General features: G+C 41.8%; 7 protein-coding genes and 2 long non-coding RNA genes across 13 annotated transcripts in view; 5 read left to right on the top strand and 4 right to left on the bottom strand.

Moving 5' to 3' along the window:
• ccdc9 (coiled-coil domain containing 9) overlaps positions 1–6,315 on the bottom strand; it is a 26,469-nt gene extending 20,154 nt beyond the window's left edge. For both annotated transcript variants that reach the window (XM_085379435.1, XM_085379434.1), the window contains exons 1-5: positions 6,187–6,315; positions 5,525–5,577; positions 4,716–4,820; positions 3,479–3,613; positions 268–675 (exon numbers count right to left, since the gene is read on the bottom strand). In XM_085379435.1, coding sequence (XP_085235561.1) covers positions 268–675; positions 3,479–3,613; positions 4,716–4,820; positions 5,525–5,527 — 651 coding nt within the window. In that variant the 5' untranslated portion in view covers positions 5,528–5,577; positions 6,187–6,315. The remainder of the gene's footprint in view (positions 1–267; positions 676–3,478; positions 3,614–4,715; positions 4,821–5,524; positions 5,578–6,186) is intronic.
• A 19,740-nt stretch (positions 6,316–26,055) lies between these two features.
• Positions 26,056–37,547, top strand: bbc3 (BCL2 binding component 3). The gene is made up of 4 exons (XM_085380295.1): positions 26,056–26,427; positions 27,602–27,995; positions 31,911–32,116; positions 35,028–37,547. Exons 1-4 carry the CDS (start codon positions 26,356–26,358, stop codon positions 35,121–35,123), a joined length of 768 nt encoding a protein of 255 aa, XP_085236421.1. The 5' UTR covers positions 26,056–26,355; the 3' UTR covers positions 35,124–37,547.
• A 5,761-nt stretch (positions 37,548–43,308) lies between these two features.
• On the bottom strand, positions 43,309–63,764 carry sae1 (SUMO1 activating enzyme subunit 1). The gene is made up of 9 exons (XM_085380948.1): positions 63,548–63,764; positions 62,873–62,984; positions 61,715–61,888; positions 54,230–54,375; positions 53,997–54,096; positions 53,386–53,491; positions 47,460–47,604; positions 46,048–46,117; positions 43,309–43,609 (listed from the first exon to the last, which is right to left on the bottom strand). The coding sequence occupies exons 1-9, from the start codon at positions 63,637–63,639 to the stop codon at positions 43,517–43,519; spliced, it is 1,038 nt and encodes a 345-aa protein (XP_085237074.1). The 5' UTR covers positions 63,640–63,764; the 3' UTR covers positions 43,309–43,516.
• Positions 63,765–64,592: 828 nt separating this feature from the next.
• On the top strand, positions 64,593–78,966 carry zc3h4 (zinc finger CCCH-type containing 4). 2 transcript variants are annotated; one of them, XM_085380947.1, is made up of 14 exons: positions 64,593–64,869; positions 69,396–69,687; positions 69,780–69,884; positions 69,991–70,195; positions 70,564–70,715; positions 70,800–70,893; positions 71,320–71,450; positions 71,557–71,670; positions 72,271–72,382; positions 72,896–73,005; positions 73,199–73,677; positions 74,131–74,450; positions 74,552–74,800; positions 75,031–78,966. In XM_085380947.1, the coding sequence occupies exons 1-14, from the start codon at positions 64,790–64,792 to the stop codon at positions 76,728–76,730; spliced, it is 4,143 nt and encodes a 1,380-aa protein (XP_085237073.1). In that variant the 5' UTR covers positions 64,593–64,789; the 3' UTR covers positions 76,731–78,966. The 2 variants fall into 2 exon arrangements, with proteins under 2 accessions (XP_085237073.1, XP_085237072.1); XM_085380946.1 differs by having other exon boundaries at positions 74,128–74,450.
• A 4,984-nt stretch (positions 78,967–83,950) lies between these two features.
• Positions 83,951–84,497, top strand: LOC146654612 (uncharacterized). The gene is made up of 2 exons (XR_014907353.1): positions 83,951–84,251; positions 84,332–84,497. It is a non-coding gene; the product is annotated as an uncharacterized LOC146654612 (long non-coding RNA).
• Positions 84,498–84,500: 3 nt separating this feature from the next.
• On the bottom strand, positions 84,501–92,877 carry LOC146654611 (uncharacterized). Its single transcript, XR_014907176.1, has 3 exons — positions 92,755–92,877; positions 92,581–92,686; positions 84,501–87,390 (listed from the first exon to the last, which is right to left on the bottom strand). It is a non-coding gene; the product is annotated as an uncharacterized LOC146654611 (long non-coding RNA).
• Positions 92,878–96,200: 3,323 nt separating this feature from the next.
• On the top strand, positions 96,201–107,543 carry LOC146654610 (cdc42 effector protein 3). 3 transcript variants are annotated; one of them, XM_085380091.1, is made up of 2 exons: positions 96,201–96,354; positions 105,410–107,543. In XM_085380091.1, exon 2 carries the CDS (start codon positions 105,833–105,835, stop codon positions 106,739–106,741), a length of 909 nt encoding a protein of 302 aa, XP_085236217.1. In that variant the 5' UTR covers positions 96,201–96,354; positions 105,410–105,832; the 3' UTR covers positions 106,742–107,543. The 3 variants fall into 3 exon arrangements, with proteins under 3 accessions (XP_085236217.1, XP_085236216.1, XP_085236218.1); XM_085380090.1 differs by having other exon boundaries at positions 96,208–96,358; XM_085380092.1 differs by lacking the exon at positions 96,201–96,354 and adding an exon at positions 96,409–96,991.
• Positions 107,544–109,605: 2,062 nt separating this feature from the next.
• Positions 109,606–118,451, top strand: ercc2 (excision repair cross-complementation group 2). Its single transcript, XM_085379615.1, has 23 exons — positions 109,606–109,774; positions 110,024–110,123; positions 111,044–111,121; positions 111,203–111,265; positions 111,392–111,505; positions 111,598–111,714; positions 112,142–112,258; positions 112,493–112,616; positions 112,743–112,839; positions 113,038–113,171; positions 113,387–113,555; positions 113,662–113,780; positions 113,886–113,955; positions 114,128–114,197; positions 114,697–114,798; positions 114,938–115,001; positions 115,126–115,247; positions 115,574–115,666; positions 115,808–115,880; positions 116,027–116,097; positions 116,299–116,442; positions 116,576–116,719; positions 117,182–118,451. The coding sequence occupies exons 1-23, from the start codon at positions 109,770–109,772 to the stop codon at positions 117,272–117,274; spliced, it is 2,283 nt and encodes a 760-aa protein (XP_085235741.1). The 5' UTR covers positions 109,606–109,769; the 3' UTR covers positions 117,275–118,451.
• A 102-nt stretch (positions 118,452–118,553) lies between these two features.
• klc3 (kinesin light chain 3) lies at positions 118,554–132,160 on the bottom strand. The gene is made up of 14 exons (XM_085379616.1): positions 131,942–132,160; positions 128,140–128,388; positions 127,472–127,537; positions 126,330–126,494; positions 125,650–125,725; positions 124,552–124,697; positions 124,381–124,463; positions 123,641–123,728; positions 123,283–123,384; positions 122,529–122,702; positions 122,316–122,415; positions 121,517–121,691; positions 121,364–121,430; positions 118,554–121,245 (listed from the first exon to the last, which is right to left on the bottom strand). The coding sequence occupies exons 2-14, from the start codon at positions 128,347–128,349 to the stop codon at positions 121,162–121,164; spliced, it is 1,536 nt and encodes a 511-aa protein (XP_085235742.1). The 5' UTR covers positions 128,350–128,388; positions 131,942–132,160; the 3' UTR covers positions 118,554–121,161.
• Between the last annotated feature and the right edge of the window lie 10,764 nt (positions 132,161–142,924).

The following is a 142,924-nucleotide window of genomic DNA, read 5'->3' as shown; positions in this document are numbered from 1 at the left end:
TCTTTCGTTTATTATTTCACTTTAATATGAATTTTTTAATATATGACAACAAATGTGACATATTCTCATACCTCTGAATGGACTTTAACAGTTAATAAATTAAGCTAAGCCCCATGAGACTTCATTGATACATGACTTCAAGTAATCACACTACCATGTATACCACACAGTCACACTCTAAATGTATTATCTTCAGTGTCTTGCATCGTGCATCATGCAGCTGCATCCTGTGTGAAAACCTCCCTCAAACAGTTCATCCTCACCCACCTTGGATTTCCTGTCTATTCCTCCTGGTGTCCCTTCTCCTCCTCCTCCCCCTCCTCCTCTTCCTCCTCCTCCTCTTCCTCCTCCTCCTCCTCTCCTTCCTCCTCTGCGTCCATGGCCTCCTGCCTCACCAGGCTCTCCATCTCTGGGTGTTCTCGGTTCCCAGTCTCTCCTGTCTTGGCGACCTCCGCCCCCACCTCCTACTCCTTGTCCTACTTGTCCTCCACCACCACCACCTCCTCCTCCTCCTCCACCACCTCCTCCTCTCTGACCTCCCCGACTCATTCGCCCAGACCCGGTCCTCCTGGGGGGGCTGCGGCCATCACTCTGCCCTCTGTGGCTGTCGCTCTCCTCTGATGTCTTCCGGCCGCGAGGAGTTCCCAGTCTCCATTCGTTCACAACTCTCTTCTCCTGTAAGCAGCACACACACAGACTTTCACTGTGAACGGAGTGATTTTAACAGCACCTTAGTTACAATTTCAGTCAGCTGCTGGAGGAGGCTCAACATGACATATGTGGTAGTTTAAAAACACCATCCTTATTCCTGATTCTTTGACTAATCAAAACACCTAAGTGTCCATTTTAGCCTGTTATAATGTGGATCAATAACAACTTATAGATCATATTAGTTATATTTGGCTACCAATAAATTATAAGTGAGGGAAAAATCTGTTTTGGATACATTTTGGATTTTTTGTGGTGCTAGAAGAGTTACAGCGCATGGCAAAAGAAAATAAAGGTTTGGTTGATTTATGGTGTAAAATTGAAGTTTTTCATTTAGATTTTTGTCAAAAAAATCTGAGTTAAAAAGGTACTTATCAGCAGTAGAGCTCATAAGAAGTCAGATAAAGCCGTATTTTATTCACACTTTAAATTAGATAGCTTGACAGCAGCTCATTGGAAAAGAAGGAGAATGACCTTCATTGCCTTCAAACACCATTATTACATTATTAATATTATGTAATAATGGTAATTCATAATATAATACATTATATTATTATTATGCAATTACTTTTTTCAGTATTGTCAGGAATGTTAATATTTCAAGACCATTTCAAAAAATTGCAAGCAATAGCACGCCGTAACTTTTAGGATATAAAGGGACTAACAGGGTGAAGATTATAACAACACATCATCTTCAACCCAGGAAATGGAACAGCTCAACTCTTACAGTTACAAACTCGTCAATCTAATGAATGTCACATGAACTAAAGACTAATCTGCGCTATGGATTATGCAAAGAGCTACAACATGATGAACTCTGAGAGGCTGAGTTATGAGACAGAAAGAGGCCATCGTCGTTCATCAGGTTTTCAAAGGCCTCTTCAGAAAAGGTCCAACAGACTAATGGGCCCAGATCAACCCTTTAACCAGTCAGACAGGCGCTCGTGTGGAGCAGGCAGCCCCCTGCTGTTCTCCAGGCCTTTCTTTTGTCTTATGACCTTTTCAGTTTGAAATCTAGGTGCCGGCAGTGATCGGTAGTCTTTTCTGAGGCAATCTGGATCTCAGCAGGCGCTCACTCCACTCTTACACCTGTATCCCCCCTGGATCTGCTTACCAGCTTCTTCAGCCCACAGGAGACTAATTATAAACGTGGCAAACTAAACGACTAATCGAGGGGGGGGGACTGGTTGTGCCAAAAAACAGAGCGTTAAAAACCCTGATTTTAACCAATGGGCCATGAATGCAGCTCTAAAAGAATCATGATGTTGTTGTGGTTTGCCATATTGTTCCCAGTTCCCTGCAGTTCCTCTACTGACCACTTGAGGCTGCACCCTAAAGTGAGTCCCTGTGTTAAAATGAGCCTTTACAGGAAAAGCAAACATGTTTGCAGACCGGTATGAAATCTAGTCTCTGGATAGTTCACTGTCCATGTGTCCATGAGGCCAATTCAAGTATTATTACTCTGTTACTAATTATTGGGCATTTTTCTGGTGCATGATCAGCTTGGCAGGCTTAGCCGATCATTTAGAACTGCACTGTTTTTACCCCAAAGGTGTCCTCCTTTGGGGTAAAAACAAGCAAAAAACAAACAGACAACAAACCCCCCAACATCCTGGCAGCCAAAATGCAGGCTTCAGAAAAATCAGAGTCAATGTCGCTATGGCTACATCCATCCATTATATGCAATCCATGTTTTTTCTCCTTTTCAGACAAATGTGTCCACGGCATTTGTCCAATTTGTGTTCACAAGGCACGCTTAAATCCTGTTTGTCTGCAGGAGAAAAGGATAGATCTAACAAACAGATGATCTGCATACCGAGCAGAAAGAGCTGGATAAACCGATTACACAGATAGTTCTCCAGCATGGTCGGGTACTTTAATGAGCTGGCTAAAGTTCATTCTGCACAAACATCTGCAGTTAACAACATTATGTTAGTACAGCAGGTACAATCATCTCAGCTCTGTTTCAAGACAATTACCCAACATGCCTTTTTAAAATCCCATTTTTGCCCAGCAGAGCTGCATGAATGGATAAACACGTTAAAGAGAAAACTCATCTCATGAACTCTCACAGGGTAACTTTGGGTATTTTTAGTGTGTGCTGTGCTCTAATTTTATGCCCGCTGCTTCACTGTTCCCTCCAGCCATCCTAGGCTTAGTACTTCAGGCCTTTGAAAGCAAAGTGCCAGCAGAAGAGTGTTAGAGGACAATTACCTTTACAGATTTGTAATCAGTAGGAATCCCTGCCACGATTTGTAAAAACAGATAAACGTCTCCCATCACTACTTTGTGTCAAAGAAGTGAAATATATATTTAATCATTTTTAATCCCAGAAAATCCAATAAAAAAGAAAAATAGCTGTGTGCAATGGTGACTGAAGTTCCCACATATGTGGCCCAGTTAGAGTCTGGCACCTGCCCACAACACTTCTGTTCTGACGCCAGATCTGCACCAGTACACTTTGTTTTGATTTTTATCTAGTGCGAGCGGGCGAAAGCAGCTCGCTTCTCTTTGCTGGCTTCCAGTTTACGGATTAATTTTAAAATCCTTTATTTTCCATTTTATCTGTCTGAAATGCTTCACGCACATATCCTGTTTCAGATGCTTTTATCTCTTACTCGGTTTGACTGTACAGCACTTGGGTCGGCCCTGTTGTTGTAGGTTAAAAATGCTTCATAAATTAAGTGAATAAATGATAGTGATGGAAGTACAACATAATCTGAACCGGCACCACCACACAAAGGATGTTCAGTTCGACTTGATTTCTCACCCCTGTTGCTTTAGAAAGGTCGACTGTGACAGTGAAGTTTTCTTTCTCCGTCTTTGGCTCGTGGGGGCGGGGCTTACGAGGTGTAGTCACCGCAATGCCCTCTTGCTCTGCTTTCTTCTTATCTTCCTCTATTTCCTGTTAAAAAATAAATAAATGCAGGAGCCCAGTGAGACTAATGCTTAATAAGAAACGCACCAAAGACAAACAGGTCTGGGGTGTGTTCTGTGTTCATACGACAAAAGTAAGAAGATTAAGTCAAGTAGTCATCCGTGTGCAGCTGATGGACACTTTTCTCCCACAATGCAATGCGCAAAGGGAATAGGACAGCCACTAATATCGGGAAAACCAAAAACTGTTTGTTTATGGGAAAAGAGTGTCTATTTTCCAATTAAAAAGAAAATTATTTTAATCGCTCTGAACTGATGATATTGTGTTTCATCCTTCAGACACTTTTTTTTTTTTAATTTCTCAGTCTGTACATGTGAAGCTCAAGAGAAGCTGTGGTTGTATCTTTTCTGAGACCTGAAAAGAAAAATTTGGTTTTCTAAACGTTTCTCATCATATTTCAGTGGCTACAAGTCTAATGAAATAAGACATATGACAACTATTTAACTTATTAAACAGCTCCCAAATCTATTGATGAGACCATGTTGCTCATTCAGCTTCATGAAGTGAAGAATTCCTTAAAAAATAGAAACGAGTAGCAGTAAATCCTGAAACATCAGCTCGCCTCAACATCCCAGCAAATAAGATCAAAACGCAGCGAGTTCAAATTCAACTTGAAAGTGTTGGCTGCTTGCCGTGAATAAATAAATTCAGAAGAGAAATGGTTTGAAACAAACAAACAAAAACAGTTATTCAGGGTTTCCTGATTCAAAACAGGGCTTTTGGGGGCGCACACAGCATGAGTGGCTCCACTGAATGTTTATAAAGGCCACTTAAGATTTTAAGGTATTTCAAGCTTGAGTTCATTAAAGCAAACTTGTAAAAAAAAAAAAAAAAAAAAAAAAGAAGTTGTTGAAATATCTTTTAACCACAGTCCTAATTTGTCTTGGCTTTTGTCTCAAGTATGCAGTATAATCTTTGACTAATGTGGTAAAACAAGCTGCTTTTATGTAGAAGTGAATCGTTGTGTTTTGAGACATTCTGGGGATGTCATCATTCTTCGGTGAGGACAGTTATCAACATCAAGATGGTAGTATTAAAGATACATTTAGCGTGTAAAATCTTTCCGTACCTGGTACCTCTTCATCAGAGCTTCATTCTTCTTCCTCAGAGCTTCAATTCGCTTGTCCAGCTCTGCATCCTTCTCCTCCTTTGTCTTGAGATCCACCGTTGAAGACTGAAGCAAAGAGGAGGAAAGCAGAAGTGACAAGACCGGTTTGGCCTGTAATACTTTAATGTGCAGCGCTAAACTAAGCACAATGAAGATACATCAGCTGTCCCAGCTTAATTAAATAATTGTTTTGCTTTTATTAAAGAGGAGAAAGAAATAAGACACCCATATACAAATATTCTATGAGAGAGAAAGAGCGAGAGATTGCGCTCAAAGAACGCAAAACTGAAATCAACGAGAATAAAGATGGCAGTAGTAGTAGCAGAACATACTTTTATACACTTGTCTCATCTTTGTACTTCTGTCTCATGTTACCACTTTATTATTCAACTTTATGTTTTTAAATGCTCATGAATTGTTTCTGTCGTAACGATAAACGATAGTTTAAAGGTAAGGGAAACATTTAGTGACTTCTCCGGGAGGCGGGAGATGCAAATATGAACGCCCTGTGTCCAAGTTTAACAACAGACAGAAGGCAACAACTTTGCATACTTTTCGGATGAATTTAATTTAAATATAGGATGTTAGGAACCAAGAACAGCCTTAAAAATAACAGCAATTGAAATGACTCTCCAAAATACGAGCCTGAAACCGTTACCAGGGTGGCTGTGAGATGATTAGACTTCCTTCTAGACAGACTTTGGTCCTCCTGAAAGTTTTGGGTAACCTACACAGAAGATCAAGACACTGTCTGCAGTGTTTTTACTCACCATAGCTGCCTTCGGGTCTTCTTCACACACTGGTGGCTGGCTGCTTGTTCCACCTGTAAAGAAGATTAGGAGGATGAGGAGCATCCTACCGTTTCTTTACCTCCACTATACAGATACTACACCTTCAGTAAGGTGAGTTTCTTTGCGTTAACCCGTGAGCACAGGAACAAGAAGGATGAATAGAAACCCTAGATTACACAGTAACAGAAATTGAGCGGTGACTGGGTACCGCCCTCTTTTCCCTTCTGCTGTTTCACCCTTCCTCACTATTGATTACACTATTGAAGGTAATCGCAGGTGAGTTTACAGCCAGGTGTGTGATGAAACCCATTTCAAAAGCTTCTGTAAAAGTCTCAGAGCTGCAGACAAGACGTATATATGACACCCGAGGAACAGTACCACAGCACACATACCTGAGGCTATTTTAGCACATCCAGCCTCACCTGAGCTGCAATAAAGTACTGGTTTGGTGTTTTTGTCTGTCCCTGGTATGCTGTTCAGTAATGTAAGCACACTGAGCCATGTCTGAGCTGTCTGAGCCGATACAAAGCCGCGAGGAGCCCACGAGACGTGGAAACAGACCACCGCAAACAGAGACGACGTGCAGAAGAACACCTGGATGAACGTTCACACGCACTAAAGTTACAGTCCGTTCACGTTACCTGTTTCAGAGGGAACTGTTGCAACGGCAATAAGGGTCAATGTTTGAACTCGCTGCTGTTCGCCAATTCCTCCGCCTCAATCCGTCCTCATTATTCCACTTCCTGTTAGCAGCGGCTAACTTCCTGCCAAATAAATCCCGCCTCCCGGTTCTTAAAAAGACAGTACACTTTCTGACGGCTCAAAACGATCCCAGCAGATTTTCGCTGGAAAAGTCTGCCTCTGCGCACCACCACAGTGGATTTTAAACCAAACCATCAGGATGTGACTGAAGTACAGACTTCCAGCTTTAGCTTAGCGGGCTTTACAAAAAAAATGTCTGGGAACAAGACATTTTTTTTATACAGAGCCCCCAACTTTAGAGGCTTAAAGATAATTGGACAATTGACTGAAAATTAATTTGTGACACCTGTCCATTTATTATTATTTCAAGCACACCTAATATTCTGAAGTTCAACTTGTATTTTATGGCTTTTCGCTGCATTTTTAAATGTGAGAGAAGAAGAGATGGCAGTGTAAGTGAGGAAGGCTGCCATTAAGCTAAAAAAACAAACAAACAAAAAAACCAACAACAACAAAACAATAACATAAATAAAAACTCTCAGCATAGAGAGAGAGGGAGCAAAAACTGTAGGAGTGGCCAAATCAGCAATCAGACATTTAAAAAATGAATAAAAGGTCTAAAAGACTACAGAAGACTGAAAAAGTGCATGATCACAGATTTATTTTCATGGCTAAGGAAAACAATTTGACAACATCTAACCAAGATGAGAACACTCCCAGGGAGGCAGAAGACAAAAGTATGGAGAAGGAGAGAAACATGGTCCGAAGCAGGCCACATTATATGTCAAACATGGAGCCAATCAAACAGCATGGGCACACATGGCTGCCAGGTGAAGCAGGTCACCAGTGTTTAATGGTTGTGTGATGATTTCTGAAGTGGACAAAAAGCAACACAAGAGGGCTTTTTTAAGGCAAATAGATTCCATGGCACTGATGTCACCGCAACAGAACAGCTTTTCAGCTATTAGATACAAAACACCTGGCAGAGCATCTAAATGGAGGAAACGGTATTTTGTCCATAGATTCCAGACTTCAATCAGGCGGTCACTGCAAAGGCTTTTCATAAAATAAAATTATGTCACAGTCCAGTTATTATTATTGAGCTTCCGAAAATGAAGAATTATATTTAAAAATGACTGTAAGTCCCACATAATCCACTGTGGGGGTGGTCTTCAGAACCAAAAGTGCAATACTTATGTTGTATTGGTTCAGAACAAACAATTAGATCCATAATCTAATTGTTCGTTCTGAACCAGGCATATCAGGAATCTGCAACCTTTAGTATCTATCAGTGTTGGTCAAGTTACTTGAAAAAAGTAATCAGTAACTAATTACTGATTACTTACCCAAAAAGTAATCCTGTTACTTTACTGATTACTTATTTTCAAAAGTAATTAATTACTTAGTTACTTAGTTACTTTTTAAAAACACGATTTACAACCTGAAGAGGTGAGAAAGCGATAGATCTTTCAGCCCAATTCTACATTTTCTACATAATCCATCATACAAAATGTAATCAAATGGAAAAGTCTCTCTTTTTTTAACTTGCTTTATCAGTTTTAATCTTTTAACTTTATGCATCAAGCAAAAATTGAATTATTGAATAAATGAGTTTACCATTTAAACCTTTTTTCTACACATTCCAGCACATAAAATAAAATATTTTTTGTGTTTACACTCACTCTTTCAAATAGATGCAAGTAAAACACAGCAGAAAATAAATAAAGTCAAAGACTCAGCGGTCCTGTTGCTCTATTTTCACCTGTAAAGCAGGACAAGGGTAGGCGGAGGTTTACCCTGGTGCAGGTGTGCCGCGGTCAGTTGAAGAATCCGCGAGTTTCTCTGTGAGTTTCCCATTGCGTCGTTGGGCACTCGGTGCTTGCTCGGAAGTTTAGGGTTTTTTTCGCTGTAAAAAGAAGTTTTCTTCCCACGCACGATGGACGCTAATGTTTTTGTCACTTTTTATGGAATCAAACTCAAAGTAAGGTCAGTACTTCCACGCTTTAAACGCTGCACACTCATACTCTCTCCCACAGTCGATATGTGATCCATTGTTGATCTGCACACAGCTGTTGTCACTAACGGTGCACTCGCTTACGTCACTGTCGTGAGACATTCTCGCAAAAAATCACGGTTTTAGTAACGCAGCGTTCCTATGGGAAAGTAACGGTAATCTAATTACCGTTTTTGCAATAGTAATCCCTTTACTCGTTACTTGAAAAAGTAATCAGATTACAGTAATGCGTTACTGCCCATCTCTGGTATCTATTATATTATAGACAATAAATAAATAAATAAATAAATAAATGGACCAATCAAAGATTTTTGAGCCATATATTAAAGTGAATAGTCTGTTAAGCATAACTATCAATCTTACTAATATGTGTAAATAATTACTCATTATAATTACTCATCACATATGACTACTGTGGGCAATAATGAATTAATCTTCTGTTATATCAAACCTGACTCGACCATCAGTTTAGTTTTTCCAATAATAATCTTAAAATATATTCTCTGTTGTTGATCCATACTCCAAAGTACAATATATATATGTAATTCCTTCTTAAATTTTGGCAAATGTAATTCATAAACCGGCCATGAGATGGCACCAGCAGCCAGCCAGCTAACATGACCTGATAAACCAGCGGTAAGCTGACCTGAACACACAAAAATTTGTCATTAAACCTTGAACCTGAGGAGATCTATCCATGGAAAATAACCGAGAACAAAGTGCACTGCCTACTTCAAGCATAAAGGTGACTGCTCTTTCCTCACAGCTGTACAGAAAAGATTACACATTTACTCTTTTTCTACTTACTAATTATTTTTCACAGATTCAGATTTCTCTTAAATATAATTAGATGAAATAGATAAGATCTCCTTTATTTTTCTGCGTCACAGAAAAATCAGATATATCAAACAAAACTACTGTTGTAAAAAAATAGAAAACTAAAAGCTTAACTGAATATGAAAAATAAAGTAAAAGAAGTGAGCTAAAAGAACTACAATAAACACATTTTAGACGCAGTTTTAAATATAAAAACACAAGTTTATGGTCACTCTAATCATCTCCAAATACCACTTAGAGAATAGAATTACATCACGTGAAACAAAAAGGATACAAGATTTATATTTTACACTTTTATTTTTTTTTATTTATTTTTTAAACATCTGGTATTTGTTTCAGCCCAGTGTCACACATTCACAACAGTTATCAGCAAGAATATGTCAGACAGCAAGCACATTAAATTAATGACACCCTTTATCTGCCTTTTAAATTTGCTTTACAGGTCCTGATAAAGGTGTAGCTCTTAAAGGGACAGTACACCCCAAAATCAAGTTGACCTCCTCTTCCTCTCTCCCACAGCTCTATTTAAACATATAGTTTTATTTTGGTCTGCTTTGCCCACATTTGGAAATATCAGCTGTAGAAAAGGGCCAGCTTTTCTCTTGAATATAATAGAATGAAATCATCTCGTGGTCCTCAAAGTGCCAAAAAAATATCTTGAAGAAAAAATAACTCAACAGCCACTTCTTATTCATGAAGCCGTGACTGCAAGGCTACTTTAAAAGCAGCTTTTTGTAAAAACAGTTTTCTTTATAATGAACAACACCCACCAAAAGAACATCACATGGACCTGTGATGAGGGTGTAAACATTAATACCATCCACCCTCAGCGGAGCTGCAAGTGTATGTGGAGTCTCGGGGAAATGTTTTTTTCACTTCCTGTAATTCTACAGAATGTACCCGGACAGTACTTTTTGACTTTGCCCATTAATGATTTTATGTGTTGACACCAACTACAAGAACCTATTTACCAAAACTATTAATAATGTTTAAACAGGAATACACTCTTTTCTGTAGACAACCCCTACAGAAGCTCTTCCTCTCACCCGTGGGGAATATGAAGGAGAATGAAAGAGTTAACCCTTTGATGAGCTGATGTCAGGACCCTGATGTTGGCTACCTGCACCCTTGTTTTGGTTGGTGGATGGAGAAAGTAGACAGAAAATAGTTCCTCCATAAAGCTTCCCAAAACAAGCTTTGTGGATTTATTTATCTATTTACTTTTTGTAGTTACATAATTTCTTAAAGAGACACTCCTGCAGTTTATCAAAGGTTAGGATTTTCTGATGCAAAAATCCAGAGGATCTGAATTTGGGGTTAACTGTCCTTTCTAATGTTGTAAATTTTGTTGAGCTTTTAAAGCAGGATTTTCAATGTAGTTGCTGTAGCATGCAACTGGATATAATACACAAGGTAATGGGATCAACCAGCTTTACAGTGACTAAGCACATTCAGAGATCTCCAGCCCGGATGACGTACTGTTTTGTGTCTCGTTAGTCTGGGCAGAATAACGCAGGTGAGATAAGGCTGAGTTGGTTACGTTTAATGTTTCCCCAGGAGACCACAGGCATGTTTATGTGCTTTATTTTTCAAGGATTTTGAAAAGAGATCATTTAATATGAGCAGTACACGTTTAAAGCATGTGCCGTCTCACACGCTCTGTCTAGCGAGCACAAATATGACAGAGTATCCTGCCGTGGCCCAGTTTCAGCGCATGAAGTCAAAACAAACAGCTCCTCTGTTGTTAGGCAGAAGGCTGAGTGAGTAATGACCACACAGGATTTGTTAATCACCTGATAAGATCTTGCAACCAGACCAAGTGTATCTAGCCATCCCTGGAACACATACAGATGAGACCTGCTGCCAAACTAAGAGACAGGTGGAGGGAAACACCAGACAAGCAGCATCAGTTACACAATAAGAGCCCCAGAAGAATCAGTGGTCTTAGTGGACTGTAAGATGAGATATTATGAGAGCAGTCAAAGAAGTCTGCCTCAACAAAACCTTCCAACAAAACTAAAGTCACAAAAGATTTTAAGCTGCTTTTATTATATCTAATTTCTGACGCTGCACAGTTTTTATGACCCAGTGCCCACGGAGTTAATTTAGATAGTACTTCACATTAGGTACATAAATAAGTGCCCAGAGGAGCAGAGACTGTAACACAACATCAGGTTATATAATCATGGTTATGATGGAACATAATGTGCTGTGACAAACCTGTGATAGAGCTCAATGTGATGTGGTGTAATCAATTTTTATGTAACATGATGTCACATGACAGCACATACAGTATGGAAATATGTCGTTTGACAGGTGACATAATCTAATCTGGAGGCTACTTTACAATAAAATCATTAAACCTGTTTACAAATTGGTTAATAATTGTTTGGTAAAACATTTATGAGCGTTGTGATTATCTGAAAGTTGCGACAGAAACAGAAAACAGCTGATGATCTGGAAACGTTTTGGATCGCTTCTGTAAAATTGTATCTGATTGTTTGTTTTAAAAAGGTATAAACAGGCAGGTCGAGTGGTGGCGGCGTGAATCATAAGACTGGGAACTCTTTAGTTTTGTTTGCTCTGGATTTTTACTGTATTTTACCAGCTCTTTGGCTCGCTTTAGTCACCAGAAATACTTGGTTGAGGTTTGGGAAAAGACTGTGGTTAAAGTTGGAAGTTTAAGTTAGAAGTGTTCCAAAGCATATGTCACAGCTTGAGCAGTAAAGGAAATTGTGCTGCACTGTTTCATGCCAAAGCTGTTAAAAGGTCCAAAGCTGGCACACTGGATGGCTATTTAAAGGCTGAACGCATGCAGAGAAGGAGGGCACCATTTCTGGTGTTTGTGCTGTGTTTTGCTCCATGAAACATTGTGCTGCAAGTCATCAGATCATCAGAGGAGTTAAATCCAAATCTCTAATTTTGTCTGGTCCAGGTGACTGACAGCAATTTTTCTATGGCCTGCTATAACATCATACTGACACTTGTCTTTGCTTCATGGCACTAATGCTTCCTCGTACCTTCAGCAAACTGACTAAATGTTAAAAAAAAGGGGAAATATTGCAGAAATTTAAATTTTAAAGCCATTTCAACTTGTTGTTTAGCATCTGTTTAATGAATATATTGCTCATTAGATGTGAACATTTTCAAAATAGACTTCTTCTTTACATTAAACAGAAGTGGAAAAGGTGGAGGTGTTTTTTCCAGGTTGTTATGCAATTATGAATTATAGGTTATTGTGCAATTGTTTTACTGGTCCTGCCCACCTGACACAAGTGTATGCTTCACAACACTGAGGCCCCGAGACCGAGGACAGGCTTGCTGGTGTTATTACAAAACAAGAATAGCTAAGCTATAACTCAGTATAGAAAGTGTTATGTCTGCTGATGTCAGGACAATTATTTTATTATTGCAACTAATATGAGTTTGAACTTTAATAGCTCAGATCTACATGTATCAGCTGTTTGTATTTTAAAGTGTTACCATAGTGTTACCAAATAACCCGGGGAGATCAGACCTCACATGCTCACACATGCTACACAGTCTTGATTGTTCCTGGCTGATTAACTGGAATCATTATGCTATATTTCCCTGTCATATAGGTCAGTGTCAACCCATCTAAGCTTAAAAAGTGCTCCATCTTTGAACTGGTGGCCCGGTGCAGAGACGTGGATCCCCTTTCACTTTGAGCATGGATCAAGTGAGGGGAGGGGGGATGTCAGCGATGAGCTCATTGTTGTGAGAGCCAAACAACAGCCTCCCCGGGGATAACACGAGCTCCCTCGAGGCTCTGATCACGGACAGAGGAAAGTGACGACGGTTTCTAGTGTTGATATAAACACCCGGCACTCGGGGGTTTACACGGCAATGTCAGTGACTCAAGCAGAGGTTACTGCTGAAGTTTGTTCGGGGAGACGTCGTTAACTTTCCTCTGGGAAATTTAGAAAATGCCTGCAGTTGTCCTCAGAGCAATGCAACACTAAACATAATATTTGTCTCGTTCTCTTTGCACTGAAACCTCACCCTGTCAAAAAGACCTCAAAATGACACAAGAGGTCTTTACTATCTCAAATTAGCCTGACACTGGTTCACCATAATGATGATAATAGTACAAATGTAATTGATATAGCTGTTTTGAAAAGGTTTTGACAAAGAAACAAAAACAGGGACCTAAATGCAAACAGTAGGCCAGGCACTGAAAACAAAACAAGACAAAGTTAAAGTTGTGTTTTTCCCAAAAATGCAAAATACAAATTACAAGAACACTGAAAATGATGCACAAACTATTAAAAAAAACAATAAAAAAATGACAATAAAACATGCTACAACATAAAAAAAACAAACTGATAAGGATGTGTGTTTAAAAGTGCTTGGAAGGAAGTTACTGATACTGCATTACATCCTGAGATGGGATGAAAATGAAAATGATCTTAGACTCAAACAGTTTATCAACTACTATGCTGGACTCTATGCTGGGTGTGAGCTGGGGTGATGGCTCGAAATACTCATTAATATACCCATTTTATAATAGTTTCATTTATATTTCAACATCAGATTTTAAAGTCAGAAGAACTGAGAGTTCGAACATCTTGTTTAAAGTTAAAATTTTTAACAAGTTTTTAATAAAAATCTATTTCGTAATGTTCCCCATGTAGAAAACTGTTAAAGCTTTGTGTGAGAAAGAATGGATTACTTACTGGATGTGGTGTCAGAGAACGAGAACAGTGTCTCCAAACGACTTCTCAGGGTGGAAAAAAAAAAAGGCCAGCGTTTATCAGCTGATCTGAGATTTCTGGCAGTAACAGATGGGTGAACATAAGGAGAAGAACTGGAAAGAGACAGAGAGACTGTGGTGTATCAAACCCACAGTGATGGAGTTGGACACCTGCACCGCCACGGCTCCATCTTGCCAATGAAGTGTACTTCTCCATTGTTTAGAAATGCACCAAAACGCAGAGAAACACAAACAGCCTGATATCAGATGGAGCTCTGTGGAACATTATCAGATCAGATGGGATAACATGGTTTTATGAGACGTGAGGGCTTCAAGCAGCTCGCGTGCTAATCTGATGAACTCTGGTGTATCCTTGAAACTTGCTGATGTCGATGACCAGGTGTGTGTGTGTGTGTGTGTGTGTGTGTGTGTGTGTGTCAGTATTAACTCTTGTAGCTGTGAGTTTGGAAGTCAGTCCTGGTTCAACAGACACCTCAGCCCGTCTTGTGACAGATTGCAGTCTGATAGTGTGTTCACTTTCAGCATGGACATTATGTAATGAGCACTTAAAGAGTCCTTAACAGACTCCCTAAAGACTGTGGTAAAGTCCAACAAAATACATGTCATACATTAGCCAACCAGGTTGCTCTGATGCACGCATACAGTAGAAGTTAACCACCGTGTCAGATGTGTGAGGTAACGTCAGCACTTTGGATTATTCTGTTAATGACGCTCTAATGTTGTGAAATTGTGCACACGCATTGCAGAATTTTCATACGTGCATAATAAATGTCTTTTGAAATGCTTTTTAGGGCGAAGTGCTGCATGTAGTTCGTCAACCTGTTTTCACCCCAGTGCATGAGTTAGTACCGCTTTGCCAAAGTCGCTGGGTGTGGCTAATTTACAAGCAAGGTGTCCATTGGCGTGCGTGCCCTGATGCACCGGGTTAGGGTCTAACTGAGGATGATTGGTCACTCAGTTTGTGAAAGAGCTGTGCTTCTTTTAGCCATAGTAGTCTTAGGTGTGTAACTCTAACCAGTGGGTGGAAGTGAAAGTAAAAATAAAAAATAAGTGGGGGAAACTATCACTCTAGAGGCAAAACCACAGAACAGGAAAACACACAACCGAGAGAGAGGACTTGACAAAGGACACTAGCAGACACACCTGGTGAAACAGAATCTAATGAGAGAGGGGAACCAAATGCAAACATATGTACACGAGACAAGATACTATCAAAATAAGACTGGGAGTAACAAACACCAAGACCAGGAATTAGACACATGAAGCTGACACAGACAAAAAGTTAAACAATGGGACATGACTGACTGGGAAAACAAGACTAACTTGACGCAACCAAATAGGAAAACCAGACAACCATGGGGACAGAAAGAGAAGCGGGACTACAAAGAAACTGAGGATATACAATATAATCTGAAACCAAAAACAAAGTCTGAGTCTAAATAAAGCGAAACAAAACAAGAAACAAAATTAATAAGATTCAAAACTATGCCACAATGGGTTTCTTATTATTACATTTAACATGTGTCTGCCGTGTGTACATATGTGTGTCTATTTTCTGCTTTTAACCTCGCGGTGTTTCCCTAACAGTTGTACAGCACATTAACTGACATTTGTTGTTTTGCGCTCTATTAATAAGCTCGACTTGACACGACCTGCCATGAGCCAGACAATCAACACCTGCTTTAGTGGACGGGATACAAATGAAGGAAATCTGACCTTCTGTATAAACACATTAACTCAGCGAGTGGCAATAATCAACCTACATTTGATTTCTGACCTGAAAACAATGCAGGAGCATTTCTTTGTCATTCATACTGTCCCTGTTTTGTTTTTTTAATTCTCAGCTTCTAAATGTTTTGATTATTTCCAGGTTTACGTGAAAATACGACGGATTTTTGATGCCTTTTTTGGACCTTGCTGAATTTAAGTCTGTCATTATTTAAATGATTTCAAATCTCCCCCAACCTCATATTCTGCCTCGTTGCTTCGGGAGAAATAAATCCATGAGTGAACAGACATGATGTGCTGCAGATGCACATTCCTCCACACTGTGTTGGTTCGACTTATTATAACAAGGATTTGGTTGGCTGACACTCGCAGGCACACATTTACGTGCTTATGCACACACACCAGGTCCATCTGTCCGACTCTGTTTGAGGTGAAACGGATGATGTAATGCTGTTGCTCTTCAGAAGCCTGACACCCCCCTCCTGCTCTCTTGTTTCATAAACCTGTCAGATTTCTCAGATTTCTTCCTGATACGCAGCAGCACTTTTTTTTCTCTCTGTATTGTTTTCTTTGTTTCCTTCTGTAATCTCTGTAAACTTACACCATGTTGGCATCAGACCGTGCTGCTCAGCTGAAAGGGGTTGTATTTCTCTCAATCTACAAGGAATCCTCTCCCTTATCAACACATGCAAAGTAAAAAATGTCCATGTTTAAAACACCTGTTTTAAACAAGCATTTCAGACACAGTGACACCTACCTGTTAATGCAACTAACGACATTAACAGGTAGGTGTCACTACCTGTTAATGCAGAAACCGCTACTGCTAACGACGCGTGTCTTTGTCAAAATCAAACAGTGGTTTGACATGTCAGTGCACGGGAGCAGTTTCCTTCTTGCCCAGTTACAACTTCACAGTTATTCAGACGTCAGAAAAAACTTATAGACGTGACAAAAGCTGATCTGAGCAGCCGCCTGTCCTCCTGCATCAATTATCTACTTAAACGCAGAAGACAAATTTTTCAAAGAAAAAAAATAGCCCACCATTTAGATCCAAAAGAATAAAAATGGTTCTCTTTTGGAGAAATTCATCAGTTATAAAGAGATTTTACTTGGAAAGGTCAGTCAAGAGACAAAGATGGTAATAAAATGTGCAGGAAACTTCCTGTTCAGCCTGTATGAATTCTGTGAATTCCTCTGGATAGTGGCTGACGATGTCCTCCCTGCTGTTACTGCAGTCTCTAACAGCTCTTTCCCTCCTCAGTACTCTCTCCATAACATTGGTAGCAAACAATCTAACTTCCATTAGATGAATGTATGAGCAAAGCCTGGTTTAAGCCTGCAGACCCGTTTAAAGTATCTTTGTGAAACCAGCCCCTGGACAAAAACAACCTAAAGCACAACACTGGGTGTCTGTTGTTTCGACACATAAACACATATTTCTGATTTACTGTGCATGGATGCAATCTGGAAAAGTTCTTAATGGAGCTTTTTGTTAATCTGAACAAACAAAACCAAACTGAAGAAAAAGACAATATGTTAAGAGAGGTTACAAATTTCATTGTGGCCACAGATTTAGTTTGAGGTATTTGATTGTGCACACTTTGAGAAAATAAGGTGCTTTATTCTACCTTTATGGTACCACAGCTTGTCACGGTGGCAGTTCTAACACACTGCTGTAGGACCTTTAATAGGGATCCTTGTTTTCACAGATGTGGTTTAAATCTGTACCTACAGGTGGACCTCGAGAACAAAGGAAGGTTTGAAGTCAGATGCTGTGCACCACCACGCTAAAGACAGATACAGACTGAAACTTGTCAAAATGTATCAGATGCTGTTTATTTGGCTTTTATAATCAATAAACCTAAAAATGTAAGATTTAAATTTTACAAAATGCATTTTTCCATTTTACTTATATTATACTCGGTCCTGATATTAATCCTAAAATGTACAAAAATGACAAAATATGTATGAAATATGAAACATATATGTGTACGCAGGTGTATCAGGTGCAGTACTCATCCCGAGGGAGATATTTGTCAGATCTCTGGTTTCATATTGTGAAGAACCTCAGGTTTACTCTCTGAAATTGGATTTGCAGAGTTTAGCTTGGAAAAAGAAAAGCTTTTCACTTTTAGCTTTTTTAAATAACCTTGAGAAGGTGATTCATGCTTTTATCACCTCCAGATTAGATTACTGCAGTTCTTTATACATCAGACTGGGCGAGGCACTTTTATCCCTTTTATGCACTCGCTCCAAAATGCTGCTTGTAAACAGACTCCTGACGAGTGGATGGAAACATTTCACCCATGCTGGCATCGTTACACTGGCTACCTGTACAGTTCATGATTTGTTTATTCACTTATAAGTTCTTGTATTGGCTTGCCACTAAGGCTCTATTAGACGGGTTATAGTTTTATACCCCACGCTGAATGCTTGGGGCGGTTGACTGGCAGCTGTTAGTACTTTAAGACACCAGACAGGCTCTTCCTGCTGATTGGTCTGTCGCAGCTCTGAGGCAGCCTCACCCTCTGGTTCATGTGCCTCACAGTTTTCAAATCTAAACTAAGAACTAATCTTTTCAGTTTGAGTCTGTTTTAATTATACTTGTAATGATGTAATGTTGTCTTCCTAATTTTACTGACTGCTGTCGAGCAGTCTGATGGTGGAGCCACGAGTGATGTCGCACCTGAGTCGACTGAGTTAAGGTAGTCGTTGGACAAACAGGTAATGTTTTGCTCCATCATGAGGCAGAACCATTAAGCAGTCATCATGTCATGTCATCTGCAATAATGGGTCAATTTATGCAGAATGTAGCTGCAGGGACAGAAGAGGACATTTACCGTATCCCTCTCTAAGGTTTTACAGTCATGTGAAATTGAATTAACTTTATGTGGTCCATATATAGGAGTTAGGCTGCTGATAATCAAGATTAACTGATGATCAGTAACTGTGAACATCTCTGTAAAAGCAGATGTTTTGACAGTTTGCATTCTGGAGCATTCAGATGCGTGTTAATGTCACGATCTTCTCAGGGGAGACGTTCCAGTAAATCCACCCCAAGGTCGGACTATGCAATGCTCATGCAGTGCTTGTTTGAAAGGGTTGCCAGGAGACAGCCTGGCAGCAACAGATGAGACCAAAGTGGAGATGTTTGAAGATAATGCACCGTTTGGAAAAAACAAACACAGCACATCAGCACAAAGATCTCATACCAATTGTCAGCACAGTGGTGGAGGGGTGATGATTTGGGTTGTTTTGCAGCCACAGGACCTGGGCACTTTGCAGTCACTGAGTCGATCGTGGACTCCTCTGTAAACCAAAGTATCGTTAGATGTCCCTCAGCTAAAGCTCGCCTGAAGTGGGATCATGCAAAAGGAGTTCTACAACCCACTGGATCATTAGTTGTTCACAGGGCAGCATAGATTTTAAATGTGAGGTCCAGCAGAGCTTCTTTTCATTTTATCTACAGTTGCTAACACCCAGCACAAAGCATCGTTATCATGCCATCCACACTCTGCTAACATTACAACTCACATCTGATAACAGCGAGCTCTGGTCTGCCACAGTGCGTTCAGATAGCTTTACATTTACCTGTTAACAGGTAGCTTTCTGCAGCTCACCTGATGAGGTCCCTGCTTCTCCCGCTGCTGCTGGCTCTTTAGCTGATAGTCACCACAGCAATGAGGGCTAATTTGTTAAATGAAGACAAGAGATGAAGGGAGTAGAAGATAATAAAGGACAGTATAAGGGGGACTGAGATAAGAACCTGGTTTTGAATAACGGAAAATTCAAAACCTGCACCTTCTGTAAGTACTGTGAGCAGGACCACAGCATCATTCCACATTTTGAGATTGTTTTGAGATTATTTGACTGATCAAATTTACAAAAGTTAGCAATGGGAGCCTCAAAATAAACATTTGAAAGGGTGATTGCCAGACAGGAGAACATCAGGAATGAGGGTTAACAGTTTTAACAGTGATTGTGGTATTAAAACGGAAGTAAACATGTACAATATACCATGATTTCAAGCATTATTTAAACCTGTTAGGGTGCCTGGGTCGTTAACCCAGTGTTTTGAGTTTTGCATTTTTATTAAACTTTGATTTTGTCATTATTTATAATTTCTAGTCTTTTGGTTTATATGTTAGAGCTGTATCCCCTTGTCTAGTCCGTGTCTCTGTGTTATGTTTCCAGTTTTACTTTGAAAGTCCGTGTCTCACTTCAGTGTTTCTAATTTTGCTTTCCTTGTCTCGTTAGGTCTGATTTTTCCCAGCTGTGTTTCCCTTCTGTCTCGCATTCCCTGATTGCTCCTCTGTGTATTTAAGCCGTGTGTTTTCCTTGGTCTGTGTCATGATCACCCTCATGCAACACTGTGTGGGCTGGCCGCCATCCTGCTTAGTTGTTTTGTCGTGTTTAGCAATAAAGCTGTGTTGAGTGTGTATTTTCATCTCCGTGAGTCTGCACTTTGGGTCCACCATTAACCCCTGCTGCACACAGACTTGACAGAACATGCTGGCACAAGTTGAAATGAGCCTACTTAAGTAGTCACTGTGCAGAATCATATATGCACATTTAATCTGTTCATCACTTTAATTTTGGAGCTGGGGATTAATTAAAAGTTAAAATAACGATGCATAACTAAGACGTTCACCTTGAAATTCCAAGAGTATCAAATTTGGTACAGGAGTTTTTGTGGGTTTTGGAGCCCTTTGCATCATTATTGTGATTTTTATTTTTTATTTTTTTATTTTGAAAAACGTAAATAAAACTTACGTAAGTAAAGCCAGAAAGTAGATGGATGTTTTTATTTTATTTTTATTTTTTTTGGCTAACCAGGGATTCTAAATTACCCATAGGTGTGAATGTGAGTGTTAACGGATGTCTGTCTCAAATTAAAAACTCAATACCTTTTTACTCTTCTTGTCTGCTTTTCTCCTACATTTGGGTTTCTCCATTCATGCTGTGTAAGAAACACTTGAAGTTCAAGTACATTAGTTTGTTGCCAACTGGCCACCCAGACTCAGAGGTAATGAAAACATAGGAAGGGCTGAAGGATGACTAAGGAAAAGTAAAGTAAATAGGCTGAAAGAAGTGCAGATCAGGAAAGAAAGGATGACCTCAGAGAGTTTAATCCCTGCTTCATGTGTTGGTATGGCTGAGTATATATGGATGTGTTTCTGACTCTTTGGATGAATTTCCATCAAATTTTGTGCATGTTTGTGATGAATGTGTATATGAGTATACCCAGACTGGCTTTTCTGATGCTGGCGGTGATTTCCTGACCTTTTCTGTGGATGATGTCAATAACAGGGTGACATATTTTTTTAGAAACATACCATAACAATTATTATTGCCAAAACATTTAAGTCAGACCTCCTGCTGCCTACAGGATGAAATTTATTAACAGTAAGCTGTCATAATAAGTGTCAGTCACATGACTTTCTCTGTTAAATCTAAATAGTCCTTTTACTTATAATTCACCGATAATTCACTATAAGATCACTATCGAGTCTTTTTACATTTTACAAACACGTCCTTTCTTTCAATGTTGTGTCCGAGTGCAAACTCAGCCCTGGATGCAGGAAAGAGGAGGAGGTGTGGGATGAAGGGCGGAGTGGGTGAGGGTTAAAACGATGATGTCATTGTAACAACCCAAACAGTGGCTCAGCTTTCAGCTGTGGGGACAAAAGCTGAGGCTTTCTGCTTTGGTTACTGCAGGACAAACAGCAGCCACACACACACGCACACACGCACATGCACACACTCACACACACACACACACAATGGGGATTCCTCTGACCTGTCTAAAGGCTCTCATCACGTCTCCTAACAAACGTACAACCAATGAAAAAGAAGCAGATTTGTTTGTTCAGCTCACTTCAACAAAACAAAGCGTTTTACATGAAATTTGAAAAGCATCCAGGTGAAAGGTAAACAAAAAGGTTTTCTTGATTAAAATCTAAAACACAAAGCACATTTAAATTTGGCACTTACATAACAAAATAAACACATTTAAGCTAAACTCTTAACTTTCAGGTCAGATCCATCAGCTGCGTAACCCTTAGATGAAACCTTACCAAATTCAGCAACGTTATGAAGGTTGAGGTTGAGGTTTTCAGTTGGACTGAAGAACAAGATGAGACTCGAGGTGATAGATCTCATTTACATTCTTATCACAGCTACAGAGGTATCGATTACCTGTCAGAGAGAGCGAAGAGAGTGTGTGTGCGTACACCTGATCTGGTGCCGTCATACCGTCTCTCTGTTGCACCAGTGCCCTCGGGTTACAGCGAATAACACCTCCAACACAGAGACATGCTTTGCAGGACAGAAAACAAGGTTGGTGATGCAGTTTGGAACCAAAAACCTGGCAGGTGACTCGATCACAGGTGGCATCAGCAGGTGTTTGGGGAGCCCTGCATTGGGTCTGAACCGTGCAGTTTGCACTTGTTCTCCTGCTGCAGGAATCTCAATATTATAACCAGTCGTTTTTTATGAATCAGAAAGGTTATGTATCAGTCAAAGGTCTGGCAATAAAGACTCAGAAGAGCATTATCCTTCAATTTGCCTCCAACTTCCTTTATTCTAACTGCTCTAACATCCTCATGTTTGGAGAAAGTAGGCAGCTTCAAGCAGAAAGGGGTCTAAAATGCAGCTGTGTACTTTTAGAAACAGGAATGTCGTAAAAGTCTATTTTCCAGCTGGTATAATCTCCACAAACCTTCTGGGACTAATTATTCGGCCTCAGTGTGACTATGTGAACCTTCCAAGGAACATAAAGGTATGTCTTTGTTTTCGAGCTGTTAAAGGAACATGCTTGCACCGTTTCTTCTATAATTTAAGGTTTGATATCAGGAGGAAAAAAAACAGAAAGATTTTTAACTGCACAGGTTAGCAATATCACCTCACGGCAAGTACGAATTTAAGTTTAAACCTGCTGTTTTTCTTCCTGCACATGTGCAGATGGGTTTCACATATATATAAATGGATAAAAAATAAAATGCTGCGTTAAGGTACAAAATCTTTACCAGAGGCTCAAGTCTAGTTTATGTAAGACACAAGCCCCCTGTCAAGGACACAACAGCAGTACCTCAGAGGATATTATGCAGTGAGAGGCTGTTATTCCATTAAAACTACAGTAGTGCACTATTTTCTGATAGTTGACCTGCTTATACAGAAAGACCAACAACATTTAACAGCCAGAGCCTGATATCATCCGCAAGAGTTGGTAGAGACCACAAAAGAGGAAACATTGGACTTGCATTCATGAACAAACACAAGTGCAAACGTCTGGATGTTTAAATACATTTATTTCGATTAGATTTACTCAGTCTAATCAGCTTATCACACTGCCTTGAGAAGTAACCACACAGGTGTGTTCACAGCTTTCAGATGCACTACAGGTGTACAACAAACATAGTGTTTAAATATAAAAATCCAAAACAATGACCAGGATAAATTTCTACATGGAAAGTCTGTAAACAGCATCTGTTTTCCTGAATGTGATCCAGGCCTCAGCCCCACTCATAACCCTGTTTGTGATCAAGCTATGAGTGTGACAGTAAAACTCCTACAAAATTTGCATGGGTGAAAGCAGAAGTGCATCCGAATGTGCTGCTCCTGAGAAGAAAGGTCGAAGACGACAGAAGAAGAACAAAGAGGGAGACAAAGCTGAAGGAAATTCTCCTTCAGTGATAATCCAGTTATTTCAGACTCTTCTGACAAATATTAGAAAGTTGATTATATTTAAAATAATTCATCGTATTCATAATCAAACCAGTAACAGACGCAGCCTGATGGTCTTGACTCAGATTACCATTCATTATCTCGCCCCTACAAGCTAACTGTTGACCACATGTCATGCAAAGTCTGCCCGTGTCAAAGCTGGCAGAGGGTGTTCGCCCGGGCATGTACCTGACAGGAGACCCACCCCCTGCACCAAAACAAAGGCATGTGCAGCAATCTGCTGCTGGAAGAGTTGGAAAGCGTTCCTCACTCGAGCTGCCATTTCCAGCCGATTAACCAACCTCCAACCCCGCTGCTCAGCTGAGCAGCCCCCCTGTCACATGCCCTGCAGCTGAGGGGTGCATCCAAAAAACAATGATCTGAGGGTCAGGGGTCGAGATGACGGAGTTTCTGGTGTCATTTAGGATGCTAATGTTATGCAGAGCTCTCAGACTTGGGGGAACAAAAGCTTGCACAGCTGAGTTGTTGTTGTGACTTTAAACTTTACTGCAGGTTTATGTCAATATGTTAAATATGAGCATTGCTGTGAGGTGAAGGGTTCAGCTCGGGTAACTATGTGGTAGTAAAAGAATAATAACCTTTAACTGCGAACCTTCAGTCGTGTTAATATTCAGAAGAATGTTTCAGTCTAATTCTTCAGCTTTTCATCATTTTTTATAGGAATTAGCCTATTTGTGCCACGAGGATAGGGGACATTGTAAGTTTCCACTTCTAATCTCTGTATGCTGTCAATGTTCTGCAGCGAGCCATGGCTGACAGAGCAGATTTAGAGATATCCTGAAGTACATGCAGGTTTAACACACAAGTAACCGGAGCACACAGGCAGGCCATGGACAAACTTGCTGTTTCCAGGGATTTTTAGACCATGTTTGGAGCCCGTTTACCAAAATACTCCCCCTCTCTCTCCCTCCTACTGATCTCTCTGTGGATGAACAGTTGGTAGCTTTCAGAAGCAGGTGCAGCTTCAGGCAACACATCCCTTCTAAACCAGCCAAGTATGGCATAAAGATTTCGATGAAAAGTGATGTCAGTTGGTTTTTTTGCTGATTTTGTAGAAAACTATAATTAACAACATTAAAACATTTGAGACATCTGTCAAGATAAAGGAAGCACTGTAGGTATGAGAAACACGAGTATACAGGATTATAATTTCTAGTGTTTAGCTGCAGGAAATTCCTGATGAATGCCATTAAATTACTTTTAATGAAGCTTTCAACACACTCGCTTTGCATTTCAAAGACATATCCAGATATGGATAAGGTGGAATTTATTGCTGACGGTGTTGAGCTGAGTCAGAACAAAGCCATGGGTGCACCAGTGACGCTCCTGGATCTAAACTCGGATTAGCCTGCCAGATAACCCATGCAACAAACAGAATTCCCAGGGTTGTGACCTCAGTGCGGAAGATATGTTCCTTTTTTGCATGAATCACATGCACCCTGAACTCACCACAGTCAGAAGCACTAATGTCTTGGTCACACACACACTGATTATGCAATGAATGTGTTGTTAGCAGCACTACTGTATGCTAAAGGCTGACTCAGCTCCACTCCAAACAGGAAGACAGCCTGTTTGTTTACAGCTGCTGAGGATGTGTCTGAAAAAGAGAAGGAAATTAGAGGGAAACCAGCTGGGGGGGGGGGGGGGGGGGGGTTGTGAGTGAAAGGAGGTGTGTGTAGGTGGGGGGTGTTTTGTTGATCGCTGTGTGGGGCTGTGGCATGAAAAAAGTTAAAGATAAGGGGGAAGGGAAGAAAAACAGAGCACAAGAAGGGCATTAACTGTTAAATATGAAGGAGTGTTTGATGTGCGAGTTAAAAAAAAAAACCATGGAGACGTGCTGAAGAGGATTTAAAAGTTTTTGATAAAATGTCAAATATAAAGAAAATGTAAAAGAAAGAGAGAAGGCAGGCAGAGGGGACAGCGGTGGAGTTAAAGACAGCAGCATCCTGTCAAGGAGCATGTCTGCACTTGTTGTGGAGGAGGAGAGGGAGGGAGGGACCGGAAGTTAGACAAACCCATCAAAATAAAAGCTAAAGCAAGAACAATGCAAACGCAAAAGTAAATTAAGCACAAATCATTGGATAGGTGACTCAGTCTGCACATAAAGTGAGCCCACATGTGGTGATTTCTATTATATGCACTAACTTTTGCTTTAATGTGTTTTTTTTACACAGACATTAATTTTTTTGAATCATTAATGATATTTGTTAAAATAAGTGTTAAAATACATCTTAGTGATTTTATTTTTATGCAAGTCAACTAGAAAGTTTTAGAGTCCAATTTTGCTTAACTTAGTTACTGAATGCGAAAGAGGCATGACACTCACAGATCCTTGGATTGAAATAGGAAAATTCTGTCACAGAAAAGATGGGAAATCTTTTTAAAATATCATATTTGGCAAACAGATAAGGGGGCTTTCTATTAGATTTGAGTGGTGATTGTACACCAGTGTCCAAGAGGGAAGGTGTGTGTTTGGAGGCGGTGATTGGGACTATACAGGTGAGAGGGGGGATATTAAATGTAGGGACTATGATTGGGAAAAGGAAAGCAGATATATTGTGTGTCTGAGATGGTTTAGACAATTGCAGAGGAGGGATGGTGGATATATTGGACAAAAGATGTTGAAGATGAAGTGAAGGAAGACATGCAGAGATGGAAGTAAGCTCCCTGACAGGAGAAGCCGAAAGAGAAAGATGTGTTTATTTTGGTTGTATTGTGTGGAGTTTATTGTGAAAGGCTAGACCGGATGTTTGACCGATCGCGTTTTAAACGCCGAGACGGACCAGCTCAGACGGAAAACCCTGACAGACAGCAAGCCAGGCAGAACGTAGTCCCGCTACCTGCCCGCTTCACCTCATCTTCATCAATATTATTGTTTTGACGACGTAACCCGAGACAAAAAGAGATTAAAAAAAAATTCACCGACTCCATTCACAGCGGGACACCTGGGATGGAGTGACACGGCTTCCTCCGGGCGGACTTTAAACATCTCCGGAGCCTTCTCACCGGCGCATCCACGGTTTCTTTCGGCAGCTTTTATTCCGTCTTATGGCCACCTGTTACCGTCAGGTTCAGACCTGCAGACAGCCTCGCCGCGGATCTTCAGAAAACCTCCACCAAGTAAGCGCTTTCCGCCGGATTTCTCTCTGCAGAAGTTGGCAGCGCAAAGTTGCATCATCTGCCCAGCTGTGGGGATCAGGAGTGCGCTTTAGACTTCACCTGAACGAGCCCGTTTACTTCAAGCTCCTTTCAGATTTTATACTCAAACAGTGCATTTTTACACAGAGTTTTATTTTCTTGTGCAGTGAGCTGATGTTCGCGTTGCTCTGACAGAGACAAGCCCCGACATGTCAGAGCACGAAAAGCTAACAACGTGGCGGTAAAAACATAAATATAAGCTAATTTTGTTTCGCGGTAGTGCGGACAGGTTCGTAAAGTCAACGCTGTTTTTTTTGTTTCTGTGTTTTTTTCCTCTCGTGGATTTTATTTTTAAATTGTCAGTGTTGACTCTGTGCCCGGAAATGAACAACATTGGGTGCATTTGTGGCGACAAAATATTAAATAAACGGTTTTGTTGAGTTTTGTTCGTGCCCCGCTTTCTGCTCGGTGACAGCGAACATCGAAGTGTTCCGCCGTTAAATCAGCGCGCGCGTCCCTGTTCTTTGCTGTGTGAGTTCGCGAGCGCGCTTCCTCGTGCACGGGCGGCACGGATTTGTTTACAAACACAGGTCTCGTGCTCCGAAAATGGAGCCGCTGGTGCCTCCTAGCGGCCTACAGCAGAATATACCGGAGGAAAAATCAGTGGCGCTAAAAATAGATCTGTGGTTTTTTATTTTATTTTTTTTAAATCTTCAGTTTACTTGTTTTTACACCGTCCAGCTGCCTCTGTGCGCTCAACAAACTAAAATGATTATTGTCTGACGTATTTTTAGTTGTTATAATAAATTAATTTACACAGTCTTGTATATTTGCACCTTTAAAAACAACGTAACCTCTAAAAACCAGTAAAAACCTTTTAAAACAATGAAAACTAAAATAACTTTGGATATTTATAAAAATGGGCAAAATAATAAAAAATCTATATATAGGAGAGGTCTTAATTTTGAGTTAAGCTTTAGTGCCTGTGTTTATGGAGACTGGGGTGTGTGTTATACTTTCTGATGAATGGCAGCCATAACAAAAACCAAAACCAACGCTGAAACCAATAAAAACAGAACTAAAACTTTAAACTGTAAAAACACAACTGAATTGAAAATTAACACAAAATTTTAAAACTTCTGTCTTCCTTAATTAGGCTACAACTGATATGGCCAGAGCACAGACCATACAGAGCGCTGGAGAAACCCCTGCTGGAGGAAACTCCTCTCTTCCGTGTCACAACACCTGCCGAGTGGAGCTGCCTTGCCCCCTCCACACCTGGCCTGGGATGCTCAATAGTACGACCACCACCCCCTCCTCCTCCGGGACCAGCACTGGTGCCATACACATCCACCACTATCACCATCACCACCATCACCTGCAGCCCATGCAGGCTCTCTATGTGTCGTACCCGCTGTCGTACTCCCACCCAGACGACAACGACGACCCCCGAGTTCACCAGCAGTTACCCGCAGCATCGCCTCCCAACCGGAGGGATTTGAGGTGCAGAGGTGCACCTGCACCCGGTGACGTCTCAGGAGAGCGTTCAGGTAATATTGAATATTTACAGTTTTGCACACAGTGAGTTGTAGCATGGTGTAATATTAAAACTACGTGGGGTAGTTCTACTTGTTTTGACAGGCTGGCAGAAAAGAAGGTTAATGTAACACCAAGCCCGAGTGCGGTGTTAATCATTACCCTTTCAGCCACAGCCAGAGTGATTCCAACAGAGTAAATGTGGAACATAGTATGTTTGTGTGAAGCCATGTGGGGCACATTCTGTCAGGGATATAGCACAAATACAACAACTCTTGTTCAACAACTCAGGGAAGCTAAACTTTGTCTTGTGCAGTACACTTGCAGCTTTAATTGAAGCTTTATTTCTTTTAATTTGTGGTAGTTTTTAACATATTCCAGAAAAGAAAAAGTCTCTGTCTTACAGTGTAACAGATCAAAATGTCAGAATCTGTCTCAGTTTGTCTCGGCTGGTCAGGTGAGCCTTAGCAAATCTGATTTTAAAAGCCGCTGCAGCAGGAAGCAAGCTGCATGTATACACAACGAGCAGTAGCGGTTGTGATCAGATGTGACTCAGCCACAACCACACGCAAGTGTTTGCCTTCCAGACCCCCACCCTTAAGTAAACACCAGCGTTATCAGTTAGCAGGAGAGTATCGGTTGGTTATGTGTTTACTGGAGCCGTGGCTTTATTTACTTGACATGAGTTTGTTTGGGCAGCGCTGATGAGTGGGGACAGGTGGAGGGTAGAGATGAGATGTTCTCCAGCTGTCGCAGGGATCAACATGTGGTCCCTCTTTGGCAGAGTGACCTTGAGGCCAGCTGGCCTTTATGCTGATCTTTCAAGAAGCTGCCCAAGGCGCCACAGACGCCTCAAACTGCTCAGAGTTTATGGCGCAAGGCCGGATTCATTCCAGGGGACATTAGAGTCGCTGCCACTTTGTAATATTAGTAAAAAGGGCTCTGAAAGCTCATTGTGCTGCTGTCGCTCTGAATAAGGTGTCTGTGATAAGATGTTGATTTGTGCCTGAGGCTGTTTAAGACATTCAGCCCTCCGCTTCAGAAAGAAAATTACCTCTCCGGGCGATTCAGGAATCAGGTGAAGTAAGCCCAAGAGTCTGTATCCTGGAGGAAAATTTATCAGAAAGGTGAATTCAGGTGAGGTTGCAGAAGTGGCTCAGCAGGTTTGACTTTAACCCATGCTGTTGTGACAGGGCTGTAGCAATGTAAACAAATATCTTACCATCCTCCTCCTCCTCCTCCTCTCTCAGCTGTAGTTCAGCTGTGCATGCAGGCATGTTGAGACATGTCCCCGCCTGCAATAAAGAAACAATCTGCAGTTTCCTCCTCATGAGAGGCTCAGCCCGGCAGCACAGAGTCAGGTCAGCCTGTCAGTGTGTCACCAGCAGGAAATGAGGCCAAAGAGTCAAAGCTGCAGGGATTTATTCAGTTAGGTTTTTTATTATTATTATTTTAAAAAAACAGCTTTACAAAAGTCGGTTTATCAGATTAAAAGTTTGCTAAGCAGGCTTATGAGTCAATCACTAAGCCAGTTAATGGGCAAGTGGATTTGTTATTCAGTGAGTGGGTAAGTTGATTATTCAGCTATCTGCACAGAAACCGAGTTAATCAATTAGTCGTAAAGCTGTAATAATTATTGAGCCACCATCAGTCAGCCAATTATTTAATAAACCAGAGGGTCAGACTGTTTTCACACATGAACGTTGGATGATTCCTGGTCAGGATGCTTTACAGCAGGAAGTAGTCCGCTTCAAATGTTCTGTCGCTGCAGGAAGTACTTTAGGTGAGAGAGACACCTGAATAGCTGCTATTCACACATCACCGCAATCAAACATTACACAGATTTTTTTTCTTTATCTTTTACCAGGAAGCTGACAGGTTAAAGACCGGACAATGTGCCAGATTTTTATGCTTTCAGGTGATGTCTAGGAAAGTTTGTGGCCACGAGTCTTAAAATGGTTTACTCATTAGTTAATTGCTCCAAAGCTCGCAGCGAGTCATCAAGGTGAGATAGTTTGCTTTGCCGTACAATGCGCTCCTTTGCGGTCACGTCATTCGCGGGCTCGTGTGCAGCGCATTTGCTTAGGTTGTGTATTTGTTAAGGAAACAATGTTTCAGAGCTTCCAGCGCAGTCAGCGGAAATTCAGTAAACTAGATAGTTCCCAGTTCCCTGTTTTGCTCTTCTCTGTTTCGGTTCATCTGCAGGTATCTGTTTCTTATACGGGTGTTATAAAAGTAAAGACACTGCATTACAGACGTCCACGGTATCATGTCACGGGACATCCTCCCATAACGTTATGGCCATATTAGCCTGATGAGTGCTGTACTGCTTAAAGATCATTAGAAATGGTGGTTTTGGAGGCTTGTTGCATCCCAAGTTTATAGATATTAGTGAAATATTAATAACAGAACTAAAGTAGGTAGAGTTATCCAGCTCACCATTAAGCCTTCTGCCTCCCCCGTCGGTGTGTCTTTAGGTTTAGTCTGAGGTTTTTAATGCCACCCCCTCTTCACCTCACCCACCCCTTCTGTCTCTAGTGGCTCCCACACTTAACTGGTCAAGGGGGTCTCTCTGTCACCTTGTCACCCCGTCAGCCTATCAGACGGACAGGTTCATCTAGAAACCCGCCCCCTTTCCTCTAGGTCATCCTATCACAGCTCAGCCCCCTGTGCTGTCTTCCAATCACACGCAGATGTCTCCAGGAGTGCTGCCTCAGAGTTACCTTGGCAACAAGCCAGGGTTTTCCTGTTTGTGTTTTTTTTTTTTTTTTTTTCTCCTCGCCGCTCTCTCTTTTCTCTCTTCCTCTCTCTCTCTCTCTCTCTCTCGCCGTCTCACTCCGTCTCTCTCTGTCTAGTCACCTGCATCTTTAAAGGATAAGTTATAATCCTCCTAGCAAAGTGGATGCTGCGGTTGCCGGGGGCGCCACTGGCGCTCGGCGTTGTGCCGGTGACAGGGTTGTTTCAAAGAAGCTGTGTGATTGGACAAAGTAGAAAACAAGCCGGGGAACCAAAGGTGTGCCGTAGGGAGGTCACAGAGGGCATCTGTTCAGCTTTTAGAGACGAGTTATTCAAATTAAAGAGGCCGAAATCTAAAATCGAAGCCAGCAGATGATTAACTTTTAATTAGTTCATCTGCATCAAAATTAAAAGACTGAGGTAGTTAAAGTATTTATCCGGTTACGATGCTTTCCACACTATGAAAAAGGATTTAAGAAACACTTAAACCAAAATGCACAAAGTAAGTACAGATATGTAAATGAAAAGAATAAGATGATATATATCGAGTTTTCTTAAAGTCATAATATCTCAAACAGATTCAGGTCTGATTTTAGTTTGGATTGTCACGACGGAGGAATCAGACTGGAGGCTCAGGTATCTGCTTGTCCAAGAAAACAAAACAAAAATCATTCTGTAAACACAACAAACACACAAAAGCTCTCTATGCCAGACTTATTAAGCAGATTAAGAGATTACTCTCCCAAGTTCCATGAAGAGGAAGATAAGTCACTCCATCAGCCTCCTCCTTAAGAAATTTGTATGTTTGTCGGTCTGTGTGAGAAAACGAAACATTTCTTTTTAGCCTGATTTACTCTCGGAGGTCAAGAAAATCCACCTCCTCGGCCTCTTTTCCCACTGAAATGCATAAAATTTAAATTATTATGATTCCCCTGTATGTAATTTTTAATCCGGTTTTCCTCTGTGGAGGAGTTCAGTGTCTGTGTGGGCACACATCCCCTCTGACTTAACCTGTCTGCACAAGGAGGCCATTAATGTATGCTGCTTGTTGACAATCAATTGATGATAATCAGAAACTCTGCAGGAGCTTCTGGCCGTTCACACGTGAACATTTCTTCTCACTTGAGAGGCAGATGGAGTTCATGGGGAAGGTAAAAATAAATTCTTATATGCAGTTTTCTTTTCTTCTGCAGACTCGAGCAGACAGGAGCTCCAGCAGCCCTCCAGCCGGCTGCGACCTCAGTCTAACATGTTGCCCCGAAATGAGCGGCCATCCTGGGCTTCGCCTCGCCGCAGAGCTCCTGGGGGAGAAGCAGTGCAGGAGCAGGAGATCAGGAGGGTGGCGAACCAGCTGAGGACAATTGGAGATGAGCTGAACGTCACGCTCCTCCGCAGAGCGGTAAGGAGGGTGACGGGAAATAACTGGGCTCAGTTTTAACCTTTAACCCTAAAGTCGCTGAGCTGTTTTGGCGACTGCAATGGTTTTTTTTTTCAGTGTGGAGTTGATGGTGACGTAAGTGCGAAGTGCTTTCTAGTCCTTGAAAGCAGCGCAGTTACATTGATTCTTTCCCCCGCCCTGCTCTTTCATTGTTATCAGGTTTATAAGTGGATGTGAGTTCAATGAGTAATTGCACGTGTGCATGAGAGCGAAGAGAGATCGATATTTGTGAGTGCGAACGAGTGGATCAATTACAACTGTGTGCGCTCCTATCTCCATCTTTTATTCATTGTTTGCTCCTGTTCATTAGTTATCTGTTTTCTATCTGGGCAGCAGGGAAGGACCCAAAGTTAGTCGCTGTTAGCAGATCATGTCAGATTTTAAAAGTAAAAGCCCTTAGTTGTTTCAATACATTTTTGCCATGAAGGAGCATCCACACAGGAAGTGACTTAGAGCAACCTGGTGCCCAAAGACTCTGTAGTGACGGAGTTTCAGCAACTACAAGGGAGCAGGTGTAAAATAATGAATGCTGCGAGGCCATAGTTAAACTTTTCTCACCTTTTGAAGCGAGTGAGGCGAGGGAAGCAGTTGTAGCAAAGGATACTGTTGATACATGAGGGTGTGGCAGGTACGTTAGATGGTAGCCTAGGCAACAGCTGCTCCATAAGAAGTTGCTTTATGTGTGCACTAAATGCCACTGTTAGTTGAAGTTAGGGGGGCAGGTATAGCTCAGTAGGTAGAGTGGTTGCACCATGATCGGAAGGTTGGGGGTTCAACTCCACTGAATGGCTACCCTGAGGTACGCCGGGCGCTGCCCACTGCTTCACTGGGTGAATGGGTTTAATGCAGAGGAGTAATTTCCCTACGGGGACTAACACATACACATTACACATTACATTACACGTTACAATGTGCTTTAAAATATGCAATTTTTTCAAAATAAAAGCCACTGTTAGTTGAAGAAAGTAATGAGAAAGATCAGGTATTTCATATTTTCAAAATAAAATCCATTATTTTGTTAAACTGTTGTTGTTTTCAAAATAAAAGCATTCCGTTATATATGGGAAGTTATTAGGATGCTTTAATTCTGCTGGACTTTTCAAATTACAAGTCCCTTGTAGATATCAAACCCTCGGAATGGTCATAATTATGTCAGATTTTCACAATAAGAGCCCCAAGTTAGTTATAAATGAAGAATAAAAGCACAATAAAGGCCTTGTGTCTAGTATTTGTTTTTTTCAGCTGCAGGTAAGAAACTAAGACCTGCAATAGCAGCAATCCTGAGGTTTCTCCAGAATTTGCATCATCTAGCTCTTTCTTCTTTCTCTCCTTTCATTCAGAAATTAGGTCACACATGGAGCTCTTTAATCCTTTTTTTTCTTCCTTTTGTCTGAATGACAGCGTTCTCCTCCCTTTACTGTCTGTTTCTTTTGATTGTTATTTCTTTATCTCGCTCCCTCTCCGGCCCCGCCCTGCCTCTGTGCTCTACATCGCGTGAGGAGTCGGCAGTGACCTCCCCCCCCTCCCCTCCTCCTCCCTCCCACCTCCTCTCCCCTCTCACTCCCTCACCATCCCGCCTTTTGCACACAAACAAAGATGACGTCACCTCCTCCTGGCTCGCACTCAGACATGAGTTGCTCACTTTATGAGGATGTAGCCACCCACCCGCCTCCCCGCGTACTCCTCCTTGCAGACAAGTGCAGCAGGTTTCAGGGTTTGCTTCTCGTGTAACTGTCTGCCGCTCTGTCTTCACACTGAGAGAGATACTTCAGTCTCTGGGGGAAACTGAGGAAACTGTGCGTGTTGTTTATGATCTAGTCAGTTTTTCTGAACGAGCACTTTGAAACAAAAGCAATGAGGAAAGGGAGGAAGGAGGGATGGAGGTTGCAAAGGAAGCATATAGGGAGGTGTAACCACAACCACAGCCACAGAGGTTCATCGTCCTCCACACAGGAACACTCTTGTTTTCCTCGTGTTCGGGCTCAGCGCTCCTCATTATTAGTCTTTCTCTCCATTTATCTCTTTCTGGCCACTTCTTGTTTCAGAAGCATATATTTATTAATATTTTAAAAACATGAAAAACAAATCAAAAAGCAGGAAAAGGCACCTTTCATAGCTCAACATGGAAACATCTAAATGCATCTATATTTTTTTTTTTGTCCATTCAAGAATTAATAAGAGATATTTTTCCTTTAGTAGATGTTATTCTTTGTCACAGTGGGGTTGACGTATGTGTCTTTTCTGGTTACTTCTCTTCCTAGGAGTAAGACAATGGCACATTTATGTTCAATCATGTGACATTTGTGTCCAATAACACGGTGACTTTGTCAGATTAGGCGATTACAGCGTCACGAGTACTTGCCATGTCACGACGGGGCTACCTCTGCAGGATAAGCGGTTTCTGAGCAGCATCCACTGAGCCTGAGTTAACCTTTGCACCTAAGAAGTTAAAAATGGGATTAAATAACTGGGCAGATGTTTGCAGCTGATATGATTTGAGTAAATCGAGGTTAAACATGATTCTGGTATATAAACGTTCTCTTCATTCAGAGAGGTGTCTGCACAGTTTTCTTCATAATCTTCAACCAATGTAGCATCTCTGAAAGTTCATAAATGATCAGCTGACATCGTTTATATAGTTTCAATCACTTTGTTGTTGCTGCTGCTCCTCCGTGTGTCAACAAGGGCATCTGGAGACAACATTGACTTGCATGAAGCTGCAGCCATGTGATTAAGTGTCTTCTATGAGCTGTTTCGGGGTCATTTTGTCAATGCATGCGCATTTTTAGCATCTAAAAAGGTCAGTTGTTGAATAATGAAATGTTGTTGAATCTTATTTGGACTTCATTTGGTCTTTTCCTTCTCCCTCCAGCACGGCGGCCCTCACTGGCACGACTTCAGAGACGTCTGCCGAGGCCTCCTCAGCTTCATCACCCAGACTCTCAGCACTCTCTACAGGCTCACATAGACTTGCTGTAGCGAACAAGACAACCCGGACTGGCTGCTGCTCTTCATCGTCACTCACACCTGGAGGTGCGACTGAAAACATCCGTTGAACAAAAGAGGCGTTGGGAAGATGAAAGCGGCAGCTGGATCGGGCTGCTTCCTGTGGAAACTGGACCCTGCCTGTCCGTCTGACTGCCTGTCAGTCAGCCCGTCTGCTGGTACGGACCGCTGCTGATGGACTGACCTGTATATTTTGTAAAATTGTTTTGTTTTTTTTTTCTCAATGTCGTGTCTCGGGGCTCAGCTCTTTATGTAGCAGGTGTGACTCAGCTCGTGTGAGTCGGAGTGTATGTGTGTGTGCACACATGGAAGATGTGGGTCAAACAGAAGCTGTGAGGTCCTTAGAAAAGTTTAAAGCCACTAGAAGTGTATGAGGTATGTGAACCTCTGAGCCTTAGCCCTAATTCCAACCCCGTGCTGTCAGAGTTTGGGATTTGTGATGCTCTTCCAGGGTTAAAGTACAGAAATGATATTTAAAATTAGGATGGTAAATCTTTTGATTTTAATATCAGCTGGAGGATGCAAAATCATTTCAGTTTCAATAGACTGCATCTCTCCAGCTCTTCCCTCTGAATATATAAAAAATTGTGTTTTTCTGCTGCGGTGTTCAGCATTACAGGACTGTCAAAGGCACGATTTGACCCTCGTCTGATGTGTGCGTGTTGCCGTTGTGTCTTTATCGTGCAACCTGTGTCCCTCTTCTTATAAACTGTGAAAACTGGGCGCTGTGGTTGCATCGCAGGGAAAAACAAAACGGAGCGAAGCACAGACCGAACCTTTCTCTCAATCTGCTTCATGTCAGTGTACAATGTGCCTTTCTGCTTGGCGCTCTGTTGAGGTCTAATCTCCAACACCAGGACAATCAGCCCCCCCCCCACACACACACACACAGAGTGAATAAAACACACTTAATGTTGGAGTGGCTTGTTTGCAGTCACTGGATTCGAGCGTTCACATTACATTCAAACGTTCCAGCTTCACTCGCTCGCCCGCCTGTGTTGACAGTGTTCATAGTTACTTGATCAACTGTAAATATTCTTTTGGAAGATGAAACTTATCCCAATCCAAAGGTTTGGATGGAGAGTTGGAAGATGTTTTGTTTTTTATGTTGTAACTGTAGAGTCTGAATTTAAATCCAGTGGATTTGGGAAGATATCAGCAAAAGAGAAATATATGATTTGGATCTTTATGATTGTTGGAAAGTATTCGATGATGTTTGTCAGGTGAGCCCTCTGGTTGTGGGATTATTTTCATTGTAGTTTAAAAAGCGGGGGGAGGGGGGGGGGTCGATTGCTCGTATTAAGAGCATAATTTATTTTGAAAAGTAGCCTAGCTGTAGCATGGTTTTTGTTTGGGGTTTTTTATGTTATTGTTTTTGTTTTTTTTCACACATTCCTGATCAAAAACTTTAATTTAAGCGCTACTTGAGTTGAAACAGTTAAAAAGCGGACTGATTTAGAAATCACCCACAGTGAAAACACTCATTCATGCAGAAACACTCTCAGCAGTACTGTGTTAGAAAGCATTACAAACGGCCTCACTCACACTCTGTTCTCTGCTGTCTTTGGCCACGAAGCAAATGTGAAAAATGAGACGTGAGGAGCATTACTGAACCATGTGAAAGCCACATTTGTGAATATGAAATGAGATGGGGAAGAAATGGTACCAAAAAGTTTCCCTTTAGCCTCTTTTAAAGCACAAAGAAGAAGAAATCTGCCGTCGCAGGCTCATAGCAATACTCAGTGTTTAGCAGCTTGAATCGACTGGGGCGAACCAAACGGACGCCGAGTCGTCTGTGACGATTTTCTTTGTAAATTTATTTCCAAAACCGTGTGATTTCTGTTTTTATTCGACAGCTGTAGTGCTGCTGGTGCTACACATGCTCAAGAATGCAGATTGATGTACTGTAACGTACTTTGGATTAAAGTGCCCACTTATCGGTTTTCATTTTATTTCAGGAAACGTGGGGCCTTTCAGCCTGTCTGAAACGCCGCTCTCACTCGGCCGTTTTCTACGTTTTTAGCACGGGGCCTTGTTTTTAAGACTTTTGAAAGCCTTTGTGTATAAAGTCGTAATGATACCACAGCCTGTAGAAGTTCAGCTGACTCTGAGCTGAGCAGAGGTTAAACCGCTCGCTCCGTAGACTCTCCTTCACAGCCTGTATATTTATATTTGTCCGCCCTTTTGCTCGCAGTGCTTTTAGCCGTGTTTGCCGTCATCAGAGCGGCCGGTGAACTCTGCGAGCTCGTAGCTGATGTTTCTCCTGGTTTAGCGCTCGTCACATGCAGTTTGTATTTGCTGTTTTCAACTTTTTTTCTATTGTAAAATTTCTACATGAATTTTGTACTTTTTTTGTTTTTATACAATAAAGATAAGAATAAATATTTTTCCGTGTTTGGAGTTTGATTTCTAAGTTTTATCAGGAAAGTGGGATGAATGATGTGTCCTTCAGGTCCTATGCTGTTTTCTAGTTTCACATTTTTACTCTTTGACTCTGCTAGAGTAGCTTTGCATGATTCAGTTCAAAATAATCCACATTTGTGTTATACTACACCTTTCCTCAGGCCTTTAGTTCATTACCTGTTTCACACAAGTGATTTTAACTCCAGGAGCTCCAGAGCTAAAAGTAAAAACATAAAATTCTCTTGAGTCTAAAGCCTGAGCTTCTAACTCACAGGGTTTACTTCTTTATGCAGTACTGTGCAAAAGTCTTTAGCCCCCTGTAGTTTCTTAATACTTTAGTATGAAAATCGAAATAATGTGCAGGGATTTTTTTTTTGAAACATCTGCAAACATGCACAAAAGTACAGTTTATGAGACAAAAACACAAAAGCACATTTCTAACAAGCCTGAAAGCCGATACTTGGTATGACCCTCTTTATTCTCCAGGCATCTTTCTCTACATTTATTTAATTATTCTGCAGAAATAGGTCTCCAGGATTCTTAAAGGACATTCAAAGCTCTTTGGCTGCCTTTTGTTCTGCTCTTTGTCAGGATGATCTCACACTTTTTATAATAACGATGAGGTCCGGGCTCTGGGGAGGCCAAATAATGGCTGACCATTCTGTTTTCTTCTATCCTCACATGCTTTTACTCCCCTGGCAGTGTGTTTGGGATAACTATCATACTGAAATATGATTACGTTTCCAATCAGATGCTTTTCCAGAGGATCCTGCATCTGATTTTACAGTCAAATTTGATGCTACTTTTCTTTATTCATATTTCCATCAGTTTTGATAGAGGTTTGGCTGCATGTAGACAGTCACTGTTGTACCTCTCACCTGACCTCCCAAATTACTTGAATCAAAAATTTGCAATGTGGATTCATAACTCCAGAAGACCTGTTGGCACTGAGCCTCAAGCCTATCCCAGCTGCCGTAGGGTGAGAGGTGGCATACACACCACCAGATAAACCTACCTCACTAACTGTATGTCTTTATACTGTGGGAGGAAACCAGAGTACTCACCCACGCAGACAACATGTAAACTCTCCACAGGAAGGACCTGTTGACCACTGCACCACCGTGCTTGGGGGTGGGAAGAGTTTTAAATGATTTCTTTGCGAAGTTGACTGTCACATGTAGACACAACACAGGCTCATCGCTGGAGTTTGGTTCTTGTAAAAATGTTTTAATGATTCATTGGTTAGTGTGCATTGGCTTAACAAACAAAACAACATTCCCCTGGAAATTGTCAGGTACAAGGACTGGACTGAAAATGAGTGAACAAGCAGCCAAATGTCTAAACAACTATTATTCAAGAACAGTTTAAGACTGAGGAGAAAGTCTGGCCCCTTGGAGGCAAAATGTAAAGAAATGAGGGGTGGCTTGAGAACTTTGTTCATATCTGTTCCCAGATTTTAGGATTTGTCTGTTTTCATGCAACTGACAGATTATTAAGCTGCTGTTTGTTCAGCTTTAATTATCACCTTACAATGATTTCATACTGCCTTTAAGGTCTAAAGATAAAGACTGTCTGCAGGCTTATTAGCTTAAAGCTAATACATAAAGGGTGCCGAGGTGTGTACGTTGGCAGATGCTCACTTAATTCTCTCTCGTGGTGATGTAATGTAAGAAAATACATTTAAAGCTAATAATAAATCCGTTTAAATAACCAGCGTCGCACTAATATTAGCAGGAAGCCCAGCTGGAAGCTTGTAGTTTCATTTTGATTTGTGGGATGACATCACTCTGGTGATACAGGCGAGGACAGCAGCACCGTTTTAGGATGTTGTTCATCAGATGTTTACAGATGTTGGTGCTCTGTGGCTCTGCGTGACAGCGGGTGGTGGACATCTGGAGCAGATTAGCAGACATGAGGTCGAGACCCTCGCTGCTCACAGACACACCACAAGTGTTTACAGCGATTATCAATGCAACAATCTGACACCAGATCAGGACTGAAATACGTACGCAGGCACATGTTTGGGGGCTTCTAAAGAGGCCATGTGTGACTCCTCTGTCATTTAATGTTTACTCTGAGATATTGATATTAAATTTACTTCATCAGTTAACAGTTTTAGGATTGTTTGCTGTGTGGTTGATTCATTTTTTAAAAATGTAATAGAGTGCAATTTTTCTTTAGACTTCCTCTTAGCAGTGCACTGTTGATGTAACAGGCTAGCTTTAGTTAAAGAACAGTGTGTAAACTCAGTGCATGAGAAAAATAAAAGCCATTTTATTTATAGAAACCTTATTTTATTTAACCATTATTTAAGTCATATTTAAAGACAAAGGAAAAATAAAATAAGAGACAACACATCCATCTGATTTCTGGGCGCTGGAGCCTCTCCTGGCTCTCTGTATGTTAGCCCTTGTGATTGGCTGGCGGCCTGTCCAGGCTGCATTCACCTGGACTGGGATAGCTCATGTGGTAGGTGCTACATTAGGGCTGTTGGCTTCAGATCCACTGTTCAGTTTGTTTGTTTGTTCCCTGCGTGCACTCCAGCTTCCTCCCACAGTCCAAAGACATGCAATTAACTGCTAAAAGAGTTCTGGTGAGCCTTTACACTGTTCAGCCACACTAACACTGGAAGCCACGATGACTGAAACAATGTTTATGACACTCCTAATTATTGATTTAAGCATAGTTCTTTATATTTCCGTGAATCTTTTGGCAAAGTTTCATATTCAGATATCAAATTCAGAAAATTCAGTGTACACAAACACAACAATAATAACTGCATCAGTGATACTGAGCAAGGAGGTTGTTTCAAGTTTCAAGTCTAATGAAAAATATAAATACCGCTGAAGTGGCAGACGCTTGTATTGAACGCGACCAGTTAGAAGAAGTAATGATGTCAGCGTATGACGTAGCACATTTTTCTGTTAAATCAAGATATTTTAAGGTTGTTAAGCCGACCTGTGGAACATCAGGACATGTTTTACGAATTTATGAGACTAAATGGATAAAGAAAAAATATTTGGGCGATCAACTAGAATTAGAAATGACTGTTAGTTGGAGTCTTGATACATTTTACATAATCCACAAAAGACACAACTTTATCAGAGACAGACCTGCTGCTGAGCACACACACACACACACACACACACACACACACACACACACACACACACACACACACACACACACACACACACACACACACACACTGTCTGTTACTGAGTCAACAGGCAGCACTGGAACTAGATAGCCTCACTAAAACTGCTCAGCACAAAGAGCCAATCACTTAGCTCTGAGAGTAAAACTCGGGATGTGATTGGCTGCCACAATAGGCACTTGGTTTTTGCTGCTAAGTGGAGGCCGAAACGGAGAGAGTGACCACACAGCAGGAGCACCGGGCTGGGATTTAACTGTGTGTGTGGGGGGAGAAGAAGAAAAAGAAGAAGGAGGAGGAGGAGGAGGAGAGGACAGAAAGAAGGAGGCTGAGAGAAGAAGGGGATGGAGAGAAAGAGATAAAGTGCAGTGGAGTCAGCATGTAGTCCTGAGAGCACGGAGAGTGAAATGAATGTGTGTGTTGGTAGATAAGAGTTTAGGTTTAATTAAAGGGGCAGAATGAGCTTAAAGGGACCTTCCATAATTAATCTGCTTTGCTAATCCCGGGAAAAGAGCAGCACCCGTGCTGCCTAATCGCCCCTCTGGTTTCATCACAAGGGTCGGCTTGTTTTGGTGCTCTATAGCCCTCAATCAGACAAAAACACGACACCACTCAAAAGTACACGGAGTTACTCCATACGTGGGTATTTTTCCGCACCCGGACTCAACCTCGTTCTCTTTTCATTCTCCTCGTTCTGCGTTGAACTTGCAGTGAACCCCGTGTGTGAATAGATCCGGTCCCATCTTAATTTAAAAATATGTTCATTTCTGCAGCAGGAGCCAAGAACAAGTGTGAGTCAAGGGATAGAAATATCCCCGTCTTGAGTTCTGACAGAATCAGACTAATACCAATTTGACATGACGGCTTTTATGTGGGGCAAGTTACAGCTGCCCGAGATTCTTGTTTACTTTTTCATAAAACCCCTTGAATGAGTGTTAGAGCTGTTCTACAAACGCAGATACAAGTCCCACATTAGTCTTACTGTAAAATACCTTAAAAATACACTTTCCTTTACAGGATTTGTGTACATTTTACACAACAAATTACAGTGAACTCAGTGGTTTAAAAGTTTGGATGGTGAGCCACAACATTAACTCTTTACCCATTGAAGCTTTCCTTTAAGACCTTCTTATAGACAAAATGACTGGGTTCACATCAGACGTTAGTGAGGCCGATCTCTACTATTCTAATAGTCACCAAACCACAACTTCAATGATATAGGATAAGGTATCAAAACTCATCTTTAAGGGTACAACAGAGGTTGTCAGATGTCGTCTTTATGTGTGAAAGAGTATTTTGGGTATTTTACAGGAAAGGAGACACAAATGATACTGTAAATAATTTTAAGTAGTGTTTTGCAGAAAAACACTTCCCAATCTTACATCATAAGTGTGCTATGCTTTTTGGGGTGCAGGCCATATTGAGTGAATTACCCTTTTATTGTTTTTAAACCTTTATTTTTTTACACAATAGATTTTCTATTATTTAGTTGAGGTTAGACAAGGTGAAGCCACTCCATAACACAACCCACGTCTCAAAAAGTACTTTACAGCGTACTGCAAGATGAGAAAATATTGTTTGTTTTTCCTGCTAAATTACCAGGAAATTAGGCAGTACTAATATTTAAGATAGTTATTTGTTTGTTTTCTGTAAAAACCTGACTTGTTATTCCCTTGTTCTAATGTACCTACCTTTAGGTATTTGTATGCAATTTCAAATAAAATACACTGGAATTCTTTTTAATTACTGAGGAATTATGGCCTTTAGTCAGAGGCTGTATTAGAAAGTGTTACCAAAGGAAAAAGGCAACCAAAACGAGGACGAGCCTGAGGTAACTTTCACTCTTTATGATTTAAACAAGACTTCACATTATATTTGCTTTAAAATAAGAAAGGTCATTTATCGCAGACCATGTCTGACAGCCTCGTTTGCATGCAAAGGTTCACAGTATCATGATGATGTGCACTTATCTGGTGAACGTGCTGCATCAGTTATAATCTGCACTGCTTTCAGAGATCACCGACATGCAGCAGTCAGCACTCGCCGAGGTGAGCCAGGATCAAAACATAAGTCACTTTTTCCACTGAGCATCAGGTTTCACAGGTATGAGGGCAGCAGCATAAACACCACACCTAGGGGCTGATGTAATGATGCTGCCTGTCTGTGCTAATGCTGTTGTTGCTGCCCTGTTTTGGGGCATAAGAGAGGAAATGCTGCGACTTTATGTCACGTCTCATTTGAATGGCAGCCACCGCCCTTTCCTATTTCTTTGCTGTGCTGTGACATACTCACTACACCACCATGTTTGGCTGGATGAGTCACATGTCAGGCGATGGGAGGCTATGACCAAATACAGTCATACACTCTGCGAGACATCATGTGTTGTTGGTGTTGTCGGTTGTCTCTCCCCTTCAGATAAACCACACTGATATCAGCCCTGAATCTAGCCTGCGTGTGATTTCTCTCTCATGCCGATGCAACGCTGCAGCTCAAGTCCTGGACTTTAAAATGTCCCCAGCAGCAAAGGAAGGAGAATCATCAGTACAGTTTGGTGGAAGATTTAATAAAAAGCAGACACGAGAAGCTGAAACATTTTACTACACAATGTTTTATTAACAAATGTAAAAAAACAAAAAATCTTCCTGCTGTTCGTGTATCAGATTTTGGGGCGAAATGGATCCAACTGTGAAAAAAATAAAAAGAAAGAAAAGAAACTGAACGAGTAGAACAAGCGCTGCCATAAATAATCAGACAGGACAAACTGAAGTTTGCCTGTAAGCCGGCGTAGCCTGACACGTTCAGTTTGGTCCAAAGTAGTCCACCACGCCGTTGCCTTTACGACCGTCGAAGAAGAAGTAGTTGCGGTGAGGAGCGTCTCTCTGAGAGAGAGCCTGAAGACAAAGAGGGGAGAAAAATGTTATGTTATGTTATTTAAAGAGGAACTACAGTGGCTGCTTGCAAAAGTTCGGCCTCTCGTCGAATCGGCGAGAAATAAAACCTCCACGTGCTTCGTCGGCAGGATGAAATACTCTACTGCAGCTAACCAAGTTTCAATGCCAGGGTTTAACTTGACTAGAGCCTGTCACACTTCTGTCAGTTCATAAATGGACTTAATGTTTCTGTGTACAAGAGAAATCAGTCAGATTCACTGTGAGAGACATCAGTCTGGCTGTTGCAGCAGGTTTCATCATCATCATCATCATCATCCAGACAGCAGGTTGGCCTTGTGCCAATATAACGCAGCCTGATTCTGAACTGTCTGTCCTCTCCCCCCCCCGGCCTGTCTAACACACTCACCCTGAAATGAACTCGCCCATTTGTGTCGCCCTGCGCTCACCCCAGAAAGAAAAACAGGTTTCTAATCTTAACTGCGCCTATCTGAAATGTTTTTAGGTAAAAAAAAAAAAAAAAAACAGGCAACATGTTGACTGTTGGGTTTAACCACAAGAGTCGCTGGTAAGCAAAAATCACACTAAAGACTTAGAAAGCTCCCTGACTTCACTTATAAAAAATAAAATACAATATCAATTTAAATCCAGCTGATCTTCCCTTAAAGACTGTCGCTTTGAGCAGCCCTGCAACTCTTTCGGCTGTCCTTCCCTTCATGCCCCGGATTTGCTTTTTGCGTTTGATCTCCTCCCAGGCGTTGAGTTTGGGAATAGGACAAAGTCACAGAGAGTCAAATCTGGCAACTAGGGCATCTGACGAGTGGAGACTGACACAGTTCAGGAGCTTTAGCCTGAACGTCTCCATCGGGATGTGACAGCAGAGCTTCCTGATTCTGATCTGGATGTTATATTAGAAACATGCAGGCATCAAATCACTATAGCATCATTGACTATAACATTATTCCCATAATCCCTCCAAATTCTGGAGGAAGTATGGGAGTTTGACCATCTAATCTACACATTCTTTGGGAACTTCAGGAATGCTGAAAACTGGGCGACCCCTGGGACACCTGTGGGCTGTGGTGTACGAAGTTTGAGAGCTGATCCAAATTTGTTACGAGCTGTTGGGTCCCCGTATACTCAAAGTGAGAACTGAGAACATCTGGTGCACAGTCAAGCACATTTTCAGTGAGTTTTGGACTCCTTGAGCTGCCCTTTGTCCTCAGATCTGTTCATTATATTTATGGACAGGACCTTAAGGCGTAGCTCGAGTGATCAGTGTGTGTAGTACTCCTGCTTGTGTTGTGTTGATTAATTCTGAAGGTCACTGCCTGGATGAGTCTGCATCTCCACATCTGGCAACATGGTTCTCTGTCAAAAAACTCACTGTTCTGTCAGAGAGTGGGTAACAGAGCAAGGTGGACCGGGGTGATGTCAGCAGAGAAACATGAAAGTCGGGTCAGTTTCCAATATTCCATAAATTTTTTCCACATATGCAATTCTGGGGCAGGAGGACTAGATCCTATCCCAGCTGCCATAGGGCGAGAAGCGGGGTACACCCTGGACAGGTGGCCAGGCTGACCCAGGGCGAACACAGAGAGACAGACAACCATTCCCAGCTCTGGGCAATTTAGAATCACCTATGAACCTAACCTCACCAACTGCATGTCTTTGGACTGTGGATGGGAGCCAGAGCACCTCAGTGCTGCAGTTTGAGGTTCACGGTGAAGTCTGAGAGTTCACAGAACAAGACTTCCACAGAGGGATCTAAACATGGAGGCTGTGCTGCCCAAGGAGGAGGGGTTGAAGAGGAGATCAGCTGAATTTAAGTATTGTTGATTATCAGCAAACTGATTCATGTAGAAACAAAGAAAAGAGTGATTGCTCTGTAAGATATTTCGCTGCATAGATTTTGGCACAATTTCAAGGAGCTTTTGTTATTTTTAATAAACTGATTAGCCTGAGGGAATTAAAACAACAGAACAAGCTTGATTGTTACCCTGAGATTACAGCATGTAGGAAAGGTGTTGGTGTCACCGTTCAGTCGCTTTTCTTCCCACTAACAGCTTTCATTAGGCTCTTTTATGAATGGGGTCATTACGGCTTCAGCTTGAGAACAGTACAAATCATCTCTCCATTTAAACGGCTGCTGCCAGAGCGTCACACCGAGCTGCACTGTGGTCACAGCGAAAATCGCTTCTGCACCGAGCAGAGCCGCCGCCGCTTCTCTGGATCCAACCCAGCAACCAGCCGAGTGGCCACATGTCAGCTGACACACCAGACCTGCCGTCTTCATCACAAAGTCACCGACTGAATACCGTTAGACGCTTCAGAGGGGATGACATCAGCCCTTTCACAACGTTTCCTGAAGCTGCAAGATTCATACAATTCTGTGTGCAATTTGCACACTGCCCCAAAAATCTTCATGTTTACATCCTCACCTTAACAACTTCCTGTCCCAGAACTCCTCCCACGACTGCACACACTGGAGACATCTCAGAGAAGCAGTAGCTGAGGATAAACAGTGCAAGGAAACATTAACCACTAAATAGAAAGTGTAACGCTAAGGAAGTGACTAACTAAGTAACTAAAAAAAGAGCACAAGAGCCACAAAACAAAGAAAAAAAAAATGTTCCATAGTCTCATCTGCCAGCTGATTTATTTGTCTTGCTATGGCTGATGTGAACTAAATAAACGTCTTTTCACTCACACTAGAAGCATGTGTGTTTGGGTAAATCGGTTTGCCATCGCCCCCTCCCCCAGGTGATGTTATTTTGTCTCAAAACACTGGTGAGAAATTGATTAGAGAGACTTTGAGAAAAGCTAACATTAATGTGCTTCTTCCTGCCATCAGGGTGGATGTGAGGATGTAGTAGTGGATTAATGAGCTTGTGTTTATAAGCCAAAAACTGGCAACCCACCGTGTCGAAAATCAAAAGCAGTGAAGGTGAAATTACAGCCAGGAAACTCATCTGCAGACTGAGAGCAGCTAACAGTCGGCCTTTAATCAGAGCCAGCTGCTGAGTCTTCATCGGCCCTCGTGCCCGTGTGTGCCACGTTTTTAAAAGTTGAATTTTCCTGTTAGAACAGCTGATAACAGCCATGCAAGCCATCAACAAGCCCTGACATTAAAACCACATCTATACTGCTGTGTGTGTACATGTATGCTGTCTGGGATTGTCTGGGTTGGAGTCTGAAGACTTTGAAAGCTTGGCTAACAATTCAGACTTTTTTCTGGGATCAGTAACGTGAACTTCTTATTGTGATTTCCAGCTCAGTAATTTTATCCTCGAACTACTAGACTAGCTTCTCATGAACACTGGGCCTTGGTGGCTTCTGAAAAGCATTTTTTATAGCAGACAAAAAGGATTTCACAGGTATTCTACATACAGCGAGCTCATTATTTGAAATTTTGATCATCTTTAATATGAACATCCGCCCATGTGGCAGTAAATATGTGACAGGAAATATGGAAAAGCAAACACCTTCAATGTTATTCAGAGATTTTATGTTGTGGTGGATCGCTGTTTATGCTGACATTAAACTGCAACTAGTGCCTCTAATTCTCTGATCTCTGCAGAGATCACACATTACTGTAAAGGAATAAAGGAATAAAGGCTGCATGCACAGTTATGGTCCTGTTTAGAGATTTAACTTTCCTTAAGGTCACAGAAGAGATGCATGGAGAGGCATTATGGCCGACAAGAGGGTCAAAGTGAGGAAGGTGGCTTCGACCTTCTAAAAAAAGTACATTCATCTTGATTATATAAAATAATGTCTATCAGGGGAAGTTTGGTGTGTTTGTGTTTGAAAGAGCAGATGATCTATTCTGAATAGACTTATTTAAAGTCACCTGATGAAGTCGTCATTCAGGAGGTCGCTGTTCAATGACAGGGACTCGAGGACGTCGTCACGGATTTGCCTCAAGAGTTGACTGTCTTCTGGAAAGGACTGCGGGTCGGGGTCACGGCCTTTGTCTGTACGAAACTTCAGCAGAACTGTGGAGAGCAGCAGACGGGAGGAAAGAAATGACAGTTGAGACGCAGGAAAGAAGTTTGAACCATTTAACTAAGGCAATATTTTCCACATAATCTATTGCACTATTGCCATTTATAATTACATCACGCTTTTAAGTGACTTCCACAGTGAATTATCATCTTATGGAAAGACAACATCTCCCCTGCTGCTCCCTTTGAACCAGGATAACATCAGTATGTGGTTGCACCATCAACCATTTCATCCGATTAGGCCCACGTTTCCCCCACATCAAATTAAGAGCGCGCAGTCACAGACTCCTGCGTGCAACACACATCCACCTGCACAGGATCACAGAGGAAGTATTAAGTCTGCCTCTCAGAGCGAGAAAGATGAAAAAAAAAAAAAACCCCAAACCTTTCCTGTGTCGGCTTTAGGACCGATTGAGAAATTAAAAATCAAAAGAACAAACTATTTGGTCATGTGCAATATTTCAAACAACAACAGACTTCTCCAGCTGCACCACACAGATGCACACATCAACACCTCGCCCCCGTATTTCCTGTTCGTCCATTAACTCAAAACCACATGAGGAAGTCAAGTCCTCCCACGGCCATTTCCACCAGCGTGGCACACCGCACACACAGTACATGCTCACATGTAGCAGCGATGAATCATTCTCACACCTCGGCTCTGCCCTTTATCAGTGAAACTTTGTTAGTAGAAAGTTACAGGCTGGTACAAATGGCATCACGCTCGGGAAGGAAATCAAACTGAATTTCATAACACGATATAATAATGTGAACATGGATGGAACAAAGATACCATCTCTGAACATACACAGGCAGCGGTGATACCATTGCAGATTAGAGTGGAGGGGAAATGCTCGAGATGGTCCTTAATGCCAAATCCTGCACATTCAGATCAAAAACAATGGACAGAGTGAGAATCATGTTCATCTTGCAGAGGTAGGCAGGTGGATATTTATTAGCACAACTAAATCTTTCCTTTATTACATGTACACCTCAGATTTAAGACACGAAAAATGTGTGTTATCTCCATATTAGCACCTACAACTAAACCTGTTTGTGTCCACGGCACACCAAACACATTAAAACAACATATCGGTGGCATTATCTACGTAAAACAGCCTCGACATCATCCAGCAAGCTCTTCTTTTATTCATTGGTTTTTACTTTTGCAGAAAGTGAAAGTGAAAAATAACATTTCCACTCTGAAATTGACTAAAACAAATAAATGAGACTGTTTTAACAAACAAACCACAAACAGAGCACATCAGTTTAGTTCACATGAAACTCCAGAAATCTCTCCATCATCAGGACCTCTAACACAAAAACTGGTGAGGTTTGAACGTAACATCCATGTAGGTATTCTAATGCCCTCAGACAGTTTCTCAGCAGGGAAAGGCTGAAGTGCTCGCAGGGATGAGTTGCTGCCCTGAGTGGAGGACTTCACGAGTGAGGGGAGCGGGATACCGACAGGTGGATTTGGGCAGCGTCAGCAGTGATGAGGATGTTGTGGTGAAAACAGAGCTGAGTGTAAAAGCAAAGCTGCTGATTGGTCGGCAGTCTACGTTACTTTCCTGACCACGAGCTCTGGGTAGTGACCGAAGACAGGGACCACGGAAACGAGCTTTCTGATTGGTTCGGGCCTCTCCCTAACAGATAGGGTGATGAGGAGATCACATTAAAGAGAGCTAGCTGAGGTGGTTCTGGGGATGTCTCCTGGGCACCTAAGGTGTTCGAGGCATATCTTACTACACATGGAGGACACACTGGAGTGATTATCTGTCAAGTGTGGATGGACGGTGGTTTTCTAATGGTGCTAAATCAAACAGCACTCTGCAGAAGGAAAATTACTCGTATTTATTTATTTATCTTTTGCACCCACACCACTAATATATACTTTGCCTCCTGTGAAATCTCTTATAAGGGACATTTGGTTTCCACGTGCCTCTTTACCTTGATTGACGCATTGTTTTGCATTAGCTAACGATCCAACAGACAACATACTTGGGTGGAGCGCTACTGACATCCTTGCTTCAGCTGAAATCATAAGACATGTAGAATTTATGACACATTTTCTGTTGTCTTTAGTTTGCTCATCACAAGAAAGCAATGCCTTTTCCCGTTATTAACCTCCCCGCTGTCAGTTGGGGCCTTTGATGTGTCACGCAGTCGACAGTTGTGCAAACCGACGAGTTCTTGATGACAGGAGCTTTTTAAAGGATTGCGTTAGAGTACTTTGTATGAGTCCATATAAAGTACTGATACCCTTTGTGCTGTTATGTTGTGCATTCATGATGCACCGCTGTCACAAAATTCCACGGCACAGTCTCTATTTGAGAACCACTGAGCTAACTTAATGAAACAGCTTACACTGGAGCTTGAATTCAAAATCGCATCCTTTGAAGTCTGAAATACTTTCTGCACAAAATACAAAATGCCTCACACACAAGTTTCAGCCATGTTGCAAAAACCTTGGCTGAATGGCCAATTTTATTTGAATTTACGCTTCTCCCAGTTCTTGGATGCATGGGGCTGATATTTAAATGATAATTTTAGGAAAGAAAAACAATTCAGAAATCTCTGTGAGGCTGATTTTAATAGTAATTAAAGCCTTAGTTTCAGATAAAAGTTGTTTTTTTTTAAAAAAGGAGGAAACGCTTGTGTTCAAGTGTCATCTTATCTTCTGCTGGTCATTTTTTTCCCTCTGACTACATCTTAAATAAAAAGAGGAATTAAAGAGATCATAAAAGCAAAGACAAAGGCATACACCCTACACACGGTTCACATCTCTCGACTGTTCCTTCCTAGTGAGACAGGAAGCAGTTATAACAGAGGAAGAGCCACTTCCTCATTGGTGGTACCAAACAACCACCACAACTTCCAATTATAGCAACAGCAGACGAATAATAACACTGCCTCCCATCTCGCCTTCACAAAACAAAAAAAACAACAACTAGGTGGTGTTTCCACTCAGAAATTAGCCTGAAACTCAGCAGACTGAAGACAGGGCGAGGCTGCAGCGGGTAGGTGGGTTTCAGATGGGGTGTTATTAGACTAAAGGCCATGACAGCTGGCAAAAACTAAAATTAACCAGACAAGACTGCCTCAATGCAAAATCCACCGGAACGAGATGAGAAACTGAGGAGCAGGTTGACCGTTTAGTAAGCAAATAAAGCAGACAGCCACTGTCACATGACTGCATGTGGCTGCTGTGAGTGGGTGTGAAACAGTCTTAAAGGGAATCTCTAATGCTCTTTTTCAGAACCTTATTTTTGGGCTCTAACAGAGTAGCTTTGCATGATTCACTGGTCAAAATAGTTATCTTATACCAGTCCTTAGTGCCGGCTTGGCCAACTCCAGGCCTCGAGGGCCGGTGTCCTGCAGGTCGTAGATCTCACCCTGGGTCTACACACCTGAATCAAATGATTAGTTCATTAACAGGCCTCTGGATAGCTGCAAGATATGATGAGAAGGTCATTTAGCCATTTAAATCAGCTGTGATGGACACATCGAAAACCTGCAGGACACCGGCTCTCGAGGCCTGGGTTTGGACACCACTGGCTTAGAGGATGCGTTGAGGAGCTGCACTGTCTGAAACGAGCCCCTTTAGCCCCTCCGTTTTTAAGTCAACTTTCTTCTGATTGGCTGCCAAACACAAGTGGGTGGAGCTTTTGCACTCACAGTCAGAACTGTGTGCCTGAGATGATCAAATTAGAGATTATGATCTTTGAAACAATAGATCATGAGCTCAAATCCCAGCCAGGCTATGCATCCAGTAAAGATCCCCAAGCTGAGATCCAGTGCTAAAGTCTACCTCAGAACATGAGCAAGATATACATAACTGAAGCAGCTCAGGTATCATCCAACTTAAAGTCTGCGTCAGGTTTTGAGGTACCAGGATATATCGATGTAGGGTGGGCTACTGGACAAAGGTATGCACGGATGAGGACTGATGATTTGACAATTACAAAGGCCAGAGCCCCCCAACCCCCGACAGTAACCTCAAACTCCAGAGGAGCTCTTTGCCTGGTTTGAGAACGCCCCTCCCCCTTCACCCACCTCACCACCCCCTCCCTAAAGGAACATGAGGTCAGAAGGAGACTGACCTCATGTCAATTCCATCAAAATGGAACTGATGTAATGAGAGGGGTTAACAATAGGTTTGTGCTTTGAGTAAAACTGTTCTACAGCTTGAATATGAAAGCATTATGTGTGTGTTCCACTTAAAAACGTCTTTGATTAAAACACACTTAGATGTTTAAACTCTGAAATCATTCCAGGTCAGTATTTAAAAGCTTATTAATAAAATACCAGTTTTATTAATTTTATTTAGTCTAGTCTATGAAAGCATTAGTCAACAATGTTAACTGACTATTGCAAAAAATAAAATGAATACAAATAAAATGCTGATAATAGAGGGTAACTGCAAACTCTGTAACTCTCAGCAGCTCCCTTATTCACAGGGGATCTCCACAGCAGGTAGCTCAGCATATTTGATTTGGCAGATTTTTACACTGCATGCCCTTATCGACGCAGCCCCATGGGGAAATTCTACGAAACGTTTTGAACGTAGCACATTGTGGTTAATATTTGTGATCAATTCAACCAGTGAAATTTCCCATAAACTGTGGTTTAGCGTATTTATGCACACAAGTGTTTTCTGAGTTAACACCTTTAATAGTTGTCTTTGTATTTCCTGTTCTGATATGCTTGTTGTCGTGCGGTGTAGGTGTCGGGCCACTCTCTGTTCTACGCTCAGTGCACATGACTGGCCATGGACAGCTTGTGATGGAAACTAGCGTGCAGAGTGTGGGAATGGTGCAGGGCCAGGTGACAGGAGGGACAATAACAACTCTGTGGAGAAGGTCATCAGACACACATAAATAACCTGAAAAACAGGAAGGTAAATTTATCTCATGGATCAAAATTTGGGGCCACGGTTACGGAGCATTTAACAGAAACGATTCCAATATATCATTTGGAGCAGGATACCATCGCTGTGTTTTAAGAATACTCTTTATTTTCCAACAGTTACCGAATATATTTGACAAAATCTAAAGCTACTGTGTTTTATCTAGAAGACAATCTTGCTCAAATCCCACTGGCGTTTATATTTAGATGACATTTACCACGCTTTACGGACATGACCTTCCACGCATGTGCGGTGATATTTCATCAGCTAAACTGGAACAGTGATTTTTGCATGTTCATGGTATGTGTTTCAGTCTAGCTGCAGGACCCTACGCTTTTTCAGTTTCCATTTTCTATACTTATTTAAACCCTTCAGGATTCTTTATGTTATTTGCCCAAATCGATGCATGGGAAATCTTGCCTGCCACAGAAATGCAACAAATATTCAGCTCTTTTATGCAATTCACATGTACGTGCTAATGAAACAACATCACCTAAAGGTGAATTAAAATTAAATTAAATGTAAAAAACCTTTGCAACTTCTTCACAAAATCTTTAAAGGCTAAAGCTTTAGAGAAAAGTGTTCATACACATGAGAAATAATTATACAGAATTCAAATGGTCATTTTTAAAGACAAAGTTTAAAAGTAGTACATGCCAGAAACTGTTAAACAGACTTCGAAAAAATCGTTATAATTTTCTGTAACATGTTGATATTCTGATTATAATTTCACTTAATTCACAAACTGAAAAATGATCAGCTGTTACTACAACAGATTTTCTAAAAATGATGCTGGAAAGTTTATTTTTACATTTAAAAACTCAATCATCCCACATTTGGAAACAAAAAATGGCTTTATGTACCTTGGAGCAGGAAGTAGTCCACTGGTGTTCGCTTGAGACCGGCTTTGGCCTTCTCGCTTGTCCAGTCGACCGCCAGAGCCTCCTTCAGAGTGCAAAAACTGGCCGTCTGATTGGTTGGAGAAGATCAATATGGAGTGAATAGGTTTTGAACTGATTTGTTCGTTCCTTGTTTTTAGGACAAATATAAAGCAATTTATATGATGACAACCTCCTATTTAATAGAACGCTAATTTTAAACATTTAACATCGATAATGTTCTTTTTCTATGTTTTTTTCCAGTTTCAAGTTTAATTCCTCAAAAAACAAGTAATGAATGTGTCTGATACTGTTATTGCTAATGTGATATCATATAAGCCCTTTTTAAAAACATAAATTAGAAAGAGAATACAAAAGAAAGATCGATTTTAGTTTGAGCCTTTGAGAAAGAAAGAACTAAAAATGAGGGTAAGTGCTGTTATATTCAATATTCCTTCTCTTAACTAAAGGCAAGATTGCTAATACATCTCCTTGTTTAAGTTAAAAAACATCTTTGTTTATGTCAGTTCTTTCAGTCTACACAGTTAAGACGAATAAACCTGTGATACGGTGAAAGCTGATAATTGTGCACGTACTTTTTTCACCATGGTGGTCTCGTTGGGGTCGACTTTGGCTTTCTTTGCCTTCGGGCCGTCGTTGGACTCACCGCTGGGTTTTACTACTTTGGGTTTCTCCCTTTAAAGAAGAAACAAGAAGAAGAAAGTAAAAATGAAGGTTTCTTAATATGTCTGAGGCTATGTTACAATACACAAAACGACCAGCTTTATTCTCAACAACTGGGAATAGAACCTGCCCCCATCGCACTTACTCGACATAGTTGTGTGCCTGTCCCAGGTTGCAGAACATGTAACCGTAGTAACCGTAGACATCTCCACAGAACACTTTGATGTTGTGTTTGGAGCAGAGCTGGTCAACGCGTATCATCAGGTCTCTGGAGCAGCCTGTCAGACACACCTGAGGGACAAAAAATTCCCAAACAAACACAAAGTGTTAAAGGCTCGTTAGGGATTCAGATATTGAAATAATTTAATTCAATTCAGTTGTATTTATACAGCACCAAATCACAACAACAGTCGTGTCAAGGCGCTTTATATTGTAAGTTAATCATATGACCCCCTATGAGCAAGCACTTTGGTGACAGTAGGAAGGAAAAACTCCCTTTTAACAGGAAGAAACCTCCGGCAGAACCAGGCTCAGGGAGGGGCCATCTGCTGTGATTGGTTGGGAGAGAGAAGGAAGACAGGATAAAGACATGCTCTGCAAGAGAGCCATAATGAGATCAACATATGTACAATTAATCCCAGTGAGTAAAAAGGTTTACCTAAATGCTGTTTCAGACAGTTTTTTCTACCCTTGGCTCTGTGTGATGACACTGAGTGCAGATATCCCTAATAAGGTCATCTCGAGCATATTTAAACCATCTGTTTGTGAGGGGCAGCCAATCAGAATAGAGGTTGTTTAAAGGGGAAGGAGTTGGAACAGCTTGTTTCAGACAGAGGACGAACTGGAGGCTGCACCAGTATGAGATAAGGATTAGGATTATTATGATCTTTGAGTCATGCAAAGATACTTTAGTAAACACACTGCGGTGGAAATGAGCATGATAGGTCCCCTTTAATACAAATCCTACAGTTTGCAAACATGAGGTTGAAAGTGTAGACTCCTTTTCATGTGACCTTTTATTATTATTATTATTTTTTTAAATCCCGTTCTACTAATATCAAGTCTTTTCTCCCACTCAAAAAATTCTCGTTTTCCCAGTCTTATCTTGATCTCAATCATCAGAACCTGAAGGCTAACGAGCAAATCTTTCCAGTTACAGATAACAAAGCAGTTTTTCTTCAGGGCAGACCGAGCAGTTTCGTAACGCTCTCAGACGGAGACACAAACAACTTTCAAGTCGTATGATCATGGTTACTGTTACATTTTATTGAAAACTTGACATTTACTCTAAAATCTCTACACTTTTTTTGCACTAGTTGAAACATACGACTTTAACTCCCACTCCACAGTCGTTGGGAGTTTTGTCTTTGCACTGTTAATTATTTTTATTCCGTCCTAGAAAACCTCCTCTGTGACGGTATACCTTTAAACAAACGTGAATATTTATGAGAGATTAAAGAAAACATTTTTGTTTTATTAAAATGAGACACACAGGCTGAGCAGAATAAAGGAAAATTCTTAAAGTTACTTTATATTCAGCATGAACTTCTACCCTCTTTTGCATCCTGTTTGGCTGTTTTTGTGTTTTGTGCACTTCTTTCCTTAACGGGTGCAACTTGCACACCATAAATTCAGACCTATGCCCCAGTAAGCTGCTCTGGAAAAAACATGACACCACGTCAGCTGCTTATTCCTTTCTACACCGGGCTTCAAAAGAAATACGCTGGATTTCCCATTGATATAAACATTCTATGAAAAACATCTATTAATCCCAGAATTAAAAGACTCTTTGTGTACAAGACTGTCACTATATTTAATGAATTTGTGTCAAATCTGACCTCCATACTATAAATACTTTCTGAGGTTCAGGCTCTTGAAGAACACAGGGGTGCGTGGAAATTTTTGTCATAAGTCATCTTATTTTCGTCCACACAACTTCATCTCTATGTCAGACATTAAATTACTGTAGTTATAGATAAAATCTTACAGTAATTAGATTGTGACACTTGGAGCAAGTTAAAGTTAATTAAGAAACTAAATTCTGACCCAACCGTATGCACTTCAAGGGCTTACAACTCTCGCAATTTTCATTGTGTGAAGGTAAAATTTAAATGATGAAGCTGTTATACAATAAATAAATAAAATAAAATCAGCTGATTCTGAGGACATTTCTCAGATTTACGGGTTTCGCGTGGAAAGACCCAACTGCTTAGAAACATTTGGTCCCAAAAGAAGTTATTTTACTTAAAAATCACCTGTAATCCCCCTTTAAAAAACAAAAAAAAGCAAAAAACACCTGAAACTTTCACTGCATGTTCATTCCTGGAACAACAGAGATGCTGAACAGCAGCTGGTGAGCTGCCAAAACACTCGAGACACACCTACTGCAGCAGTTTACCACCGAGTGAAACGAGATTAAAGTCATTAAAGTGACACAGTGTACTATATTAAAGCCAGGCTGACTGATGGTGTTTTTGATGTCTTTGTGTTGGTGTTGCTACGGGATCATCGCTGAACTGACCAATCACGTTGATGCGACACCACAGAGGCATCCTTAGGGAAAAAAAATACTAAAGCAGGCACTTACCTGCACTTCATAGTAATCTAAAATAACCAGCACCACCTATAATACTGAATGAATATAAAACACTACATGTAACTCAAGCCCTGGTTGTTTGTTTGGCGTATTTTTTATTTATTTAGTCATTAATTTTTTTATGGTTAACTGGATTTTATGTTTTAGGCACCTCATTATTTGAGTCTCTTGCAGCAGAGGAAGTGTAGGTTGTGGTGGGTGAAAGGGTTAAACAAATGATTTCCACCCACAACACTTGAGTTGGTGTCCCTTGTGAAACCAGAAGCAAAAGCAGAATTATTATTTTAGACCCAGTGGAATCATCATAAAAAATATTTTCAGTTTTAGGTTTCGGTTTGGGTGGCTCAAAAAACAAAAACACCACCTTTTTACAGTGTTAGTCATGTATTAAAATGTCTTTCTGTGTTTGAAGCACCAAAGCCAAACTTCCTGGAGCGATGATGATATGAAGTTGCTGAAGTTGTAGAAAAAACACCAACATCTCTGTGTGGCGAGAGACGCAGTGGGCTATGATATAACCAGAGTGGGCTCATGTATGACTGTAAACAACTGACCGGTGGGCAGGGTCTACCTTATCCAACTGACCCAGTCCAGAACACCCAAAACACCCTAAACCCACAGATAAGACGGCTGCCGACACCCCCTCATCGCACCGGGCAGGCCGGGGCTACAGGACCAGTGTTTTTAAAACACTCTCTGGAGATTTGAGGAGTCTCGAGATAAATAATTGTTATCATTTACACACCCACACTATGACAAGCTGTACAGTACAACACATTATCTGCAAGACGGCCGATAGCTGAAAACACAACACAGCAATTAAAACGAAACGTCCCCATTTCACCTCTAATAGAAAGAGCAACAACAGGCGCGAGCAGCTGCACAAACTGCTTTCATAATGGGAATCTTCGTATGAGTAACCTGGCATGTTAGTCTTCTAGACATTCGGCGTAGTGTTGTGTCAAAAAACGGAGGTGAAAATAAACTTTACTCTCTAAACGAACATAGTCAGAAAATATGCAAAAACTTCAGCTTCAAACTGCAAAAAATGGTTCACGAAAACAATTTCAATAAACCCGAGAAAAAAAGAGACAAAAGCGCCCCCTGGGGGTCGAGCCATAGACAAACAAAATCAAACACACACACGCTCTGGTGAGCCATTGTATGGAAACATAAAGCGTTTTTGAATACTTCCAGCATTAATTACTTTTCAGTGTTTAACTGAGGCATAATGATAGCAGTTATACATTTCACAGTATGCACTGTTGCACAGGTCAGAGTGCTTTTACAAAGTGAAACGCCCCACACTAGCCTGGATTTCCCTTTCAGGATAAATGGCAGATAAACTCTGAGGAGCTAAATAAGAGTTAAATCAAACACCAACGATAGCTGGTGGTTTCCAGGTCTCAGCAAATGCACGACCTCTTACTGCTCACAAACAAGCTGCATGCAGCCAAACCAGTGTCCAAAGAAGACGTTTATGTTTTTCATATTAGATAACCACGGGTATTTTAATGTGCGCCTGTGTTTTCACTGTAACAGAGGACCTTTGTTCACATCCAAATACAGAAAATGTAGAAAAATGAAGTTACGAGCAGAGACGCATGCAGGACCAAACACATAGCTGTTAAAAGCGTCTTTGTGGAATAATAACAGGGAGGTAAAAATAAGAACTTCTGAGAACACGACTGGGTTTGTTCTGCCTCATAATTGGCCTTTGGGAAATGAAGCATGATTCATCGGCATACAGATTAGGCAGTGAGTCTAAGCCAGTGTTTTACCTTTACATTAATCAAATACCATTTCACGTACATTTAAGTCCACTTAAATAAAAATAAAATAGTTACAGATTCTCCTTTGAGGCAAGGCTGAAATCTTTTTTGTAGAAATGTTTTATATATAAGAGCAGCATCAGAAATAACCACGAGAGGCTCGCTGTAGCCAGATGTTTCAGTTCGGCTGAACACTGAAGAGTTTGGGCCACTGGGAGAGGAAACACCTCTTGCACGCTTGAAAAACCTTGGATTACATTTCAAAGGTCGATGTTTGAGGAGGTTTTTTTAAACAAGAAACTCTGGTGAATTTTGGTGCCTGCCCCAAACCGAGCCGAGGGAAATGACCAGCATCTATCTTTTAACCATTTTGTTAATTGTGAGTTTTATTTACTCGTGCACAACGCTGCATTTTATTGATCAAACTGTCAGATATAACAGGAAAACCCTGTAAAATTAGCAGCACAGATTTATTGTCTTTAAAGGAAAAAAATGCAGATAATTATATTTTTTTAGCAATACATAAATAAAAAAAAGGGTAAAGGATACATTTCAGATTTATCAGCGTGTGTGTTAGTTATGACGTGCGATTTTTCCTTTTCTTTCCTACTTGAAACCAAAGAGTCTGAATTGTAAACACTGTCGGCAGCTCTCTGCAGGCACACAGATGGACACTGTGTGCTTTTCTATTGTATTCATCCCTCAGTAATTGGGCTTCTCAGATGAAAACTGCGACCACACTCCAACTGCTCCGCTTTAATCACCCTCCATCTTCCCGCTGAGCCACACACAGATACATCAGTGGAAGCAGATAAAAGCAGCAGAGACCCCCTTCTGTTTTCCACCTTTTTTTAATCATTTCTTTCTATTTTTTGTTTCACCTTCTCTTCTTTAAAAGTTTCGTCCTCCCTCCATCTGTCCTACTAACATCCTTCTCAACCTGTCCTCACTCTTTTTTGTCTTACTGCTCCCACCCTCGTCTTCCTCCTGTACTACTTTCCCTCCTCCTGACACTCATTTAGCACCCCCGGAGGGAGGAAGACTGCCGACGATTCTGGCTCAACGGGAGGGGAAAAAATCTGTTATTCTTCTGATAGTGTTCAAATGAATTCTCGCCGTCAGCTGACAAAACTTAGATCGCGCCTAAGCAATGAAACCGAATGTAAAATGCAATAATTCATTTGTTTTTCCTGACAACAACACAAAAATACTGTCACGGTATTTAGCACCAGCTACTCACTACATCATATTTTACACGATGAACTCAAAGAGGGAAGTAAATTTCTATTACAAGGAAAACAGAAATGTAATATCTTAATCCTGAGCTCCTACACTATGAAAAAGGTAATTATTATTACTCCCTTTTAAAAGTATCTCCTGATCCTGGTGATGCAGTAAGAAAATTCAACTAGGTCTTGATCTGGAACCAGTTTTCATGATCTCCTGGTAATGGCGTGCGCGCCAGAGCCCACCTAGCGTAGGGTGAAAGGCACCCAGGACAAGTAGCAATCAGGAAGACAACCAGGAAGCAGGACGACCCAGAGAAACTCACACAGGCAAAGGAAGAACATGCAAACTCCACACAGAAGTGCCCGAGCCAGCCAGCTGCCGGATTCAAACCCACAACCTCCATGCTGCACCGCTGCGTCACCGCTCCGACACTCTAAATGAAAACACTGAACTGAAATAAAATAAAGACTCCAAGAAATCAAAAGCTAATAAAAAGAAAACAACTGTAAGAACTCCTCCTTTAACTGAAATAAATATGCGTGACAATATTTAGGGCTCCATTCCAAACGGCATTAAACCATCACAGGTGACTCAGACTAAATAAACAGGAATGAGACGCACCACCTGATCTTATGTTATGTATCATGCAATAACGTGTCCTGTGCTGCTTTTTGATTAGAAAGTTTGATTTTCAAATCAGCAAAGAGACCGACTGACCGACTCGCTGACCCGGACATCCTTCTGCCGGCTCACTGAGTGAACGACGCTGTTAAAAAATCCATTCGCTTAGTTTAGTCTTTTTATTCCTTGTTTGCCCTTTTCCCTAGAGCTTCAGGGCTTCCCCTGTTACCCCCGTGTTTAATGTTGCAACAGTTTGAAGTGTGGGTAATTCCCTCAGGCAAAGTCTACACAAACAAGGAAAGTCTGCTCACCGTGGTTTGACAGGTGGGTACTTTAAGTCAGTGTGGTCTTAGTGAAAGGTGGGTTAGGGTTGGGGGGGTTAATGTGGCCCTTCTTCCTTCCAGACTCTCGGGTTTTAAGTTGTTCAGTTTCAGGTTTAATCTCCTCACATACACAGCAGCATGGCTGTGTTTATAATCTGCATATAATTATATATTAATTATATCAGTGCAGCATCTAATTCTAAACGTCACTATTTTCACTGGCTGGACAATGAAGCTCATGTCATTACCACACCTTGCAGACATTATCTCACCGCAGGTGTTTCAGTGCACCACATGGTCTGATAGCGCCACCTAGTGGTCAACCTGTGAGGTGCAGTCAGTCAACACACTGCTGAAAAATGTAACAGGACATTTTTTAATCAGAGTTCTTCTTCTGGGATATCGATCTGGTCGGTTAAGCAGCAGGGCGGGTTTTTAATCAGTTTCAGCTGTTTCGGGGTCACTGAAATTAACAGCAGGTGCACTGGAGGGGCAACAATGAGACGATCCTCAAAATAGGAATGGTTTTACAGGTGGAGAAATTTTCTCCCTCCTCATCTTTTCTGACTGTTTTGCATTTGGTTAGGGTCAGTGTGAAGACTGGTAGCATGAGGCGATACTGGACGCCTATAGAGGTTGCACAGGTAGGCCACCTCCTCCAGGATTACTTATTGTTACTGCTGTGTTATTGCTGTGTCTCCCAGCACAGTCTCAAGAACATGGAGGACATTCTGGGAGACAAACAGTTATTCCGAGAGAGCTGCACAGGACCGTAGAAAGCCCGTAACCAAGAAGCAGGATCGGTATCTGTTCCTTTAGGTGAGGAGGAAGAGGATGAGCGCTGTCAGAGCTATAAAGTGACCTCCAATGGGCCACTGGTGTGAATTCTGACCAAACAGACAAAAACAGACTTCAAGAGGCTGGCCTGACAACCAGGTGTCATTTTTAACTGGAATTTACTTTAAAACAGCAGCTCTGAGGTAAGCATATCTCATTGGTTTAAATTTCTGTTGCCTCACCTCCTTATCTTGCACCTCTGGTGACGAGAGGGGAGTCAGCGAAGAAAGGAGTCAGCATGTTAAACTCACCGCATCGAACTGGAGGAAGAAGTCGTCTGGTTTGTCTTCGATTCTGTCTGGGTCAGCGTGCACTTTCACCATTGGGTTGAGGTTCTGCGCTCGCTCCAGAGAGGCCTTGGCACGATTCTGACCCTGAGCCGTGACTGGAACCAAGAACTGAGCTCGGCATGACTCCTCCGACACCTGGAAGACACCCCGACAGGGAGCGCACAGCTGGATGAGGCTCTTACTGCAACTGTTACTGCTGTTGTGCTCACATAACAGATCTCCTTTTAGACTAAATACACACAGACAGGTGTTAATTTATATTTATGATCATAAATTATCTATCATATTTTTACTCCACTTTTCCCTCATGTAGTGTCAGAGAACAAGGAACAAGAAGACAGAAGTGTGCAACTTTTATTATAAAATCATCACAGAACAGCTAAATTACAATGTTCAGTTTTACTTTCCCACAAAATGTGAATTCCCGCTGACAGATTGCACATTTGGTGTTTGATGTAATTTGATACAAACACGCTTAATAATACGAGCCTGTCGTCAGATTATCAGAGGAACATTTTTTTATATGAATTTTGATGTTTTTGAAAGAAACAACAACAAAAACTGCTTAAATAAACCCTGATCAGTCTTGTCTTATTGGCCTGGAACTGGAAAAATGCACAGAGTGGGGTTGAGGTTGGAGGGTATCAGACAAATACTGAACAGAAGATATCTTCTATGGCAAGATGTGGAAATGTTCAAAGTGAATATTAGTTATTTACATCCTTTCTGTCAAAAACTAATTCAGTTTCTCTGGATGCAACATTTCAGTAGGAGAAACAAGTACCAAAACAACTGTTCTTTTTCTATCTGGGGATTACCTGTACAAAAAAAGGTTTGCATTTTGACGCACTGTATTTCATCTTTTGTTGTACTTAAAACATTTTTCATTTGTTGTTATTTTAATACTTAAATGCACTTTTTATCAATAGCTTTGAAAAGATCTATCTACTGGAACCACCTAGTGTGCATTTTTAGTACTGCAAATCTAAAGGTCTCACATACTATTCCACTGTTTTATTGGATTTGAGTAAATGTGTTTTGTTTGAAAAATGTGTAAAAGAATTCCTGCTGCTCTTGATGTGACATCTCTAATCAGGGATAACGATGAAGAGTGCTTACCTGTTCATGGTCCAGCAAGGTGAGTCCTTTAACGCCAGCTAAGATTAAGTTCTTGGCCACTTCAGCCCCGAGACCACCCAAACCTGCCAGGAGCACTCGAGACCCTCGCAACCTGGAATACAGACAGAATTTAAAAACCAGTTTAAGTACTGCTTACTGTGTGGTTTCAGAAGTAATTGTGTGCTGATTGGAAGAAAATCAATATGAAATGTTCTGTAAACATTTTGACTACATTAAAGAGATTCTTAAAAAAACATTCAGACAGAATAAAACGAGCAGCTGTTACAAATAACGCATATTGAGCCGTTTGAGAGTGAAACTAAAGCTTGATTTTGTGAGATTCAGCAGCCTTTTTGAAGCTTTAATATCACGTGAGCATTAACTGAAATATATCCTTAAACAGTTAATTCACATGTAATAATTCCAGTTTGAACAAGAAGTCTGTGCCGATATTATTTACATCATCTGTTTGAATGAAGCAATCACAGAAATTACCTACTCAGCTAATTATCAATATTTTCAAGTAAGATCGCATAACACATTTATTATTCATTAGTAAATTATATAATTTAATCGTGGCTTTTTGTAAAAGATAGATTTCTTTAACGATGTACTCGAGTAAGTACAGCAAGTCAAAGCTCCGGCTGCACCGATTAGCCTCCCGAGCTAACTGACCTCTTCTGGGCATCCAGTCCCCACAGTCGGATCTGGCGGTCGTACTGTGCCGCTTCCTCCTCACTAATAACCGGGTCCTCCTTCTCGATCATATCGATCACTTCAATTCGTTCCAATGAAGGTAAATCCGGGGTAAATTAATATTTTGTGCAGCTACAGATGGAGCTGTTTCAAATGCCGCGACGGTCCCGCTGAACAGGCGCTAGCTGATGACGTCGACAGAACAAAACAATAGATGACTTTTTTTTTTAACGAAGTCCTTTTCTAACGAACTTTTTTTTTGAGGATATGTATTTTTTCTTATTCGTAGTTTCACATGTTGTAAATAGAATGCTATATTTATATTAATTTCACTTAATAATAATAATAAAAATATATGTCGCTTTAACTTTTAATGAGTTCAGTATTAGAAATATAGATATAGAAACATATACATATATCGCCGTGCTGCGATTTAGCGTATGCATTGGTCACTGAGCCCTTAAATTTTAAACTTGAAAGCGTACGTAATTAAGTAAGTTTCAGCTTTGTCACGTAACTGTGCAGGAGATTGGGGCAAATTTTCCCTGGGTATTGCCTTAAAATCAGACTGCCCGCAGAGTGTCGAGAATTTAAGAACATATTGAACCTTTGTGTTATAATGACCCTAACAAGTACGAGGCCACGGGAGAAAATGGGATGTAGAATGACCAATCTTTTTATTCACTAACACGAAATATTATACGAAAGATAATACAGCGACCTAAGAATAAAATACAGTGAATGAAATTGACTTCAAGCCAACGTAAATAACAAGGAGAAATACATCGATCTAGTACGAACATTAAAAAAAAATATACGTTTTGAAATCGTTAATAATCGAATAAGATTACTTGGGGAGACGGTTTACCTGCAAGTCAACATCCAGGCCACATTTTACCCTGTAAATTTGCCATTCGTTGATTTCCGTGAGGAGCGTACGCTATTCGTCATGATGTCACTCTCGGGAAGGCCAGCCCCTTTTCTCCTTGGAGAAGACGGTCGGCCATTTTAGGTTCATCAGTCGTCATTTCACATCGCTACAGTAGGACGGAGAACGTCAGGACTCAATATTTCTCTTACAACTGTAGTGGAGAATTGCCTACTATGAACTGAAACTCTTCCTAAAATCAAAACAATTAGATCCTAGTGTGAAGTGACGCATAAGCCAGTAGTTTCCAGTGTCGAGTTGTAATTTTTTGCACCTCAATGTAGCTAGAGGAAATGGCTGTGGAAAGCATGACTGTCCATCCAAACTCCCCAACTACCAACCACGAACACAACAGTCTCCTGACTGACGAAAGGTCGAGTAATTCTACAGTCATATTTAAATGAAATTATTTATTTGTCCTGTGCTTTTACACAAAAAGCCCGGGGTTTCTTTTTCCTTTTTTTCTGTCAGAGGGATTAAATTCGCCTTTTCTGGAAAACGAGTACAGAGGTAACGCCATGTTGATACGACAACGCCAACTGGGAGGCCAAAAAAACTTCTGGGATAACGCTGTTCCCTGTGTTTTATTTACGTTTATCACAATCAACGAGCAATCGACTCGAGCCAGCCTGTCTCAAGGAAAAGAGATGAGGTTGAAACGGCTGATAAATCATACTTTAAGCGACCATACTTAACAATTCGACGATTGATCACGGCGCCTTGGTTAACTAATCACCCTCTCTTAAAAAACTTAACTAATTAGTTCAATTAATCGTGTGTGTTTGGTATCAGTAGCGATCACAGCGGTAAAAGGAAAAAACAAACATTAAACTGGTGGGTTTTTTTTGCTAACGGTGAGGCCTACTCAGGCTAGCAGCGTTAGCATGTTAGCTGGTGTTACTAACGTATGCTGTTGGCAACAACAGAGAAAGGCTAAGCTAAGGGCTAATACTTATGTTGACTGTGATTTTTAAGGTCGTCGATATTTCTAATGGCTGCTGTTTTTTAAGTAGCCCAACTTTAAGTTATTTGATCACTATCGTCGATTATTATCGGTTCAAATGCATTTGTGCCGTTGGCGGAGCGTAGCGCTTAATTGCACCCTTGGCGTTACGCACTTAAAATTGTCATCGTCTCATTAATTGTAAATAACTCAAATAAGAAAAACCCTTTAGCTCCCCTTATGAACGCCCTCAAACATTTAAGTTTAATTGTCGTTAAATTTAGATTTTTTTTCGTTTTACTGTAGTTATGGATGTATTTTAACTAACATGCCATTTTTATTCACAGTCGTGCCCACACTGACTCGTCCCCAACATCCCCCCGAAGTCCCCCCCACCTCCCCCAAAATGTGTAAAACGTCTGCAAAGCATCCCAAAAGTGTTTAAAGTCAAACACAAAAGTTCCCTTCTCCACTGTCCCCAGTTGGCAAAATTTGCTGTACCCGGTTGGTCCCCCACTTTCCAATCCCCACAAACTCCCACTTAGTGTCCCCGAAAGTTTAGCGAGAAGCTTTATTTTTTTGTTGTTTTGAGTGCAAAATGTGAAGAAAGCCCGTCACAGTAAGTATTCCCCATTTTAAATGTGGCCCTTTGTGCTTATAGAGTTACGTTATGGAGTCGAATATTGAGCTAATAATGTGCCATAATGCATGGTAAACCATTTGATCCGGAATAATCATGTGCTCTGCTAAACCTAAGCTGTCTGGTAGGAGGTTTGTTTGGAGATTTTACACTTTGGATATAAATGGAAACTGTCTGGTGTAACTAACATGGCGAACTGATCATGCACAGGACTGGACTTTATTGTGCTCAGCTTACAAATAACAAAGTAAATAACAGTTTTTCCTCTCCACAGCTCTGTACAGCTAAGCTTGTTTTGGTAGTATAGAGTATGCTTGAATGGGGTTTGCTGTTTTATGTTATTCCCTAAATTGGGAAGCAGCAGGTGATATGTGTGTGTAAGGGGGTATTTCAGAATTGCAGGGGGGCCAACAGCTTGTGCCCATAGCGATTCCCAGCCACCCCCTATTCACAACAACCTGCCTCCACAATACAGCCAAATCCCTGTGCTATGAAAGGGAGCCCTCCTTTGTAACAGGTCTGTGCAATCATGCCAGTCATAAAGTAGGGGTCTGAGTTTGTGGTGTTTGATTAAAAGCTGATAGCTTTTTTAGGACAAATCATCTTATAGAGTCTATTAAAGTGTTTTAGATAATATGTCAAAAATGGACTGGACTGGGTTAGTTGGTATCTGATACTGCGTGTCTTTTTACATATTTCCAGAGAGAATAAGTGTAGTTTAATTCTGGCTCATGGTCCCGAGTACCAAATATGAAGACAGATTTTGTAGTTTATTCTGGATTGTGTCTTGTGAGCCATTAGCAGATAACTGATTTTTTTTTTTCTGGCAGTGAATCCAGGTTTTATGAGCCCATTTTTAATAAAAGTGAGAGTTTACTAGGTCATCTGTGGATATCTTTGCACTCTAAAACCTAAAAATCAGTCAAATCTGGAACAGCTACTAATGAAAGATGACCTTTGTACTCCTTGAAGCAGTCCCTTGGCAGGCTACATCTTGGCAGCAGCCAGGATTTGTGGTGGAAGTTGGACTTTGCTGTAGACAGTTTTCATTCTTTAAGCTAACGTGTTTGTGGCATTCTCTCTTTTTTTAATAATATATTTGCTGTTTTGAGGGGAGAAATTGGGCTCTGATGATTAAGGCTGATTAATTTGCTTCCCCTGAGAAAGCCGGTGAGCTGAGGATGTGGTGCATACTACACGTACAGTGGAGTTGACATTTTGCCTCAAAAGCAGATCAGCTGTCTTCCACCACCTGCTCCATCTTAGCTCACTGTGGGCTCAGAGGAGGACAAAACCTGCCTTTGAGAGTCTGATACTGAATGGCAGTAGTCTTCTCAGTGAATCAGTTAACTCCTGTTCACATCATCCAGAGCTCAGACCTCTCCCTGACTGCTGGACACAGTGCTTGTCAGCCTACTTTGGGTGTTGGCCTTTAGGGAGGTACTAATATTTTTTCTTTTCTTTGTTACTAACATTTTTGTGTCAACATTTTATGACGTGTGTCTTGCACAGTTTTGACGTAACAGAGTGCCACATGGTTTTTCTTTTCCTTTTGTGGGCCGGCCCAGAAGTTGGCATCGATCTGGCTCCCTCAGCTAAAAGCCAGTAGGAAGTTTCCACGGGCTTCTAGATTGTGGCAGGAAATGTGCTCTGTGGGAAATAAAAGTTTATGATAAATACATATTTTGTTCGGCAATTTAATCTGAGATTAAGACCCATTACTGCAACACTCTGTTGCAAGTTCTTGTTGTTGTTTTGAGAGATGGCCAAACATAAACACGTTAAAGTACTCAACCTTCTCTGAGGTAGTCCTCAGTAACAGCAGACATCAAACAGCAGGAACTGTCTGTTTATTTTTTTTTTCTACACCAGATGGATGTCCTTCATATTAGAAGTTAAAATACATTCAAAAGAGGAAAAAAAAGGCCTTATAGGGTATTTTTTACTCTGGCAGTGTTCCAGCTGTGGTGGCTAAAATCTGTCTGCGTACAGACAAAAACACAAACACTTGGCATATTGCGCAGACTTCCTTTGTGGTTACTTCTGCTGCTGTAGGAGTGATGATTGCATTTTATCTGTGTATGATAACACACGCACAGAGGCTCACAAGGTGAAAACACACCAGTATTGCTGTCGTGAGTGTTAATAATAGAAGCACAGTATTACATATACACATGACCTAATTTGAAGTCTGAAATTGTTCGTGCTCGTCACGTTATGAGATTAAATCCAAAGGAAAGGTGTTGATGCTTTCTGGAAGCTGTGTAGACGATGTAGAAAGTTCGCCTTGAATACACAGTATTTTAGTTCACCATTCAGCGTGTTTTTATCTATCCTTCTGTTTGGATGACCTAGATAATATGTCAATAAGCAGCTGTGCAGTCTAACCTCACTGCAGGAGCGTTTGAGTTTGTTTTTTAATCTTGAGTGCGATTATATATCCCTCCCAGTGTATGCATAAAGTGTTGTGTTTGACATTTTAGTGTTTCCTTCACCTGGCTTATATGATTGAAAGGTCATCTTATTCTTATGGCAATCCCAGGTACTTATTATGTGCAGTCTTTACAGGAATGCATGTGTATACAAATACAAAATCATTAACTTTAACATCAACCTGCCATAGATTTCAAATTCTGCAGTTAAATTTACATTTACCCATCTTACGGTGTGACAGACTGTCCATCAGAATACACCGTATAACCTTGTAAATCTTCAGCATCAGAAATTTTCCTGGCAGAAAGTGGTGCGTGCTACAGATTAATAGTCTCTTTTAGAATTATATACAACCATCAGCTCGTGTTTCATATCACAGTCACATGGCAGCAGTGTAAGCAGAGACCCCCAGACCCCCCCCAGCCAGATCCTCCAGCTCTCCAAGGGGACACGGAGGGGTTCCTGAGCCAGTTGAGAGACATGATCTCTCCAGCATGTCCTGTATCTATCCCAGGGTCTCCTCTCAGCGGCATACCCAGGATACAAAAATACAACAAACAGTAAACAAGGATCTAGATTAATTTGACCGATAATTTTCTGAAAAGTCTGAAATCGCAACGGCTCAATCGGGAAAAAATGGCACCATCTATGATATTAGCAGCAGATTATGATCGATGACTCGTTCTTGAATTGTGCGTGTATCCCTGTATCTTCAATTTTCAAATTCGCCGAGCCTCTGTACTCGTTTTCGCCGATTTACCCCCAGCTGCGTGTATAAAGTCGTTCTTGCTTCCTCCTCTTTGTTTGTATAATTTTATTGTGCATTTATCTTTGTAAAATTTTGTGACCATAATATTAAAGATGGCTTTCTTTTCATATACAGGGCAGAAGATGGAGAGCTGGAGGAGGGTGAGTTGGAAGATGATGGGGGAGAAATGGAGGAGGAAGAAATGGCAGGAGGTGTGTCAGCAGTCGGTCCAGGTGGAGACGGTGAAGAAGTGGGTGGAGGTGAAGGAGGCCACGAAGGGTCGGCGGAGCGGCCTCGGCGAAGTAGGGAGCGCCACGCTAGCAGCGGTTCAGACGACGAGAGAGCCCACCGTCGTAAGAGGAAGCGGAAGAAGGAGCGGGAAAGAGAAAAGAGGAGGTCCAAGAAGAAACGCAAATCACGACATAAAGTAAGAATTGTAGTAAACGCAGAGATGAAAACACCCGTTTTCTGGCTTAACCCAAAAATATCAACTCTAACATTTGTCCCTTTTTCTCTCAGCGTCATGCGTCCTCGGATGATGACCACTCAGACTACAGTGATGAGTCTGACTACAGTCCCAGTGAGAAAAGGAAATATAGAGAGTACAGCCCCCAGTACGGTTCTGTAAGTCTGAAAAGAAAACTTTCCCAACACACATGTTACATGTGCATAATATAATGTGAACATGATGAAAGTATTCTCAGTTTATCAATGTCTTATCTCTCTCTAGTCTCGTGGGAGCTACGGTGGCGCAAAGAGGGGTGGTTACATGAAGATGGAGAAACAGGGTTACGGAGGTTACGATGACTACGAAGATGACAACTTTGAGGGAGAGGAAGATGAAGACATGGGGGATGACGACTACGATGACTTCACCAAGGAGCTCAACCAGTACCGAAAGGCCAAGGAGGGAGGAGGCGGCCGTGGTGGGCGAGGTAATTTCACGGCAGTTTGAAAAATAGACTTTTTAAACATATTCTGCTGTATGCTGAATATGTGCTCAGCTGACAAGTCAACACGGTTTCATAGCAAGACTGTACACGGAAAAATCAAACCTAAGATCCAACGTTGTGACAAGGCCAGCTGTCTTTTCTAGGGATGTTTTCAAACAAGGAAAGAGAAAAATGTATCACTGTGTTATCAAAGTTCACTATTTTACCTGCACCACAGTTGAATTTGCACTCGAGCATATTTGCATACATACACACAACTTCTCTTATCAATACAAATTTCAGATAAGTTGCTGACAGGTGGAATCCCACTTTTGTAGCTTATTCTTACTTCTCTCTTTGTCTTCGTGCAGGGGCCAGAGGTCGTATGAAGAACCACAGAGGCCGTGGATTAATGAGAGGAGGGAGGAGGGGAAGAGGAGGAGGCAGAGGAAGAGGAGGGCGAGGCGGAGGAGGAAAGATGGGAGGAGATGATGATGGAGACGGCTACGGAGATGAAATGGAGGTGAGGATTAGAGCTCAGAATTATATTTTGCTCCAAGTTCACAAAGAGTCAGTTAAATGACAATAATAATCCTTGTCCTTACAGTATGGAGATGATGACTACGACATGGGTGATGATGACTATGATGACTACTCGAAAGAGCTCAACCAGTACAAGAAGTCCAAAGACAGAGGCAGAGGTTTGTTTTTCGTCTCTTCCTTCCGTTTCCTTTTATTTAAATTTGACCTACGTTGTTTGTTTTTTCTTGTTTTCATATGTTATTGAGATAATTGTGTGTGCACGTATTAAATATGGACAAAGACTCAAATAATGCCATCAGTGTATGTGCAAGTGTTTCTGTGAGCCAAAAACTGAGGTACCAGACTGTTCTAAACACTCAGTTTCAGTATTCCTTTTAAAATCTTTCATCCTGTTGATGTCATAGAAGCTAGATGTCCATACTATGGCACACAGTTTGTGAGGCCAATCAGCAGAAAGTTGCATTAAAGGGAGGGTTAAGGGAGCTAAAATGGCTAAAACTAGGATTTATGCAAAATTAATGGGGAAATATATCCTTTTTTTTGCCCAAAAGTTCACTCACACTGTCTCTTGATTTCTCCACCAGGTGGTAAAGGGGGCCGCGGGCGAGGCAGAGGTAAAGGAGGGCGTGGCATGATTAGAGGAGCAAAGGGTCGAAACAGAGGGAGAGGAAGAGGAGACATGGGGAATGATGACAACGGAGACATGGACAACGGGGTAAAACTTTCATAATTATTATGAGCTCAGGTTAAGCGCCCTGATCTGGTAACAAACTGGACAGTACAGCTAATTTGTATTTGCTTGTTGTGTGGGGTGGGTTCAGGATGGTGTTGGAGGTGATGGACCGGGAATGGGGAGGAGGAATCAGAATGAAAAGCACCAGGACAAGAAAGGAAAGGCCATCTGCAAGTACTACATCGAGGGGAGATGCACTTGGGTAGGATGGCACAAATATCAATAATATGTATTATTAATGCTCTTTTATTGTATACATACAGTTAAGTTCACTTTTCAAAGTGCACATATACAAATTTTGTATTACATTAGTTCCAATCGGACATGCGCACATCTCCTTTGAGGTTGCATTAGGAAGGGCATCCGGCGCACATCTCTGCCAAATCAAACATGCAGAGTTGCCCGCTGTGCTGAAAGTAACTTTCTAACAGTTTTTCATGATTTCATACCTCAAACGCAAACACATTTTTAAAATAGTATTTTAGAGTTTTATAAAGATGTTTTAGAAAAAAATTTACACTCAACTATACTGTTTAGCACACTAGCTACCTCCTACCTGGATAAAAATATAACTGTTTCCAGTGGAAATTTCAACGTTTGGTGCCAGGAATCTATAGCTTAATGCAAATATTTTAAAAGGCTTTATACTAATATAAACTCTTATAGCAGCATGTAATAACCACAGCTGCAAGATAATGCAGAGGAAATGTCTTCTGTGTTGTTTATTTTGGTCTACAAATTATCTGTTGGCTGCTGTCTCAGCCCTGACATCCATAACACACACTTTTTTCCCATACAACAGGGCGACCACTGTAACTTCAGCCATGACATTGAGCTGCCAAAGAAGAAGGAGTTGTGCAAGTTCTACATCACTGGATTCTGTGCCCGAGCTGACCACTGTCCTTACATGCATGATATCCTTTGCTGTTGACCACATGGAGAGCCTATTTATCAGTATAGATAAGGCAGTCTGGAGTTGTGGATCAGAACCAGTTTTTCCAATCAAATTAAACTTGAATCTCTGACTAGTAAGTCAAGTTAAGAGTCAAGCTGGCAATATTTACCAGTATGAAGTTGCATAAGTGAAATCAATCCAGGGTTTACACCTGTTTATTCGGGCCACCAGGCCAAAGTTGACCCTTTGCTCGATATGTGCACCAGTGTTTTGTTTCAGGGTTTGTTTTTTAAAAGCTCCAATCGTTAAAATGACCATTTAGTTTTCATATTAGTTTTAACAACCATTAACACTATGAAGCAAAGATGAACTAGCAAATTGTTTTATCCAATAATCAGGGTAAATGATGTATTGTTGTATGTGAGTGAGGTTAAATATGATGCAGTGCTGTATCAGTCGTCGTACCCACTTTGTCTGATGTTGACACAGCTGATAATGTGACACGAGTGTTCCTCCTTGACTCCTGTGCTACGTGAATTCCCCTGTAAGCTGTTCCACACCACAGGGAAGTGTGTCAATGGTGACGAGTGTATGTTCTCCCACGAGGAACTCAATGATGATACTCGGGAGCTGCTTAACAAGGTAGGAACCTCCGACCTCGAAGACAGTCACCTCGTTTATCTTCTGTAAACTCTCACAATATTAAGTGTATATAAGTTAGATTTTTGTCACTCGCACAGTCTGCCAGTTTAAGTTGACAGACTGTTGTTTTTGTTTGCCTTCAGTTGTGTTTCTTTAAGATTCACCCAGCAGAGTATTTTTCTTGGTTTTGTAGATGCTGGCAGAGGATGCAGAAGCTGGAGCTGAGGACGAAAAAGAGGTGGAGGAGCTGAAGAAGCAAGGAATTAACCCGCTTCCTAAGCCCCCTCCTGGAGTCGGCCTCCTTCCAACCCCTCCCCGGCCCGTTCCTGTTGAAACCAACACAGGTGGTGTGGATTTTGCTGGGCCTCCAGCTGGTGACTTTGGGGGTCTTCCTGGACCTAATCAGGTGCCCATGGCTGTCAAAGGTCCCCCAGGACCAGGGCCTGTTCCTGTCCCTGGTCCCTGCGTCGGTCCACCTGTCCACGGTCCTGATGGAAGTCCCTTCCAAGGTGGCCCGCCGAATCCCCCTGGCCTTCCTCCTCCTCCCCACATGGGTCCCCCACCTCCTGCTGGTGGAGGAGGAGGAGGAGGAGGCATGGGGAAGAAGATCCCCTCGTTGTTTGAGATTAAAGTTCAGCCCACAGGACAGCTGGCCCAGAAACTCGCAGTTAGGTAAGAGATCAGAAATGCAAAGAATTAAAGTGAGTATTTGTATAATCCGCATCCTGACTTTGTCTGTAAGAAGATCCAAGTTCTCAGTTTTTGGAATGTAGGAATACTGTCTGAGGTTTTTACTCTGAGAACTGAAAACGTTTTCTGAACATCTGTGAAATTGCGTTAAGGCTGAGAAGCATCTGCTTAGATTCACAACAGCTCAAAGGTTCCTCCCAAAACCCGCGGGCCCTGAGTGTTGAGTAGACAAAGGATTTTCAGTGCAATAATTATTTTAGTGTTTGGTTATTGGTTTTGTCAGACTTCTAGGAAATGCACAACTAGCAGAGAATAATGTGTAACAGGAACTAGTATCTACATTTTTTTAATTAACTCTAAATAATTAAAAAAAAATGTTTGCTTTGAGAGTCACTATCCGAATTCTAAATCACACTCCCGCTTTTGTATTAGAAGCCAGGGCCCCAGTACCAACCAGGGTCAGACCCCAACACCTGGACCTCAAGGGCCCCCTGGTGCCCCTCCTCCCAGATTCCCTGCCCCTCCAGGTATGATGCCCCCTGACATGCAGAACATGGGCCCCAACCTTGGAATGAACCAGGGCCCTCCCAACATGGGACCCGGTGGACCACCAATGATGGGAGGATTTCCACCAGGAGAGGGCCCTCCACATGGAGGTGCTATGCCTCCAGGTCCTCCTCAGGGAGGAGGAAACTTCTACAATAACTTCTACAATCAGCAAGAGGGTATGAAGATGGAGGGTGTGGTTCAAGAAGGTGAGATCATTTTATACTAAATACCAAAATAGAGTTGGAGCAGCTTACTTCAAACAATAGTGGCTCTTAAACTTATGAGAATGTTGTCTGTTCCCTATCAGGTGACAGTTACCAGGGTTTTTCCGGTATGGACGAGAGAGGAGGCACAGGAACATTTGGAAATCAGTCAGGCAACCAGGAAGGCCCTGCTAATGGAGCCACAGCCAATCAGGGGGGGATTTCTGTGCCTGACTTTCTGCCACCTGCTCAGCGCGTCCTCTTCATGAGGATCCAACAGAAGCAGCAAGAGGAAGAGGAAAGAGCTCGCAGGATGGCTGAGGGAGGAGCAGAAAAAAGCAGAGACACTGAAGGTAGAGGAACAGCACCTGCATCTGTGTATAAATGATTCCTGTGGCATAGTGAGATGTAGCATCCTTTGCAAGTATTCCTCTTTCCGTATGACTGTCTAAGAACAGGAGAAACCTGTAAAACCAAAGACTTAAGACTTAAAACCATTTTGTGTGTAACAGAAATGAGACGGAGGTGACCCTTTCAGTGATTGCTTAGAGTTGACCAAAATGTCAAATCCCTCTTTTCCTAGGTGACTCAGGGAACTGGTATTCTAGCGAGGATGAGGATGGCGGTGGGAGCGTGACTTCCATCCTGAAGACCCTCCGTCAGCAGACCCAGGCTCCTCAAAAATCTGACGTGCATCCGAGCGACCCACGCCTTGTGAAAGCCTCTCCTTCCCACCCTCCGGCTCGCCCAGCAGACCCCCGCTTAGCTCGGGATCCACGCTTGGCACGTGCTGCTGAGTCAGCTCAAATCTCTGACCCCACCCACTCCACACTCGCTCCATCGTCATCTGGACCACCTGCAGACCCCAGGCTAGCTAGGCTAGCTGCTGCTGCCTCAGCAGGATCTGCCTCCCATTCGCCTCCAGCTGCTAAGCCTGAACCTCCCCTGGTCTATAAGCCCCCTCCGCTCACGACCCCGGCAGTGGATGAGGAGGAGACTGAGCGGGTTCTACGGGACAAGCCCGTGCCGATTCCTCTGGATCCGCTCATGGGTATGGCTCTGAAAGACCCACGTTCCCAGTTGCAGCAGTTCAGCCACATCAAGAAGGATATTGTTCTTCACATGCCAGCATTCGCTAAAACGATCACCTGGTCTCCTGAAGATCTGCTTCCGCTCCCTATTCCCAAGCAGGACCTGCTTCCTCTACCCCCGGGCATCCCTCCCGTGTCCACCCTTGACTCACGTCTGTCCCGCGGTCAGCAGCAGCAGTTACACACGCCACTCACTCACTCGCAACCTCCTTCCGTACAGCCTCCTCCTTCCTTAGACGCCCCTGCTCCCTCCTCCTCAGCTTCTACCCTCCCAGAATTTGAATTTCTGTCTCGCATCCTGAAGAATGTTAACTCCAGCACGTCCCAGACTCCTTCTCCTCCTCATTTACCCACACCCCCTACCACTATGCCAGTTATGGGTCAACCTCAGTCCATGCCTGCAGCTTCTATAGAAAAGCCTGTTGACCCCCGTGTTGCCCGCAAAGTCCCCTCTGATCCCCGTCTCCAGCCACCGAAGTCGGCACTGAAGCAGCCATCAGAACCTGTGCCCCCTCCGTCCACATCTCCTGCACCAACATCTAGTTCTTCTCCACCTGCCATCGCTCCCTATGACCCACGGTTGCTCTCCTCAGTTGGGGCAGGGCGCAGTGTAGGGGCCGGGACACCAGGGGGTGCCAGTGTGCTGAGCAGCATTAGTCTGTATGACCCTCGGACTAACAAACCAGGCAGCCCTGGTACCAGCAGTGGCGCTAACAACTCTCCTAACTCAGCCAGCCAAACTGAGTCCAAACTCAGTGACCCCACAACGAGTAAACCTAAATCCAAGGAGCCCCTCTTTGTTCGGAAGTCTGCATTGGACCAACCTGAGCCAGAGAAAAGTACAGAGCAAGGCACGGATAGATACAACAGCTATAACAGGCCCCGGCCCAAACCTGCGCCCTCACCTAACTCCACAGCTCAGGGCGGGCCTGCTGCAGCTGGGGTGGCTGCAGCTGGAGGTCAGGGTGCTCCTGGATCTGCTGCAGACCAGGCGCCTGCAGGGGTCCATAACCTACCAGTATCCTCTTTATTTGGTGTTGTGAAGCAGGCTAGTAAGCCTGGCGGGACAAGCAGCCCCTTTGGGGGAAACAGCCCTGCACAGTCTGATCAGGCGGCCGCAGAGCAGGACAACGGCTCCCTGAAGGAAGTTTTCAAAGGCTTTGACCCCACAGCCTCTCCCTTCTGCCAGTGACACTGATCCTGGGACCCTGACGCCCCAGATGTGGCAGCTGGGTGTGGGTTGTTTCAGGTTTTTGGACACTGAAAATGTCAGTGCAAAGAGAAACGTGCACTGCGGCAACTGCCTGTAAGACGAGTTTTGATAAGATTGGCAGCAGACATATTACACACAGACACACCCAAACACAGTGTTTCAGATTCTATAAAAGACTCTCGGGTACCGTTTAAAGTTTAAAGTGAAATCTCTATTTTAAACAGACTTATTGATGTATAAATAGATGTATTCTCTCATCTCAGTGCTTAATGAAAATGATTATCCTGACAACAGACACACATTTATATGGAATGAAACTTTAGGCATCACATGTGTTTAAATCTCCTTTTATTTAAGTTTCTCACATCCTTCTGTTTCATATTTCTTCTCTTCTTAAAGCTGATGTGCTCGTGTATATATGCATATTTTCTGGTTAGTTACAGATGGCTGTGCTCTTTGTAACAAATTAAAAGCTTTTTTTATATCTGATTTTCCCAACAATATATTGTTTATTTTTGGTGTTTCTTTAAACAGAATGAAGAGCACTGAGGCAACTTACTTTACACCTGTCAAAAACTAAATGCCCTCCACATCACTGCCTTTGCTTTCATCCACTGTCCTCTGTCTTTGGCGTCACATCAAACTAAAGCATTTTTTTTTCTTTCCACGTTACTTTTTTTCTGCAGAAATGACTGAAATGGTCTTTATTCTACTTAAATGCTTTTTTAAGTATTTTTCTACTCCTTTGCACTGTCAGCTTGTGTCTCTGAGGCTTGTATTTATATTTTGAGTGGCTGTAACCCTTCAGGCTGTTCATGTACAGCTCCATTTCAGGTGTTTAGCTCTTACAGGTGACAGGCTCTTTAATCACTACACAACCGTTGAAGCCCCTAATTCTCACAGATTTTGCCTTTACTCCAGTCTTGTTGCTGTGAGGAGAAACAGACTTTCACTTGAACATTTATTTTTATCGGTTTGTGAATATGGAGAGCACTTAAGCTCTAGTTTCCATAAAGCTTAAGGGGGCGTTAGGAAAAAGCAGGAAACAGGTTTAGCTGCTCAGACTGATGACTGACTCTGTCACTTCGCTCTCCAATGGCACATTTAGTTAGCGGTTAGTTATCCATTGAATCATGTCCTTTTATCTCTGCTGCCAAAACTGGTTTTGTCAAAGTTATTTCCATGTATTTCCTCCTAATTACATTTGAATTTGGACCACTGAATTAAAAGTCATCTACATCTCAGCGTTTAGTTTCTTTGTTTTGTTTTATTAGCTGTTCTGAATAGAGAAGTTTTCTGCCTTGCATTCTCAATTGAAATGCTTGGCTGGTGGCACCATGACAATCATAAACTACATTTGGACCTAAAATTCAGACGACTTGTACGTGTCGCACTCATCTGTGCCCCCTCCTGCTTTTCATCTGAACCATGCCAACCAAAATAAATGAAACAAACTAAAAAAAATGTTTGAAAAAGTGGACGTGTAATTGTGGAAATGTTCACGGTTTGGACTCGCAGCTTAGATGAGAGTGCAAGTCTTCTCTCCAGAACGTCTGCCATAAACGCCATGAACTGTGTGAATTAGAAGTGAATCCAGCGTCTGAATCAGGGTGAGGGAAAGCGGTTGTTCCTGTTTGTTGTAAGGGGGGAGCGGTTTCATTGCCAGTCTCGTTGGCGAATCTGTACGTGAGCGGTCAGTTGTGGCGGGTTCAGATGTTTTTGACCTCCAGAAAGTGAAGATTGTACAACAGCTCTCAGGATCGTGTTCGTCCATCTTGTGTATAAACGTTTTAATTTATTTTTTTATACTTGAGTAAATATACTTCCTCACTTGTAAATTTTGAGCTGAATCATTTTGTATGTCAGAGATTACCACTCACCTCAGTGGGGCGTCGGCGCGCTGCAGCAGTGTGAGGAGAGGAACGACGTTCACGTCTGGTTTTGTGTATGAAGATTCAGATAAGAAAAACTCACTATTATGTCGTCCTCCCTGCCAGTCCATTTAAAAGCCTGTCAGGAGGCTGAGTGTCAGCTATAGCAAGTGTGAAAGTTGTTTGTTTTTTCCTTTATGGATTTCTTTTTGTTTGGTTCCTTTTTTTTCCTCACTATGTAAATTTGACCAGTATCCAGTTCCCGTCTTTGGAGGACTGGAGTTTTCTAACTGTACACTGTAGGTGAGGTTGTAAGTATTTAAATAAAATTAATACATGATCAACCAGTTTCAAGTATTTCCTGTGTTGTCAGTACCTCGGATGATTCATTTGACGCATTTTTGTTTTCTGTCAAAGTCTCTAAGTAATTCATTGAAGTCACGATTGTTCAGCCGGATGAAGGTTGTGAGCGCTGAGCTGTCTGTCTGTGTCTCCAGTCAAATCAGATTATCTAAAAACGCCCTTTGGCCTGCTTTTCAGATGTATTTTTCACAAGCAGGCTGTCATTTTTTTTTATCTTGTTCTTTTATATATTTAGACCTGAACCGTGCAGTTCTTGGCTCGGCCCCTGTGGATTTGGATCAGTACCTCAGCAGCACACAGGCTGTTTCCTGGTTAAGTACGATCCACTACTGACTCACTTCCTGCTACCCTCCCATCCTGCAGCGCTGGCTCCAGGAAGGCAAACTATTCATCCCGAACCTCAAAGGTTTCCTATCACACACGCGAGCGCACATGTTCTCCTCTGCCAGTTTGGTTCTACGTGTTGTACCCGCCTGTGACCTTCAGCACAGCACAACACAATGTTATACGAGGTTATCCAATAGCTAATTAAAATGATTATTACCTTTATTTAATTAGGAAGTCTCAGACATTAAATCTCGTATGTCTTCCTTGGCCAAACGAAGTAACGTAAAACACCAAATCTACAACATCATAAATTCAACTTTAAATTCTAAGGTTTTAGAAATTGGAAAATATTAGTATTGTCTAAAGATTAGGTAGAAACAAAGTATGACATTACAAAATTATTTAACAGAAACTACAGGGCAGTGATTATCAGTTGTACACTACTTTTTGTAAGGCGTTGGACAAACATGGAGTCGGCAAATGTCTCAGCAAATTCACCCCACGGTGATGTTCAGGCCTCGGCTGGCTCATGACGACAAAATTAGAAAAAGAATGAACAAGTGGGGCTTGTTTGGACGTGTTTCCAGCTCACGTTTGCAAAGTTGTATCTGAACAAACCAAAAGACTTCAGGAGCACGGCAGACCAAAGTGGAGATGTTTGACAATGATGCACAGCATCAACTAAAGAACCCAGAACATCAGCACAAACACCTCAAGCCAACTGCCAGCACGCTGTTGGAGGGGTGATGATTTGGGCTGGTTTTGCAGCCACGAGGCTTAAGCACCTTACAGTCACCGAGTCGACAGTGAACTACTCTGTTTACCAAAGTAATCTAGAGTGAAATGTGAGGCCGTCTGGCAGGTTGGTTGCTCTGCTCTGCAGAAGGACAATGATCCCAAGTGTGTGCAGACCCCTGAGGAACAACGTTTTAGAAGTCAAGATTTTTCATTCTTGACAATAAAATATATTTCATGGTAAGACAGTTATGATTTAAACCATTGTATTGTTTTATCAGAAAATATTTTAGCATGGTTATAAATAAAAATATCATAATTTAATGTGACAAAGCGCTTTTAAAACTGTAAAGACTGCCCTGATTAGGTCACATTTATCTTTGACTTGGGTCTTTCTTAATTTGGCCTGAGGAGGCTGTGGTGCAGATGTTTATCAAAATTTGGGACATCTGCACGTGAACTGCCTTCAATAAACTTTGGTTTGTATTGTAATATCTATTCTCAACTTCTTCTCCATTATAATTTATTTATAAAACATCAAAACAGCTAAATAGGTTTACATTTTTAGTAATGACAAAACTGAAAGTAAAGTAAAGACAGTCTGGAAAACCCACTAAATTTAAAACAAACAAAAAAAAGAAATCACAAAAACATTCTTCACTCTTCAGCACAGCTGAAGTTTTCCAGATAAGATCCGTGGGATGGAATATGGTGATCCAGACTTCTGAGAACATGCAACCTCATTGCTGAAATAGGGAAATGTGGAGCGCTGTCATCTGCTTTTAGTATGATGCGTTGGGTTTTTTTGTATTGTTAAGTGGATGACCTGTACTGATAGTGGTGTTTTCCCAGAGTTCCCTCACACTCTGAGTTATGCGTTCGGCGTATCTGTTATCAGTAATCTGCTTAGCTCCCTGTTCGGGGAAACTACCTGTGGTGAGAGTATATTTAGAAGACGTGATCCTCTTAGAGGACGACTTCAGCTTGGATTTGGACTCTGATGGTCTGTGAGCCGCAGTGCTCGCAGTGCTGGTCCTGCGCCTGTGGGGGCGCAGTGTGAGAAGGGTGACGTTGGTGGCCAGGCTGAACTTTCAATCTCCATTCACAAGATCTCTTATGTCTCTCTCTTTTGTGCCCGTCTGTCTCGCTATCATGAGAGTCTCTAAAAAAATTCCCACATGCTGCACGCTGAAGAGTGGAGGACACAGATGTTAAAGGACTAAAGGGATTTATTGCACCCAGAGGACTGGGAATTACTATTAAAGAGCTTCTTTGCTTAAACAATTAACCAACTAATCCCATCATCTGCGTTAAATAAAAGTAAAGAACATATTACTGTCCTGTGGTCGTTGCCTCTCCCAGGCGCCCACGCTCTCCAGACAGGGAGTCTGTCTGTCTCTGTGAGCTGCTTGTTGGAAGCCGATTCAGATAAGAGTGTCTGTTAACGCCAGAAATACACAAATGTAAACTCCACCTCTCATTTCTCCTCTTTGTCTTATTATTATGTTGGGACAGCCAAGCTGATCATTTTAACACAACTGCCAGAAAGTCCTTCTGAACTCTGTGAAAACTGCAACTGAATCCTGCAGCAGATCCAGCTCAGAGACTTATTAGACGTTATTAGGCTTATTTTTAATCCTCGTGTTTGGCAGGAAAGTAGGAACTGTGTGCGCTGAACCGAACAGAGCAGCAAAGAAAATGCCACATACATACATAGTTCTGTTCATTACCGTTAGTAGCACACGGTAGTAGTTTTTATCCACAATACACACAAAAAAACCCTCAGATGCTGTGTTGTAACCTGATTAAAGCTTATTTTATTAAATAACAGACTCAAACTTTGACCTGATTCATAGCCGTCTAATCCTAATCCCACTGGATATTACTTTGTTGTTATGATTGTTGTGTAAACAAGCAAACAATTCAAAGACACTGGATAATCTGAGGTGTCGCATGGACCAAAACATAACGTCCCTGAGGTGTTCTATTGGATTTAGGCCAGACATTGTCGTGGACCAGGAGGAACCCTCTGCACAGCTTCTCTAGACCCTTTAACGTTTGTCACGTGTGCTCAAGGTAACCCTGCTGTCATGTGTGAAAAGCACAGTGGTGCACCTGGTAATTCTGGTATTCTGTGCCAAATGCAAGTCGGGCTCGATGGTGCTGGGCAGTGAGCACAGGGTCCACCCTCGTGAAGTACGCTTCTGATTGTTTGGTCAGAGACATTCTAAGCTGCATTTTGTAGCTCTGGCAGTGCTCATCCTGTTCCTCCTGTCACTAAGAAGCAGATACTGGTCCCGCTGACTGGTTAAGGATCTTCTACGGCTCTGCCCAGCTCTCATAGAGTAAGCACCTGTCTCCTGGAATCTCCTCCATGCTATTGAGCTTGGAGACACAGCAAGTCTTCTGGCATCGGCTTGTATTTATGTGCCATCCTGGAGGAGTTGGACTACCTGTGCATCCTCAGCAAGCATGTGCCTGTAGGGTCCAGGTATCACCTCATGCTACCAGTAGTGACCATGACCCGAGTCAAATGCAAATCAAGTAGAGTAACAGCCAGTTGGGAATGTTTCAGACTGACCATATTAGGCCTCATGTAATGCGTTTTTGGGAGAAAATGTACAGAAAATGCAGGAAATGATAAAAAGTTCAAACGTGTGGAATGTCCCTTTAATGTTATTTTTATGTGCTGAGGAAGAGGTGCGCCATCAATCTGTTTCTGCTCCTGCTGAGGCATGTTGCCAGTTTGTGACCTCTACACAAACTGGCAACATGCCTCAGCAAACTGCACCTGGTGGGATACAGCAAATTGATATCCAACTGAGTTTAACACCTCTATTTTCTGCTGATGCTTTCTGCAAACATCAGCTATTTTAAAAACATATTGTTGTTGTTTACAGTAATTAAAAGTCTGAATCCTTCTTGAGGGAATCAGACTTACAATGTATCAAATCATATGATAGATCACTTAAAGTTTGACGTATTTGATCCACCAGGAATCAGATTAACACGAGTTCTGCAACAACGTTTTTTGTTGGAGATGGTGAAGGAATCGTGACCGGTTCTCCTGCATGAGAAGAAAAGTCGAGAACAGGACGCTCCCTTCTGTGTCAGCTCCACCTGCTGTGTCAGAAGGATTTTCTTTAAAACTCGCCTGGTGCCACTTCTTGCATCTTCTGTTACTGCGCTGACTCCACCCATCTGGTGCTCCAGAAAATGTAAGCACACAGCTACACCCGATGAGTTTCATACAGCCTATCGTGACATCAGAAGACCCTAAGAACAAATGATTTCTGAGAGACTCTGACAGCTAAAAGACTTGGCAGTGTTCACTGTGGCCTTCAGCTGCAGAGTTTCCGATGAATAGATCAGCAGTGTGAGGTTGGGATGAACAAACTGACATCACTGTGCTGGTATGTATCTGTTCAACATGTGACTGGAGCCTTTGTGGAAGACACATGCTTGTGCCTGTGCACATAAGTGCCTGTGTGTGTTCCTATAGATCAGCCTCACAGCTCAGTATCTGTGTTGTATCGGCCTTCGTGTGTGTGGCTGTTTGTATTAATCATCATTTCACTTACAGTAAATACAACCCTGAGATCATTTTTTGTGACAGTGTAGCAAAGGGTGGGTTTGATATCAAACTCATCTGGATTAGATAATCCTGACCAGAATGAACCCTTAGACTCACTCTCCCTTTAGTTATCTGCAATAGGCCTTGGCTGCTGGGGGCTTCCCATGATGCACCGAGTGTTTCTTCTTCAATCTCCTATTTGTTTATACACCATGTTGTATTCGATCATTAGTTATTACTAATCTCTAAATCTCTTCCACACTGTTTGTGTTGCCCTTTTGCCCTCCCTCACCTTCGATCGTTCACTGCAGATGGCCCCGCCCCTCCCCTGGTCCTGCTGGAGGTTTCTTCCTGTTAAAAGGGAGTTTTTCCTTCCCACTGTCACAAAGTGCCTTCTCACAGGGGGTTTGTGTCAAAACTGAGCAGTTTTGGACTAATATTATAATATATGTATTTTGTATTGCTGTCCCTCGTTCTCCCTGCATATGTGTCTGTGTGGGTGTGGCCCTGGCAGGTGATTGGCCACACCTGAAGACCATGTGACACCTGCAGCTGATCAGGCCTCGTCGGAGGAGCTACTTGATAGTGTGGTGGAGCTCTCTCCGATGCTGGATCATTGCGTGGCTTCACGTTAGTCTCTCGACCAGTTCTTAGTTTGAGTCTCCTGCATTATTGCATGTCTGACAGCTGCCTCTCTCTTATGTTCCCAGGAGTAGCGAGAGACGAGAGGGCAGCGAGCATGGGGTGCTCATCACGGAGAAGCGGAGACAGGAGCACTAACACTGGGAAGAGGACACGTCACGGGAGTCGGGAGAGCACGGGATTTATTGTCATGTTTTTCCATCACTGTAAATAAACGCACTGTTTATACACAGAGCACCGCGCCTGGGTCCTCATTCCCCATATCCCCACGGTCTGCCAGCCAGACCGTGACAGTTGGTTGAATATTGGGTTTTTTAAGATTATTATTCAAAGGTTGTTACGACCCGGCTCAAAAGCCGCAACATAAAAACAGAGATGAATAACAGAGTGTGGGTGAGAAGAGGTTTCATCCTAAAATGGAAAACCAGGTTGGCTAAAATGGCTGGTGCCACCAAGGCAAGGACTAGTGCACTGCCGGGAAGCTTGCCTCAGGTATGCTTCTATCCACACCTGACTAGGTGTGGCCAATTAGCACCAGCTGAAAACACTGAGACTATTAGAAGCTGCAGAGGGACGTAACAAAGGTCTTTAACTTACAGTACAAAGAACCTTGAGTGCTGGAAATACTCACTGTATGTTCTGATTGAATTACCTTGAATGAACGCGACATGTGGACGAAAGAAACCCTGCAATTCTACATGTTTTCATGCAGAATTGTGTTACTTCTGGACCACACCGTCCATTTCAGCCAATTCCTACCAACATCAGCTGATGGCTCAGCTGATACCCTTCAACAGATCCAATTGGTAGACATACAGGTGGAGCTGTTCAAGCTGCTTTAAGCGTAATTTATGGTTCCACAAATGTGTCTGTCTGCATAAGTGTGTCTGTTTGTATAGTGAACGTGAAGCTACTTTGCAACCCACCTCCTCCCTGGATGCCATATCTGACTTGTTGCCACTGAGGCCTGCTCTGTTCGGTGCTGGGATCTTGATGCTACTTTCGGACTCACGCTTTCCACATGTGCACATGGAAAAACAGAATCATGTATATGCAGATGGAAATAACGACGTCCCTTTGACTACAGTGGTCCTGACGTTTTGGTTGCTTCTGTCTGTGAAGCCTCCACTTAGATGTTTTTAAAGACTGCTGGATTATTATGGAGACCTTTAGACCCCCCCAGAGTGTCGTGGGAACTCTGCTCCTGATGCTGTCAGCGATATCTAACTGGGACTTGGACTTTACAGGCGGATAATGTGAGATGATGAAATCAACAGCTGATTGATTTAACACATTATCTGAAAAACAAACCAACCAACAAACAAACAAACGATCAGACTTCAAGGAGAACTGAGAGCCTGAGCACATGTATGTTATGTTGTTTTGCATAAGGGTGAGAGTGTGTGTGAGATAACAGCATTTAGCCCCCACTTCATCAAACTAAGAGTCTGGGATTGTCAAGTTTGCAGTTCCCACGAGGCCTTGATGCACACACACACACACACACACACACACACACACACACACACACACACACACACACACACACACACACAGGCAGTCATACTGCATTCCCTAGGCTCTTCTAGCCTCTTATCCTAACTCTCCACAATGCATGCCTGACCCGAACCTTTACCCTAAGCCTGACCTAAAACTCTTTCTTACCTGAACCCAGGAACCAGGTCCTAACCCTCAAACAGCAGTTTGAAGGCAGAAAGTGGGAAGCCTTCCAAAGGTCTATAACTCCAAACTGGTCCCCACAAGATAAACATTTACGCCGCTTCCTGTGCCTGGTGTAAAAAAAAAAATTCCTCCCATTGCTGCTCCCATCCTGGGAAGACTCCTCCTTTCTTTTCCTTTTTAAAAATTTACTTTCCTCCCTTGTCCTTTTTATTTTCCTCATTTTCTTTCCTTTCTCTCTTTCTTTCCTTGTGCTCAGGTTACTACAGTTCATGGTTTGATGGTCACTGTCCTTGCTGCCATCAAAACAAACTCTTTTCATATCTCCTTCCGTTTTCCTCTTCATCCTCTGTACTGGTCCCATTCCTCCTCCATGATGGATCGCTTGTGCAACTAAACAATGCTGTGCTTTCCTGTCAGAGCCAAAAGGAACATCACATTCTTAGCCCGGCCAGAGTCTGAAAAAAGAAAAACGTTTTCCTCTCTACACTGATAACCATCCTGAAACTGACATTTAATGTCATTCTTCAAATGCTGTGCGGATTTTGGGAGAGAGCTCTTAGAGATATAAAATCCTGGAGTATGTTTTCAGCAAATATGTAAACATCTAAAAGTTATTAAGCCAAAACCCTGAGTGTAATCTGAGATAGTTTATTAGACTGTTTATTTAGAAAGGGACAGTCAACAGAGTCTGTGCAATGCAGCGCAGATGTCTTTAGAATCAGGGGCTGGATGTTTTCAAAATAAGATCCTGTTTTTAATGTAGACTTTTCCTCGTGAAGTTTTGTGATGTCCTAAAATTTAAGCCTGTGATACAAACTGTCTGAAAGTGTGTCACCATGCACCTCGGCTGAAACAGGAGGAAAGTTAACCGAGTATTGTCTTTCATCTGGACCTTTAAGGCTAAAGTAAATCACCCCGTCAGTACAAAAACAGAATTTTATACCTGCCGACCTGTTATCGGTGGCATTTTCATGGATTCAGCAGGAGGAAATGGAACAAATGTTTTCATGACAAAGTAACAAAGTGTCTAAAGATACAGTTTAAAATTGGTTCTTTATGTTAGGTGTCTTTTTTGATCCTTAAATGATTCATAGATCAGTGTTGAGTGGCTTAATGAGCAAAAGAAACATTCACCTGAAAATGGTCGGGTACAAGGACTACTAAACGTCACCTTTATAAACCTGTGGAAGAAAAACTGGAAAACAGGGGAAAAGAACCTTTGTTACTTCCAGTGCAGGACGTGTCACTGCCTGAAACAGTTTAAATGTGCTATTTTTCCCAGTGTCATCTTGTCTGGGTTGCTGTGGCTCAGGATGATGAATGCTTTGTCAAATCACAGGTATGATGGTTTGACCCTTGCATGGAGGTGAGGGAAGCCAAAGTATGGATGGAGCAGACTTCAGCAGGTCTAGGCTGTATATAGTTGCCGTATACGTGTGAATCACTGAAGGAGAAAAAGCTCGTAAATAAATACACCCACTTACCGACTGTATATGTAAGATGGCTATCGCCACGGTGACGTCACCATTGGTTTTAGACTCAGTGTTTGTGTTTTTGCTGCTACGGTGTTAGTTAATGGAAGTCGAAGGTGCCATTTTTGGACAAAAGGGTGGCGTGTGAAGCTAACAGGTAACGCTAGCGAACTTGATTAGCAAGCAGCCCTCCACAGATGGATGCACAGATACACACCTCTGTTAATCAGCAGAGAACTACGCCTTCTTGGATCAAAACACTTGTCACTTGACAGCCTGGATGAGTTATAAAAATATTTGCACTGCACAGTTTTTATGAAGGAAGAAACAAATTTTCCACCAGAATATAAACAAATTTATTTCAGCTGTAAAGTAGTATTTCAACATGGGCGTCATCACACGTTGGAAGTCAGCCTCAAAGAGGAAGTGCTGTTTTTGGCCCTTCCACGCTGGCCTTATTTTTCAAGCCTAGAGGTTCATTAAATCATTTTAAGACCCAAAACATAGAAATATCAATGATTCTCATCTGCTTAAGATTTATTTGTAGTAATTATTACATTAAAATCTTAAATTACATTTGTGAAAAATGTCCCATGTGTCTGACTGGAATATAAAGCGGGTAGCTGATGTTATTTTTTTTCACCCAAGTGTTCATGACTCTAGTTTGTCTGATTGCGCGATCAGGACGATACCGCCTGAGCAAAGAATGCCTCGGCGTTGTTAAAGCATGCCGCAGCATGCCGATGGAAAATACACACAGTAGCTTTGAATGACCCTAAACCATTTAACACAATCATCTTCAGCTAAGTTTTCTGGTAAGAGCAGGAAAACGAACCAATTAAAATATTTTTTAAATGAAGATGACAGCACGACCTGCCATTCAGAAAGCTGCCAAAGCTACGTGAACACATTTCAGAGGCTTGAACACACATTCCTCAAACGGAGCTGCAGCTCACCGACTTTTATTAAACTCCGGGGAATCGTTTCAGATGACGTCGGCACAGCTTGTAGTGTTGCACGAGGCCTCCGTTCCCAGAGACTCCCAACATCAACATCTCAACTTCCTGTTGTGGAGCAAACTGAACCAGTCCACAGGCCAAATTTAAAAGTAGCTATCCACAGCTGGCGTGTTCCCAGAACCGCGCTCACGCACGCAGAAATACACACATACAAACACACACTTAAACAGACAGTGCAGTAAACATTGGCACCGGACTTTGGACTTGCCTCTGTTGGATGTTTCTTAAGAATGGAGATACACACTTCTTAATCCAAATGACACAAACACACACAGACATGCACAAACATACGCTGGATTTAGCACATGCACATAAGCACCGGTTGCTTCTCAGGCCTGATGTTTTACAAGATAAACATTGGTGACTGTTTTAAAGCTTCCTCTGCTTTTCCTACGCTTCACACACAAACACACACCTTAGCTGCCCTGGAAACGTTCCAGGACCAACAAAGCATGCTGGATGTTTGTTTGTCTTGTATTTCAACTATTGAGGTTCCCAGGTTTATGCTGTCTGTCAATCACTCGCATATAAACACACGTGTTTGGACTGTAAACTCGACTACTCTTCATATAGCCCCTGAACCTGCCGCTAACATGAAACTAATTGACCTTAACCCTTGAACTGAACCTCAAAGGAAATGTTTGATATTTTGGGAAATCCACCTATTTATTTTTCAGCCGAATGTTAGATGAGAAAAAATGGAAACTGGAAAGCTGGAAAGTTTTTTTGCATCGATAGATTGAAAATCTGTAAGTTCTGTAAAAAATGAGGCTACTTCAGAATTCCAGTTCCTCTAATGGCCACATAAGGCTGACTCCAAAACTCCGTAATGGTAAAAATCCCAGAAATAAACAACTGCAGTTGGTGGTCTCTAGTGAATGGGAGATTTTTTTAACTATATAACTCACTTATTTAATTTACATTAAGGCTTGAACCCATGCATTAGTCTGCTTTGATGAGTGCTTCAGGTGTAGTGATTAGTAAAGAGTGCCTACAGGAGAGCGCCATCTAGGCCGCAAGGCAAACAGCGAATATGGCTGATACTGGTGAACGCTCACATAAACTGTGATGTCACCGCAGCCCCATAAACGATTTTAATGGCACCTCAGAACCAGACTTACTGCAGCATACGCCTCATGATTGCAACTCAGAAAAAACAGCATCAGTGCTGGTTTAGGAAAAACAGCAACAACTGTCTTGATGATCGAGGTGCATGAGGCAAAACGGCCGCACGTGTCAGCTGTGATGTCACTTTTAACCCCTGAGTGCCAGTGTGATAAGCTCAAGCATAAACTCATTTTAAAATCTGAACTGTGTCTATCAGCCGTCTTTGTGGTGTTTGTTCCTTTAATGTAATTAAACGCATGCCTCCCTGAGCCTGGTTCTGCTGGAGGTTTCCTTCCTGTTAAAAGAGTTTTTCCTTCCCACTGTCACCAAATGCTTGGTTATCAGTGGTTGTTGGGGGTTTCTCTCTACTAGGTTCTTTATCTTACCTTTTTTTTTTTTGGCCTTTTACAACTTTATTTGACAGATACAGTGGAGAAAGGACAGGAAAGCGAGGGCAGAGAGAGAGGGGAAGACATGCAGCAAGGGGCCGCAGGTCAGACTCGAACCCTCTTATCTTATCTTATCTTATCTTACCATAAAGCATCTCGAGGTGACTGTTGTTGTGATTTGGCGATATATATGAATAAAAATGAAATAATAGGACTTTTGTGTGTTTAATTGTACCAACACACCTCCAGTTTTGTTGAGTGCACTTCCAGTATTTTAAAAGTGTGTTGACACTAGCGGGCAAACTTTCTTCTGCCAGCTCATCTGAATTGCACTTCGACCCTGAAACACCCCTGTGAGGAAGTGAGCACCATGCTACACGTCCTCACCTTCGAGATTTCAAAATGAATTTCTGGACGCATACGTACAGCCTGTTTCCCTGCTTCATTCAGGCACAGCGATAAGTAGAAAAGCAATCATCCGGCCGCTTCCCTTCCTCTCTTTCTCTGCTGCTATTTATTTCGGTGTGTTTGTTCCAGGAGGGCGGGGGCTCTGACCCTCCACATGACCTCTGAGCCTTGACAGAGAAGAGGAGGGGGAAAAGAGGAAGGAGTGCAGGGAGAGAGGGAGGAACGCAGGGAGACCAAAGAAGAGGAGAGCATTGTGGGAAAGGAAGGAGGCTGAAGAGGCTGGAGGAGCAAGGTTTATGTCTAATGCAACGACACACTGCAGTTGTCGAGGTGAACGTATGTATTTGTGTAAGCGTGCATGTCTCTGTCAAGCATTTATGTTAACAGCTGAATATTTTAAGGCCACAGTGACACATTTACGGTGTCCTGTGTTTTCATGCCCTCAGTCCTCTTACATCATTCATTGTTTTGGTTTCCACCGCCGGGCGACTCTCTGGGAAACCCAGCTGGAAAAATGGCGTGACATTTACAGTGTCAATCTGCAGGGAAGCCCAGTGGCACATGAAGCACTTTAACTTAACTCCCCACAGTTCAAAGCCACGCCAGCTGATTTTATCTGGCTAATTTGATCCATGTGGTTATTTTTAAAGGAGCGGTGCACTGTTCACTGCTGAATTTACTTGTTCTCTGATATTTTATGTCTTCAGTCTGAGGATGTTCAAGATAATTTATCAAAGGGGCTGCCTGTGTTGCAACAACAGATAGATTAGGTTGATTTAAATATTTATAGTAGTTTATCCACAGGCTTATTTTATACTCTAAGTGGATACAAGTCACTACATGATGAGCAGGCAGTGACCTCACATCCAGCCCTCGTGTCAGCATTTGGTTGAACTAAACACATTTTAAAGCATCCAGTTTTTCCAGTATTGTTTTATTTTACACGCGATGACCGATTCGCTGCAAAAACCAGACTTACATTTACTGTGATATGATGGTTCGTAACAGATGCTGGATAAATATGGCAATGACCAAAATCCCAAACTAAAGGCTCTCAAACTGTCTACAACACAGCCGGTGACGTCACAGCGGCTGAGTCAGCCTTTTTTTCATGCAATCTACATGTTATCAGTTTCACAAAGCTCCCTCCAATAGCACATGAGAGACTACTTTAATTATCAGGGCAGTTATTTTGGAGCTGAAAATAATCTTCAACAATCACTGGTACATAAAAACCCGCATCTATAAGCTCAGCTGACACATTTCATTTTAAATAAATGAATAAAGCTTGAAAACTTTCTTAGCTTTGCCCAAAAAAAAAAGTTTGAAAAAGCTTTTATCCCCTCGAAGTTAAATTTTGACCAACATTCTACCGTTGGAGCGTCCGCCTATAGATTCAGTCCATCCACCCGTGACGCTGGGTGTAAACTAGCGTGTATTGATTTTTAAAATCAAGTTTAACTGTGAACCTTCAGACAAATTAAAAGTAAAAAAGAAACAAAATATCAATTTGCAGATATCAGTTTTAATTTGTATCATTTTTGTTACATCCAGTATTTTATGCATGAATGATGTAGAGGTCTCAAAAGCTTGTGTATCAAAGATGATAGACTTGGTGATACAGGGTTAATAACCACAGGCATTGTTGTTGTTGCCAGGAAGAATATAAGAAAGAACTGAATTGTAATAAAGAGAAACCAGCATCATTAAATGCTTCGAGTGTTATAGATGTTACCCAGGTGGCTGTAAAGTGGTTTTTGACCTAATAAATGCAACATAAATGCAAATTCTGTCCTGCGTTTGGAGCTAGAGGAACAAAATATTTCATAGGATTAATCAGGAACATGACTGTTTATATTAAATCTCAAACCCTGTAGTTTCTGAGATATTTTCTCTCACCTTACCCAGAGACACAGGACCACAAAGGCAGTGAAAATCCACAAAACAATCAGAAACACGTGCAAAGAGACGTGAAATGGCCAGTCTGCAGGTCCTCACAGTGGATGTATCTTTGTCAAGGGCCGAAACTCACTGCTGAAACTCAGAGGGCTTGTTTATGTCTCTCGTGTTTGTGTTTATGAATGTGTACTTGTGTTTTTCTTTTAAAAATTCCAGTTTGATCTTTTAGATTACCGTTAAATTATTAAGGCTTGATAAAATTTCCAAAGAAATTTGTAAATATAATCTGAAATTGACTCCTCTAACTTCCAACCAAGTCAGTATTACTAACTTCCTTTACCTCATTTCAAAGCTGGTGTCTTTCTTCCTCTTCTCTTTGCCTTTCCTCGTCTGTTTTCCAGGATTCATTTTCCTCTTTTTCTCCCTCTTCCTTCGGCCAATCACCCCTGAGGAGCAGCAGTTTGCTTCAATCACTGCAAACTAAATGGAAACACATGGAGGCTCATTTACTCACAGATTCCCAGAATTCCTGCCTATGAGGTCACTTTGTGTCTCCGTTGTATGTTGTTCGTGACTCTCGCTGCTCGGAAATGGAAGTACACGCCTACGCTCACCAAGAGCCACTGCAGGGCTGCATGCTGGACTGTGTGGGTTAAGACCAGTGAGGCTACAGCATTTTTGAGATTTATGGCTTTCTGGGTTTATCTGAAGTACTTCAGGAAGCTAATACAGATAAAAAAGACACACTGACTCAAGCGCTAATAGGACAAGAATAAATGAGCAGATGTTAAGTAGCACTGTTCATTTCACATCAATACAAATCTTAAATAATGAACTTGAAACTAACCATGGGAGCTAAATTTTATACTGTAGACTAAAAATATTGTGTAACTTCAGCAGATATGTATTATTTATACTAAATGATCAGAATCTACATTTAAATGAGTTTTATGGAGATTTAATTGTGTGTAACAGAAAGTAATCTTCCTGGGAAGTGAGTCTTGAGATGACTCAACACTGGAACTTAATCTCAGGTCTTTTATTGTGAAATCTGTGTCTCGTGGGGACAGATTAATTCCACCTGGCTGAGTTAGCCTCTTGCATAATAACCAACAATAAGAGAGGACAGGCTGGCCCTGACTGTGCTCCTGCCTGCCAGCATCGCCTTCCAGGACCAACGTGGTGCCATGTTCCAGAGCGTGAGGAAATGCAACCTTTTTCCTTCTTCCTGCAATTCTGCTTCTTGTTTCTCTTCCCTCTCTTAACGAACTGCAGGCAAAAAACAAAGCAGAACGCTTCATATGAAAGCAATTCATAGTTTTAGATTTAATTTAATAGCCTTCTTGTTTTTGTTCTCACATGAATAACTTAAACAGACCTCACACTCGTCCTTGCTTTGGGGTTAAGCTCTGTTATTGAATACAAACACAAACCTCCACCCCCGACTTTGTGTTTAAGAAGTGGAGAAACACCAACCTCTCAGGGGGTCTCTGCATGGGGCAGCACCTGGGGGGCCTGGCGGCCTGTGCATTTGTATGTGTGTGTGTGTCAGGGAGAGACAAATGATAGTGGTCTCATGGATCTGCAGATGGACCCACCCCATACTGCCCTGATTACATCTTGAATTACTTAGGTGATGTCATAAATCTGTGTGTGTTTGCGATTCAGTGATCTAACCACATCTTGTGTAATTCTTTGCTTATCTAGTTTACACATTCCACACGCCTTCAAACACTTGCAGATAGCGAGTGAGAGTAATACAGTGGGCAAGCGAGATAAAGCTAGAGTCGTTTTGGTCTCGCTTTGAGGAATTCCACCGAAAACTTTGAGATTTAACCGCTGCTGAACTTCTGGGACCCTTTTTGCTTCCCTGTGTGTCACAGAAGAAGATGAAGCGCTTCCAGAAACGCACACAATGAAACCTCAAATCCCCAAAGTAACATCTCCCGTGCTTTGGAGGTTGTTCTGCACGTGTGCAGTTTTATTGTGTGATGCTGCTTCAGCGGAAAAGACGCCAGCGTTTCTTTGCAGAAGGGCTCAAAGCACACTCGAGTGGATGAGCACAGAGGGAATGGGTTTAATTTGCCTTGCAGGCGTCCTTCAGGAGCTGTAAACAAGATGTGTCTGCAATCTGACCTGCGAACAGCAAACGTCTGCATTCTCCATTTGTTGAGTCCTCATTACTTTGCAGCAATTATGCCCAGCACCAATGCTGTTGGGAGCACCAGACTGTGCCTCCAAATTTTGTGCTCCAGCAGTAAAATAAACTGAAGGCCAATTAAAATGCATAATTATTCCCTGTAATGCTGAGACTTTATAGCTCTGTGGAGACAACAGGATAAATGTTTATTTCACTGACCTAGATACAACAGAAGGATATATGACATTAACATAACCGTTAGCCGTCGGTATATGAAGTCACGTACACAAAAACTCTGTGATAACTTCATATACTACAGAACCAAGTTGAGCAGAAGCAAAATGTTTTTCTGTCGTGATATTTTTAAGTGAGTCGCATTCCTTGAGTCAGATATATTTCCCAACCTAACAGCACGATGATGTCTAAACAGATTAATACAGACAGCATTTATCTTCTGTGCTCAACTAAAAAAAAAAAAAAGAAACTGCAGGGTGAATTGCTGAGATTTTGAATGCAGCTCACAGCTCTCCAAACGTCTCACCATATTTTTCTTTATGAACACTAAACAAAGTCTGGTGAGGCATCCGAGAGACCTGCTCTGTTTTCTGAATCACTCTGCATCAGGCTGGCTGCTGACTGCAAAGCAGCAGGTCTGTGGTTTCGCGCCTGCTGCTAATCAAATTAAAGAGCAGTACCCTCATCACCTCCACACAGTCTGTCACATCAGGAGATCAACAGTAAGAGAGCTCTGTAATTGGCTGGTTAAAGTGAACAGATGGTCAGTAAACTGCTCAGTTTCACTCTGGGTCAGTGGGGATGATTTAATTACTGATCAATTAAATATGAACGAGTTCATTCTGCAGTAAAGAAGTCATAAACTGGGATCTACGTCCTGATAGTAGGCTAATTCTCACCATGTGACCTGTGACCTTTTATGGTTTCGCACCTGTAGATCAAAGAGGTGTTTCATCGCCTCAGTGTCTCGGCGGCTTCGCTGCTCTTTCACGGTCATTTGTATGATTAACACTGTCGCTCGTGTGTTATCTGAGAAGTTCCGGTGGTTTCAGTCCCACGTGCTCATGTAACAGTTTATTAATCACAGCGTCTGCGCCTTCAGTGCCACCGGAAGCTAATCTTTACCTTTAAAAAATAAAAGCCCACACTCGTTTTTGCCAAAATGAGTTCTGTGTTGATTAAAAGGCGTTAAATGGGTTCATTATCAAAGTGATTCTCAAAGACAGGGCTATTTTTATATTTATATTTTATAAAACAAGTAACTTATTTCAAAAAATGTTCAAGATTAAATATCACGTTTAAGGTTATTTTATACTGCCTTAGTTCTTTTTATTTATTTATTTATTTAGTGTCCCCACTGAGTCCAAGGGTGGTGGGTGATACAAAATGCGACAGCGCTTTAGAGCAGCGGTCCCCAACCTTTTTTTGCGCCACGGACCGGTTTATGCCCGACAATATTTTCACGGACCGGCCTTTAAGGTGTCTCGGATAAATATAACAAAATAAAACTAGAACCAGTATCGAAAAAAAGATTTATTCATAACACACATGAAAAGACCTAGGAAAACAGAGTTAACAATAAAAACGATAACAAAATAACGCTGAAAACCGATAAAAACCCTGAAAACCATACATTTTACACCTGAGCCTCAACTCTCGCGGCCCGGTACCAAACTACTCACGGACCGGTCCGAGGCCCGGGGGTTGGGGACCGCTGCTTTAGAGGAGGATTACCTTATTTTGAAATTCATGACCGGAAGCATTCCCTGCTCAGTGCTGCAGACTTGACTCCTGTAAGGGAAGAAGAGGTGACCAGTTTACTTTCTCCGCTCAGAGCGCTCAAGAGACAGTAATCAGCCGTCACTAAGAGGTTTACCTGCCCTGCACCTCAGCCCTGTGTCGGTGGATTTTACAACCAAACTAGAAGAGTGGGTTTATTTCCCGGAGAATGACGGAACTGTAGGTATATATCAGATAAATCACTTTATCTTTTTTTTGTGTGGTCAGCTGTTGATTTGTGGTCATAGATTACACTTTGAGGAGATTTGTAGTTTTGTGTAACAAAAATAAGAAGAATGAAGCAGTGTGTGATTTTATTTATGAACATGTGTGTGTGTTTTCTGAGAGGCACTCCCTTTAGTTTCAGCGTGCGCTGCCTGCGCAGTTTGGCTCAACGAGCAGACAAATCTGAAGGAACGCAGTGTTTAAAAATAAAGGTTTCAGCACGTGTCCCCGACTCCTGACGTCATAAACAACGTAAAGCTATGCGTGTTTAATGAATTTAATTTCTAAAATACTTTTTTTCTGGGGACACAATACAGCCAGACTCTTATTTCATCCACCAGTCAACTCTGACTCACCGCGCAGTGACAGAATAGGCGATGTTGGACAATCGCTCCCCATCTGGGCTCGCGATGATCTAATTTCTAAGAAGATTAAGTGTTGCAGAAGAAGCGCCTTAGACATCCCCCCCCCCCCCCCCCAGACGGGGGAGGCTGACATATTACTCTATTTTATAGCACGTCACTGCTACATGTGCTGCTTCAGGAGCAAACTACTACCCAAGAGTGGAGGTCACAGCCAGGAGACACTCGCTGTAAGAGTCTGATGTTTTGTTTTTGTAAAAAATATGTATGTATATCGGCTAAAGTTTATTAATACTTGAAAACAAAAGCCTCGTGGGTCAGTCAGAGCTGACTGGACCTGTATCTGTGGCTGCATGTGTCGATTTGCTCCAATGGTACCAATCAGTCAGCTGCAGGAAGGCTTCAGGAGGACATGGGATGATCTGAGAGGCTGCAGTTACATAACGCGCACGGAGGGAGAGAGGGGAAGTTAACTAGAGTTCGCCTTCATTCAGTTTGGCAGCATTTTAGAATAGAATAGAATAGAAAAATAGAATATTTTTGATTATTATCCTCCAGACATTTATGAGCGGGTGGGGGAGGAACAGTAACGTTAAACCTAAAGCCAGAAAAAAGGGTTTGTTCAACATTAAAGACTCGTTACAGCGCACATTGCGTCACCTGGGGTTTCACATGAAGTCTGCTTTACTGTACTTAGCAATAATCGCTGTGAGTTATCAGCCAAGGAGAAGCAGGCTGGATGTACACCCACGGCACGAATGATAGATGGAAAATTAGTCACCATCAGCTCTCAGACACAAACTGCATTAGCGTGAAACCACCTTGTGGGAAAACAGCCAGATAACAGACGGAGTAAGCTTTGCTTTTATGGCAAAAATAAACGGATTAATGGAGGAGAAAATAAAAGCTTTTGTCAACAGTCGCCTGCTGAGCGCAATTACGCGCCACTCTGCGGAGAATAACAACAATGAAAGCAGCCGCAGAGTCGCGCGTTCAGGCGTGTAGTACGTGTTTGTCCCAGGAGATGACAGGACTCATGGGTGGCTCCGGTCCGTTTTGGTGGAGAGACTTTAAACAAACTGGGCCTGAGAGCAGAAACAGATGTTAGTTCGGCCTCCTCTGTGGTTGATTGCATCATCAGCAGTGGCCCAAATTCCAGCTTCCAGGAAAGGTGATGCAAAGAAATCCCAACCAGCCGTCTGAGAGTTTCTCCCTCCGTTCGTATTTAGGCTGATAGGGCGAATAGGAGTACACATGTATGTGATGCCCACCTCGGTGTGTCGCAGTGAGGCTCAGAGGTCAGTCAGTTTTATGTTGATGTTGTGGTTGAGACAGAATTGCGCTGGGAACCCACGCTTGAGCTCAAGGACAACAAACATTGGAGTCACGCTTCATCGACACTACAAAGCTCCCAGTAGGGGTACGTGTGTATAAGCGTGTATTCGTGTATTCATATCTTTGTGGGTACCAAAAATTGAAAGTTTACTACTTGTGGGGCCCAAAATCCTGGTGCCCACCAGTTTGAAGGCATTTTGAGACTCAAAATGTCCTTTTGGTGACAGGGTTACAGTCAGGTTTAGGGTGAGGGTTAGCCATTCATTTTTCATGGTTAGGGTAAGGGGCTAGGGAAAGCATTAGATGTCCCCACAAGACAGGAATACCCGACACGTGTGTGTGTGTGTGTGTGTGTGTGTGTGTGTGTGTGTGTGGTAAAAGCCAGGGATAAGAAATTGGTTTTAGAGAGATCTACTAAAAAATGAGAAGCGCTGCGATTGGTTGTCTGATCTTTTGGGAACTGGCTGCATAATTAATTGCACTCCTTGTGATCTTGTATTAAGTAATTCAAGTCTGTCCCAGCCATCAGTGTGAGCGTCTCTCTGTGTGATGGTGATGACTTCAGTGATTGAATTTCCTCACTAATAACATTACACAACAGTCTCCTCTCTGTCACTTAGATGCAAGCGAAGTTTGTAGCTCTGCGACTCCTTCTACACAAAACTGCCTTCGCTGCAGGAATATGACCACGTTTTCTCCTACAAATGGGTGACAAATTAAAATAAAAGGAAAGAAAAGTCAGGGCCAGAACAGCTTGATTACTTTGAGGCATGATTTTCCAGAGGAGAAAAGGAGTGCCATTCTTCCTCATTCGGTGTTTTGATGATGGTGGTGGGGAGCACTTTGCCAAAAACACTTCAATTACGTCAAGATGACTGTGACAGAATAGAATATGATTCATATCATTTTCTAACTAATCAGACTAGTTACTGAACCTTCAGGCTCTGTTTTCATCCCAGAAGAAACCTCCCCCATTATTTCATCACCGGATAAAAGCAGTCACTCAGAAAGGAGGCCAGCCAGCCATGCCCATCCCACAAAACTAATAATGAAGCCTGTTAGTTAGAAATTGAGTTATATCTGATACTATTTTTTTTTTTTTTAAAGCATCTTACACGTTTTATTTCATGAATTAACTGGAATAACTCGTTGAGAGTGAGTGGACAAACATGACTTTTTCTGTCACAGTATTTTTGCCAGAGTAAAAAGCCCAGCAAAAAGAGAGGCCCAGCAGTTTGTTTGCTGCTCTCAGCTGTTCCTGAGTCTGTAGGTGTTGTAATTGTAGATGCATATTGGGATTGTTAGACCATGAAGCTGCTGGAAATACGTTTTGATGGCCATGTTATCGAAAGTTTAGTTGGCAAATGTGAAAATAACAAATAAATAGCGTACAAAGCTTTGACACGTAGAGATCCATTAAAATATGGGTAAAAAATAAAGCATTTTGTCTCCTTTTCCAGGCCTTTTGAGTCAAATTTAACCATAAAACTCATAAAAATCCAGAGAAACTGTTTCTCCAGCATCTGAAGAAGCCTCCACCCTTCTGTACCAGTTCTGACCGGTCCATTATTCCTGTTTGTCTTTGTACAGTCGTGGTCAGTCTCATTATATATATATATATATATATATATATATATATATATATATATATATATATATATATTATTATATTTTTTTTTTTTTTTTTTTTTTAGTTCATCAGGTGTGGTGTTTCTTTGCTTGGACTTGTGCTGCATAAATATAACTGGTATTTTTTTGCCCCCTTTGTGTTAAAATGAGCGCTGACAAGTTAATGTCGCTTTCTTTATGACTCTCAGAGGCTCAAATTAGACGGAGCTGTTTATGATGTCATCTTAATGTTCTGGCTGTCAGACGGAGAGAGTTGCTGCCCTGCTCGGTTCCTTTGCTGCTCGTAGCTGTTTGTGCAAAGTGTTGTTGTAGGACCAGAGAGAGAAATGAAGGAAATGAGGGTGTAAATCACATCTGGTACAATAGGCAATAAAAGATGCCATAATGTCATCTATGGGATGGTGAAGTCTTGTTTTGTCCCTAATCATAGGCTTCAATTTCACCCATCAGAACTGGAGCTTCTTGGATGGGCTCATAGAACCAATATCCACATAACAACCCACATTATTTATCATTCAAAATGCTCCAAAAATTCCACTCAAGACGTGCAATTCAGTGAGGTGAGTTAGTGGAGAGGCAGCCTACACCAGTGCATGCATCCACTTGTCATTCAGATAATAATTTCAAGCTCAGAGCCTGAAAACAGGTTAAATGGGTGATTTATACCTTAAACTGGCATTTACTTGTCCAGCAGGGGGCGACTTGATATATAGAAAACGTCCCCTTCGCTCTATGACGTTGGTGAACACCTTCCCGATGAGTTTGTTGTGTCAGTTGCTTGGTTGAAGTGATACTGAACGCAGGGCAAAGTTTATTTTTGGAAATTTTGATTGTCAGCCCAACAAGGGACAATTGTTGCAAATTAGCAATAGCTATAAACTTATGTGCGTTACATCAGTTTCGTGTTTGAACTTGGACTATGTTAAACTGCACTGTTGGTCTGCATTAGAGTCACAAAGGAGGATAAAGCATGTTTCATAGCTGGCCTTAGTTGGGATATGAGTACGCAGTGACCCTCGTTTCAAAGTTGGATACCTCAGCTTGAGGCTTCATCAGAGGACTTTACCGGTGACGTCACTGCGGCTACATCAAGAGGTCATTCATTGAACTGCAGTTTCTGGCACTTCCACGTTGGTTTAGGAGGTTTCAGTAGTTGTTACAGATCAGGCCTGTATCGGCTTTTATTGACCCGTGATTATCTGTGACCTCAATTGTGTCTTTTTCTTTAAATAGTCTTGTTGGAGTTTAGCCACATTCTTACGACTCGGGAGGAACCATTTCACTTTTTACTACACTATGTTTATCCTGCAGTAATTGCTGTCGTGCAGGATAAGATCTGACATCTGAAACATGATGATGACGATGATGATGAAGAAGCATGGATGTCACCAGTGTAACGTCACCCATCAGTGGGCTTTTGAAGCCTTTTACCATTTTGACTTTTTTCAGCTGGGGGTGGAACTGAGGGAGAAACCGCTCATGATGACTTGTGAATCACAAAATAGCCACACCCTAACTCATACTCTGCTTCATCTTCCTTGTTGGTCTAATTCCTGGAAACCAAAATATTGAGTGAATATCATATAGTGTTAATTGAGACTTCAAACTCGTGATTTAAACCATAAACTCATTAAGAAAGTCTTTAGGCCTCCATAGAGGCCTGACGCTAACTGGGCTGAAAACACCTGGAGTGTTAATAATAAGTGGGGAAGTTACCCTTTCATGTCTTTGCCAGTATCGGGGGAAGGGTTTGAGGTGTTTTCACCCGTCAGACACTGTCTGAACTTCCGATTGCTCATCACAGAAGAGAGCCGTGTGTCTTCATCCCGGAGATTTGAGTTCATCAGACCATCGTGTGTCAGAGCTGAGCTAATTAAAACAGACGGTACAACAAATGATTCAGGTCTGCTTAACTGGAGCCACTTTATTTAACTGCCCGGACCGTTTCCCTGCACCATCCTTCAATACAGACAGCAATTTAATTTTATACTGTTCACATGCTCATTAATGCAACTCTCGACATGATCAAGACGACCTGTTAAAAGTCAAACTGAGCATCAGAAAAGGGAAGAAAGGTGATTTAAGTGACTTTGAGTGTGGTGTGGTTGTTGGTGACAAACGGGCTGGTTTGAGTGTTGCAGAAGCTGCTGATCTGCTGAGATTTTCTTACACAAACATCCGTAGGATTTACAGGGAAGGGTCCAAAAGAGAGAAAATGAGCGTCGGTTTTCTAGGCAAGAATGCTTTGTTTATGTCAAAGGTCACAGGAGAAGACCAGACTGCGCTGAGCTGACAGGAAGGCAGCACTAACTCAAATAGCTGTGCAGAAAAGCATCACTGAGCATGCAGCACATCAAACCTTGAAGGAGATGTGTTATGGCAGCAGAAGACCACAGTGCGCACTCCTGTCAGCTTTTCTTGGCACGCTTTGGGCTCCTTAGTACCAACATTTAAAGTCCTCAGTCCACCTGAGTGTTGCTGCTGACCACGTCCATCTCTTTACAGCCATGCTGATCTACTGATAACTGCTTCCAGCAGGACAACACACTGTGTCGCACACCTCAAATCATCTCAGACAGTTACTCAAGTGGCCTCAATCCAATCGAGCACCTTTGTGATGTACTGGAACAGGAGATTCACATCATGGATGTGCAGCTGATAAATCTGCAGTAACTGTGTGACGCTGTCAACTAAATATGTACCAAAATCTTAGAGGGAAGCTTGCAGCACCTTGTTGAACCTGTGCTATGAAGAATTAACGCAGTTCTGAACGAAAAACCAGTACTAGCAAGCTGTACCTAATGAAGCGTCCGGGGAGTGTATCTGTTGTTTTTAGCAGCTTTTAAATAAGATTTCACTTCTTTTTTCACTCCGATATCTAAAAACCACCAATGCTCAGTGGGCTCTGTTTTGACAGAGAGGATAACTACTTGTAATGTTATTAAAACACATCCAGTTGGTTTGATTAAAAGAATAAATGAGAGCTGCATAGTTTCTAATCATTTATCAGCACAGTGAAGTTTGACCTCGGTCTTAAATGAACCTGAACCCAGAGCCACACTCTCTGTTTTCACACTCTGAATGCTGGTTAAAGAAACCTCCCCCTCTCCTTCTGTTCACTGAATTTGAGAAAAGCAAATTTCACTTGTGTTGCATGTGTTTGCTCCTGTTCGTTTGACTGTTTTTATTCCAGGGTGTAACCTGTGAGGAATCTTTTTTTTCCACATAGCAGTGTTTTGAAACTTCAGGCCTCATTAAAGCGTGTCCCCTGGGTGGCCTGCATGTGTCGCAGGATACATGTTGCAACGCGAAAAGACTCCACCAAAGCTGAAGTTCTCCCGTTTGTGCCGGTGGTTTCCCAAGAACTCGTTTGACGGGGCAGCTGGAAAATACCAAAAGACGGAAATAAAATCCTGATAACTGATGAGAGTTTGTCCCAGAGCAAAATCACAGGAGGACTGAGAATTTCTGAAGAAGTGAAGCAACTTGTATAAAAGAAGCAAACAGTTCAATCTCAAACTGAACTCAAAGTTTACTCATTTCAGACCCTCTTTCAAATTTCAAGCCGCATGTTTTTTGTACTCTAACCTGACCTCAGTCTGACCCCAGTGTGAGATTCACAGGTCCCCTTCAGATGCCTCTGTGATGTGCTGGAAACTCTGAAGCTGAGCTAAAAATCTCACTCTGGTATTTTTAATGTTTATTACGTATTTAAAAAGCTAAAGAAAAATAACCACGACTGAGTCAGAACTGATAAGAGTCATCAGAAATACAAAGATTTAACACCGGGACAGTAACGATTCAGAGCTGCACAAATCAACCCTGCTGATAAACAGTTTTTTCACTCAGACGGAGGCACGGATATGACTCAAGACGGCAGATTTTATTTGTTGAAAGAGATCTGTTTAAGCAATCCAAAGTATTCTCAGTAAACGCACCCAGTGAGGGTCGGGCAGTCACAAGAAACACATGACGGCTGTGCGATTTAAAGAAAAATGTTTTTATGCTCATTGCGAGCGTGCTTCTCTCATTTCTAAACACGGAGACCGCACATAAAGCAGCAATTTGACTCACAAGATCTGAAAATTATACAAGAAAACAAACTATTCAAGACCAAATTCTTCCAAAGGTTGAAAGTGGGTCAACTGGTTTTTAACATACAACCAGATGGCTCTGAACTGGTTCTGCTGTTTCTGTTTTTCTAAACGATGCATGGAAAGCTTTTCTCTAATTCGCCTATTAAATGATGGAGGCTTGTCTGAATGCAAGTCTTTGGGTCACTGAAGAAGCAAAAGCAACAGCTCTGTGCAGCAGAGACGGTGTCAAAAATGACAGCGAGAGAGCGAGTGTAGCTTTTACCAAGGGAAGTACTGCCGTTTCCAGGGTTATTAAAGTAACCTTAAATAAACTAAAATCAAAAACTAAAACAGTTGTTTTTTTTTGTTTTTTTTTTTTAAGATCACCCAATCTAAGGTTTATGCCTCAGCTGCCCTAAATTAACAGAACTGGTAATTAGCTATTATTTTTGTCTAATGGTAATTTACTCTTTAAATTTTTAATATTAAATTATAATAATTGTTGTTATCTGTGAATTTTCAAATGTACTTTTACCAAAAATACTGAAAAAATATTAAAACATTTTTTTAATTAAGACACCAAATTAGTTTTTTTGCAAACACGAACAATAAATTAGTTTTAGCGGTTGAATGCTTGATTAATTTCTCACTTCTCAGGTTGCCGGCTCAGATTTGGGTATCTAAACGTAAATTCAGTCTTTTTTTTCTGACAGATATCTAAATGATTTGTGTACTTGTCTTTATGACAGATGCTCTAATACATTTTTTATTTTTTTTTTAAGCACTGTAGGTGTAAAAACTGGACTTCAGTGAGTAAAAGGACTGGCACTTGACTCTTTTCTGCTCTTACTGAACACACAAACTGCTTTTTACTACTGGCCTCTTTCAGCCATTCACACTAGCTGGTTTTTTCCATTCCTAAGCAATTTAACACAGATGCATAATGTCAGCGTGTTACTGAGCATAGAACAAATTCTCACCTCAGACACTTTGTCAGTATCGGATATTTCCCTGTTTTTTCACCCCTTTATTGTTTTCTAACCATTGGTGAGGCGACTCTCAGTGTTAGTAGGTTTAATCTGCTATGACTGAAGTAAAAGAGTGGAAACTGAAGAGCTGTGGATAAACTGTGGTCCTGAAAAACCTGCACTTCTACATGTTTAACCAGTTAAATAACTGGAGTTCTGATCTCGAGGCTTCGGGTGTTCCCTGTGTCTTTCTCGGGAAAGACACTTTATTTCCTGATGAGATGCTGTGATTAGGCACGAGGTGTTTTGAAACCGACAGTTTCAGTGTGGTAATTTGTTTCCACTGACGAGGCTGAGGGGTCTTTGGGAATGCAAGACTAATGCGTGACTCTGTAAGAGCAGCCCGAGGACCTCCAGTCACACATTTTCACACAGTGTGGGGCAGGCAGGGCCCTCTGAGCAAACACTGTGGATTCTTGGAGTGTTTTCCTTCAAGTGTCCTCTGGCTATCTGAAAAAGTGCTTGTAAATCTCCCCCCGGCTTCATTCCTCACTCTGTCCCATCTATCTGCTTTTCCTCTCCCCCTCGATCTCTTTCAGCCGCTTTTTGACTCCCTTTTCGCTCTGATTTCTCCTCACAGATCTCCAGTGTTTTGATGTCACATTCCTGAAGTTTCTGAGGAACTTGGAGGACCGACCGGGCAGCAGACGGCGAGGCAGCCAGAGATCCCACTCTTGATCCCCTGCGCTCGGCGTTCGCTTTGATATGGATTTTCTGCGTAGGAGGGGAAGACAGAGGGAGCTGATCTGAGATCAAGACCTTTCTCCTCTCCCTTCCTGAGTCACATGTCAGTGTGAGGCTCAACCGCCGGGTTGCTATCGCTACTCTGACCGACCTAAATACTTGTTTACTCGCTTGGAGAAGCAGAACAGACTGAATATCTGAGCTGAGAGTGGGGAAAAACAGCCAAGAGAGCTTCTTATCAACTCAGCACTGTTTGCTTCCCGCTGAATTTCTCCTGCTGGAGCTCAAACGGCCCGAGGAACCCAACCGCCACATCAAGATGCCTGCAAAGACGCCCATGTACCTAAAAACAACGACTCCCAAGAAGGGAAAGAAGCTGAAGCTCCGGGACGTCCTCTCAGGTGATATGATCAGCCCCCCGCTGGGCGACGTGCGTCACAGCGCACACGTAGGGCCCGAAGGCGAGGGCGACATGTTTGGAGACGTGGGCTTCCTCCAGGGTAAGATGGACATGCTGCCACCCACGAGCCGGACGCAGAACGGCCACGCCCGCTCGCACAGCATGGAGAGAGACTTGGGAGAGGGCCTCACCGCGAAAGATGACGTGCACAGCTACGCCTTTAACGGCTTCCATTACCAGCACTCATCCAGCGGCCTGCTGAAGAACACCATCTCCATGCCTGTGTTCATCGCTCACGAACAGGCTCCACCCAAACCGCCGCGCCTCCATCTGGATGGTCCCTCCCACCACCATCAGCAGCCTCCTGCGGCTAGCCCCAAACAGAACAATGGCTGCAGCCAGAGAGACGGTCAGCGCCAGCAGCACCCGACTGTGTCGCTCTGTGAGAACGGCGTGGTGGGTCGCTTGGCGTCCGAGCCTTGCCGTGACATCTCCCTCTCCCCAGCCATCCGCAGACTCGTCCCCTCCTCCGGCTCCCTCTCTGAGGGCTCCTCCGAGGACTCCATGGCAGAGATCTGCGGGCCACAGGACGTTCGCCGGGGCCTCAGCCTGGACTCCGACACTTACCTGAGCAACGAGGATCTTCGGAGCGAACGCAGCGAGTCGCCCTGCACCGTCTTCCACCACGCCGGCCTCACAAAGCCCTCTGGTGTGTCGCGCTCTGACTCCATTGCGGGGTTGAACCTGGATCTGGGCCCATCCATCCTGGAGGATGTGTTGAGCATCATGGACCGCTACAAAGCTGAGGACAACCACTGCGAGCTGTGATTGAGATTAATGAGACAAAAAGATATATTTATACATGGTTTAATATATCCTTTAAAACTCTGAACAGACTGATGGAGACAAAAGATGGAGGGACTGACGGAGGAGGGAGGAGAACTTTTTTTTTTTTTTTCACCAACTCCTGAGAGCCGAGTCTGAAGGTGATAAAAGACTTCAAGAAGCTTGAAATGCAGGACGTTGCTGCTCGAGCCTTCAAAGCTGAACCTCATGCACATAGACATTTAAACTATAACACGGGGTTGCCAACGGTTACATGCACACCATCATTCTCACGGTGTCCAAACAAACCTGCAGACCCTCCTTTATTTAAAACAAATACACCCATTTGCATCTATTTTTGGGCAGGTGTTTTCTGCCCATTTTAGAACCAAAACAGGTCCATAAGCATCCTGTTGCTTTCAGCTGATGGGGGAAGTCTTTCCTGTGAGTGTATTAAATACCTGCAGCTTCACAAGGATACATGTGGGAGTCCCCACAGCGAAACAGCTGCACATATTTAACCAAACAGTCCAACAGAGCTAACTGTATTAGTTATTTAGAACTATTAATTAACCCTGCAACAAAGCTTTTCAAAAAAACTTTTCAACTTACAGTGTTTATGGATGTTTACCGTAACAGCAGGCTGTATAGGAGGACGACATCTTTAATCATTAATTTAACCAATAAAATAAGCCAAGAGGCGTTTAGAATTTTTACCAGCAAAACAAATTTGGCAGATTTATCCTGAAAATTACCTAAAATACGTCGCTGCTCCTCTTTCTGGGTTATTTAAAGCGAGGAGGCATCCAAAAATGACACAAAAAAAGATTATCGTCTTTTAAAACTGTCCCACATTCTGAGACAGCTTCCCACATTTTTAATGGACCTAGTATAGAAAAGTAAAACAGCTGCGCTGATCCACAAGTACATCCCAGCTGAGAGCGTGGGATAGAGAAGTGTGCAAAACGAACAAGTTATCAGAGGAAATGCAGGCTGTCCTTCACCTGTGACATGCATCATTTTTGTGTGTTTAATTGTCCCACATAAACATCGCTGCCCTCATCTCACCCCAACTGAGAGCAGAAAGTTGGCAGCCCTGCTCCAAGTTAACCAGCACAGTTGCAGTAACATCACCACTGCTCCCTTTAATCTGTATCGCCTGTTAATCTGACTCTCACTGAGGATTTCCTGCTCACTTCTCTGCAGAGTCAAATATATTTGTCTCCAGATCGGCCTGGGAAAACAGGAGGAATCTCCAGCTGCACAGCTATTAATTCTTTCAGGATAAATGTGTATTTATGCAGCAGAGTTAACATTGCATACATAGACTAAGCTACAAACTGCTAATACTACTAGTTTAATGCTGCAGGTTAAATTCTTCATCTTTGCTTTCTAAGGTGTGATTTGGGGATGAAATGTTGACATCTCCACTCTTTTACATCAACTCTGCTGCTGCTGACTTTACTGTCATCCTCTAATATGATTGTATCCCATTTAATCAACATTTCACTGGCAGGTTTAACCTTGTGTTATTTTTTTTGTTTTTTGTTTTTTATATATCATCAGAGAGAAGCTGGGTATGCTTAATGTTGGTGTTGTTTAAAAGCTTTAAGGGTAAGAATAAGAAAAGGTGCTGCTTTGAGTTTTGAGATATGTCTTTATACATGCTGTGGCTCACTCTCTGCCTCCCTGACGTTCACTGTCTGCATGTTCACAGTAGCCTATTATTCAAATGTCATCTATGATGTATAATTAATCTGTAAATGTACGAATAAAATGTTTCCTACTGCAAAAACTTTGCGGTTGCTTCTTTGCAGACACACACTTTACAGACATTAACACTAGTAGGCATACTTTATGGGTGTTTTTCACATGCAGCGATGAGGTGAATAAAGATTTCCAAACCTGAACCACAGTGATGTAACTACAAAAAAAATACAAAAAGATTGAAATTTAATCTGAAAACTATTAAAAATGAAACCACTAAAAACTAGTTTTCAATTCAGCGCAGGTGCAGTAAAAGTGTAAATCTGTATAATAAATGTTAATATGTGTGAAACTGAAGAACATGGAAAGCAAAAAACAACAACAAAGGACTGTAATTTTGTTGACTGGCTATTTAAAATTATTTATTAATATATTCTGAGAATTCAGATTGCTTTGTTTTGGTAGCGGATGAAAAACTCATCCCAATAGGAGTATTTTGAAAGGACTGTAGTGATTCTAGTGTGCACAAGGGCGATTTTATTGCCATGTGCTGCCCCCGTGTGGTCATTCTTTGGAATGGCAACTCTTTAAAATGACTAAAATCTCATTAATGCAGCTGACTTAGAACTACTTCCGGAAAAGCTTGTGAAAATAAAGTTATATAATAGGGTATTCCAAATAACACAAAATATAATGAAATTACCCAACACATGCATGCCTTTGCTGTAGACGCTGAAGCCCAAATAATGAACGAAAGCATGGAGAAAGCACAGCTGTGAATTACAACTATAACGTAACAAGCAAGACGACCGAAAAGTCACATTTACAGCTACACAGTAAGATGTAACAGCTGTTTGTGTCGATGTTTGGCAACACAGTATACCATTTATGTTAGCGTTTCTTTTTCAAACTATTCACCGGAAATGAAATTGTTATGACTCGCATGTGGTCAAAGTTAGCGTCGATAGCAGCAGGCTAACACTTCCAGTTGAAGTAGTCGTAGTCAAATCTAAATGTAAATACATAAATAAAATAAATAAAAGGCGATAATAACTATAAACTGATTAAATAACGGGTTTTAAATGTAACTTCGAAGCATTACAGAGGAGTATTTAGTTTTCCTTTTGGCCTGCAGGGGGCGGTAATCCGTCTGATAGCGTTCAAACGATAAACGAAGAAGAATTAAATGCTGTAGCAGGCTGTGGCGTTGCTAATGCGGCGTTTTGTTTTGTGTTTTTGGCGCACATTCAAATTTTAATGACTGTTTTAAAATAACACAAGTTACGTAAAAAGAAGAGGAGCTTCCGCTAAACGTGCTGTGAAGATGAAGTGAGTGTTTTACTGAGTACAAACAGACAACATGGGCTTTCAGTGTTAGCGCGTTTCCAGCAACTGTGACATACCTGAGCCAAGTCCACATAAAATCAGAGTTTTGTGGCTCTAGTTTATCCAAATCACTGTTTTAACTTTTATTTTAGATGTCTCGCACTCATTCACACATACTTGGCTTAAAGATAGTCCAGAATGAAGCCTGTACAGCTGCTGTGCACTGTTAACATCGTTGCTGTTTCCTTGCAGGCTCAACATTGAGGGTCTGCTGGTGTATTTTCCCTATGACTACATCTACCCCGAGCAGTACTCCTACATGCTGGAGCTGAAGAGGACGCTGGATGCCAAGGTGGGTGGCGTTAGAGGTTAATCTGAAGGTGTGGTTTTCATGCACAGTGCTCCTATCTACACAAATACCCTGGGTTGGATGACACGTGTGAACGAGAGTAATGAACAGTGGAGATGAGGTGGATTGCATGGAGATGAGTGTTTTGTGACAGAATGATATCAGCAAGAGTGAAAGGCATGGTTTACAAGATGGTAGTGAGACTTGGTATGATGTTTGGTTTGAAGACGGTGGCACCGTAAAAAAGACAGGAGGCTGAACTGAGGATGTTGAGATTTTCATTGTGAGTGACCAGGCTGGTTAGATTACAGTTGAATACATCAGAGGGTTGAGATTGTTTGTAGACAAAGTTAGAGAGGCTGGGATGGTTTGGACGTGTGCAGAGGAGGGATGGTGGATATATTGGTCAGAGGGTGTTGAAGATGGAGCTGCCAGGCAGGAGAGAAGAGGAAGGACTCAGAGAAATGGATGTGGTGAAGGAGGACATGTGATATATGAAGCCTGTACAGCTGCTGTTGGGGACAGAGGAGGAAGCGATACGATAAATTCATTTTGGTCTGAAGAAGATGGAAGACGAGTCATCTTTTTTATCCAGTTGTTATTTCAGTTATTTAGGATGATCATATTTTCTGCTCTTTGCTGTTTCCAGTTAAAGAAAAGTTCACATTTTTCTTCCAGTCATGCATGTATGTATTTTGAAATTTGAGTTACTTTTTTCCTCCTTTTCTTCCTTGGAGGTGAAGAGATGATTCCTAAAGTTACAGTGTTTAGTCCAGATTTTACCTTTTGTGTCATCGTGTCGTATTGTGTTGCTCCTTCAGGGAAGTACAGTGTGTCCACTGACACACAAACACACACACGTGTTTAAAAGTGTTTACTTTCAGCTGCTGCTTTCTGTGTTAACCGAACCTGTTCCCGTTCAGGGTCATGGAGTCTTGGAGATGCCATCGGGAACAGGGAAGACCATCTCTCTACTGTCCCTCATTGTGGCCTACCAAAGGGTGAGTTCAGCCTCTCTCATAAACGGTTCATACTAACAGCTGGTGGCAGATTAGCATGTAAATATGTTCTCTCTCTCTCAGGCTTTCCCTCTGGAGGTCACCAAGTTAATTTACTGCTCTAGAACAGTTCCAGAGATCGAGAAGGTGAGTGGACGTCAAATCAGTCGTCAGTGAAGCGTGTTTCTACTGTGTAACTTTCTTTTTGAGTTAAACAAGAAGAAGCTTTCAAAGCCCCGACGTCTCAGACTGTGTTTGATTCTTTCCGATGAGGTTGTGGAGGAGCTGAGGAAGCTGATGGAGTTTTACACTAAAGAAACAGGAGAGAGCAACAACTTCCTGGCTCTTGCTCTTTCCTCCAGGAAGAACCTCTGCATCCACCCTGAGGTATGAACACCTGCATCCCACAAAGCCAGAGGAGCGATTCAGGATTCAGCTTTCTCCTTTCAAAAGTGACCGACACGCTTGTCTTCACACAGGTGAGCTCTCTGCGCTTCGGTAAGGAAGTCGATGGGAAGTGCCACAGTCTGACAGCATCGTACGTCCGCGCACAACATCACAGCAACCCCAACCTGCCCGTCTGTCGCTTCTACGAGGTAAGAACTCACATCAGATGGTGTTTTTCAGCAGAAGCAGAAGTTATTTTTTGTTTTGTTTTTTGTAATGGCTGATGACATGACAGCATCAGGCTTCAACGTAACGGGTGGGGTTTGATCTTTATGGATTAAAAGTTTAAAAACAAGTTCAGGTTTCTATTCTTTAGTAATCTTTTCATTTCTGTGCTGGATGATTACAACGTACTGGCTCGACATGATTAGTTAGGAGCATTTAATCAGCCTGAAAATCTAAATCCAGCCACTACTCGACACCATCAGATATGCAGATTAGAAAAGTGTTTTTGCTTTCTGGCTGTCGCCTACATGAACTCAGGAACTGATAAAGTTTTATGAGTCTCAGATACAAACTGTGTAGGTTTGCAATGCCTGAAAACTGGGAAACAGGAAAACCTGGTTTGTGTTGCAGGAGTTTGATTCAGTCGGCCGACAGGTGCCTCTTCCTGCTGGCATCTACAACCTTGATGACCTCAAGGCCTTTGGCAGGAGGAAGGGCTGGTGTCCTTACTATCTGGCTCGCTATTCAGTGAGTTACTGTGAAAACGCCAAATCCGTGACCATGTAATGTGTATGAACATGAATGAGATTTTGAGTGTTTTATTACATGTAAAATGCTGTTTGCATGCTTTTATAGGAAAAACATTTTTCTCACTGGCTGCTCTAATTGGAAAATAAATGATAACACGCCAGCTTCTCATTACTGAATAATCCAGAGTTTAATGTTGTATCTTGAAGCTTGTTTCCTCTTGATTTCTCTCAGATCCTGCATGCCAACATTGTGGTGTACAGCTACCACTACCTGCTGGACCCCAAGATAGCTGATCTGGTGTCTAAAGAGCTGGCAAAGAAATCTGTAGTGGTATTTGATGAGGCTCATAATATCGGTGAGCAATTAATCTGAGTCTAATATGCACATTCGGTGCATTTAACTGAATGTATTTGTCTATTTTAGGAATTTGTTTACAGTAATTATTTAAAATAATTCATATTTTCTTTCACTCTCTCCTCAGACAACGTGTGCATCGACTCCATGAGCGTAAATATCACCAGGCGAACGCTGGACCGCTGTCAGACCAACGTGGACACTCTCCAGAACACCATACACAAGTAATGCTTGCATCATCACTTGCAACATGGAAATGCATCCATGTTTTCCTGAACGAATGAAAGATTGCACCAATAATTGGAACGTCTTTGCTCCTCTTACTGGCTGTAATTTTGCAGAACAGATTAAAGAGACAGAAAATAAGGAAATCTTACGAATGAGTATTAATCTAAGCTACTGTAATCTGCCTGTGTTTATAGGATAAAGGAGACGGATGCTGCTAAGCTGAGGGAGGAGTACAGACGCTTGGTGGAGGGGCTGAAGGAAGCCAATGTGGCGAGAGAAACCGACATCTACCTCGCAAATCCGGTGTTGCCTGATGAAATCCTTCAAGGTTTTTCCTTTAATTGTTCTCTCAGCTCAGAGTAAATTTTGAAGCGCTGGTTTAGAAGTAGAGTTTGGTAGTAAGCATTTCAAGTTGTCTCTATTAAGTCCTCCGTCCGCATCAAACTCCAAACATTGGAACTGTAATCTTTCTGGACGGTTTAGATGAAGAGCCGAATCTTATTGTAGACATGAGCACAAACTATCCTCCTCTCTTTCTGTCAGAGGCGGTGCCTGGCTCTATTCGTACAGCCGAGCACTTTGTAGGTTTCATGAGACGCTTCCTGGAGTATCTGAAGTCTCGTCTGAGGGTCCAACACGTCGTACAGGAGAGCGCGCCGCAGTTCCTTAAAGACATTTTCGAAAAAGTCTGCATCGACCGCAAGCCTCTAAGGTCAGTTTCAGCTTCTTTTCTGCGAATGCGAACAGCCTCGCTTAGTCTCTTGGTTGTTTCTGTTTCCCGTCTCTTTATCACCGATCCATCCTCCTTGTATCTCCAGGTTTTGTGCAGAGCGGTTGCAGTCGTTGCTTCGAACTCTGGAGATCGCCGACATCGCAGACTTCTCAGCTGTTACTCTCATCTCGAACTTCGCCACTCTCGTCAGCACCTACAGCCAAGGTAGTAAAAAGTCCCGCCTCTGTTCAACTCCAAGTAACACGGTGGCATTAATAAATGTAGATGCTGTTGGATTATGATCTGTAGTATCTCTCTGTGTCTAAAAAGGCTTCACCATCATCATCGAGCCCTTTGAAGACAGAACTCCGACCATCGCCAACCCCGTGCTGCATTTCAGGTGAGCTGCACAATGAATTCTGAACAAGTTCATGTGCTGCCGTCTGCAGAGGAGATTACCTGTGACTGTCATTTAGTTTCATTCTTTTACACAAAGCGTTTTAACACAAAAGGAGATGCCAGGTTGATATCTGTGTATCACAGGTCAGTGTGTTTGTCTGTTCCCCTCTCAGCTGCATGGACCCGTCTATAGCCATCAAACCAGTTTTCCAAAGATTCCAGTCAGTCGTCATCACCTCAGGGGTGCGTACTTCCTGCTCATTTCAGTCCGGTGACATTTAATTTACATTTTTTATTCATTAAAGGTACAAAAACAATCTGGTGACGTCCGCACAGTGAGTGAAGTAATCAAGTTTCCTTTTTATTCTTTGAAACAAAATTAGGTGAAGTTCTCGCTTCATTTTTTTCCCTGCAGACCTCCGATAATAACATCATAATACTGTAAAACTTCCATTCAACACGTTCTGTCTTGAAATATAATCCTGCTGTTTATTCAACGACACGTGTGACTGCTGAGTTTTTCTTACATGTGCAGGAGTCTGAATTCCTTCTTACAGTGTCTTGTTCTTAGTTTTAAACGTCTAAGTGAAGCTGTTAGAAGCACCTCGTTTGTTCCTGAGTCAACAGACATCAGGTCATCGCCTCTTTGAAGCCTTTGAAATGAAAGATCTGATTCGAAGGATCTAAATGAAAGCCTGATCTAATTTCACCATCTTACCCCTGATGTTTCTCCTCTCTTCAGACACTTTCCCCCCTGGACATCTATCCCCGCATCCTTGACTTTCGCCCGGTTACCATGGCGTCCTTCACCATGACACTGGCGCGCACCTGCCTCTGCCCTCTGGTCTGTAACAACACTTAATATGAAAAAAACCCAACTGTGGTCCTGGGTGGAGTCACAAAAGCAGCACCACCTTGGAGACATGAACAAAAAGAGGAGAGAAACATAAACATTTCCATCACTTTGTTTCTGTCTTCCACAGATTGTTGGCAGAGGAAACGACCAGGTGGCCCTGAGCTCCAAGTTTGAGACCAGAGAAGATTTCGGTTAGTAAAAATAACTTGTGCTATTTGAGCGTGACCTCTCAAATCAAAGGCCGTACAACTACAAATGACAACGCTGTGTTTTCATCAACATGTAACGAGATAATTTTCATGTTTGCTTCTCCAGCTGTGATTCGGAATTATGGTAACCTGCTTCTGGAGATGTCTGCGATCGTTCCCGATGGGATTGTGGCGTTTTTCACCAGCTACGTCTACATGGAGAACATCGTGGCGTCCTGGTATGAACAGGTCAGTGTGTGTAATCCACAAGCATCTGAGTAACTGAAACAACCGCCGTTTTTCTTTCGTGAAGCTGTAGAAATCTGACATATCTTTCTGTAATCTGTGAAGTGGTTTTATTTTAAACATGTAAAAAAATAGAACAATGAAGGAAAAAAACACAAACAAAATAAAACATAAAGAGAAAAATAATCACAGTAGATAACTTTACATGTTCAAAAATGAGCAGGAAGAAGCATTCTCTTATTTAATCCCAGTCCGTTTAGTAACTAATATATTAACAGTAAATTAATTTTGTGTGTTTTTGTTGTTTCTGGGGTCACGTTCGCTTGCAGGGTATCCTGGAGAATATCCAGAGAAACAAGCTGATCTTCATCGAGACTCAGGATGCTGCAGAGACGAGCATGGCCCTGGAGAAATACCAAGAGGTCAGACCCATTATTGTAGTAGTATTTAACTAACAAAGAGACCAAAATCATAAATTGAGCCGTGAACAAACAAACAGATGTTCAGGTCTTTTGTGTTGGTACCAGACTTTGACCTTTGACCTTTCTGTCTCTGCTGTTTAGGCGTGTGAGAACGGCCGAGGAGCAATCCTCCTGTCTGTGGCCAGAGGAAAAGTGTCTGAAGGGATCGATTTCGGTAAGTCATCGAGTTGCTCTGTGCGGCTCCAGCAGGACAAATTAAAGCAAACAGCAGAAGAAGAGTCCTGCGTGGCTGGAGACGATAAGGTGAAGCAAACGTGCGCTTTGTCGCTGACTCGGAGTCTCGTTGTGTTTTCTGTTCAGTGCACCATTATGGCCGTGCTGTCATCATGTTTGGAGTGCCGTATGTTTATACGCAGAGCCGCATCCTAAAGGTCAGAGCCACCTCTGTGTGGGGTCAAAGCTCAGAAAGTTAAATCTATTCATATTTTGTGTGATGTTTGCTATTTAAGGATTTATATTATCAAACGAGTAACAAAACCACACATTTTAGTTTGTGTTCTTTCCCTTTTCTCAGTCTGGATAGTTTTGTCGTGATTCCCTAAGGGTTTTTCTCTCTCTGTAACTCGACTCAGGCTCGGCTGGAGTACCTTCGGGATCAGTTTCAGATCAGGGAGAACGACTTTCTGACGTTTGACGCCATGCGCCACGCGGCTCAGTGCGTAGGCAGAGCCATCCGAGGCAAAACTGACTATGGACTCATGATTTTTGCTGACAAGGTGTGTCTGAATATTTGTCTGATCCTGCCGCAGTACTCCAGGCTTCTACACTCTGCTTCACAGCAGCAGTCCTTCGAGTTTGACGCTGGAGTAGCTGAGCGAAGCCTGTACTAACCTCCTCTGTGCTCTGCAGCGTTACGCACGAGCAGACAAACGTGGGAAGCTACCCCGCTGGATTCAGGAGCACATCAACGACGGCAGTCTGAACCTCACTGTGGACGAGGCCGTGCAGCTTTCCAAGCACTTCCTGCGGCAGATGGCTCAGCCTTTCAGACAGGTACAACCGGCCAAGCATCACAAGCACCACTGCAACGAGTAAACAAACACAGGACAACTCACTGGCTTTAAAAGGAGCAAAGCAGTGGGTTTAGTGATCTTCTCCCCGTGATTGGCTCAAACATCTGTCCTCTTGTCTAAGAGTCTGCTTCATTTCTGAAGCTAAATGAAACTTAATGTTATAATTTAATACCTTAAATGGGGAAAAGTTTTATAATCTAGCAAATTAATCTTAAAGTGTCTGACGAGTTGTTGGTGTGATTGTTTACTGGCACAACTCTGGCACCAGAACAATCAACCCACTGCCATCGAGATCATGAGCCACCTGACTTTGTTGATCAGATGAATAAATGCTGCTGTAAAGCAGTTTGAATTGCACGGAGCTGCACAGCTCTTATGAGCGCTGACGTTTCCGGACAACAGCTGACCAGGCAGCCATGCTTGCTTCTCTCTTTCTCTCCAGGAGGACCAGTTGGGTTTGTCTCTGCTGACTCTCGAGCAGCTGGAGTCGGAGGAAATGCTGCAGAAAATCACTCAGATTGCTCATCAGACCTGAAGGTGACACGAACCGTATGACATTGTCACCACAGCAGCACCATAAACCGAGTCATCAGCTGTCACCAGACTAGGGTTAAATATGGGTCGGCTCTAAAAGGGCAGGTCCACCTTAACTTTAGGAAGGAAAAACTCAGAATTATGTTTTAAGTGTCTGTTTTTCCCCAAGTGGTAAAAATACTGTAAAAGTATTTAAAGTATTTTCAGCTCTGCTGGTGACAGTAATGACTTCTGACAGGAGAGCCGCTCCCACACCAACGATGTGAGCCTCAGTCAAAGCCGCTCATGGGTCAGTCAGTATTTAAGGTTGCACTCGGTCTGCAGAGTAGACCATCTGCAGACCTTTGAACCACTTAAGTACATATTTCAGTACTCTGTTCAGCTTTTCACTGAAGTACGGAGCAGTAAACTGCTGCCATGAAACTTATTTTCCCCTTTATTAATCAAAGGAAGAAGCCTTTGCTTCTGCAGACGCACATGCTACAGAAAATCCAGCAACACACTGCAAAAACTCAAAATCTTACCAAGTATATTTGTCTTATTTCTAGTCAAAATTATCTCATTACACTTAAAATAAGACACAATCAGCTACAGGGCAACATTTCAGTAAGCTAAAGGAACTTGTTTCAAGACAGTGAATCTTGAAACTAGAGAAAAACTAGAGATTTTTCACTTGTTCCACTGGCAGATTTTTTCACTTATTTTAAGCTAAAATATCTTGTATTAAGTGAATAAATCTGCCAGTGGAACAAGTGAAAAATCTCTAGTTTTTCTCTAGTTTCAAGATTCACTGTCTTGAAACAAGTTCCTTTAGCTTACTGAAATGTTGCCCTGTAGCTGATTGTGTCTTATTTTAAGTGTAATGAGATAATTTTGACTAGAAATAAGACAAATATACACTGACTAAGTTCTAAATGTGCGTGTTTCAGTCTTCAGCATTACCGTGATGCAGAAGTTTCAATTCATTTAGTTTTTTTTTTAATTTCTTTTGATTGGTGAAATGTGTCAGTAGGTCAGCGTGTTGCATCAGAGATGTGACACTAACACTGGTGTCTGTGCAGCGTCTGTCATACAGACAAGAATACTGTCAGGTTCCTTTTCTACTGCAGCTGTACATAAATGCTGTTTTATACTGTTTTCCAACCAGGAAGCTGGAATATAAATGTTTGTATTTAACAGCTGACTTGTGTTTTTCTTCTGTGGGAAGTGTTTGAATCGAAAGTGTTCATCCATCACTCGCTGATCTTAATATTTAGACAAAAAAGGGCTTTAATTTATGAAACCCTGAAAACATTTTCAGACAAACAGAGGAAAGAAAACACACATATACAAGGGTTATCGGTGTCTTAGTTTAATTTATTACAGCTCAAATTTGCAAATATAAAACAAATATTCATCTTTTCCACATTCTTACATGTGCTTCACTCAGCTTGTAACAGACTGTCGTTTAACAGCAGCTAACACGGTGCGACTTCAGCCCTTTAAACAGACTGCAGTGGCTGTCTTCTACCACTGTAAATGCAAAACAAGATTCCTACGAGGAGTCTCATGGAATGAAAATCTTCATGGATCAGGTGGTAATGCTGCTTTCAGGGACTCAGTCTATTATCAGAATTCTCAGGTGTTAGGGTTTGTGTAAAACTTGTTATTCAACGCTCTTTGTAACAAATCTTCAGTTCAACTAGTTTAAAAAAATATCTCTAATAAATATCAGAAAGTAGAATGACATTCCACATTATTTGAATCTTTTTGTAGTAGTAGATTTCAGGCATTTCAGTGAAAAGCATAGATGTAACATTAGAAGAATACATCAATATCTAAACATAGGCTACCTCAGTAGTTGATAATGCTACTTCTACCAGCGTAGAGTGAAAGCCTCGAATGCACCATCATATTTATGTATCACTCGGCTGCTGAGCGATCCACCCGTCCTCTCTCATTGCTTGTTGGTTGTCTCATGATTTGATTACTTTCCTGGTTAGACATCAGTGATGTTTGCCAGAAACATTTTCAACTTGGCTACAAAGCTGTACCGCCGCTGCTATTTTTACTACTTGTTCTTGTGCTTTGCCTTGGAAACATTGTATAAATCTACACGGCGGCTTTCAGTAAAGACTTTCATCTCGACCTCAAAACCAGTTTAATATTATCAGGCCAAAGCTGACATTTGGGCACACAGCAAAAAACCTAAGGAGACTTTTACACATCTGAAATTCAAAATGCAACAAACGGATAATCAATAAATACTGAACATAGGCTACGTTCACACTGCAGGTCTTAATGCTCAATTCCGATTTTTTGATCAAATCCGATTTTTTTTGTCTGCTTGTTCACACTACAAATAAAATGTAACAGCAAACGCGCTCTAGTGTGAACGCTCAAAGCGACCCGCATGCACAAAAGAAGACGTCACACACAACGCGCTCTGTTTAGACCCAGAGCAAACAATATTGTTTGACTGATGGCCCTTAATATAAAGACTTCGGACTTGACGTTTCCCAATTTTTGCTTTAAGTTATTTTGTTATTTACATAATAATGTAGATGTATCGGATTCAGTACCACATACGAAAGTGACCCAGATCGGATTTGAAAATATCGGATTTGTGCCGTTCACACTGTCACACCATGATCGGATATGGGTCGCAGAGGGTCAAAAAAAATCTGATTTGATGCGCGTTCGCCTGCAGTGTGAACGTAGCCTTAGAGAATGATTTACATCCATAAGCAGTTAGAAGATATTACCTATGTACATATGTGCAAAAGTACTGACTGTAAAAAGTACTAAGTTAAAAAGTCAAATATTTGCTTTTGTAAAGACAATTTGTTTTCACAAGGTGCAAACCAACAGCTGGAATCCTGAAACTGCTCCTACTTGTTTTTTTTTTTTTGTTTTTTTAAAGTTGTTCCTTATTTTCATCATGTCCGAGCAGGACTTCTGGTCCAATAACGCAGCAGTCTAACAATATAAATTATACATGACCAGCACATTTTAAAGGCAAAATACACGTACCTTTTTTTTTTTTTTTACTTTAAACAGTGTAAACTTTGATAGCTTATCATCTTCCTCGAACGTAAAATTACACTTTACATTTTAAAAATTGTGTAAAGAACTTTACATCCCTGCACTGCTTCTCAAATTACAAACAACTCCATTTAAAAAATATGATCTTTAGTATCAAAGCATCAAGTGAAGTGTCTTAAAATTTCCCATAGTTCAAATGTTAACCTACAGATTGCCGCTTTCCTTAGTGTAACGTGGTCACGTTTGTGTAAAAACACAGTCTGCAGGGGAAATGCATTTAAACTAGATTAAAGTGATTTTAGCACAACTTAAAATTAACCTGCTAAGACGCGAACTCTTTCATGGCATGCATTTTTAATTTCTGTTTGCTATTTGAGCTGATTGGGGAAAAATTTTGTATTGTGGTCTAGACAACCCAAAATGTGATGTCCACATATGTGGACGCCAGGTCCTACGAGTTCAAGATCAAAAGTTAACTGGAAATCATAGAACTGAACCTAAAACCAGGAATGATGGGATTTAAAACTTCAAGTGATCCGGAAGAAAATGTCATAGTGCAATTCCGATAACGTCAAGTTAAAATTCATCACATGACCCAGCCCTCTATTTATGCTTTGTTGTTTTGTTTTGTTTTTTTTAAAAAGAAAAAACTGAAATTGTGCGTTTTTAGAATGAAACAAACTAATTTTAAAAGTCAGATTTTTGGAAGCATCTTAGTCGAGTCAATTATCTTTTTTTCCTTGAAGACTAAAAATGATGAATCCACTCAGGCCTGATGTTCCCACACTGATTAAACACACTGCTCTGTGCCGATCGTCATCTTTGAAAGGTGTTGCGTTTTTAGGGGATATTCTTATTTTTGCGTTAGCTGTTCCCACCGAGTGAGCCTCTTCTCATCAGACTCTGAGTGCTGGAGCTCAGGCCTCGAGTATCCGTCAGCTGGCTCGACTGATCAACAAAAAAAAAAAACACAAAATGTGTCTTAAGAGGTGACGTTTATCTTAAATGTGCATGAGATGCTTGCAGATTTCTGGTTTTCAGACTGTGTGGTTAACAGTCTGCTCACCTCGCTGCCATCCTGACTTTCTCTGACGCCAACGTTCAAAACATTCAGAGAGTTTGCCCTCTTCATCCTGAAAACGGGGCAGAACAAACTGTTCATCAGGTGGCTTTTCAGCATTCAGCTGGAGCTAAAACACCTTGTTTACAGAGCATTTACCCAGCATTCCTTGGGGTTGTTTCCTCCATTCCGACTCCTTTCAGCTTTCGGACCAGTTTCTCGCTGCTTCGCCTGATCGACTCTCTGAGTTTGGTGAAGGAGCCACTGCGCTTAAGTCCGTCCTGTGTGGACCCGCCGTCCTCCACCACGCCGGACCAGCTGGGACGCCCGTCACCTGGACAACAGACATAAAACAAGCAATTGTTTACATTGAAATTTGAAGTTTCTTTCTTTTTTTGGACACAGTTGGACATTAATACGATAAGAACAATATAAAACTGTACAGTATACAAAAAAAATCTAAATAAAACTGTTTTTGCAGAAAGACTGAGACAGACCTACATTTAAAAAATATGAAAACTGCTGAAATAAAACTACAAAAATGACAGATTTCCACAGAGTCTGACTGAGACTTATATGATGAAATAGTATATGAGGCAAAGAAGCTATTATGTGTCATGTATCTGCTGTCAGAGAAGCCCCTAAGGACAAACTCCGGGGCTTATAGGGTAAATATAGGGTATATTTGAATGCGAATCATGCAAACATTAAAAAAGGTACATTAGCCAAATTCAACATGAATACACAAAGACAACACAGAAAGCTAAAACTGAGCAGAATGAATCACAGCTCATGTTAAAATGATAAAAATGAATGTGTTATGCCAGCGTTAGGTAGTTTTCTCAGTACTCAGTGGTGGAACTGATCCCTTGTGGTTATCTCACGCTCTTAAAATGTCATCGTGTCACGAGAACAATTACATAAACATGAGCAGTTACATGAAGTAATCTGTTTGTACCTTCAACAGACCCAAACTCCTTTTCATGCGCTCTAGTCAGGATCTCTTTGTAAAGAGCTTCAGCTTGTCTGTATTTCCCCTGCTTAAGATAACATGATGCCTGAGGGAGAGGGAGGGGGAGAGGGGGGGGGGGTTTAAATGATGATTGAAAAAAATAATAATATCGTAAATAACAACAGCCTCAGTAATCCAGACAACGAGGTTTCCTCTCACCAGGTTGTTCTTGGTTTTAGCCACGTTGGCGTCGTCTGGTCCCAGCTTGCTCTGGTAGATGTGCAGAGCGCGCTCGTAGTACTGCTCCACTTCCTGGTACTTCCCCTGGTTCTGACACAGCAGAGCCAGGTTGTTCAGCTGTTTGGCCACATCTGGATGATCTGTACCGAGAACCTGAGGAGGCGACAAAAAAAAAAGGTGCACGGTGAGGGACGATCAACCAGTTACTCTTTCCATAACACTTCCAGTATGTGATACAGGGGATGCCTGCTCACTCAGCTCTGTGACATCGAAAGATAGAGGACATATTTAGATGTTTAAGTAAATTAGCAAGGGCAGCACGGTGGCACAGTGGTTAGCACTGTTGCCTCCGGAGTTCAATCCCACCATCAGACTGGGGTCTTTGCGTGTTCTCCCTGTGCGTGGGTTCTCTCCAGGTACTCCGGCTTCCTCCCACAGTCCAAAGACATGCAGATAATTTAAAGTTTCCAATTAACCTGAGTGTGAATGGTTGTCTATGTGTTAGCCCTGCAACAGACTGGTGACCTGTCCAGGGTGTACCCTGCCTCTTACCCTAAGACCCCCTCATGACCCTGAAAAGGATAAGCAGCAGAGAATGGATGGATGGAAGTAAATTAGCAAAACATTTAGTCTGTTATAAGTCGGGCATCCATAATCTAGGTTAGATTAAGGTTAAAGTGAGTTATTAGTAGGAATTTGGGATATCTGTTGTAATACAAAGGTGTTTTCTTACCTTCTCTCTGATCTCTAGAGCTCTTTTACAAAGCGGCTCTGCTTCCTTGTATTTTCCTCTTTTCCCATAAAGCACTGCCAGGTTGTTGAGCGTCGCTGCCACCTGCATACACACATGCACGCACACACACAAATACACACCAGCTCACTCACTAAAGTCTAAACCACATGAAATGACTACAAAGGGAGCCAATATTTGCAGGTCAGGCATGTCGGAAGCAACGAACAACAAATGAGGATCAAAATTCTTGTAACCCACAAGGTTTTATGTTTCATGTTTACGCTGATGAAAGAGAACGCTGAAACCAGTTTTAGCCGCCTCATTATAAGTTTTCTTCCAGTGCAGCCGAGTAACTTACAGCCGGATGGTCCATCCCAAGAGTTTTCTCCCTGATGGCCAAAGCATCGTTCAGCAGGTTGGCGGCCTCTTTGTATTTGTTCTGATCTCTGTAGGGAAACAACACAAACCACACTGTTCACCCAGTGAGAAGCGTTTGGCTTGTTAAGGACACTTCCTCCCTAAGAGTTTCAGATAATCTATCATCTATTACAAGAAACTTTTATTAAACCTCAAATTTGCCAGGTATCACAAGCCAGAGTCAAAGCCACAACCAGTCAGAGCAATATAATGCTGATGACAGAGAAGCCGATCCGCTTAATTACTGCACACCAACTGCTTACACGGGACGCTCTGCTCAAACCGGGCAGGAAAAGCATTTATACACCTACCTCAACTGATACAAGCACAACAAACCATTTTTTCCATCTAAAACTGAATAATAAATCACTTTATCTGCAGCATCATTACGTCTTTAACATTTGAAGACATTTAACATTTAAAGTGCATCATTCTGCCGGCAGAGCTGAAGGAAACGACGTGCACCAGCTAGACAAACGGCACTGATGGGTTAGACGAGACGAAAGCCGCGAGGACATTTCTGAACTGAAGGTGAGTCACATGACGTACTCGACCGGAACAAATAAAGCATGAACTCTGAGTCGTCTGGAAGACCTCGAATGGTTAACCCAGCTTTGATAGTGCCACCGCGGTAGCTGTAAATACCAATACAGACGCTTTTGCAATGCTAACTGACATCACCTGTACACCAGCGCCAGTATATTGAGCATGGTGGCTACGTCTGGGTGGGTGTGGCCAGAGGACTTTTCCAGGTCTTCCAAAGCCTGCGGAGACACGATGAGGTCATTTTAAATGGTTGTCAGGCGATTTGTTTTGGTTAGCAACAGTTAGGACAGTGGAAGCCCCTCCCACCTGTTTGCACAGCGGTACCGCGACCTCATATCGTCCCTGGGATGCGTACTGGATGACCAGGTTATGGAGCGTTCGAAGGCGGGCGGGGATCTCGTAGCCGCCCTGCTGGGCTGCAGCTGCTGCACTGCTGTGGTGAGGCTGGGACACTAAACGACAAACAAACAAATAAAAGCAAGACCATGCTGACTTTAGAAGGGCCCAGTTCCATTTTGGATCATTTTAACAGGTCTAACAGAGAGGACCAAAAACAAGGCAGGGTGGAACCTAATATTTAATTTGACCTGTTTTCTATACTGTATGTCTCACAAATAAAGTATGATGAAAACTATTTTTTAGACGAATGGATGGATGGTGTTAAGCCCAAATAAAGATGTATTACATGAAAACTGGCTGCATAATTGCACTGCTATTTAGGCAATTAAGTAAAATTGATCATAATAGAAAAGTTTAAGCGTAACAATAAATGCAGGCGAAATTTTTTAATTTTCCCATTTCATCTTTTCTCCCTGGTCACTCACACTCAACCTGCAGTCGTCTAACCTCTAAAAACACTAAAGTTTATATCTTTAAGTTTTTGTCAGGCTTTAACGCTGTCAAAAAACAAAAGTCAAAGGAGGTAGCGATGCGTACTCATGTTTCACCATTTTCTAAAAGGAAGCCGCTGTCCTAAAAGATAACTTCAGACTGGCGTCGTATTTCACACTACAGAGATTCACAGATCGCTTTCATGCTTCCACCTTCATGCGCTCTAAATTCATGTGTAAGCTGATAAAATGCGTTTGTTGTGTGTCAGCAGTTACTCAGATATCAGGATTAGAAGCAACAGTTACACCTTGAGCTTATCTATGACCAGTGAAGATGTAAACCAGTATCTGCCTCCAGTTTCAACGCTGACACTTCTCAAAGCACTCAAACTAAATCACGATGAGAGTGGCGCTCAATGTATTGACTAATTTAAATTAAAAACAGTTTGCATTTACTCAACACCTCCTCTGTATCCAAAAAAAATCTATCAAAAAAAGGGTTTTGTCATTTTGGAGACAGGGAGGTGTTCAAAACGATAATAAAAACACATTTCAAAGCCTAGAAGAGCCTCACTCGAAGACTGCTCCTCATCCTCAGCAGGAAAGAGGTCATCCAGAGACTCTTTGTTGGAGGAAGTGTCTTTGTCATCCTGAAATAAGAAACACACACAGCACGACTTAGAAGACAGCAGTACTAACGGTAAGCTTAAAAGTTGACTATATGGTTCATCCGTTTCAGTAGCTGCTTTTTGTCAGCGAGCTCTGATAAACCCGCAACTGCACACTGTCCTACACGCTAATTGGCAATGACAGGAAGGCAGCTGAGTGAAGCTAAAGCAGAGAGAGTGAAAACTGGTGGTGCATTCATCAGATGCAAACCAGCTGGAATCCAAATGAATGCTAATGTTGCTCTATGACATTAGAGCTTAAACAGTTTGCCAACACATCAGCAAAAACTTGCTAAACTTGCTGAGATGGGACATGACGTCCTTCTGCCCAGTATATAATTACAACAGCTTTAGTAAAGTCCTCCAAACCTCCAGCTGCAGACAAACTTTCAGCATATTAATTTGATGAATATACACACAAACACCATGGTTAAGATTCCTGTGCTGACACAGCGAAGCGCTGACTCTCCCTGTTACTCATCTTGAAGGGCAGGTTGTTTGTTGTTACTCAAACTCTCAGCTGGCTGGTAAATACCAACAGACTCTTCTGCAGACATATGTGGGTTAGCATGTTTTCTGTCCTCACCAGAGGCGGCTCATCCTGGTCATACTTGCGTATGGAGGACATGAACTGCAGGTGTCTGTTCTGCTCCTCGAGGGTGACCACCTCCTGCTCCGTGTCCTGAAGCCGCTGCTGAGCGCCAGCCAGCTCATCCCTCAACCACTGGTTCTCCTGACAGAGACGACGAACCTGAGAGGGAGGATGCAGAAATGAGAGCGAGGATGATACATAACAAAGAGAAGAGGAAGGAAACAGGCAAGAGAATGAAGGAGCCATGCAACAAAAACGGAGACACTGCCATATCTAAATGCTTAAAGTTACAGTGTGTAACGTTTTCACCAGTAGATATCAGGAGAATGCAGATTGCAGCCAATTGAATCCTGTTTTCTTAGCGCTTCGAGTGCTAATCTAAGCTACGGTGGCCGATGTAGGACAAACATGTTTTAGTCAGCCAAGAGAGATCAAAAACATTACATTCAGCCACATCCCGCCAGCATATTTCTACCAGTTTTCATTACAAAAAAAAAAGCTTTTGTACACCTTCTATTTTAACATATTTGAAAAATATCAACAATAATCAATACATAAGAAACAAAAAACTAATACGTGCCATTTAAATATTTTGCAGTTATGTTTTCATCCAAGTCACTTCAAAAGCTCTTGCCGCTGTTCATCTGTAGCGAGTTTTCTACAGATAGCAAAGTGACCCCAGACTGCAGTTTTTCCCCCTCTGTGGCAGGTTGTCAGTCCACTGTTTACCTCAGCTGTCAATGCCGGGTGTGAAGCATGCTTTTCTAACTACTGTGGTGGAGGGAGTAAAAGGAGTGTGACAAGACAAATCTGCTGACTAAATTAGGACTAGATTAGCATGTTTATGCGCATGTGTTACAGCCCTGAGTGAGATGAGCAGGGAGAGGAAGACAATTTATTAAGACATCGTTTCCTCCTTTGCATTTTGTTTCTTTGGTGAAGAGGACGTCTTCTTCTTCGGCGAGACATATGATGCTTCAAATCTTGAATCTAAAGACGGATATATGAATTTGCCTCCATGACAGGTGAATGCTAAGTTAGATGTTTGCTTTAACAAACATTTAAAAAGGGAGACCAAATGAAGCAGCCTATGATGAGTGTCAACACAAGTATACAGGTCTTTTCAACAAACTCACCTGAGCTCGTAGCTTTTGTTTCTCTGCCTCCAGAGAACCGAGGTGAGCTGACAACGCCATCATCACCTGAAGACAATGTAAAAAAAATGTAAACCCAACAGAAACAGAAACAACAGAAAGAAGACTGCGTGCACCATGAAGGGAGATCAGTGACTTAACGACTATGCTTCAGTAAATGAGCTCAAAACTTGTCAACAGCCCGGCTTCAGACAAAACAAATCAAAGGAAAAACAGTCATCAGTGTCTCGGGACACCAACAGGAACAACAACAACAAAATAAATAAATAAAAAATAATAATAAAAAATGACAGACATCAGATATTTTTATGTGTCAGTTCATTTAAGTTTGTCATCAACCATTCATGACAGAAATGCAAGTCTCAAAATTAATTTTTCTTTTTCAAAATAACTGCGCCTGGCAAGCTAAACACGTTTGTTTGTTCAAATAAAAACACAGTCAGTTAAAATAATTAAAACTAAACGTAAACTCAAAACTATTTCATAAAAAAAAATCACTTTGTTTAATATGTAAAGTACAAGAAGTTCAATTTTAAATTATCTGGGAATGTTATTTTCTTCCATTTCAGCCTTAAAAAAAAGCTTGAAGACAAAGACGTGTGACACAAGATTTCATTGCGACTGCTTGCTTCTTTATTTCCTGGTGGTACCTGTGCCTCACTCAGCCCCAGCTCTATCCTCTCCAGCGACTGGTGGATGATGCTGGTCTTCTCCTGCTCAACGCTGCTGCTCTCTGGCACCGCCCGGCTCTCCAGCGCCTCCTGCAGGCTCTCCAGCAGGCTGCGGTTCTCCCCTCTCAGCGCCTCCAGCCCTGCGATCACCTGCTGCGTGCGACACAGAATCTCCTCCCCCGACAACATGGCTGCTGCTCCGAGGTTCCTTTTCTCACTGCGACCGACCTGAGAACAGCACATCATTACAGCATTATCTGCAGTGGGAGTTTATTATGCATTTATTTAGCAGTAACGGCAGAGTGAGAGCTGTAGGGGGATCAGTGCTACATGCAGCTGAAATATTTATGAGTAAAAGTGATAACAGAAGCTGACAGCAGCAGTAACTGAAGCCGCTGAAGTACTAGAAGTAGAAGCAGCAGTGCAATAGTAAACACAGATGGATTTTCTAAAATATGAAAGGTGGCTTAAAGCATAATTTAAAAGTGCTGTTGGTGAAGTGTATACGTGACACAGCTGGTGGATAAATAGACTACATGGAAGGTCTGTGAAAAATGCAAGCAAAAGTAAACTCTGATAATGTTTGTTTAATCTGAATCCAGCCCCATGAAGGGAGTGACTCTCTGATGAGTCAGCCTCGTGCCTGCTGAAGGGTCCCTCAGTGCGAGGGCTGTGGCAGAACTACAGCAACAAGCTTTGGGACCAACGGAAACAGGAACAACCACTCAGAATCTGACTTATAGTGCAATAGATGATTCATTAAGACCATGTCTGCTGCTTTTTCAGGAAACTTCAAGGGTCACATCACCCTGTAGGTCTCATTCATACCTACATGTTGACATGTGTTTCATCTTCTAGCTGAGATTCCTGAGTCAAAATCGTTTCTGCTATAGTCATTTTATAGAAAACAGTCTCAAAATATTAGACTCTATTTAGTCAAAGAATTAAAACCGCAATAACGCTGAGTGAGGGACCACTAGACATAAATACAGCAGGAACAGACGAGATCTGCAAAGAGTGGTGCGCTCAGCCGAACGCATCATTCAATCAGAACTCCCTGACCTGCTGTCCATCTACACCAAGCGGTGCAAGACCAAAGCTAGGAAGATTATGATGGACCTCTCCCATCCCAACAATGGACTCTTCTCACTGTTGAGGTCTGGGAAGCACTTCTGCTCCCTTAAAGCCAAAACAGAGAGAATGATTTTTAAGCCCCCTGCTGTACTCACTGTACACTTATGACTGTGTAGCCACATCCGACACCACCTCCATTGTCAAGTTTGCTGACGACACTGCTGTTGTGGGCCTGATCTCCGACAACATCGAGACGGCCTACCTGGAGGAGATTAGGAACCTGGAGACCTGGTGCCAGGAGAATAACCTCCTCCTAAACGTCAGCAAGACTAAGGAGCTGATCGTGGACTTCACTACAAAGCAGGCGAGGAATTACAAACCCCTCATCATCAGTGGCACGCCAGTGGAGAGAGTGGACAGTTTCCGATACCTGGGTGTCCACATCACTCAGGACCTGTCATGGTCCTGTCACATCAACACCCTGGTTAAGAAAGCCCGTCAGCGTCTCTTCTTCCTCAGAAGACTTAGAGACTTCCATCTGCCACTGAAGGTGCTCAAGAACTTCTACTCCTGCACCATCGAGAGCGTCCTGACGTCAAACATCTGCACCTGGTTTGGGAACAGCACCAAGCAGGACAGACGAGATCTGCAAAGGGTGGTGCGCTCGGCAGAACGCATCATTCAATCAGAGCTCCCTGACCTGCTGTCCATCTACACCAAGCGGTGCAAGTCCAAAGCCAGGAAGATTATGATGGACCTCTCCCATCCCAACAATGGACTCTTCTCACTGTTGAGGTCTGGGAAGCACTTCTGCTCCCTTAAGACCAAAACAGAGAGAATGAGGAGGAGCTTCTTCCCCCAGGCTATTCGGGCCCTGAACCAGGTGTAGGACTGGACTCTCCCAAACACGTCACTATAAGACTGGACTCTCACACACGTCACCACACGCACCACCACACATTTCCTATAATCCTATAATTCCTATAATTTATAATCCTTATCTTTATAATCTCTTCTGCTATTTGCACATTCTTTACTGTAAATTCCTAAGTTAATTTGTAAATTTTTGTAGTAAATTGTAAATATTGTAAAACTTTTCTTCTGTCATTTAATGGTCGGGCATTGTACAGCTACAAGCATTTCACCCCCATGTCATACTGTGTATGGTTGTGTGTGTGTGACAAATAAAATTTGAATTTGAATTTGAATTTGAGGAGGAGCTTCTTCCCCCAGGCTATTCGGGCCCTGAACCAGGTGTAGGACTGGACTCTCCCACACACATCACATCACCACACGCACTCTGGTTTTTCTTCATGCACACTTCCTATAATTTATAATCTCTTTCTGCTATTTGCACATTTTTTTACTGTAAATTTCTAAGTTAAATCTGTAAATTTTGTATAACCTGTAAATTGTAAATACTGTAAAACCACTGTCATTTAATGGTCGGGCATTGCATTGCACAGCTACAAGCATTTCACCTCATGTCATACTGTGTATGGTTGTGTGTGTGACAAATAAAATTTGAATTTGAATTTGATTACAAAGGTAAATAGAGTAGGTCTTTGTGTCCACACAAAGACCTACTCGTTCTCAGTGAAAGGTCAGTAAGACTGAATAAAAGCAGATCCTGTGTTAACTCGGTCCACTTTAAGGCTTGCTGGTTTTAAACAGTATTAAATGTGATTAATTCTCAAAGCAAAGTGTGTGAGGAGAGTTACCTTTCACAGGTAACTCCAACCTAAAACTACACAGAAGCAGATTTCTTATTGGTTTCACTGAATGCACTTTTTTCAATGTAAAGTGGATTAAAAATGTAAAGAACACTGTAATTCAGCACTGTCAGGGAGTACTTGGCTACTCCGCTACAGGAATGTTGTGGAGAAAACCCAGAAACACAATTCACAGCTGTCAGCAACTTCACCACAAAGAAAAACTCATAGCTTTCAGTTTCCTCTTTTCTGATCTCTTCTGGGCACACACAGAAGCGAAGTGAGCCTCTGGAGCTAAATACGAGGGTTCACAAGCAAACAAACAACATGAAGGTCACTTTAGTCACTATTAAACACCTCTTTTTGCATGTCATGCCATCAACTGCATTAATACAGGATCACACTTTTAAGACTTTTAAGATTAAGAAAAACAAATGTATAATAGAAACAAGTTGACAAGACAGAAAATCCACTTCTACATGGACAAACAAGAGCTGCTTCTTCTTTTGGCGGCTCCTTTCATTGGGCACCAGTGTGTATCATGTGCCACCCTATCCCTCCACAGTGGCAGCCACTGGGGTTGTAGTTCCTCTGCCAGTTCCTCTGGGGGGGGCTCTGACATGTTTGTGCCCAGGGCCCCAGTATCTCATAATCCGCCCATGTGTTTATAACTGGATGTCTGGCCATCTGTCCAAGCAGCCATGATGGATTTAAGTGTCTTTTCCAACCTTTATAAGGACGCTGGTGATAATACAATGCTGCTGGACACAAACAGCGCTGCGTCACATTTCAACAGCACATTTCAGCTGTGTGTTTGTCAACAGTTTTAAAAGTGTCCACTGAGTCTAAACACCACCGGCTGCTGCAGCTACAAGACAGAAACATCTTCCTGCACAACAACACAATAAAAAAACAAAAACAAAAGATGTCTCTCTCACACAGACTGCTGCGCCTCATTTCAGATCCACAACAACCGACAGTTATTTATAGCCTACCTGCTAAGTCCAAACTCCCGCGGCGCGCTTTCGTGTTGATCCACAGTTTGAATGAAATAATGGTTTTTATGTGTAAACTGGAGCCCGTCAGTCACTGCGGAACATCTCCGCTCACAGTAATTTTCAGTTTATTTATTTTTAAAGAGGCGGGACGGAGAAAAGTGAACGCTGTTAATCGTTCACCTGCCGCCTCCTCCTGTCATTACGCAGCCAATAGCATCAAGCTAGCTTTAGCAGAACTGAACTTCCGCTTATCGACTTCAAAATAAATGTTGTACACGGGACCCTGTACTTCTTGATTTCACTTGTACTTCTATGATTGTTGTTTAATCCATATATATTCTTAATCAATGGATCTATTTTCAGTTTAAGAATGTTAAACTGCAATTATTAGTGATAAAATAATTAATGACTGCATACCTCAACAATGTGTTGGACAAAGGATGATGAACATGGAGATGCCAGGCAGAAGGAAAAGAGAAGGTATTGAGGAGGGACATGCAGAGTGTGTCATGTTGATGTGACAGAAGAGGATGCTAGTGATAGGGTGAGAACGAGACAGATGATCCGCTACAGTGAGTCATAAATGGAGCAATCGAAAGAAGAAAAGTAACTGGAAACACTGAGAAAAGTGAATTCCTGTCAGATGAGCTTGATTTCTGCATTCTGTCACTAGATGAATGGATGGATTAATATTTTTCCTCACAACTATTTTTAACACAGCTTGCATTTTATTTCTCCCTCAGGTAAAGTTATTAATCAGTTAGACTAAATTGGCACAAGGTGCTCGCCAATTCTGAAGAATATAATTTGTCTTTCTGTTCCTTGGTATCATGTTCCATAAAACACATTTATGATGGGCATTTCTCAGCACAAGCAAAGACACATAACATGCTGTGTTTGACCCAAGGGTTCCACAGTACGATGGACAAATGAAGCTGTATTATGGCTCCACATTACTGTAGAAATTGCACATCAAGAAATTGTATTCCCTGATCCCTGATTCTAAAAACCCCAATATTAATCGTTTTAGGAAGAGAAATCCATAATGAAAGAAAGGCTTTAATTTTGAAGGTAAACTCGCATGATTTCCGGTATTTGTCTGTTTGTTGTGTCCGCTCTGCTGAACGACTTGCAGAAGCTTACCTGATCCCAAATTTCCCATCATACACCGCGACTGTGACGTCCTGTCCCAGGACAAAGCCACCTATCTGCAGAAGAGACGAACTGCCTATTTATCTATCTATCTATCTATCTATCTATCTATCTATCTATCTTTTTTCAGCTAATATGAATTAGTCAAATATAACTCTAATATTAATATTAATGGTAAAATATTGACAATAATGTGTATTTTAAAATTTGGTGTCTTTATCTTTTGTCTTTAACTTTTAAACGATTAAAAATTAAAGGTAAAGGTAAAGTGAGGATGAATGCACATCTGAGGCTAAGTTTAGCATCATAGTGTTATTTTTGAAGTAAAATCAGTCATATGTTCACATAACATTTCGTTATATTTACGTCATCTGTTTGTTCTCTGCTCTTAACTTTCTCTTCTTATACCTTACGAGTGACAACTGCGGGTGTAAACTTATTTATTTATTTAAATAAACAAACAAACTTGGATCTTGGTTTCTTTATCATTTAAAATGCAGACTATTTGCTGCTTAAAACAGTCCCGTGTTTAAAAAGGTTGGTGGTTGTAGCTTTGCTATGTATCCATGGAGACGCAGTTATATTGACAGCCAGGCTCCCTTCGGTGCTGTGGTTTATTTAAGTTCCTGTTTGCTTCCTCTGTTTTCTCATTTTGTTGTATTGTTGCTGCGTTGTCAGAGATTAGCACGTCCTTTCAGTCAGATTAACTGGGTGGTCTGTGCGTGTGCCTGTGTGTGAGAGAGAGACCTAGAGGTCACTGTTGAACCAGCATTAGTCTTATTAAAGTCAAATGAGCATTACAGCAGGTCTAATGGGAGTCACCGGGGCTGCGGCTCAGCAGCTTAACAACAGACAACTGCAAACAAACAGGATCTGAAAAATGTGTATGTGTGGGTCTGTGTGTGTAGAGGGAAGTGTGAGACAATGTAAAATTCACACACCCTTGTTTACAGGAGCAAAGGCAGACTGGGTGAGAATAACTAGAAGCAGTCTCTTTGTTTGTCTTTCGCTGACATTTTGCAGGTAAACGCAGGTCATACGTCTTAAAGTAGAGCTAGTCAGTTCCAGAATTAATTTAAATAGTTTTACTAACATCACTGGCTCCTAACATAACTTTAGGTTCAGTATTCTGTGCAGCTGTAATAAAGAAATAAACTTTAATACAGGAAGCCCAGTAATCACTGAAGTCTGCAGTGCATCCTGGAAACTCATCAGCCTCAGAGGAACAGCAAAAACTGGAAATTTACTAAAATTAATTGATTTTATTAGTTACAATGGACTTTAAACCACATTTGGTGTTTGTCAAGGTGGAAATGATGTATGCAAACTGTTTACAGCTGATCATCTGCAGGCAGCACAGCTAAACTTAACCATAATATCACAAAACAATACAAGAATAACCACAGTAACATATTATGAAAAATAAAGCAAATGCTGATAAATGAAGGGATGTTGATGATGAGTTACATGTATATAACCACAGCTGTTTAGATGAGTGATCAACCTTTAAAGTCGCCCTCCAGAGACCAAAGAAATCCCTCAGAGGAGTTACACAATGGCCTTAATGATCGACACTATTTTGGTCTTTAGAAAGTTCCACTCAGCCTTAAACACAATAATAAAGAGCAAAGCTGTCCTGCCTCCGAAACTGAATCAGTAAAGATCCGCCGCCCACCAGCTGATGGAGGAGTCAGACTGAGACGTTTAAGTGTCTTTTAATGTGTAATTCAAACTGTAGATTGTCACTTAGATTTACCATGACTCACAGGAGGACCTAATGGGCTTAGTCATGCACATCTGGAGCAGCAGAGGTAGAGAAGGATTGTGGGAAAGTGAGTATTTTTATTAGGCCATATATTTTCACATTTGTAAGTCCCCAGACAAGGACTGGGGGTGAGGCAATAGTCAAAAGCATGAAAAGAAAGAAGTCATATGCAGCAGTTATTATTAATAATATACTTTTATTACAAAGGTCCTCCAACGACTGAAAACAAAGCAATCATTTTAAAGTATATACTTAAGAAACAATGAAAATGATTGCTTTATTTTCAGGGCAGCATGGTGGTTTGGTGGGTAGCACAGTTTCTTCCCAGGAAGAAGGTCCTGGGCTTGACTCCACCAGGTGATTGGAGCCTTTATGCATCTTTTCCCCATGCCTGTCTAAAGACATGCATGTTAGGTTAAATCAGCTGTAGGCGTGAATGGTCTCTGTGTTAGACCTGTGATAGACTGGTGGCCTTTCCAGTTTGTAGCCTGCTTTTTGCACCGTGACAGCTGATGGTTGGTTAATTTTCTCTCCTTGGTTCATGGCTTAGCTTATGAATAGTAACTGTTCTCTGACTGTAACTGCACTGGAACCACTGGTGTTACCTTAAAACTATACACTGAGGACCTGTGGGGACAAGCACTGCAAAGGTTAAGCCCCACCGAATCAGTTCAGCCCTCTAGATCTTTCTATAAACCAAAATGACCTTCATAATAATGTGTTAAGACTTGGCTGCTGAGTCAGCGAAACGTAAAGTCATGCCAGCTTTAAGGCAGCAGTTTTTACTCATTGCCTTATTTCTTTAATGTTCTGCAAAGTGTTCCATTTCTAATTGGCATGTTTAAAATTTGTATTTATTAAATCATTTAATATAATGTCAACGAAAGCTTTTTTATTGAGGGGCTTAATCTTCAAACATACTCATACGCACACATCTCTAATGAGACACACTTTACTTTCATGACTGGATATCCTATATCATTTCATTTTGCTGTCACCTCACTGTGACTGGCTCTGAGGACACATTAGCAGCACTGCCTATCATTACAGCCTCAACACTAAAAATACCAACATTAAAACTCTGCATCCTTAATTATTTTTCTACACTTTTTTAACGAACACATAACATGCTAAATATCACATGTATGACAGATATGGAGTCGCCTGTGACTGCGACACAAGACAAGAGATGTCTGAATATTTTTTGAATGCTATTTTCTTTTCTTCTTCTTTTTGCGGGGGTGGGGTTGGGTGCAAAGGCGAGGTAGATGAGAAACTGACATCAAAGCTGGGATTACAGAGGTGCTGGTATTTTATGCTGGCGATCCAACTAGCAGCTGACAGGAAGGAAGTCCCTGCACCCTGTTTGCATGCACAGTCATGGACAAGGACACACATTAAAACACTTCAGGGATTCACTATGTAAACGAGCATGCTCAAAGAATTATGCAACGGACACACACGCACACGCACGCACACACACACACACACACACACACACACACACACACACACACACACACACACACACACACACACAGCGGTCTGGCCAACACTGCTGATTTAAAATGAGAAATAAATGATCGGGGGTAGACTAAGACTAAGGTAGAGAAAAAAAAGTTCAGCATGCAGATATTCCACAGGTATTTGGTGTCTGTACATAAAAGATAACATACATTCAACTCCAATTAGGGCAGTAGAGTTGTTTTCCTATGGACTTCTTTGTTCTTTTGCAGCCACAGCGATTGCCCCCTGCTGGTCATCAGAAATAGTGCAGGTTCATGGGGATTTTCCCAGCAGGACATAGCAAAAATGAAAAAAGTAATTCGATACCATACAATATACTTTATTGTCCCCCCATAAAAGTCCCAAAAGGTTCTGTCCATCTGGACGTAGCGTTTTCAGTGGGAGAAACATTTCGTCACTCGTCCAAGTGACTTCTTCAGTCTCAGCGTGAACGAAGGTCAGGGCAGAGCATTGTTCCCTCAGAGATTGCTATAGGAAGTCTTTTAGGAACCACACGTGTCGCCCCCTGATGGCCTTTAAAAATGCAGCTTTAGAGCACTTTAAATTAGCATCAATTTGCAGACTCAGAGCAACTTCCATGTTTTTAGAAGCTACATCGCTCTTCCCCCCTTTCTTATTTTAGATTAATTTTTACTGATTTTTGAAGTAGTTGATTATGCAAGAGCATAATGTACGAATTGTCTTTGAAAATGTTAAAAATTCTTAACCTTAAGGGAGACGATCGTGGGCAAGGCCAGAACATATGTGTCAGATCTGCTCGCTCTACACTGAGGGCATGTTGAGGCTATATTCCTCATCTCATTTTAGCATGGTTGTATAATTTGTGTTAGTAAGCACTGGGCAGAAATATGTTTCATTTAGTTGGAAACCAAAGAGCTGGGCAGATGAAATGTAAAGGACAAGATCATCAAGGTCAACATGATTCATCTTCTGAATATCAAGTTTTACTGCAATCCATGAAGCAGGTGTGAACCAAAGAGGTGGCCTGCTCACCCAACAGGGCTATCCCTGTGCTGCTGGCATGGCTAAAAAAAAACAAGATGCAGGTGCCTAAAAAGCCTTTTCAGGTTCATGATAGTAAATAAAGACATACATGTGAAGGAAAATTATGAATAATAAATACTGTGAGTTAATCCCAGATAAATCGTCAATGTCTTTTACAACAAAACTGTTAAATATTAACTGTTTCCTGGTGTGTGTCTGTTAAACCGTCTTCTTCTCCGTCGACTCAACTGACGGCGAATGAATGAACAGAGCGAGGGAACGCCTGACTTACGGCTGAGTCAGTGCAATTCAATCAGGAGAACTGGCACTGGAGATCCGAGGGCCGGTCAGGCGGGGCTAAAGATAGACCTCCATGGTTCACCCTCGAGCTCCCCTCACGAGCAGCTCGTGTTTCACTGAAGCTTCACCTCCACAGCCTCCACAGGATTCACACCAAGATCACAGACAGTCGCAAACTGGGATCTGAAAAGCGTATAAACTAGTTGCATGATGTTGTATTCAGAAAAACCCCTCCCACTGTGTTCCTCACACAAAAGTGATGCTGCAGTGATGGCTCATCATCTTCCTGTCATTCTTCGATAAATCTCCCTGCTTTGTGTCCATTTTCTGTTGGTTTTGATATCACTTACTGATCACTGAATGTGGACACTAGACTGACAAACACGCTCTGAGAACCGGTGATGCTGCATGAGGGCACATTCAACCCCTGATAGCAGTGACTTACATAATTTTTCAGGTTTTATTTTCGTGTGTTTAAAGTTTAGGCAAGTTTAAGAAAGAAATCTTTTACTTTCTACTGTTAAATAAAATGAAAATACAAAGACATATATTTAATACATTAGCCACAGTGTCAGGTTGGACTATAAGGATTCACACTTCCAAACATCTGGACAGACTTTGATTTACAAACACAGACGAGTCTCTTAAAATCAGGAAGAACTTTCTGAAAAATGTTCTAATTTCAACCAACCATACATGCAAATCATCTCCTTACTGAGAGTAAGTTAGTGCATTTGACTTTATTAAGTTTAATAAATTTTTTACTTGATTCAAAATGTATTTACCTTTACTTCTCTCACCCCAACTGGACACGGCAGATGGCCCCACCCCTCCCTGAGCCTGGTTCTGCTGGAGGTTTCTTCCTGTTAAAAGGGAGTTTTTCCTTCCCACTGTCGCCAAAGTGCTTGCTCATAGGGGGTCATATGATTGTTGGATTTTTCTCTGTATGTATTATTGTAGCGTCTACCTTACAACATAAAGCACCTTGAGGTGACTGTTGTTATGATTTGGCGCTATATAAATAAAATTGAAATGAATTGAAAATTGAATTTATTGCGTTTTCTGCATTTTGCGGCCACATACGTATTAGTTTAGTTCAGCATCTCTACTTTTGTTTTTCAATAATGAAACATTTCTGCACTGATGTGTAAAAATTCATCACAGTTATTTCAAGAAAAATATTTTCTTTGTGATTGTGATGATTTTTTCCACTCATGTTGTGTTCAGACTTGAATTCGTCTAAATGTGTCAGATAGTTTCTAATGTTTTTATTTTATTTTTGTAGGACAGCGTATTAACAGGCCACCACGAATGCAACTTCTGCAATGATCAGTGACTGTTCAGTGCTGCTCTTCAAATGTTAATAAAGCCAGTGTTCCTGTAAGTGTGCAGTCACTGGACACATGGATAAAAGAAAAAACTAAGATCTCATCTCCTAACATATGGAGTAAATTCTGTACTTCCAGTTTATTTTAAAAAAAGAGCTAAACTAAGATTATAGAAATTAAATTAAATTAAACATGAATTTTATGTGAACATAACACACACCTCGGAAGGTGACATTACTCACGTGCAGAACTTTTTAAAATAACCTAAGTGCACCTAGATAAAGAAAAGGCAGTTGCTTTTCTTCAGTGCACATCTTGTTGTCCTCATCAGTGTTTTACCCTAAACTAAAACATACATATACATCATTCTTCTTCAGTGAGCCCGGCACTTTCCACTGTGTAACAGCCTTAACCTTCACACAATCCACACAGGTCCACAGAGTTGTCTTACAAATGCCCGAGTCTATTTGCAGGCGCCGCAAGCTGCTAACATAATTTTTTGCTCCTCTGGCTCAGGACTTGTTAGTTCGAAGCTGTTAGTCCAGATCAGAAGCTAAGAAGGCACGAGCATCCCGAATCCTGGCTGCTGCCACTTCCTAAGATTTCTAACATCTTTCATGAGAGACTTAATGAAGTTATCCCAGGGATTAAGAGGTGATTTTGTTTCAGGTTAAGTTCGAAACAACACCACGCCTTTGAAGCGTCACAAACTTTCAATCCTCTTGGTTTTATTTATCTCTCTTCTCTGAATACAAGTACCACAACAGCAAATTAAGAAGCTGTTGTTTAATAACGTAGAAAGAAATATCACAAACATGCATCAGGGGATGCCATCAGTGGCCTAGGCTGCCAGCTGTTCCTGGCAACACCCATGTGTGAATGTGTGAATGCTTGTAGCCCTCAGCTGCTCCCTGAAGCCTTTGCTGTGAATAAGAATCTACTATCACGCTGAAGCCGACCCAAACAGAGTTTATGAAATACTCCGTGTCTCTTGCCTTAATGCTCAAAACAATGTCTGGGAATCAGGAAGCATAACTGCTCAAAAGCACAAATAAACCTGCAGTGCTAACAGATACATCAACATAATGGTAAAGGCCACATCCTTGATTGTTATGAGATCTTGCATGTTTGTATGAATGCTTCGCCCACAGCTGTTATATTGAGTGTTTTTTTTTTAATCAGTTTTTATTTTATTTTCAGTCCAGTTTCAGATGGATGGATGTTAAAATTTTTTACTTTTAATAAGTAAACTTTTAAGTGTTAGTCTAAAACTAGGCAAAAATATAAGCCTGTTGTAACTGATTATAATAAGTTATGCAACTATGCATGCACACGTTTGCACACACACACAAACTGAATCTGTGCAGACTATTTTATCCTGTTGCTTCATGAGTGTCAGAGCTGATGTACAAATCTTTTAACAACACAACGCTTTAACATCAGGGGAAAAAAAACGAACAAACTTGGATTATGTGCTCACGTGAATATTGTGTTATTCGGTATGTAAGTGCTTCTGAGTTTCAGATGAAAATCATTACAAATGAGTCACACAGTGTTCCTGGTTTACATAACTGTCCTTGGTGCCCGTTTCCCCCAAGGCAGCTGCATGGTTCTGGGGATGTGTTGGAGGGCGGAGAGGTGGAGTGCAGTATGGGCGAGTGCTGGGGGATAGGGTGACAGTCTAAACTGGGATGCTGGAGCTGTGCCACACACACAGCAGATATCACACGTCAGTCAGCCTGACCTTTGAGTTTTATTGAGGAGGATTTATGTTGAAAGGATGCAGTGGAGGGTAAAACTGCACATTAAAATGTGAAATAGAGTTTAGAGACCAGTTATGGGCTGCTAGATATTATATTATTCATGCAATTGAATCAGATATGAATGGGTATCCCTTTGTTTTTCATGTTAGAGGTATGTAGGGGATACATTTATTTGTTTGCTGACTAATTAAAAGCTATGCATGAGTGTCGCTGTTTATATTAAAGAGCACACACTGACGTCCTGTTACTGGTTGTTATGGTAATAAGTGGGTGCACATTCATTCATGCGAGCGCGTGTTAACAGCGGGCGAGCAACATGCAGCGACATGAGGGAAAGACTAATTTGGAAAGCCATGTCTGTGGATGGTCAGGCCACAGCTGTGAAACTGGAGCCCGTTGGTTGATTTAGAGCAAAGGAGCAGAGACTCAGGGTGACTCTCTAAAGTCCTGCACTCATGAACACAACACTCTTGCAGAAATCTGAAGCCACAAATGTGCAGAAACGTGTTGTGTGAAGACAAAAGTTGTTCCACACTGACTGTGAAAGTACACTGAATCACAGATGATCCATTTATATTCAAGTGATAGCAAATTTTTAGAAAACTGGGCATTTAAATGACCGGTGGACCGTTTAACCTGAACACAGTATGACGTCCCTGTGACGGTTACTAAACAGAAACGTCTTTTGTTTCGTCTTTGGTTTTATTTTCTCTACAGGTTTGAATGTCAAACTTGTTCTGCTACAAAATAAGCTGATTTAAATGCTCCACACTCTGGGCTCTACCGTGCATTCACTGCTACTCACAATGATTTCAGAGGCACAAGTTAAGGGTGACCTACTATGCTCACTTCCACTTCCAAAGACTCAGTGCCCAAGAAGACCATATAAGGAAATCTGTGCCAAGCTGACATCAGCTTGATGCAAAGGTAGCACAAAAAGTTGTTGCTTTCATCTGACAGGTATCACTTCTAACTACACAGACAAGGGCAGTTAACACTTATAAGTGATTTGCAAATCTCAGTTTACTACAGGAACCTCTCTCAGGACAACAAGAGCTGCTTCTAAAACATGGAGGTCAAAGAAAGTAATGCTAGAGATGTATACATAATCTACTCGTCTTCTAAAACCAATGTCCGATTCTTCAAAGAGAATAAGAACACAGACAAGAAGACGGCAAGTATCACGCATTAAATGACACTTATTAACATTTATACACAGCACACAGTGTCCGGTTAGTTCACTGGGAAGACGGATGTCCACAGGCGGACTGTGCGCTCTGACGGCAGGTCAACATTTGTCCTGCAGGCTGGAACACACTGCATGCTTACGCTTAAGCAACCATGGTACAAGTGACATACTTACAAGTATGCTACAAGTAATTTCTGTGAACAGTTAAAGCTGCAGCCAAAAAGAGTTTAGAGGAAGGAACATGAGCTATGACTGCCACAGTCTCAGAGACGTCAGCAGAGCTGTGATTATTGTCAGATGCAGGGTCGGTGTTCCTGCTAACATGTAATCATGCTGATTCCAAACCGGTTCTGCAGCTTTGTACAATCTCCTTCTTTTGTACTAAAATTTCCTCCAGGCTTTTTTTTTTGCACTTATCTGTTACATATTGCACCAATTTTTATTCCCATCACTCTGATTATTCATTTAGTTGAGAAGATAGGAGGTTTATTTGGTGAGATTGAAGGGATAATTGTAATCCATCTCTTGATATGAATGCATAGAAATATGTGAGATATGAAATGTGGCGTAATCTCAGTTATTGCTGGATCTTACCCGAGACTGCCATTTGCGTCACAGCGCCTCTCAGCTCCACCCCACAATGTCTACTTTCTGTCACATGATGTGGATGATTTAGCATCTGTCTACGTGTAGATTACCCAGATTTATCATATTACTGCTGGGAGGGTAATGATGCTGGCGCTTGTACATAACAGAGCAGGACCTGAGCAATCTGAACCACACGAGACAGGATACTGAGTGGAACTGGTTAAAATCCAGAGGAGAGAACAGGAAGCAGACAGACGCTTAACTTCTCACATCTTCAGAGATAAACATGTAAAGAGGTTTTCTCTTCTCTGACTTGCCAAATGTTTTGAGTTTGCACAGCCTGTCACTATGCATCCCTACATCACACAGGGGGCTGTACCCCAT

This window comes from Rhamphochromis longiceps, linkage group LG14 (genome assembly GCF_057381845.1).
Source record: "Rhamphochromis longiceps isolate RC_006_pf linkage group LG14, R_longiceps_female_GT1.1, whole genome shotgun sequence".
Lineage (NCBI taxonomy): Eukaryota > Metazoa > Chordata > Actinopteri > Cichliformes > Cichlidae > Rhamphochromis > Rhamphochromis longiceps.
Note: the sequence above shows the minus strand (reverse complement) of the source record. Positions and strands in the feature narration are given on the sequence as shown.

Coding starts and splice junctions, on each gene's coding strand:
- klc3 (XM_085379616.1), bottom strand. CDS start 128,349: ATGTTGTCGGGGGAGGAGATTCTGTGTCGCACGCAGCAGGTGATCGCA. Junction 125,726..126,329: donor ACCAGGATGAGCCGCCTCTG/GTGAGGACAGAA, acceptor TTCTTATTTCAG/GATGACAAAGACACTTCCTC. Junction 124,698..125,649: donor GGATGAGGAGCAGTCTTCGA/GTGAGGCTCTTC, acceptor TTTGTCGTTTAG/TGTCCCAGCCTCACCACAGC.
- LOC146654610 (XM_085380091.1), top strand. CDS start 105,833: ATGCCTGCAAAGACGCCCATGTACCTAAAAACAACGACTCCCAAGAAG.
- bbc3 (XM_085380295.1), top strand. CDS start 26,356: ATGGCCACCTGTTACCGTCAGGTTCAGACCTGCAGACAGCCTCGCCGC. Junction 27,996..31,910: donor CGTCTCAGGAGAGCGTTCAG/GTAATATTGAAT, acceptor TTTCTTCTGCAG/ACTCGAGCAGACAGGAGCTC. Junction 32,117..35,027: donor TCACGCTCCTCCGCAGAGCG/GTAAGGAGGGTG, acceptor TTCTCCCTCCAG/CACGGCGGCCCTCACTGGCA.
- ercc2 (XM_085379615.1), top strand. Junction 110,124..111,043: donor AGAGGACGCTGGATGCCAAG/GTGGGTGGCGTT, acceptor GTTCCCGTTCAG/GGTCATGGAGTCTTGGAGAT. Junction 112,840..113,037: donor CTCCAGAACACCATACACAA/GTAATGCTTGCA, acceptor CTGTGTTTATAG/GATAAAGGAGACGGATGCTG.
- zc3h4 (XM_085380946.1), top strand. CDS start 64,790: ATGGCTGTGGAAAGCATGACTGTCCATCCAAACTCCCCAACTACCAAC. Junction 64,870..69,395: donor AGTCTCCTGACTGACGAAAG/GTCGAGTAATTC, acceptor TTTCATATACAG/GGCAGAAGATGGAGAGCTGG. Junction 70,894..71,319: donor GTCCAAAGACAGAGGCAGAG/GTTTGTTTTTCG, acceptor TTTCTCCACCAG/GTGGTAAAGGGGGCCGCGGG.
- sae1 (XM_085380948.1), bottom strand. CDS start 63,639: ATGATCGAGAAGGAGGACCCGGTTATTAGTGAGGAGGAAGCGGCACAG. Junction 46,118..47,459: donor CTGAATGACGACTTCATCAG/GTGACTTTAAAT, acceptor GTTTATCCTCAG/CTACTGCTTCTCTGAGATGT. Junction 43,610..46,047: donor TGGGACAGGAAGTTGTTAAG/GTGAGGATGTAA, acceptor CTTTGTCTTCAG/GCTCTCTCTCAGAGAGACGC.